Raw genomic sequence first — 144,179 nt, 5'->3', positions numbered from 1 at the left:
CTCGATATATCGAAGAATGTGACGTTTGTCGTCGCGTCAAAGCAGAACATCAGAAACCAGCTAGACTTCTACAACCGCTTCCGATTCCTGAATGGAAGTGGGCTAAGATTTAGATGGACTTTGTCACTGGCCTTCCCAAGTCTCAGAAAGGTAATGATGCTATTTTTGTCATCATCGACCAATTCTCGAAGGTTGCTCACTTTCTGCCAGTCAAGGAGACTATCACTGCTAGTCAATTAGCAAACTTGTATATCTCCCGAATTGTGTCACTCCACGACATTCCGAAGGAGATCAGTTCAGACCGTGGCAGTGTATTCCCTTCGAAGTTCTGGGATAGTTTCCAAGAGGCAATGGGAACTCATATTACCTGGAGCACTGCTTATCATCCCCAATCCCAAGGCCAAGTCGAGCGAGTCAATCAAATTCTTGAAGACATGCTTCGATCTTGTCTTATTTCTTTCGGCAAGAAGTGGGAACAATCTCTCCCTTATGCGGAGTTCTCTTATAACAACAGCTATCAAGCCAGCTTGAAGATGGCACCCTTTGAAGTGCTTTATGGACGTAAGTGCCGAACCCCTCTGAATTGGTCAGAAACTGGGGAACAGACGCTCATTGGTCCAGACATTATTCAACAAGCTGAAGAGCGGGTTCGCATTGTCCGGGATAATCTGAAGGCGGCCCAGTCCCGCCAGAAGAGCAACTATGACCGGAAACACTGGGGTTCAACTTATCAACCCGATGAACAAGCTTATCTGCGTGTCACTGAAGGAAATATGCCCTAGAGGCAATAATAAAGTTATTATTTATTTCCTCATATCATGATAAATGTTTATTATTCATGCTAGAATTGTATTAACCGGAAACATAATACTTGTGTGAATACATAGACAAACAAAGTGTCACTAGTATGCCTCTACTTGACTAGCTCGTTAATCAAAGATGGTTATGTTTCCTAACCATGAACAAAGTGTTGTTATTTGATTAATGAGGTCACATCATTAGTTGAATGATCTGATTGACATGACCCATTCCATTAGCTTAGCACCCGATCGTTTAGTATGTTGCTATTGCTTTCTTCATGACTTATACATGTTCCTATGACTATGAGATTATGCAGCTCCCGTTTGCCAGAGGAACACTTTGGGTGCTACCAAACGTTACAACGTAACTGGGTGATTATAAAGGAGCATTACAGGTGTCTCCAAAGGTAGATGTTGGGTTGGCGTATTTCGAGATTAGGATTTGTCACTCCGATTGTCGGAGAGGTATCTCTGGGCCCTCTCAGTAATGCACATCACTTAAGCCTTGCAAGCATTGCAACTAAATGAGTTAGTTGCGGGATGATGTATTACAGAACGAGTAAAGAGACTTGCCGGTAACGAGATTGAACTAGGTACTGGAATACCGACGATCGAATCTCGGGCAAGTAACATACCGATGACAAAGGGAACAACGTATGTTGTTATGCGGTCTGACCGATAAAGATATTCGTAGAATATGTGGGAGCCAATATGGGCATCCAGGTCCCGCTATTGGTTATTGACCGGAGACGTGTCTCGGTCATGTCTACATTGTTCTCGAACCCGTAGGGTCCGCACGCTTAAGGTTACGATGACAATTATATTTGAGTTTATGCATTTTGATGTACCGAAGGTTGTTCGGAGTCCCGGATGTGATCACGGACATGACGAGGAGTCTCGAAATGGTCGAGACATAAAGATTGATATATTGGAAGCCTATGTTTGGATATCGGAAGTGTTCCGGGTAAAATCGGGATTTTACCGGAGTACCGGGAAGGTTACCGGAACCCCCCGGGAGCTAAATGGGCCATGATGGGCCTTAGTGGAAAAGAGAAGAGGCAGCCCTACATGGGCTGTGCGCCACCCCCTTCCCCTAGTCCTATTAGGACTAGGAGAGGTGGCCAGCCCCCCCTCTCTCTTTTCCCCCTCCGCGAATCCTATTCCAACTAGGATTGGGGGGGGGGGAATCCTACTCCCAGAGGGAGTAGGACTCTCCTGGCACGCCTCCTATGGCCGGCCAGCCTTCCCCCCCTCTAGTCCTTTATATACTGAGGCAGAGGCACCCTAGAACACACAAGTTGATCCACGTGATCTATTCCTTAGCCGTGTGCGGTGCCCCCTGCCAACATAGTCCTCGATAATACTGTAGCGGAGTTTAGGCGAAGCCCTGCTGCCGTAGTGCATCAAGATCGTCACCACGCCGTCGTGCTGACGGAACTCTTCCCCGACACTTTGCTGGATCGGAGTCCGGGGATCGTCATCGAGCTGAACGTGTGCTCGAACTCGGAGGTGCCATAGTTTCGGTGCTTGATCGGTTAGATCGTGAAGACGTACGACTACTTCCTCTACGTTGTGTCAACGCTTCCGCAGTCGGTCTGCGTGGGTACGTAGACAGCACTCTCCCCTCTCGTTGCTATGCATCACATGATCTTGCGTGTGCGTAGGAATTTTTTTGAAATTACTACGAAACCCAACAGTCACTCCTTTGAGAGGCACTCATCGGTTCGGAGTCAAGGGCAAGCTAGCTCCGCGCTACATTGGTCCCTTCCGCATCCTCGCCCGTCGTGGACTGGTGGCTTATCAATTGGAGTTGCCACCTCAGTTCTCTCACGTCCATGATGTCTTCCACGTGTCGCAACTTCTTCGATGCTTCAAGGATCCAGAACGCGAAGTGGATCCGGAATTGATTGAAGTTCAAGATGATCTCACATACAAGGAGCATCCGATCTGCATTCTTGAAGAAGCTGAACGTCGAACACGCCAGAAGGTTACCAAGTTCCTCAAGGTGCAATGGTCAAATCATTCTAAAGATGAAGCCACTTGGGAACGCGAGGATAACCTCCGTGCTGAATACCCCGATCTGTTCCCTTCTACCTCTTAATTCTCGGGACGAGAATTTCTTTTAGAGGTGGAGAGTTGTAACACCCCGGCGTAATGATGCTATAGTAATCCCAGAGATCAAGCTAATCATTTTGCTATACCAGTGCTTAGTCACTTTGATCAATATTCATTTTCAAATTCCAGTTGATTTCAACTTCAAAATTTTGTGTGAAATTCAAAATGCTCAAACATGAAAACTAAAATGTTCATCATGTGTAAAATATTCTCGTGGTAATATTGGTGGTGATCCAACATTTTTGCAAAATGCCTATGTGGCCTAAAATAGCTAAAACAGGGCTGACTGGGCTGACTGGCCCAGCTGGCCATCGCGCCCCCCCATGGGCCTCAGCCCACCTGGCAGCCCAACAGGCCATGTGGCCCACTCCCCTGTCGCTCTCCCCTCCCCCTGTTCAACCGACCGAGGGCTGATACGTCTCCAACGTATCTATAATTTTTGATCGCTCCATGCTATATTATCTACTGTTTTGGACTATATTGGGCTTTGTTTTCCACTTTTATATTATTTTTGGGACTAACCTATTAACCGGAGGCCTAGCCCAGAATTGCTGTTTTTTTTGCCTATTGCAGTGTTCTGAAGAAACGGAATATCAAACGGAGTCCAAACGGAATAAAACCTTCGGGAACGTGATTTTCTCGCCGAACGTGATCCAGGAGACTTGGACCCTACTCCAAGGAGTCAAAGAGGAGGTCACGAGGGTGGGGGGGCACGCCCCCCTGCCTCGTGGGCCCCTTGATGCTCCACCGACGCACTCCTTCCTCCTATATATACCTATGTACCCCCAAACGATCAGAAACGGATCCAAAAACCTAATTCCACCGCTGCAACTTTCTGTATCCACGAGATCCCATCTTGGGGCCTGTTCCGGAGCTCCGCTGGAGAGGGCCGTCATCACGGAGGGCTTCTACATCATCATAGCCTCTCCGTTGAAGTGTGAGTAGTTTACCTCAGACCTTCGGGTCCATAGTTAGTAGCTAGATGGCTTCTTCTCTCTTTTTGGATCTCAATACAAAGTTCTCCCCCTCTCTTGTGGAGATCTATTCGATGTAATCTTCGTTTTGCGGTGTGTTTGTTGAGACTGATGAATTGTGGGTTTATAATCAAGTCTATCTATGAATAATATTTGAATCTTCTCGGAATTCTTTTATGTATGATTGGTTATCTTTGCAAGTCTCTTTGAATTATCCGTTTGGTTTGGCCAACTAGATTGGTAGTTCTTGCCATGGGAGAAGTGCTTAGCTTTGGGTTCGATCTTGCGGTGTCCTTTCCCAGTGACAAAAGGGACAGCAAGGCACGTATTGCATCGTTGCCATCGTGGATAACAAGATGGGGTTTATTTCATATTTCATGAATTTATCTCTCTACATCGTGTCATCTTGCTTAAGGCGTTACTCTGTTTTTAACTTAATACTCTAGATGCATGCTGGATAGCGGTCGATGAGTGGAGTAATAGTAGTAGATGCAGAATCGTTTCGGTCTACTTGTCACGGACGTGATGCCTATATACATGATCATGCCTAGATATTCTCATAACTATGCTCAACTCTGTCAATTGCTCAACAGTAATTTGTTCACCCACCGTAGAAATCTTATGCTCTTGAGAGAAGCCACTAGTGAAACCTATGGCCCCCGGGTCTATTCTCATCATATCAATCTCCATCACTTTAATCTTCTTTTGCTTTTTATTTTTCCTTTACTTTTCACTTTGCATCTTTATACAAAAAATACCAAAAATATTATATGTATCAGATCTCACTCTCGTAAGTGACCGTGAAGGGATTGACAACCCCTAATCGCGTTGGTTGCGAGTAGCTATCGTTTTGTGCAGGTACGAGGGACTTGAGCGTGGCCTCCTACTGGATTGATACCTTGGTTCTCAAAAACTGAGGGAAATACTTACTCTACTTTGCTGCATCATCCCTTCCTCTTCGGGGAAAACCAACGCAAGCTCAAGACGTAGCAAGAAGGATTTCTGGCGCCATTGCCGGGGAGGTTCGCGCAAGTCAAGATTTGACTCCCGACAACGAGCCATTTCTGGCGCCGTTGCCGAGGAGTCTACGCAAAAAGTCAACATACCAAGTACCCATCACAATCCCTATCTCTCGCATTAAATTATTTGCCATTTGCCTCTCGTTTTCCTCTCCCCCACTTCACCCTTGCCGTTTTATTCGCCCTCCCTCTCTATCCTCCCTCTCTATTTGCCTCTTTTGCCCGTTTGCTCTTGTTTGCTTGTGTGCTAGTTTGCTTGTTTGTCGCGATGGCTCAAGATAATACTAAATTGTGTGACTTCACCAATACCAACAACAATGATTTTATTAGCACTCCGATTGCTCCTCTTACCGATGTTGAATCTTGTGAAATTAATACTGCTTTGTTGAATCTTGTTATGAAAGATCAATTCGCCGGCCTTCCTAGTGAAGATGCCGCTACTCATCTAAATAGCTTCGTTGATTTATGTGATATGCAAAATAAAAAAGATGTCGATAATAATGTCATTAAATTGAAACTGTTTCCTTTTTTGCTTAGAGATCGTGCTAAAGCTTGGTTTTCGTCTTTGCCTAAAAATAGTATTGATTCTTGGAACAAGTGCAAAGATGCTTTTATCTCTAAGTATTTCCCTCCCGCTAAGATCATCTCTCTTAGAAACGATATTATGAACTTTAAGCAACTTGATCATGAACATGTTGCACAAGCTTGCGAGAGAATGAAATTAATGATACGTAATTGCCCTACTCATGGTTTGAATTTGTGGATGATTATACAAATTTTTTACGCCGGATTGAATTTTGCTTCTAGAAATCTTTTAGATTCGGCCGCGGGAGGCACTTTCATGGAAATCACTTTAGGAGATGCTACTAAACTCCTAGATAATATTATGGTTAATTATTGTCAATGGCATACCGAAAGATCTTTTAATAAAAAAGTGCATGCGATAGAAGAAATCAATGTTTTGAGTGGAAAGATGGATGAATTTATGAAATTATTTGCTACTAAGAGTGTTTCTTCTGATCCTAATGATATGCCTTTGTATACTTTGATTGAGAATAACAATGAATCTATGGATGTGAATTTTGTTGGTAGGGATAATTTTGGTAACAATGCTTATAGAGGGAATTTTAATCCTAGGCCATATCCTAGTAATCCTTCTAATAATTATGGGAATTCTTACAACAACTCTTATGGAAATTATAATAATATGCCCTCTGAATTTGAGAATAGTGTTAAAGAGTTTATGAATTCACAAAAGAATTTTAATACTTTGCTTGAAGAGAAATTGCTTAAAGTTGATGATTTGGCTAGAAACGTTGATATAATTTCTCTTAAGATTGATTCTTTAAAGATTAGATCTATTCCTCCTAAGCATGATATCAATGAGTCTCTCAAAGCCATGAGAATTTCCATTGATGAGTGCAAGGAAAGAACCCTAGGATGCGTGCTTCTAAAGATGCCTTTATTAAAGCGTGTTCTTCCAATTCCTATGAAAACCAAGATGAAGATCTAAAATTTATTGATGTGTCCCCTATTAAATCTTTGTTTTGCAATATGAATCTTGATGAAACCGAATATGATCTTCCTTTACCTAGAAGGCGTTCTAAAAATTCGGAGTATTTAGATCTTTATGATGAAATTGATGAAAGTGGGATTGAAAGAAATAAAAATCTAGATGTTGCTAAACCCACTATATTGGATTTCAAGGAATTTAATTATGAAAATTGTTCTTTAATTGATTGTATTTCCTTGTTGCAATCCATGCTAAATTCTCCACAAGCTTATAGTCAACATAAAGCCTTCACCAAACATATTGTTGATGCCTTGATGCAATCTTATGAAGAAAACTTGAGTTGAAAGTTTCTATCCCTAGAAAACTCTATGATGAGTGGGAAACAACTAAATTAAAATTAAAGATCATGAGTTCTATGCTTTGTGTGATTTGGGTGCTAGTGTCTCTACTATTCCCAAGACTTTGTGTGATTTGCTAGATTTCCGTAATTTTGATGATTGCTCTCTAAACTTGCATCTTGCGGATTCTACTATTAATAAACCTATGGGAAGGATTAATGATGTTCTTATTGTTGCAAATAGGAATTATGTTCCCGTAGATTTCATTGTTCTTGATATAGATTGCAATCCTTCTTGCCCTATTATTCTTCATAGACCTTTCCTTAGAACGGTTGGTGCGATTATTGATATGAAGGAAGGGAATATTAGATTTCAATTTCCATTAAAAAGGGCATGGAACACTTTCCTAGAAAGAAAATAAAATTTCCATATGAAGCTATCATGAGATCCACTTATGGATTGCCTACCAAAGATGGCAATACCTAGATCTATCCTCGCTTTTAAGCCTAGCTAGGGGTGTTAAACGATAGCGCTTGTTGGGAGGCAACCCAATTTTATTTTTATTCCTTGCTTTTTGCTCCTGCTTAGTAATAAATAAATTATCTAGACTCTGTTTTGGTTGTGTTTTTTGTGTTTAATTAGTGTTTGTGCCAAGTAGAACCGTTGGGAAGACTTGGGGAAAGTCTTGTTGAACTTGCTGTAAAAAACAGAAACTTTAGTGCTCACGAGAACTGCTGTAATTTTTATTTGAAGAGTGATATTTAGTTAATTCTTTTTGAAGATGATTAATAGATAAATGCCTCAGGTCCAGCAATTTATTTTAGAATTTTTTGGGTTCCAGATCTTGCGCTAGCTACAGATTACTACAGACTGTTCTGTTTTTGACATATTCTGTTTTTCGTGTGTTGTTTGCTTATTTTGATGAATCTATGGCTAGTAAATAGTTTATAATCCATAGAGAAGTTGGAATACAGTAGGTTTAACACCAATATAAATAAATAATGAGTTCATTACAGTACCTTGAAGTGGTCTTTTGTTTTCTTTCGCTAACGGAGCTCACGAGTTTTCTACTTTAAGTTTTGTGTTGTGAAGTTTTCAAGTTTTGGGTGAATTCTTTTGATGGATTATGGAACAAGGAGTGGCAAGAGCCTAAGCTTGGGTATGCCCATGGCACCCCCAAGATAATCCAAGGACACCAAAAATTCAAAGCTTGGGGATGCCACGGAAGGCATCCCCTCTTTCGTCCACTTCCATCGGTAATTTACTTGGAGCTATATTTTTATTCACGAACATGATATGTGTTTTGCTTGGAGCGTCTTGTATTATTTGTGTGTTTTTGTTTTAGTATGCCACAATCATCCTTGCTGTACACACCTTTTGAGAGAGCCATACATGAATTAAAATTTGATAGAATACTCTATGTGCTTCACTTATATCTTTTGAGCTATGTAGTTTTGCTCTATGTGCTTCACTTATATCTTTTGAGCTATGTAGTTTTGCTCTATGTGCTTCACTTATATATTTTGAGCGTTATAATTTTTCTCTATGTGCTTCACTTAGATCTTTTAGAGCACGGTGGTGGATTTGTTTTAAACAAACTATTGATCTTTCATGCTTCACTTAAATTATTTTGAGAGTCTTAATAGCATGGTAATTTGCTTAAGAATAATATGCTTGGTATTCAAGATTTGTGAAACCTTCTATTGAGTGTGTTGAATACTAAGAAAAGATTGAAACATGATAATTGTTTTGAGATATGGAGGTGATAATATTAAAGTCATGCTAGTTGAGTACTTGTGAATTTAAAGAATACTTGTGTTAAAGTTTGTGATTCCCGTAGCATGCACGTATGGTGAACCATTATGTGATGAAGTCAGAGCATGATTTATTTATTGATTATCTTCCTTATGAGTGGCGGTCGGGGACGAACGATGGTCTTTTCCTACTAATCTATCCCCCTAGGAGCATGCGCACAATACTTTGCTTTGATAACTTCTAGATTTTTGCAATAAGTATATGAGTTCTTTATGACTAATGCTGAGTCCATGGATTATACACACTCGCACCCTTCCACCTTTGCTAGCCTCTCTAATACCGCGCACCTTTCGCCGGTATCATACACCTACCATATACCTTCCTCAAAACAGCCACCATACCTACCTATCATGGCATTTCCATAGTCATTCCGAGATATATTGCCATGCAACTTTCCACCGTTCCGTTCATGACACATTCATCATTGTCATATTGCATATCCCGGTACACTGCCGGATGCATTCATATAGAGTCATATTTTGTTCTAAGTATCGAGTTGTAATTGTTGAGTTGTAAGAAAAATAAAAGTGTGATGATCATCATTATTAGAGCATTGTCCCAAGTGAGGAAAGAATGATGGAGACTATGATTCGCCCATAAGTCGGGATGAGACTTCCGACGAAAAATAAAAAAAGAGGCCAAAGAAGCCGAAATAAAAAAGAGGCCATAAAAAAGAGAAAAGGCCCAAATACAAATAATAAATAAATAAAAATAAAAAAATGAGAGAAAAAGAGAGAAGGGACAATGTTACTATCCTTTTAGAACACTTGTGCTTCAAAGTAGCACCATGATCTTCATAGTAGAGAGTCTCTCATGTTATCACTTTCATATACTAGTGGGAATTTTACATTATAGAACTTGGCTTGTATATTCCAATGATGGGCTTCCTCAAATTGCCCTAGGTCTTCATGAGCAAGCAAGTTGGATGCACACCCACTTAGTTTCTTTTTGAGCTTTCATATACTTATAGCTCTAGTGCATCCGTTGCATGGCAATCCCTACTCACTCACATTGATATCTATTGATGGGCATCTCCATAGCCCGTTGATACGCCTAGTTGATGTGAGACTATCTTCTCCTTTTTGTCTTCTCCACAACCACCATTCTATTCCACCTATAGTGCTATATCCATGGCTCACGCTCATGTATTGCGTGAAGATTGAAAAAGTTTTTAAAAAGTTAGAGTATGAAACAATTGCTTGGCATGTCATCGGGGTTGTGCATGATTTAAATACTTTATGTGGTGAAGATAGAGCATAGCCAGACTATATGATTTTGTAGGGATAACTTTCTTTGGCCATGTTATTTTGAGAAGACATAATTGCTTTGTTAGTATGCTTGAAGTATTATTATTTTTATGTCAATATAAACTTTTGTCTTGAATCTTTCAAATCTGAATATTCATATCACAATTAAGAAGATTTGCATTGAAATTATGCCAAGTAGCACTCCGCATGAAAAATTCTTGTCGGTGGGAACGACACCTATGGGATCACAAGAATCCCTACTACGGTTGCGGGGCGCGGGGTTGTGAGAAGAGCGGATCAAACAGATAGCACACGGTTCGTTTATCCAGGTTCGGGCCGCGAGGATGCGTAAAACCCTACTCCAGCTTTGGTGGATTGTATATCTGTGTTCTTGAGCTAGCTATGGGGCGTGAGGAGCTCCAAAAAGCCGAATCCCCCTCCTGGTCGTCTTGGGCCTCCTTTTATACGAAAGGGGTTGCCACAGTGGCACACAGGAGGTGGAAAGGGTACAGTGATGTGAGGTTATCCCTCGCATTACATGACAAGGCGCATCTAATGCATCTTGCCCAGGTGTCCTTGCTTTATCGGGGACGGGGGAGAGCCCTGTCTCGTCCGTCGCCGCTCCCTCTCGTGTCGACACACGCCCTGGTCAGCGGTGCCCGCGGTGCCATGTAGGCAGACAGGCAGCTGAGGTGGCGCAGTGGTGGGTCTTCACAAAGATCTGCATGCCCCCATGCAGGTGCCTGCCTAGCTGGTTGGGTTGGTAGCTTCATGCGAACGGCGGTGGAGGTTTGACTGGCGTGGGCCTGATGGTGGCCCTACGGGTGTTCTTGGCAAGGGCCTTGCTGGGGCCCCGGCAAGGGTCTTGCCGTGGCGCCTGCTGTCATCCCCGGCAAGGCTCTTGCCGGGGGCCTTGTGGTCCTCCTTGGCTGGGATCCCGCCAAGGATCATCATCTTCTAAAGGGTGTATCTGATCTTGAATGCCTTCACAAAGATTTGCATGCCACCATGGGGATGTCTTCCGAATCCTTGCCCCCATGGGGGCAGTGGACTCAAGGGTGACTCACTCCGTAGGTGTGGGGCGAGCTGCCACGACAAGGGTCTTGCCGGGTTTGCTAAAACCGCCTCCCGGCAAGGATCTTGCCGGGGGGGTCCGCTTCGTCCCCTTTGCTCTTTGTGGTCTTGGTCTTGGCGTCGTTCCGCTTCTCCTGAGCTTCGGCCTTACCTTGGCTCACCTCCCTTGCCTTGCTCAGTGTGGTGGTGCCCGTGGCTCAGACTGCCCGTGCATAGTTATAGGAGTACAAAAAGTGTACCCCTCTTTTTGTACACCGACAGGAGCCCCTGGGCCTGGGCCACATGTAAGCGCAATCGCGTCGTTGGGCTAGGCCCAAAAAAACGGTGCGTGGGCAGGCAGGGCGGTTTTTACCGTGGTAAGATTCTTCGCGCGCCGCGCTTCCCATGCTCCCCGCGCGCGGCGCGGTGTGGGGACGCGTGTGTGACTTGGGCGGCATGCGTGGGGCTGCTTCCCGCGGGCATGCGTCACATCACAGTTAATGTGAAAGGAGGCGACCCGCGTTTTTCCCCCATAAGAAGGAATAACCGCGGGCGCTCTGCTCACCTTCTCCTCTTTCCTCGTGCCTTTTCCAATCTCAGAGCCGCCGTTTCCTCTCTTCCTTCCTTCCTTCCTAAGCTTCCGCCGTCGCCCGCCGTCGTTGCTTCGCCATCCCCCTTCCTCAGCCCTCTGAACTTCTTGGTCGCCATGGCTCCCAAATTCACCAAGGGCAAAGGGGTGGCTAAGGGCGCCGGGACGGTGGAGCCGCCGGAGAGCATGCTGTCGGGGGACTGGACGAAGTCCGCCTTCTTCTTCCCCTTGACGGTTGATGTTCAAGAGCTCCAGGCCTCCTTCAGGCCCCTATGGGGAGTGAAGAGGGGGGGAGAGAATTCGGGACACCTGGCGACGCGCATCATTCCTGCTGCTTGCGCTGATCCTGCCTCAAATCGGTACCCCTTCTTCGTTGATTACTTTTCTTGCGGGTTATGCCCTCCTTTCTCCGATTTCTTCTACGACGTTATGCGCACCTTTGGCTTTCGCCCCTTGGATTTTACTCCGAATGCGGTGGCGTGCATGGCTTTCTTCGCGCATCTTTTCGAAGGCTTTGCCGGGGTGCAGCCCAACACGGCGCTCTTCCGCCATTACTTCTTCCCTTGAATCCAGCCGGGAGGAGCCGTCTCCGGTTGCGTCACCTGGATCCCAAGATCCAAGGGGGCGTACCCGGACAGTGCTGTGAAGGAGAGGTGGGAGGAATGGCGTGGCTGGTGGTGCTGGATTGAAGATGAAAACCCGCCGGAATTCTGCAAGGTCCGCCGAGTGCCACCGGTCCATGGCAGCGATTGGAGCGATGTCGACGGCCCTGATGGGAGGCTCACCGTCGCCACCACCAGGATTCTTCGGCTCACCCAGGCCGAACTCACCCTTGAGATGATCGGGGCGGACTTCATTCTCCGCCGGATCGCCCCGTTGCACAACAAGGGGAGGCCAGCTTTGCTCTTTACGAACCCGGCTAACATTATGCGACTCCGCCCCGGCCTCGATCACAACTTCACAGTGCTGGCGCATGCCCACTTCTGCCAGCGGCTTTTCCAGCTTGATGTGGGTCACGATGGCGAGGTCGAGCGGACCGGCAAGGCCGCGAGGGCTCCCGCAAACGTTGGCAAGGCCCTCAAGGGGCCATTTTTCAAGCTGCCAGCGGGGGTGGTCCCGTTGTGCAACAATTCACGTCGGTCCGAGATCATCGCCATGATGCTGGACTGTAATGCGCACGGCCTTGTCCCGAGCTGGGAGGAGCCGAAAGACGAGGATGTGCAGCAATTCTTTGACACCCTGATCGAGGTGTATGTCAATGCCGACGCCGAGCGGTGGCTTATCATGGACACCACCCAGGCAGAGCTGGACTACATCGCCACTATGGCGAGGGAGGCACAGCTTGCGATGGAGGCCGGCAGCGCCGGGGGCGTGGAGGACAAGGCCGCAACAGCGGCGGAGGAAGAGGAGCTCACCTGGTGGGCGGCGGCCTCCGGGGAGGTCAGCAGCGCCGACACTGGATCTCCGCTCGTCGAAGACGCGGCCGACGAGTCGTCGGGGGAGGAGGAGGACGTGGCGGCGGGCTCGACGCCAACCAGGGGAAGAGGGCGAGTCCCGCGGCGGGCTGGCTCCGGTGAGCCGGTCCGGCCCGGCAGGGCTGCGCGGCCTCAATTAACCCTGGAGGGGTCTGGGCGCCACACGAGGGCCACGACAGCCAAGAGGCTGACGAAGGCTGCTGAGAAGAAGAAGACAACAGCCCCTTCCTCATCCGTGCACGCACAAACCCCGCCACCTCCTTCGCCTCCTCCGGCAGGCGTCGACTCGGATGATGATGTGGAGCTCCCTTTTGATCTCGGGCCTCTCAGCCCGGAGAGGAAAAGAAAACTGGTGGAAGAGGAGGAGACGGATGACGAGTAAGTTCTCCGTTCCTTACTGTCATTTCCATTTCCTTGAATTGGGTCGCTTGTCTTGATCCATTTTTGCTTCTGTAGGGAGGCAGAGACGTTGGCCCAGAGGGTGAAGAGGGCGAGGACCTCGGCGAGCAGTCAGCCCCCGGCTGGGGCTTCAAAGACACCACTGGTGGTGCTGAGCAGCCCGGACAGCAGCCCCCGGCGCAGCCCCTAGCGTAAGTTTGCCACCCTCTTCTTACTCGACATGTGGTAGGCGCTCGATGCTATGATGCTGACCTTGCCGGGTTTGCAGGAGGGGAGCGGCAGCAGGAGGAGCCACAGAGGGCTACTCCTAACACACCACCCCCGTCGACTACGCCGCCGCGGGGGGCGTCCTCGGCAAGGGCATTAGGCACGGAGCCCACACCCATGGAGGAAGAGGGGAACTTGGGTGCTGGTGGCTCTACCACGGCGCCAAATGCTAACGGAGAGGGGACTTCTGCTTCACAGCCTGGCACTGGTGAGTCGCCTGTCCTTCGTCTCTGTTTTCCCTTATTCTTTTCTTGGCTTCCATGCTCCCACTACTACCCAGACCCTCCTTCAACAGGTATGGATGACGTGGATACCGTTGCTGGGAACATTGCTGAGGAGGCCGCCAAGGACGCTGCCGAGGTCGCCGCTGATGAGGCCGCCAAGGATGCTGCCGAGGACACCGCGGCGGGGGCCGCCAAGGCGACCGGGGAGGCTTCTGCCAAGGGCGCCAATGGTGGGCCTGCCGGGGAAGCCGGCAAGGCCACCGCCGAGGAAGAGGCGGTTGATGATCAGCCTTCCTCCTCCTCAACCTCGGGCCCCAGCAGGTATCTGAAGGTGGGCGACAATCTTTTCGTCCACCTCCCAGGGGCGTCAAGTTCCCGGGCGCCCGCCGAAGGGGAAGTCTTTGACGGCGAGGTGCTTGCCGCCACTAGGCTTGAGGTTGTCGGTGAGCCGGGCGTTGGCGGTGACGGTTCTCCAGAAGAGCAGCTTTTCCGCGCTATGGGGGCCAACTTCCGAAAACTCCAGGCGCTCTACTATGTCCGTCTGGACAAGGTTATGTCCAGGATGGCAACGGTGGACTAGGCGGAGGTGGATTTCAAGGCGCGCATTGCTGAGACGCAGACCTGGTTCCACCAGACTCGCGAGGAGCAGAGGGCCCTTCAGGAGGAATTGGCCAAGCGCAATGTCGAGCTCACCATGAAGATGGCTGACATCGAGAAGGCCCAGGAACAGGCGGCGAACTTGGCTGCCGCGGCCGAGGCCGTCCGGAACCAGCATCAAGCCGCACTGGATTCCCAGGAAGAGGACCTCACCACGCATGAGGCGAAGCTTGCCGCAGCGCTCCGTGGCAAGGATGAGGAGCTCGAGGCCCTTGTCATGCGGTGGACTCGCGAGGTGGAGCAGAGGCACAAGGAGGCACTCGATGCCCAGGCTCTGGCCCATGCCGGCAAGGTAAGAGAGTTGGAGGTGGCGCAGGACGAGCTGAAGGAGCAGGCCCTTAAGCTGTCCAACGAGAAGAGCACGCTCAACAGCGCCTTGGTGGAGGCGCAATGAGCGGTCATTAGCAGGGCTGGGGAGCTCTCCGAAGCGCAAAACTCCGTCAGAGACCTCAAGCTGAAGCTGGAGGATCTCGAGAAGGTGCTGTCGGAGAGCAGGGCTCGGGAGGAGACCTTGACCAGGAGCCTGGAGGAGGAGAAGCAGCTGCGGGCGAACGAGGCCGCCTCCCACCAGGATTATGTGGCGGGCGAGAACAGATGGATCAGCCATCTGGAGGAGGTCGCCGGCAGGGTCACCTCGTAGTTGGCCACCATGGGGATGCTACACGTGAGGTACGCCCCAGAGCGCAGCGGGACCGTCAACACCAAGTTGACCCTGTTCTTCGAGGGCGTCCTCGGAGCCTTGGCTTATCTTCACTCCAACAGGACGGCCACACTAGCCGAGGAGGCCCGGCGACTTTGCCGGAGGGTCGTGACCAAGGTCCTCACCAAGATGGCATACTGGAATCCCGATCTTGACTTCGCGGCCGCGATGAAGAGCTTGTCGGATGGTGCTGACCTCACGGTGCTCAAGGAGCGCATCAAGCCCATCACCGACTACATCGACGAAATCAAGAGGGTGGAAGGCCAGCGCCGGGATTAGGCATCCCATTCTTCTTCGCCGCTGCGGGTTCCCGACCAAGAGAAATTTTATCTTTAGTTAGAACCGCAGCTATGATGTGATGTAATATAACTTTGAAGTACTCTTAATTTTCATGCATGTTATTTCCCCGTTCAATTCCTCTTTGTATGCGTGCCCTACGTCGATCGGGAAGGCTTGCCGGCGCGGAAGCCCCTAGCGGCGTTTTGGGGACGGATCCCCATGGCCAGCCGGGTACGTGTGCTGTCGGACGAGCCACCTTTCCGTTCTGAACGCGGCCGCTCGAACTGTCGAGTTTGACTCGAGTCAGAATCGGGAGCGTTGCTGATCGCGGAAGGCTACTCTGCCATCCTCGACGCAGTCGCTTGAGCTGTTGAGCGGACTCGAAACAGGGCAAGGGCGTTGCCGATCGTGGTAGAGCCCCCTGGCGTGCAGGTTTCTCATACAAAGCAAATATCTCCGGGGGGGGGGATAACCTCAAATAAGAAGGATAGCATAAATAAGGGTTCAGTGCAACTTAGCTTCTGTTTGCGATTGCTCGAGTGTCGATCTTCTGGCCTCCTTTCTTCTTCAAGGGTCACGAAGATGAAGGAGTGCCGGGCTAACTGCTAGAGCCAATTCTCACAACTGCGCCCCCTACCTGGCGCGCCAAAGATGTCGGTGGGAACGACACCTATGGGATCACAAGAATCCCTACTACGGTTGCGGGGCGCGGGGTCATGAGAAGAGCGGATCAAACAGATAGCACACAGTTCGTTTATCCAGGTTCAGGCCGCGAGGATGGGTAAAACCCTACTCCTGCTTTGGTGGATTGTATATCTGTGTTCTTGAGCTAGCTATGGGGCGTGAGGAGCTCCAAAAATCCGAATCCCCCTCTTGGTCGCCTTGGGCCTCCTTTTATAGGAAAGGGGTTGCCACAGTGGCACACAGGAGGTGGAAAGGGTACAATGATGTGAGGTTATCCCTCGCATTACATGACAAGGCGCATCTAATGCATCTTGCCCAGGTGTCCTTGCTTTATCGGGGACGGGGGAGAGCCCTGTCTCGTCCGTCGCCGCTCCCTCTCGTTCGACACATGCCCTGGGCAGCGGCACCCGCGGTGCCATGTAGGCAGACAGGTAGCTGAGGTGGCGCAGTGGTGGGTCTTCACGAAGATCCGCATGCCGCCATGCAGGTGCCTGCCTAGCTGGTTGGGTCGGCAGCTGCATGCGAACGGCGGTGGAGGTTTGACTGGCGTGGGCCTGATGGTGGCCCTACGGGTGTTCTTGGCAAGGGCCTTGCCGGGGCCCCGGCAAGGGTCTTGCCGTGGCGCCTGCTGTCATCCCCGGCAAGGCTCTTGCCGGGGGCCTTGTGGTCCTCCTTGGCTGGGATCCCGCCAAGGATCATCATCTTCTAAAGGGTGTATCTGATATTGAATGCCTTCACAAAGATTTGCATGCCACCACGGGGATGTCTTCTGAATCCTTGCCCCCATGGGGGCAGTGGACTCAAGCGTGACTCACTCCATAGGTGTGGGGCGAGCTGCCACGGCAAGGGTCTTGCCGGGTTTGCTAAAACCGCCTCCCGGCAAGGATCTTGCCGGGGGGTCTGCTTCGTCCCCTTTGCTCTTTGTGGTCTTGGTCTTGGCGTCGTTCTGCTTCCCCTGAGCTTCAGCCTTACCTTGGCTCACCTCCCTTGCCTTGCTCAGTGTGGTGGTGCCCGTGGCTCAGACTGCCCGTGCACAGTTATAGGGGTACAAAAAGTGTACCTCTCGTTTTGTACACCGACAATTCTCTTTTTATCATTTACCTACTCGAGGACGAGCAGGAATTAAGCTTGGGGATGCCTGAAACGTCTCCAACGTATCTATAATTTTTGATTGCTCCATGCTATATTATCTACTGTTTTGGACTATATTGGGCTTTATTTTCCACTTTTATATTATTTTTGGGACTAACCTATTAACCGGAGGCCCAGCCCAGAATTGCTGTTTTTTTTGCCTATTTCAGTGTTTTGAAGAAACGGAATATCAAACGGAGTCCAAACGGAATAAAACCTTCAGCAACGTGATTTTCTCGCCAAACATGATCCAGGAGACTTGGACCCTACTCCAAGGAGTCAAAGAGGAGGTCACGTGGGTGGGGGGGCGCCCCCCCTAGGGCGCGCCCCCTGCCTCATGGGCCCCTCGATGCTCCACCGACGTACTCCTTCCTCCTATATATACGTACGTACCCCCAAACGATCAAAAACGGATCCAAAAACCTAATTCCACCGCCGCAACTTTCTGTATCCACGAGATCCCATCTTGGGGCCTGTTCCGGAGCTCCGCCGGAGAGGGCCGCCATCACGGAAGGCTTCTACATCATCATAGCCTCTCCGATGAAGTGTGAGTAGTTTACCTCAGACCTTCGGGTCCATAGTTAGTAGCTAGATGGCTTCTTCTCTCTTTTTGGATCTCAATACAAAGTTCTCCCCCTCTCTTGTGGAGATCTATTCGATGTAATCTTCGTTTTGCGGTGTGTTTGTTGAGACCGATGAATTGTGGGTTTATAATCAAGTCTATCTATGAATAATATTTGAATCTTCTCGGAATTCTTTTATGTATGATTGGTTATCTTTGCAAGTCTCTTCGAATTATCCGTTTGGTTTGGCCAACTAGATTGGTAGTTCTTGCCATGGGAGAAGTGCTTAGCTTTGGGTTCGATCTTGCGGTGTCCTTTCCCAGTGACAAAAGGGACAGCAAGGCACGTATTGCATCGTTGCCATCGTGGATAACAAGATGGGGTTTATTTCATATTTCATGAATTTATCTCTCTACATCATGTCATCTTGCTTAAGGCGTTACTCTGTTTTTAACTTAATACTCTAGATGCATGCTGGATAGCGGTCGATGAGTGGAGTAATAGTAGTAGATGGAGAATCATTTCGGTCTACTTGTCACGGACTGATGCCTATATACATGATCATGCCTAGATATTCTCATAACTATGTTCAATTCTGTCAATTGCTCAACAGTAATTTGTTCACCCACCGTAGAATACTTGTGCTCTTGAGAGAAGCCACTAGTGAAACCTATGGCCCCCGGGTCTATTCTCATCATATCAATCTCCATCACTTTAATCTTGTTTTGCTTTTTATTTGCCTTTACTTTTGACTTTGCATCTTTATACCAAAAATAGCAAAAATATTATATCTATCAGATCTCACTCTCGTAAGTGACCGTGAAGGGATTGACAACCCCTAATCCCGTTGGTTGCGAGTAGCTATCGTTTTGTGCAGGTACGAGGTACTTGAGCGTGGCCTCCTACTGGATTGATACCTTGGTTCTCAAAAACTGAGGGAAATACTTACGCTACTTTGCTGCATCATCCCTTCCTCTTCGGGGAAAACCAATGCAAGCTCAAGATGTAGCAAGGGCGCACGCCCGGGCGTCGCCACCGAACCACCTCGCCGTCGACGAGGAGGATAAGGTCGACCCCTCCCCTTGGTCCTCTCCCCTGCGCCTCACTCACTCCCCTGCTCTCCACTGACACCCACTCCGCCTCTCCCTCTTCCCACCAGATCCTCCTCGCCCAGATCCGCCACGGCCACCACCACAGTCGCCATGGCCAGCACCGTCTACGTGCTCTCCGCCGTCCCCTTCACCTAGGACCGTGCCAAGGGCTTCGTCGTTGATCTCTCCTTCGCCCACGACCAGCCCCTCGAGCTCGGTGCCCCTGCTTCAACTCCGACGCCAGCTTCTTCTTCCTCGACAGCCACCGATGTTCCTCTGCGATTCCGGCGCGCTGCTGCTCCTAACCTTCCAACGAGCCACCGTGTGCTCCTACGTAAGCTCCCCGACCTTTCCCCTACGCTAGCGCCGTCTATCTCGCCCCCCTAGTTGCCGTTGCCATTGGTGCTGCCCTGCCGCCATTGTGAAGCTTGTCGTAGTGGCCGCCGTTGCCGTAGCTCGCGTCTGAGCTCGTAGTCGAGCTCGTGAGGTTCCTAGGATCCCAACGCGCATGCGCGCGAGCCTCCCCGTGCCTCCTAGCATAGCCTTCGTTGAGGTCCCGTACGCGCGGCCGCCATAGCTCGTCATCGGTCCCGTTTCCGGCGACCTTTTGGTCCGGCACCACCACCAGTCGATGCGGAACGCTTCCACGGTTCGAACGCAAGTTGTCGCGCGCGGTTTCGTGCTTCGTAGAGCGATCCTGACAATGTCCCGAACGCCACCACCGCCTCCACTTGCCGCCGGCGAAGATTCCGGCCGTTACGGCCCGCGCCACCATCACGTTTGGTTGCGGCCCAGCCTCACCGTTCGAACGCGCCCGTCCATGGCTCAAATGATGCGCCGTAGCGCGATTCCGGCCGTCTCCGGCATTCGGCCGCCGCGGATGGCCTCGCCGGCGTTGCTCCGGCGCTGGTGCTGACGTGGCACCGACGGGGCCCGCCTCTGGGTCGCTGCCTGTGGGCCCCCTAGACTCAGTTGACCACGTTGACCATGGTCAACTATGCTGACTGGGCCCTCAGTGCCACTGACACACGGGCCCCACCGCATAATTAACCTAGTTAAACCATTTTCCTAATTAAAAGTAATTAGCTAAACTAGTGAGTCACTGACTGGTGGGGTCCAGTCACTAATTAGTCTTCGGCCGTCTCCGGCGTTCGGCCGCCGCGGATGGCCTCGCCGGCGTTGCTCCGGCGCCGGCGCTGACGTGGCACCGGCGGGGCCCGCCTCTGGGTCGTTGCCCGTGGGCCCCCTGGACTCAGTTGACCACGTTGACCATGGTCAACTATGCTGACTGGGCCCTCACTGCCACTGACATACGGGCCCCACCGCATAATTAACCTAATTAAAACATTTTCCTAATTAAAAGTAATTAGCTAAACTAGTGAGTCACTGACTGGTGGGGTCCAGTCACTAATTAGTCTGTTTAAGTTAAAATGATCTGTTGTTAGCCCACTGCTAATGACAGGTGGGCCCTACTGGTCGGTTTGACCTGGTCAGCCGTCTACTGACCTGCTGATGTCACTGTGACATCATGCTGATGTCATATATCATTTTCTGTAAATAAAATAAATCCATAAAATAAGAAAATCTTTAGAAATTCATGGTAATTAAACTGTAGCTCGGATGAAAATGTTTTCTATATGAAAGTTGCTTAGAAAAATCCAACGAATCCAAATGCGCGGTCCATTCACCTGTCACATGCCCCTAGCATGCTGAACATGGAACTGTCCCCTCTCTTTCATCTGTCCGGAATCCGCCTAACGCCGGGAATTCATCCTCGGATGTTTATCCCCTCCGTCAGCAACATGTAGTACTATGTTAGGGCAACCCTAGCTCTGCCTTTCGTCATGTTATGCCTTGTGATGCATTGTTTGCTCTGTATTTACTGTTTCTTCCCCCTCTTCTCTCCGGTAGACCCCGAGACCGATGTTGCCCCTGTGATCGACTACATCGACGACGACCCCTCCTTGCCAGAGCAACCAGGCAAGCAACCCCCCCCCCCTTGAGCATTACGATATCGCCTATTTCTTTCCCTCTCATGCTTGGATTAGAACTGCTTCTGCTTTCTGTATGATCCTACTCTGATGCATAGCCTGTTGTTGTTACCTGCTTTCATACCTTACCTGCTTACCCTAAACTGCTTAGTATAGGTTGGTTAGTGATCCGTCAGTGACCGTCACCTTGTCCCAGTTGCCTCACTTTATGTTCGATGACTCGATCAACGTGATCGACATCCAGGCCCCGACACCGCACATCACCCCCCTAGTTGTACGACTCTGTAGAGTTACCATCGAGTGCCAAGGGTGGAACCTCATACATCACTCCTGATGAGATCTCTGTAGTGTAGCTATTCGGTCATGGTCATTGAGGGTGATTCCGCCTTAACCACTTCTGTTACGGCTCTGTTGTGCAACCCCTCAAGTGTGAACCTCGAGGGTGGATCCTCTTACGTTCACCTTGATGATAACATCGAGTGGAATTCACCGGGGGTGATTCCTCGAGTTTTTCCCCTTGGTGTTAGACACACAGTTACTATGGTTACTATGACTTTGCACTGAGCCATGTTACTAAAGACGGGTCGGCCTTGAGGGGTACCCGCGCGAGCTTGATAGCGAGTGATGTGGAGTCGGGTTGACCTTGAAGGTGCCCGCGAGATACTTATGAGGCGTGGCCGGGCATTCTTAGCCCTTGCTGCAAGTACTCGAGACAGGGCGATGGGGTCACATCGATCGTGAGTCTCTGCTCTTTACCGCGTGCTCCTAATCCACTACGATTTGGATATTTGATCTGATGGGCCTCTGGCCTGATAGCACTAACCATCACGTGGGCATTGTATGGGCGTTCTGCGTCGTATGCATCAGCCGAAGCTTAATAGACGTCAGCGACTGAGCGGCGCGCGTCGGGTTGGACTAGTAAGCTCCTGCCTTGTTGAAGGAGGTAGCTAGGTCTGCTCACCGGCCGCCCACGCAATGAGCATGAGTTCCTGGGGAGATGGCCCATGACCCCTGGGGGCATAGGTTTAGTCCGGCGTGCTGTCCTCTCTATTAAGCCTAGGTCGGGTTGCGGCGTATTGTTTGGCCGAGGCCGGGCATGACCCAGGAAAGTGTGTCCGGCCGGAGTTAAACGAGCGTGGTGGGTAAGTTGGTGCACCCCTACAGGGAAGAAGATAACTACCGATAGCCTGTCCTACGGTAACAGACACTTGGAGTTGTATCCCGATCAATACAACTAGAAATGGATTGTGATGAGAAATGGATAGTATGGCTCTGGGATTGCTTTCTCGCAGGGAGTCGAGAAATGGATCTCTGGCCGAGGTTGATAACACTACTACTACTTTACTTTATGCTACTCTACTCCCTCCTGTTGCTGCAAGATGGTGGTTTCCAGAAGATGCTAGTCTTCGATAGGACTAGGCCTTCTCTCTGTTCTGGCATTCTGCAGTTTAGTCCACAGATACAGCCCATTTCATTTGATACATATGCATACTTAGTTTAGATCTGATGTAAGTCTCGCGTGTACTTTGGATGAGTACTCACGGCTGCTTTGCTACCTCTTTTCCCCCATACCCGATTATTGCGACCAGATGACGGATCTCAGGAGCCAAACGACACCACTGAAGACTACTGCTACCCCGAGGGTGCCTACTACTACGTGACGGCTGCTGACGACTTGGAGTAGTTAGGAGGCTCCCATGTAGGAGGCCCTGCCTTTTCGATCGTTGTTGCTTTTGTGCTAGCCTTCTTAAGGCAAACTTGTTTAACTTATGTCTGTACTCAGATATTGATGCTTTCGCTGACTCTTGTGTATTTGAGCCCTCGAGGCCCCTGGCTTGTAATATAAAGCTTGTATTATTTTAATTTGTGTCTAGAGTTGTGTTGTGATATCTTCCCGTGAGTCCTTGATCTTGATCGTACACATTTGTGTGTATGATTAGTGTACGATTGAATCGAGGGCGTCATAGGGGTGCCCCCTCCCCCGTATATAAAGGAGTGGAGGAGGGGAGGGCCGGCCCTCTCTATGGCGCGCCCTAGGGGAGTCCTACTCCCACGGGGAGTAGGATTCCCCCCTTTCCCTAGTAGGAGTAGGAGAGAAGGAAGGGGGAGAGAGAAGGAAGGAAAGGGTGGCCGGCCCCCACCCAATTCGGATTGGGCTAGGGGGGGAGGCGCCCTCCTCCTTGGCCTTCCTCTCCTCTATTCCACTAAGGCCCAATAAGGCCCATATACTCCCCGGGGGATTCCGGTAACCCCCCGGTACTCCGGTAAATGCCCAAACTCACCCGGAACCATTCCGATGTCCAAACATAGGCTTCCAATATATCAATCTTTATGTCTCGACCATTCCGAGACTCCTCATCGTGTCTGTGATCATATCCGGGACTCCGAACTACCTTCGGTACATCAAAACACATAAACTCATAATACTGATCGTCACCGAACATTAAGCGTGCGGACCCTACGGGTTCTAAAACTATGTAGACATGACAGAGACTCATCTCCGGTGAATAACCAATAGCGGAACCTGGATGCTCATATTGGTTCTACATATTCTACGAAGATCTTTTTCGGTCAAACCGCATAACAACATACGTTGTTCCCTTTGTCATCGGTATGTTACTTGCCCGAGATTCGATTGTCGGTATCTCAATACCTAGTTCAATCTCGTTACCGGCAAGTCTCTTTACTCGTTCTATACTGCAACATCCCGTAACTAACTCATTAGTCACATTGCTTGCAAGGCTTATAGTGATGTGTATTACCGAGAGGGCCCAGAGATACCTCTTCGATACACGGAGTGACAAATCCTAATATCGATCTATGCCAACTCAACAAACACCATCGAAGACACCCGTAGAGCATCTTTATTGTCACCCAGTTACGTTGTGACGTTTGATAGCACACTAAGTGTTCCTCTGGTATTCGGGAGTTGCATAATCTCATAGTCATAGGAACATGTATAAGTTATGGAGAAAGCAATAGCAGTAAACTAAACGATCAAAGTGCTAAGCTAACGGATGGTTCAAGTCAATCACATCATTCTCTAATGATGTGATCCCATTTATCAAATGACAATTCTTTGTCCATGGCTAGGAAACTTAACCATCTTTGATCAATGAGCTAGTCAGGTGGAGGCATACAAGTGACACTCTGTTTGTCTATGTATTTACACATGTACTAAGTTTCCGGTTAATACAATTCTAGCATGAATAATAAACATTTATCATGATAGAAGGAAATATAAATAAAAACTTTATTATTGCCTCTAGGGCATATTTCCTTCACTTTTGCATCGCCTCTGGGCTTGGAGGGGAGGAGGGGCTCAGGCGCGGTGATAGGGAAGGGGAAGGGCACGATGCTCGGGGGGGGGGGGGGGGGGTAGTGCTCCTCTGTGCGTCGCTAGCGCACGGCTGAAATAGCCACGTCCAGGCCAACCGAAGGGGCGGTCAGCCTGCTTCAATGCGGCGCAACGCCCGGAGTTGGTTTCTTGGGACGTGGCGTCCGCATTGAAGCGGCGACGCTCGAGAGGTCATGTTCGTCAGCGCCACCCTTTCGTCCGGTTAAATTGCGGCATCAATGCCAAACGCTGCATGCTCTACATCAGCATGAATGCGGTGCAGGCATTCGATGGAAAGCGTGGGAAAGGCGGGTGTAGGGTTTTTGGTGGGCCAGGGCGGTTAGACGGGGGCGTGGCTGCGGTCCGACCGCCCACAGAGCACCCCTAATTTGTCTCTGATTTACAGGAAAAAAATATGCTCGGACCATCCGAGGGACCGATACAGACCTGCACTGAATGACACAATACATCCGAGCTGCATAACTTAGACGTATGTAGGCTGTTTGCGGGTCAATGTTGAAGATGCCCTAAATAGCATATCGATATCAATTGGAATCGTTCTTGTAATTCCCATTGCATTTAGCCGGCCTACTAATTGCTGAAAAAAGAAACGTGCGTATACTAGCAGACATACAATGCATATGTACAAATACTGTAGAGAAATACCAGTATAGTACTAGCATTAAGCACAAAAATGCTAGACCGACAAACTCCCCCCCCCCCCCCCCCCCCCCCCCCTCCTGATTTTCAGGGGAGTGGGCCGGCTCCATAGCAATAGCGTCCGCCCGTACGATACGTGGGCAAAATTTGACAGCGCTGCCATGTGCTCCTCGAATGCTTGATCGATCTCGCACGTTGATAGCACGCGAAAACCGAAGATTTTGCTCGATCGGGGCATATGGCCGATGGGCAATGGCTGCATGCATGCGCGTCTGTCAGCAGAAAGTGCAGCTACCCACTTCACTGCACTGCACTGGCCGTCTTCAGTGGTAGACGTATGCATGCATGCAGAGCCTTGGAACGGCGCGGTCGCGGTATTTTTCCGGTTAAGTTTCCGGTTGAGCGCAAGCGCGCGCGCTCGGCTGAAGTTTGAGTTCATGCCGTGGCAAATTTTCGTGTTTTGATTTTTTTTAAACCTATTCGAGATTTGATCCTAGTTTTAAATTTTTTCGAGAACTGACCTTTTTGCTACCGCCAGAGTCCATGGCGGTAGGTTCTAACAGTCTATCGTCAGGGACTTTGGCGGTAGGAAACATCACTACCGCCAACCGGACTGGCGGTAGCCTGCACAACCCTACCGCCAAGATACTTGGCGGTAGGCACGAGCACGTACTGTGTTCAATACTTAGGAGATTTTTGGCGGTAGGGCATGCAACCCTACCGTCAGGGACCTTGGCGGTAGGCTGTTATACTCTACCACCATGGTCACTGGCGGTAGCAAAAAAGTCAGATCTAATTTTTTTTTTAAACTAAGATCAAATTTTAAATAAGTTTTAAAAAAAGGCCAAAACACGAAATTTAGCCTCATAGCGTATGCAGGGGCCGACCGGCGACCGGGCATGGGTGGAAGTGGCTGGCCCGACACGAAGCATAATGTGGCAGGGGCTGGCTTAGAAGGCCATACATCGTTTCCTCCTGCCCTTTAACTCTCTCCATCTGCATCATCATGTTCGGCCAATGCTTTGATGGACCACCCGATCGAACCTAGACCAGCCGAGGCTAAATTTCGTGTTTTTATCCTGTTGCTAAATTTAATCTAAGATCTGACTTTACTTTACAAAAATTTCAAGATCTGATCATTTTCTTACCGCCATAATCCATGACAGTAGGGTGTAACAGCCTACCATCAAGATCCCTGACGGTAGGCTTGTATGCCCTTAATTTTTTTTAAGTATGAAACACAGTGCATACCCATGCCTATCGTCGGACACCTTGTTGATAAGGTTGTACAGGCTACCGCTAAGCTATTTGGCGGTAGGGATGTTTTCTACCGTCAAGGTCCCTGACGGTATGCTGTTACATCCTACCGCCACAGACCCTGAGGATAGTAAAAGAGCCGGATCTTAAATTTTTACAAACTAAAGTCAGATCTCGATTAATTTTCAGAAAAAGGTGAAAATTTGCCACCAGCCGACGGCCGCCTCGGTGCTCAGTGGCATTGGCATGGCACCACACCGTCGCTACCACCGAGTCACGGGCGGCGGCTGCTCAAGGCCAGGCGCACCGACCGTCGGGCCGATTTGCAAGTGCTCATTCAGGAATACAGAGGAAGAGAAGAGCCAGTTGAAACATAGATATTCCATGGCGCAAAGATAGCTGTGTCAGAAAAATTCTAGGGATTGCTGAAAGCATATTAATTCAAAATGTAAGCGGAACTGCTAGCCAAGCATGGCAGCCAACGGTAGAAGAAAAGTACATTTTTTCCGCAAAAAGGAGGTGAAACCCCGGCCACTGCATCCATGAATGCACACAACAATCTTTACTAAATTATTTAACAAGAGCATTTTTACGGTACCCTAGTACTCTTTAGGTAAGGATGGGAGTATCAGTTAAATCTGACCATTGGTTTAAAAGGATAGTTTAGACTTTTTGACAGCTCATGTATGGGTAATGACAGCCCCCCAAGCATGCACTAAGCTCCAGCAGTGCGTAGCGGACCCTCCCAATGGCCGGTTTTTATTCAATTCGGGATTAAGCTCCACCATTGCGTAGCGGACCCATCCAATGGCCGGTTTTTATTCAATTCGGGATAGGATGCTACTGTTGCAGTCAGTATAGCGTGTGTCTCAAAAAAATATAGCTACACGTGGTTGAGATGATCGGTTTAAAGCTGTTTCTTTTCTTCCAAAACCGGCTACTGTAAAATTTTTGAACATGTTTGTGACTTTGAAAAAAGATTCTTGAGTTCGAAAAGAATGTTCCCAAAAAATTGGGAAAATGTTCACTATTTAAAAATGGTTCAGTAAATTCAAAAAATATTCACAAAATTTATGGAATGTGAATTTGAGAAACGTTCACAAATTTGGAAAATGTTCTCTATTTGAAAATGAATCAGCAAGTTGAAAAATTGTTGATGAATTTTAGACAATGTTCATAAGTTCAAAAAGTTATTTAATTGGAAAAATATCCACGAGTATTTTTTCATGAATTTTAAATATTCTTGATTTTTTTAAATCATGAATTTAAAAATTGTTCAACAATTTTATTTTTTTTCTGGATTTTCAAAAAACTAAAATTTGTTTTAAAATGTTCCAAATATTAAAATTCCCAAATTTCAAATAGAATTAAGACTTTCAATAATATTAAAAATATTCATGAATTTCGAAATGTATTACCAAAAAGAAAAAAAAGAGGAAAAATGCGAAAGGAAAGCAGAAAGGAAACATAGCTTTTTGAAAAAGAAACTCCTGGTATGGGTATGTTCTAGAACCTCTCCAAAACTGGAAAAATGGAGTCTGTGGGAAGTCTTTAATTGGGCCAGCCCAGCTGCGCGTAGCGCGGCATATAACGTGTGCGCTTTTGCAAGAAAAAGGTCTTTTCTAGAGATTTCATTGCAGTTTTTCTTTTTGCGAAAAACTTCCGATCTATTCATCTTCAATCATGGCAGTACAACGAACATCAGAAATAATAAAAAATACATCTAGGTTCGTAGATCACCTAGCAACGACTATAAGCACTGAAGCGAGCCGAAGGCGTGCCGCTGTCATCGCCCCTACCTCGCCGGAGTCTGACACAACTTGTTGTAGTAGACAGTCGGGAAGTCGTCATGCTAAGGCCCCATAGGACCAGCGCACCAGAACAGTAACCGCCGTCGATGAAGGATAACATAGATAGAAAGGATCCAATCCGAAGACACACGAACGTAGACGAAAAACAACCAGATCCGAGCAAATTCATCGAGGATAGATCCATCGGAGACACACCTCCACACGCCCATCAACGATGCTAGACGCATCATCGGAACGGGGACTAGGCGAGGAGACCTTTATTCCATCTTCAGAGAGCCGCCGCCGTCTCGTCTTCCTAAACAGGACACAAACCCTAACAAATCTGAAAGGAACGGCTAACAAGGGAGCCTTCTCGCCGGCCCTTACCAGGATCCACCTCGCCTCCATGGCCCTAGGGCCACCAGAGACGAGGCAGACTTGCGGCGAAGCCGGCGAGAGGCATAAATCCTAGCTTTTTTGGTGGAGGAGGAGGTGGCTGATTTCATTGCAGTTCTTAGTCTTAGTTTGTATTTTCTTGGATCTTATGTCCAAATTAGTATACCTATAATTGTGATGTGTATGAATAAAGTTACCGGAGTTTAAAAAGAATCTAAGCGTTGCAACCCCTAAAAAAATTCTAAGCGCTGAATATGTCTCAAAAAAGAAAAAGAATCTAAGCACTGAATAGGATCTGCCCTAGCCACTTTTCCGTTCGATCTGTAGTACTCCTACGTTCCAATGGCGAGAAGCAAGGCCGCCGCGGCCAGGAAAGCAAACCCCTCCAGGGTGGCCGACGCCCCCAGCCTATGTCGCGACCTCCTGACGGACGTGCTGCTGAACGTCCACGACCGCCTGGGGCCCATCGACCATTTCGCCTTCGCCGCGGTCATCGACGCATCGTGCGAGGACGACGTGATCAAGCAGTTGTTGAAAAAATGAGCAAATTATTACAAAATTTAATCCGAATAAATAGAAAATAGATCATGACAGCAATAGCAGAGATTAAACTAATCATGCGAACTAGCATAGTAAATGAACAGATCACATCTAGGGCACATACTAGAAACATGAATTCTACCACGATCTCGAACAAGAAGGATAGAATAATATACGGTGCAGCGGGTGCAGCACCGCCAGCGTTGACGTTGTCGCCCATGTCGTCGAGGATGAGGTTGCCGAGGTCGGAGAAGAAGTCGTCGTTCACGAAGTCGTCGCTGCCAGCAGTCGCGCGAGTGCGCTCCCCAAAAACCTGATCGCCCCTCTCTCGTACAGGATCACGAGAGGCGGGGTTCCGGAGGTCTGCTGTCCCTTCTCCCGGTGCACGCTGAAAGGAGGGATGGAGAAGACTTGCTTGGCGGCGCAATGATCTGGAACGGTGGTGAGAAACCATACGAAGCGGCGGCGGCTAGGGTAGACGTCTGCCTGACTATGTAGTGCGGGCCGGGTAGGTCGTGGGAGTAAACCCCAGGTCCGAGTCGTCACGATCCAAAAGAATTGGAAACGGTTCAGTAATTAACGTGTCCATTAATTATTAATTAATGACTCATTAATTTTTCCGGAGCAACAAAAATATAGACAACGTGCATAGCTATGTCCTCGGCTCGGCTCAATCCCGCAACCCGCGGCGCGGCGCGGCGCGACGAGGCGTGGCGTGGCGTGGCGTGGCGAGGCGAGCGAGGAGGAGGAGCGCGCGTGTAGGTCTTCTCTTCTCATGCTCATACAAGTGGTAGAAGAGCTCACCTTATAAAGAGGTGCAACTCTCTCTCAACTTTCAGGGTGGGACTAAACTTTAGTCTCACTCACTCCATTCACATGTGTGCATGAATGGGCCAAGAGAATTTCAGAATTTTAGTTGGGCTTTGGGCCAAAGGCCTACTAGCAAAATTCCAACAATCCCCCACAAAGTCTCATTGGCACATCTCATCATTTAGTTCCAAAATATTGTTTATATACCAGTGCTTAGTGGAGACTGTGAAGTTGAACTTCCACTTAGAGATATATGCTACACTAGATCACAACTTGAATAGTGGACTATGCCTTGAACTACAAGTTTTCTGTGAGACTAATTTCACGCAAATTCTTGACTGATACTAGGCTGCCGCAAGGCTTCCCCGCGGGTGGAGCGTATACGTCATACTCCAGGGCCTTTTCATAAATTTATTAGAGAACACCTAATTCTCACAGACTGCGATGTTAACAGTCAATTCATATAGGTGTGTTCCTCAGAAGATGTTCTGCAGGACAACATCTCTGCTTACTCGAATAAGCCACTTGGAACACATTAAGATAAGTATCAACCTGCCATGCAGATCAAGAGAGTATTGCATCTTCATGGAGTGGGATAGGTAATATAGGGATACTCTCCTCCCAGCTGACCAACAGCTTGTCTCCCACTTCTACTTCACGGGATCTCCGATCACATAGAGTGGGTTACCACTATGGACAACTCATGCGGTGGGTCTCAGACCCATCTCCATCGATGCATTATCTATCACATTACGTGATAGACCCTTTGTGAAGGGATTTGCCAAATTTTTCGACGTTTGGATGTAATCCAACGTAATAACTCCGGAGTTCCTCAATTTTCTGACAGATTTTAGTCTCCTCTTCACATGCCTTGAGGACTTCATATTGTCCTTAGAACTGTTTATCTTGACGATCACAGTTTGATTATCACAGTTCGTCAGGATAGGGGGTATTGGTTTTTCAACCATAGATAAGTCCATCAAGAGCTCACGAAGCCACTCCGCTTCAACAGTGGCAGTGTCTAATGCTGTGAGTTCTGCTTCCATAGTTGACCTCGTTAAGATGGTCTGCTTGCAAGACTTCCAAGAAACAGCGCCACCACCAAGTGTAAAAACATAACCACATGTGGCCTTTATCTCATCAGCATCAGATATCCAGTTTGAGTCACTATAACCCTTCAGTACCCTTGGATACCCGGTGTAGTGAATCCCATAGCTCGCGGTGCCTTTCAAATAGCGCATAACTCTCTCAAGCGCATGCCAATGATCATCTCCCGGTTTTGACACAAACCGACTCAGCTTGCTAATAGCAAACGAGATGTCAGGCCTCGTGGCACTCGCCAAATACATAAGCGAGCCAATAATCTGAGAATACCTCAGTTGATCTCTAGCAATCCGTCGATTCTTTCGAAGCAACACACTAGCATCGTATGGAGTTGGAGAAGGTGTGCAGTCGCTATATCCAAAACGACTCAAGATCTTTTTCACATAGTGAGACTGAAGCAGTGTGATCCCACCATTCTCATCTCTCAACAGCTTGATGTTTAAGATAACATTAGCTACTCCTAGATCCTTCATCCCAAAACAGCGGGATAAGAAATCCTTAACCTCCTTGATTAAATCAAGTTTGGTTCCAAAGATCAATATGCCGTCGACATACAGACAAAGAATAACTCCTTCGCCCCCACCATAGTGATAGTACACACACTTGTCACCATCGTTTACTACAAAGCCGGCAGCAGTTAATGTTCTTTCGAACTTCTCATGACACTCTTTAGGAGCTTATTTAAGGCCATATAAAGACTTTAATAGCTTGCACACCTTTCCTTCCTGACCAGGTACTACAAAACCATCTGGCTGATCCATGTAAATTTCCTCCTTCAACTCTCCATTGAGGAAAATTTTCTTAACGTCCATTTGATGAACGAGAAGACCATGTGAGGCAGCCAGTGATAGTAGCACCTGAATTGTGGTCAGTCTAGCCACGGGTGAGTAAGCCCAGAAGAACACAATCCACGGTTTTTGGTTCAAGCTTGCGCTTCTTGGGAATTGGTATATTGACTTTCGCCAAACAACCCCAAGTACGTAGGTAAGAGAGTTTCAACCTTTTCCTTTCCCATTCCTCAAATGGAGTCATGGTCTTATGCTTTGTGGGAACTCAGTTTAGGACATGACACGCAATCATTAGCGCCTCCCCCACCATTCCTTGGATAGACCCAAAGTGTCTAACATGGTGTTAACCATATCAGTTAGAGTTCAGTTCTTTCTTTCGGCCACCCCATTTGACTATGGTGAATAGGGAGGCGTCCTCTCATGGATTATACCATGTTCCGCAAAAAACAGATCAAATTCATTGGAAAAATACTCTCCACCACGATCGGACCTAAGCAGTTTAATTTTTTGATCAAGTTGGTTCTCTGCCTCAGCTTTATAGTTTTTGAAGAAAGTCAAAGCTTCATCTTTTGATTTCAGAAGATACACATAACAATATCTAGTGGAGTCATCAATCAACGTCATGAAGTATCTCTTTCCACCTTTTGTCAACACGCCATTCATCTCACAAAGATCAGAATGTATAAGCTCTAGTGGCGCCAAGTCTCTTGCCTCTGCAGGCTTATGGGATTTGCGAGGTTGCTTAGCTTGCACACATACTTGGCACTTAGAGCCTTTGACAGTAGAGATTTTCGGAATTAAATTCATATTGGCTGGCCGCGTCATGCAACCAAATTTAATGTGACAAAGTCGTGAATGCCAAATATCAGACTCATTGTTGTGGCAAACATTATTAATAACTTTAGTGCAAATATCTGACAAAGACAGGCGGAACAAGCCTCCGCTCTCATAGCCTTTTCTAACAAATTGTCCATACTTAGAAATTACAACTTTATTGTATTCGAAAACCAACTTAAAACCATCTCGACATAAACGGGAACCGCTAACGAGATTTTTATTGATGGACGACACATGATGAACGTTCTTCAGACGCACGGTCTTCCCCGAAGTAAACTTCAGATCGACCGTACCAACACCTCGAACGATGGCTTGTGACCCGTTCCCCATTAGCACGGGAGAAGTCCCAGTGGCCTTGTAAGAAGAAAACATGGAGGCGTCAGCACAAACATGTACATTGGCACCGGTGTCAATTAACCAATCAGGGGTTTGGAATACTGAAAGGCTGGTAGAAAAAATACCGTACCCTGATTCCTTCATATCAGTATCACCGATGGCAACATTAACGGACTTGCCGCTCTTCTCATGTCCGCGCTCCTAAAAGCGGTTAGGACACTTCAGAGCCCAGTGATTAGGATCACCGCAAACATGGAAAAGTCCCTTCCCCTTCTTATGAGAATTCTTCTTGAAGTTGGTAGAATGTGATGGCTTGTTCTTTGTATCAAACTTGCCTTTGCCCTGAGTTTTGTTCTTGTTGTTTTTGAACTTGTTGGGCTGGAAGTTCTTCTTCTGTACCATGTGGGCACTAGAACCTCCCTCAGCAACTCGAGCACGTGTGTCCTTTGCTCTCGCCTTCTCTTCAACATCAAGAGTACCAATGAGATCTGCAACGGAAAACTCATGTCTCTTGTGTTTCAGGGAAGTAGCAAAATTGTTCCATGAAGGTGGAAGCTTGGCAAGATGCCTCCGGCAACACACACTTGAAGTACTCAAGTTCTTTTGCGAGCGACTGTATCTCATGAGCCTGCTGTACAACTGGGCGCTCATCAGTCATCTTGTAGTCATAGAATTGCTCCATGACGTACAACTCGCTGCCAGCGTCCGAGGCACCAAACATGACCGCGAGCGCAGCCCACATGTCCTTGCCGTTGTCAAACGACATATACGAATCCACAATGGAGTCATCAAGAACACTCAGAAGAGCGCCTTTAAAGAGGGTATCGATCTTCTCAAAAGTTTCCAGCTATGCTGGATTAAGATCGCCCTCAGGCTTGCCCTTGGTGGCGTCATAGCAGCCCATGGTCTGAAACCAGTAGACTGCTCTCGTGCGCCACCTCTTATATTGCGCCCCCTTAAAGGCAGGCGGCTTCAGATGCGCAGCAAAACCACTCGGAGTAAATTGCCTATAATCAGGTTTTTGGATTGTTGAAAAAATGAGCAAATTACTATGAGATTTAATCTGAATAAATAGGAAATAGACCATGACAGCAATAGCAGAGATTAAACTAATCATGCGAACTAGCATAGTAGATGAACAGATCACATCTAGGGCACATACTAGAAACAAGAATTCTACCACGATCTCGAACAAGAAGGATAGAATAAGATATGGTGCAGCGGGTGCAGCACCGCTGGCGTTGACGTTGTCGCCCATGTCGTCGAGGATGAGGTTGCCGAGGTCGGGGAAGAAGTCGTCGCTGCCAGCAGTCACGCGAGTGCGCTCCCCAAAAACTCGATCGCCCCTCTCCCGTCTAGGAGCACGAGAGGCAGGGTTCCGGAGGCCTGCTGTCCCTTCTCCCGGTGCACGTCGAAATGAGGGATGGAGAATACTTGCTTGGCGGCGCAATGATCTGGAACGGTGGTGAGAAACCATACGAAGCGGCGGCGGCTAGGATAGACGTCTACCTGACTATGTAGTGCGGGCCGGAAAGGTCGTGGGAGTAAACCCCATGTCCGAGTCATCACGATCCAAAAGAATCAGAAACGGTTCAGTAATTAACGTGCCCATTAATTATTAATTAATGACTCATTAATTTTTCCCGAGCAGCAAAAATATAGACAACGTGCATAGCTCTGTCCTCGGCTCGGCTCAATCAACCCGCGGCGCGTCGTGACGTGGCGTGGCGTGGCGAGGCGAATGAGAAGGAGCATCGCGCGTGTAGGTCTCCTCTTCTCATGCTCATACAAGTGGTAGAAGAGCTCACCTTATAAAGAGGTGCAACTCTCTCTCAACTTCCGGGGTGGGACTAAACTTTAATCTCACTCACTCCACTCACATGTGTGCATGAATGGGCTAAGAGAATTTCAGAATTTTAGTTGGGCTTTGGGCCAAAGGCCTACTAGCAAAATTGCAACAGTCGTGCCCGTACGCGCCGTGGCTCCTCCTCCCCGGCAAGACCACGGAGACGCTCGAGCTCATCTCCATCACCGACGGGCGCAACCTCGTCATTTCTGCCCGGAACCCCGCGCTGCGCGGCCACCTCGTCCTTGGCTCCTCCGGCGTGAGGATCGCCACGGTCGACGTCCGCGGCCAGATCTACCTTGTTAACCTGGCCACCGGCGACCAGAACGAGCTCCCGCATATCTCCACTACGGGTCTCTTCCGGGAGATTAGGCAATGCGGCTTCTACTTCTTCCCGGTACAGGACTTGATGCGAGCCCGATACGGTGGTCAATACTCGGGGCCGGCTATGTACGGGACGTACACATTCAGTAGCGACCAGATGCACACGTATTTTTACTGCAAGGTGGACCTCTCGTCGTCGCCGAGCCCCGGCAGCTATGGAATTTTTCCCCGAAACCCTAAACCCCTCCCTGGCGGCGGCGATTAGGGTTAGGTGGACCAGACGCACGCGGGGACGATGGCAACACCGCCCGCCGGCAATGGCTGGAAACGCAGCGGAAACCTTTCTCCCCGCGCCGCACGGGCGTAGATGGAGGAAGCGCTGGGCAAGTTGGAAATCACCGACGAAGAGGCGACACCCCTGGTGATCGACGATGCAAACGATGGTGCTCCGACGAAGTGGCTGTTGGTGGGGAAGGTCCTACACCGCAATCTGCTTCATATTCAGACCATCGGCAATGCCCTCACCCAGCCTGGGGAAACCCTAGGGGCTAGCCTTTCGGCCCTTGGGGGAAAACATGTTTGCAGCGGAATTCGAGACCAAGCGCGACCTTGATCGCGTCTGGGAAGGATGACCTTGGCACATTAGCAAGAACGCAGTAATCTTGGAGGTGTTCAAAGAGCATATGCAACCTTCTGAACTAATGTTCAACAAGCTATCCGTTTGGATTAGGGTAGTCAATCTACCTTATAATCTGAGGAACGGCAAGAGGGGTTTGGCGATAGCTCAGCAAATTGATAAGCACGCTTCTGTCATCCAAATTGACCCCGTGGGGGGCTTTTTAAGAGCACGGGTCACCATCGACGTGCTAAAACCCTTGCGCAGGTGGATAGTTATTGAATCGACCAAGAGGGAAAAAGTGGACTGCTATGATATTGAATATGAACAGATCCCCCACTTTTGCTTCTCATGTGGTTGGTTGGGTCATTCTGATCTGTTATGCCCTACTCCGAGGACCCGGGATGCAAATGGTGATCTCCCTTTTAAGGCGAGTCTCCGGGCACCCGAGGAACGGAAGAAGAACTACTCTGGGGAGAACTCAACGAAGGAGAAATCTGATGCACAGAACAGTACGAAGGAATCGAGAACTTCTAGTTCCAAACAACACAAGGGTGCTGAGGTAACATCTCCTGTCAAGAATCCCAGTCTGAATAAGAGAAAAGGAGGGCCGCAAACGCAGGTATACCGACAAGTGGTGACACTCGCACTTGCTATCACTGAGAAGAGTGAGACGGCTATGACAACCGAGGATGGGCGGGATCTGTCTAATGCAGCAAATTTGGAAAACCCAGGGGACGCCTTTGTTGAAAAGTTCCCTAAGAAGAAGAAACCAACCCCCCATCTTCTGAAACTTCAGCAGCGTCTGCTGGGCAGCGCTGCCAGTCGCAATGAGTACCATTAGCTGGAACTGTCGAGGGCTTGGGAACCCTCAGACAGTTCGAGAGCTTCGCAAGATTGTGAAGCAGGAAGGTCCCACCCGTCTGTTCATCATGGAAACTAAAATAAAGGGCAAGCGAGTGGAAGACATGAAATTTTCTTTAGGTTTTTCGGGTTGTTTTGCCATCGATAGTGATGGCCTTAGTGGTGGTATTGGCCTCTTTTGGTCAAAAGATGTGGAGGTTCAGTTGGAAAACTATAGCCGTTCACATATTGATGTCTCTGTTAAGCAGAACAATAAAACCTGGCATTTTACTGGTTTCTATGGAGAGCCCAGGGTGGAGAACCAACACCACAGCTGGCGTTTTCTCCAGACTTTGTTTGCTATACCGCATGATGCATGGATCTGTATGGGAGATTTTAATGAAACGTTGCAGGCGGATGAGCACTTTAGTGTCAATCCACGACCAGAATATCAGATGAGGGCTTTCCGGGATGTGGTGTTAGACTGTCTCCTCCAGGATCTCGGATGGAGAGGAATTCCCTACACATGGGATAATAGGCAGGCAGGGGCAGCAAACGTGAAGGCTCGTTTGGATCGTGCCCTTGCAAACGAACGGTTTCTGAATCTGTTTCAGTTCACAACGGTGAAACATGTAAGCAGTATCGATTCGGATGATTGCTTTGTGATGACCCACAAGTATATGGGATCTATCGTAGTCCTTTCGATAAGTAAGAGTGTCAAACCTAACGAGGAGCAGAAGGAAATGATGAGCGGTTTTCAGCAAGGTATTCTCTGCAAGTACTGAAATAAGTGGTAACAGATAGTTTTGTGATAAGATAATTTGTAACGAGCAACAAGTAACAAAAGTAAATAAAGTGCAGCAAGGTGGCCCAATCCTTTTTGTAGCAAAGGACAAGCCTGGACAAACTCCCGAGGACACATGGGAATACCATCAAGCTAGTTTTCATCACGTTCATATGATTCGCGTTCGGTACTTTGATAATTTGACATGTGGGTGGACCGGTGCTTGGGTGCTGTTCTTACTTGAACAAGCATCCCACTTATGATTAACCTCCATTGCAAGCATCCGCAACTACAACAAAAGTATTAAGGTAAACCTAACCATAGCATGAAACATATGGATTCAAATCAGCCCCTTATGAAGCAACGCATAAACTAGGGTTTAAGCATCTGTCACACTAGCAACCCATCATCTACTTATTACTTCCCAATGCCTTCCTCTAGGACCAAATAATGGTGAAGTGTTATGTAGTCGATGTTCACATAACACCACTAGAGGCTAGACAACATACATCTCATCAAAATATCGAACGAATACCAAATTCACATGACTACTAATAGCAAGACTTCTCCCTTGTCCTCAGGAACAAACGTAACTACTCACAAAGCATATTCATGTTCATAATTAGAGGGGTAATAATATGCATAAAGGATCTAAACATATGATCTTCCACCAATTATACCAACTAGCATCAACTACAAGGAGTAATTAACACTACTAGCAACCTACTAGCACCAATCCCGGACTTGGAGACAAGAATTGGATACAAGAGATGAACTAGGGTTTTGAGATGAGATGGTGCTGATGAAGATGTTGATGGAGATTTCCCTCTCTCGATGAGAGGAGCGTTGGTGATGACGATGGCGATGATTTCCCCCTCCGGGAGGGAAGTTTCCCCGGCAGAACAGCTCAGCCGAAACCCTAGATTGGATCCGCCAAGGTTCCGCCTTGTGGCGGCGGAGTTTCGTCCCAAAAGGTTGCTTCTTATTTTTTTCTCAACCAAAGACTTCATATAGGAGAAGATGGTCATCGGAGAGCCACCAGGGGGCCCACGAGGTAGGGGGGCGCCCCCCACCCTCATGGGAAGGGTGTGGGCCCCCTGGTCTTCATCTTTGGCGAGGATTTTTCATTATTTCTTATAAGGTATTCCGTGGAGTTTCAGGACTTTTGGAGTTGTGCAGAATAGGTCTTTAATATTTGCTCCTTTTCCAGCCCAGAATTCCAGCTGCCGGCATTCTCCCTCCTTATGTAAACCTTGTAAAGTAAGAGAGAATAGCCATAAGTAGTTTGACATAATGTGAAATAACAACCCATAATGCAATAAATATCGATATAAAAGCATGATGCAAAATGGACGTATCAACTACCCCAAGCTTAGACCTCGCTTGTCCTCAAGCGAAAGCCGATAACAATAAAAATGTCCCCATGTTTAGAGGTAGAGGCATCGATAAAAATAAAATACAGACATGAGGGCATCATGATTATTCTCATAAGAGCAACATACATTGTCATATGATTACTTATGTTCAAGTGATGATCTATTCACAATGCAAAAGTATGAATCAGAAACCTTATTGAGAACCAACAAACTATAACCTCAGTCATTGAAGCAATTGCAATTTATCATAACATCGGATAAAGTCTATGTTAGAGCTAAAAAGCAAGTCCACATACTCAACTATCATCTAGTCCTTCATAATTGCTAACACTCGCGCAATACTTGTGGTTACAGAGTTTTAATCGGACACAAAGAAAGATAGGGGCTTATAGTTTTGCCCCACAACCTTTTACCTCAAGGGTAATGTCAACACTAATTACTCATGCCCCCCTACATCCAATTAGATATATATATATATATCAGGTTCTTTCCAACATGCTGGGCTTGCCACAGGATAAAATAAAAAAGGAAAGGTGAAGATCACCATGACACTTGCATAAGGTAGAAGATAATAATAAAAGATAGGCCCTTCGCAAAGGGAAGCAGAGGTTGCCATGCGCTTTTATGGTTGGATGCACAAAATCTTAATGCGAAAGAACGTCACTTTATATTGCCCCTTGTGATATGAACCTTTATTATGCAGTCTGTCGCCTTTATTACTTCCACATCACAAGATCGTATAAAGCTTATTTATCCCACATTAATCATACATATTTAGAGCAATTTTTATTGCTTTGCACCGATGACAACTTACTTGAAGGGTCTTATTCAATCCATAGGTAGATATGGTGGACTCTCATGGCAAAACTGGTTTAAGGGTATTTGGAAGCACAAGTAGTATCTCTACTTGGTTCTGAGAATTTGGCTAGCATGAGGGGGAAAGGCAAGCTGAACATGTTGGATGATCTATGACAACATACTTTATCTCAGATATAAGAAAACATAACCCATTACGTTGTCTTCCTTGTCCAACATCAACTCTTTAGCATGTCATATTTTGATGAGTGCTCCCAATCAAAAAAGATGTCAATAATAGTACATTTATATGTGAAACTTCTCTTTCCTTATTACTTCCTATTAATTGCAACAATGACCAAAGCTATGTCTGCCAACTCCCAACAACTTTTAATCATCGCACTCTTTCTATGTGAAGTCATTACTATCAATAAGATCAATATGAACTTTTGTTTCTTCTTTTTTTTTCTTCTCTTTTCTTTTATTCACCCAAGATCATAGCAAGAAAATCAAGCCCTTGATTCAACACTAATCTTTATTATATAGCTCACGAACTCGATTACATAGAAGGATAATAAAGCAAAACTCACAACTAGATCATGCCATAAACTTTATTCTACTAGATTGAAATACTACTAATAGGATCGAACTAAGGAAAATGGTAAAGATAGGAGTTGTGATTGTGATACGATACCGGGGCACCTCCCCCAAGCTTGGCAGTTGCCAAGGAGAGTGCCCATACCCAGGTGATTATGTCTCCTTTGTTGGTGAAGAAGGTGGGGTTGTTGATGATGGATAGTCGCACATCGAGCGTAGGAGGTCTTATAACTTGCGGATAATGCCCTTGAGTGCGATGATATGCTCTTTCAACAAAATATTTTCACATGTGAGATACTTATTTTGTATATGAGCCAACTCAATCATCTTGAAAGCTTCGATTTCTGTAGGGGTAAGAAGATTATGATCCAGTTGAAGGGTGTCTTCTGTTGCTGGAACTTGGTCCTCCATGGCCTTCTTGATCCCTTCATCCTTGTTGATCTCCATAGGTTCTTCTCTCTTCAGCTCTATCTTCATTAGCCAAGTATCGTTGCCCTCATGGTTGGAGGAGGAGGGAGACGACATAGTGTCTGACCTTGACAACCCTGACAGAAAACAGCTCAAAACAAAGACATGAGATTTTGCGTGATACGGGAGTCAAAACCCCCGGGAGATTATATTGTGAATTTTTACCGACCAAAATACGTATCGTGCAAGAAAACGGAGTCCGGAAGGCACACGAGGAGCTCACGAGGTAGGGGGGCGCGCCCAGGGGGTAGGGTGCGCCCTCTGTTGGAAATATGCCCTAGAGGCAATAATAAAATGGTTATTATTATATTTCCTTGTTCATGATAATTGTCTATTGTTCATGCTATAATTGTGTTATCCGGAAATCATAATACATGTGTGAATACATAGACCACATCACGTCCCTAGTGAGCCTCTAGTTGACTAGCTCGTTGATCAAAAGATAGTCATGGTTTCCTAACTATGGACATTAGATGTCATTGATAACGGGATCACATCATTAGGAGAAGGATATGATGGACAAGACCCAATCCTAAGCATAGCTCAAAGATCGTGTAGTTCGTTTGCTAGAGCTTTTCCGAATGTCAAGTATCATTTCCTTAGACCATGAGATTGTGCAAATCCCGGATACCGTAGGAGTGCTTGGGGTGTGCCAAACGTCACAACGTAACTGGGTGACTATAAAGGTGCACTACGGTATCTCCGAAAGTGTCTGTTGGGTTGGCACGAATCGAGACTGGGATTTGTCACTCCATATGACGGAGAGGTATCTCTGGGCCCACTCGGTAATGCATCATCATAATGAACTCAATGTGACCAAGTGGTTGATCACGGGATCATGCATTATGGTACAAGTAAAGTGACTTGCCGGTAACGAGACTGAACGAGGTATTGGGATACCGACGATCGAGTCTCGGGCGAGTAACGTACCGATTGACAAAGGGAATTGCATACGGGATTGATTGAATCCTCGACATCGTGGTTCATCCGATGAGATCATCGAGGAGCATGTGGGAGCCAACATGGGTATCCAGATCCTGCTGTTGGTTATTGACCGGAGAGTCGTCTCGGTCATGTCTGCGTGTCTCCCGAACCCGGAGGGTCTACACACTTAAGGTTCGGTGACGCTAGGGTTGTAGAGATATTAGTATGCGGTAACCCGAAAGTTTTTCGGAGTCCCGGATGAGATCCTGGACGTCATGAGGAGTTCCGGAATGGTCCGGAGGTGAAGAATTATATATAGGAAGTCCAGTTTCGGCCATCGGGAAAGTTTCGGGGGTCACCGGTATTGTACCGGGACCACCGGAAGGGTCCGGGGGGTCCACCGGGTGGGGCATCCTATCCTGGAGGGCCCCATGGGCTAAAGTGGGGAAGGGAACCAGCCCCTGGTGGGGCTGGTGCGCCCCGCTTGGGCCTCCCCCTGCGCCTAGGGTTGGAAACCCTAGGGGTGGGGGCGCCCCACTTGGCTTGGGGGGCAAGCCACCCCCCTTGGCCGCCGCCCCCCCTTGAGATTCAATCTCTAGGGCCGGCGCCCCCCTAGGGGCCCTATATATAGTGGGGGGGGGGGATGGAGGGCAGTCGCACCCTAGCCCCTGGCGCCTCCCTCTCCCTCCCATGACACCTCTCCCTCTCGCTGAGCTTGGCGAAGCCCTGCCGAGATTGCCGTTGCTTCCACCACCACGCCGTTGTGCTACTGGATCTCCATCAACCTCTCCTTCCCCTTGCTGGATCAAGAAGGAGGAGACGTCTTCCCCAACCGTACGTGTGTTGAACGCGGAGGTGCCGTTCGTTCGGCGCTCGGTCATCGGTGATTTGGATCAAGACGAGTACGACTACATCAACCCTGTTCTCTTGAACACTTGCGCTCGCGATCTACAAGGGTATGTAGATGCACTCCCCTCTCCCTCGTTGCTAGATGACTCCATAGATTGATCTTGGTGATGCGTAGAAAATTTTAAATATCTGCTAGTTCCCCAACAGTAGCATCATGAGCTAGGTCTATGCGTAGTTTCTATGCACGAGTAGAACACAAAGCAGTTGTGGGCATGGATATTGTCAATTTACTTGCCGTTACTAGTCTTATATTGATTCGGCGGCATCGTGGGATGAAGCGGCCCGGACCGACCTTACACGTACGCTTACGTGAGACTGGTTCCACCGACTGACATGCACTAGTTGCATAAGGTGGCTAGCGGGTGTTTGTCTCTCCCACTTTAGTCGGATCGGATTCGATGAAAAGGGTCCTTATGAAGGGTAAATACAAATTGGCATATCACGTTGTGGTTTTGGCGTAGGTAAGAAACGTTCTTGCTAGAAACCTATAGCAGCCACGTAAAAACTTGCAACAACAATTAGAGGACGTCTAACTTGTTTTTGCAGCATGTGCCGTGTGATGTGATATGCCTAAAAGGATGTGATGAATGATATATGTGATGTATGAGATTGATCATGTTCTTGTAATAGGAATCACGACTTGCATGTCGATGAGTATTTCAACCGGCAGGAGCCATAGGAGTTGTCTTAATTTATTTATGACCTGCGTGTCAACATAAACGTCATGTAATTACTTTACCTTATTGCTAAACCATTAGCCATAGTAGTAGAAGTACTAGATGACGAGACAACTTCATCAAGTAACGATGATGGAGATCATGATGATGGAGATCATGGTGTCATGCCGGTGACGATGATGATCATGGCGCCCCAAAGATGGAGATCAAAAGGAGCAAATGATATTGGCCATATCATGTCACTATTTGATTGCATGTGATGTTTATCATGTTTTTACATCTTATTTGCTTAGTACGACGGTAGCTTAAATAAGATGACCCCTCACATAATTTCAAGAAAGTGTTCCCCCTAACTGTGCACCGTTGCGAAGGTTCGTTGTTTCGAAGCACCACGTGATGATCGGGTGTGATAGATTCTAACATTCGAATACAACGGGTGTAAGCCAGATTTACACATGCAATACACTTAGGTTGACTTGACGAGCCTAGCATGTACAGACATGGCCTTGGAACACGGAAGACCGAAAGGTCGAGCATGAGTCGTATAGAAGATGCGATCAACATGAAGATGTTCACCGATGTTGACTAGTCCGTCTCGCGTGATGATCGGACACGGCCTAGTCGACTCGGATCATGTTTCACTTAGATGACTAGAGGGATGTCTATCTGAGTGGGAGTTCATTGAATAATTTGATTAGATGAACTTAATTATCATGAACTTAGTCTAAAATCTTTACAATGTGTCTTGTAGATCAAATGGCCCACACTAATGTTTCCCTCAACTTCAACGCGTTCCTAGAGAAAACCAAGCTGAAAGATGATGGCAACAACTATTCGGACTGGGTCCGGAACCTGAGGATCATCCTCATAGCTGCCAAGAAAGATTATGTCCTAGAAGCACCGCTAGGTGACGCACCCATTCTAGAGAACCAAGACGTTATGAACGCTTGGCAGTCACGTGCTGATGATTACTCCCTCGTTCAGTGCAGCATGCTTTACAGCTTAGAACCGGGGCTCCAAAAGAGTTTTGAGCAACGCGGAGCATATGAGATGTTCGAAGAGCTGAAAATGGTTTTCCAAGCTCATGCCCGGGTCGAGAGATATGAAGTCTCCGACAAGTTCTTTAGTTGTAAGATGGAGGAAAATAGTTCTGTCAGTGAGCACATACTCAAAATGTCTGGGTTGGACAACCGCTTAACTCAGCTGGGAGTTAATCTCCCGGATGATGCGGTCATTGACAGAATCCTTCAGTCGCTTCCACCGAGCTACAAGAGCTTTGTGATGAACTTCAATATGCAGGGGATGGAAAAGACCATTCCTGAGGTATATTGAATGTTGAAATCAGCAAAGGTGGAGATCAAAAAGGAACATCAAGTGTTGATGGTGAATAAAACCACTAAGTTTAAGAAAGGCAAGGGTAAGAAGAACTTCAAGAAGGACGGCAAGGGGGTTGCCGCGCCCGGTAAGCAAGCTGCCGGGAAGAAGCCAAAGAATGGACCCAAGCCCGAGACTGAGTGTTTTTATTGCAAGGGAAGTGGTCACTGGAAGCGGAACTGCCCCAAATACTTAGCGGACAAGAATGCCGGCAACACTAAAGGTATATGTGATATACATGTAATTGATGTGTACCTTACCAGTACTCGTAGTAGCTCCTGGGTATTTGATACCGGTGCGGTTGCTCACATTTGTAACTCAAAGCAAGAGCTACGGAATAAGCGGAGACTGGCGAAGGACGAGGTGACGATGCGCGTCGGGAATGGTTCCAAGGTCGATGTGATCACCATCGGCACGCTACCTCTACATTTACCTATGGGATTAGTTTTAAACCTCAATAATTGTTATTTAGTGCCAGCTTTGAGCATGAACATTGTATCAGGATATCGTTTAATTCGAGATGGCTACTCATTTAAATCCGAGAATAATGGTTGTTCTATTTATATGAGAGATATGTTTTATGGTCATGCCCCGCTGGTGAATGGTTTATTCTTAATGAATCTCGAGCGTAATGTTACACATATTCATAGTGTGAATACCAAAAGATGTAAGGTTGTTAATGATAGTCCCACATACTTGTGACACTGCCGCCTTGGTCACATAGGTGTCAAACACATGAAGAAGCTCCATGAAGATGGACTTTTAGAGTCTCTTGATTACGAATCATTTGACACATGCGAACCATGCCTCATGGATAAAATGACCAAGACTCCGTTCTCAAGAACAATGGAGCGAGCAACCAACTTATTGGAAATCATACATACTGATGTGTGCGGTCCAATGAGTGTTCAGGCTCGCGGTGGCTATCATTATGTTCTCACCCTCACTGATGACTTGAGTAGATATGGATATGTCTACTTAATGAAACACAAGTCTGAGACCTTTGAAAAGTTCAAGGAATTTCAGAGTGAGGTTGAGAATCAACGTGACAGGAAAATCAAGTTCTTGCGATCAGATCGTGGGGGAGAATACTTGAGTCACGAATTTGGCACGCACTTAAGGAAATGTGGAATAGTTTCACAACTCACGCCGCCTGGAACACCTCAGCGAAATGGTGTGTCCGAACATCATAATCGCACTCTATTGGATATGGTGCAATCTATGATGTCTCTTACCGATCTACCGCTCTCTTTTTGGGGCTATGCTTTAGAGACTGCCGCATTCACTTTAAATAGGGCACCGTCTAAATCCGTTGAGACGACACCATATGAATTATGGTTTGGGAAGAAACCTAAGCTGTCGTTTCTAAAAGTTTGGGGATGTGATGCTTATGTCAAGAAACTTCAACCTGAAAAGCTCGAACCCAAATCGGAAAAATGCGTCTTCATAGGATACCCTAAAGAAACTATTGGGTATACCTTCTACCTCAGATCCGAAGGCAAGATCTTTGTTGCCAAGAATGGATCCCTTCTAGAGAAAGAGTTTCTCTCGAAAGAAGTAAGTGGGAGGAAAGTAGAACTTGATGAAGTATTACCTCTTGAACCGGAAAGTGGCGCAGCTCAGGAAAATGTTCCTGAGGTGCCTGCACTGACTAGAGAGGAAGTTAATGATGATCATGAAACTTCAGATCAAGTTGCTACTGAACTTCGCAGGTCCACAAGGACACGTTCCGCACCAGAGTGGTACGGCAACCCTGTCCTGGAAATCATGTTGTTAGACAATGGTGAACCTTCGAACTATGTAGAAGCGATGGCGGGCCCAGATTCTGACAAATGGCTGGAAGCCATGAAATCTGAGATAGGATCCATGTATGAAAATGAAGTATGGACTTTGACTGACTTGCCCGATGATCGGCGAGCCATAGAAAATAAATGGATCTTTAAGAAGAAGACAGACGCGGATGGTAATGTAACCATCTATAAAGCTCGGCTTGTCGCTAAGGGTTATCGACAAGTTCAAGGGGTTGACTACGATGAGACTTTCTCACCCATAGTAAAGCTGAAGTTCGTCCGAATCATGTTAGCAATTGTCGCATTCTATGATTATGAGATATGGCAAATGGACGTCAAAACGGCATTCCTTAATGGTTTCCTTAAGGAAGAATTGTATATGATGCAGCCGAAAGGTTTTGTCGATCCTAAGAATGCTGATAGGATGTGCAAGCTCCAACGCTCGATCTATGGGTTGGTGCAAGCATCTCGGAGTTGGAACATTCGTTTTGATGAGATGATCAAAGCATTTGGGTTTACGCAGACTTATGGAGAAGCCTGCATTTACAAGAAAGTGAGTGGGAGCTCTGTAGCATTTCTCATATTGTATGTGGATGACATACTGTTGATGGGAAATGATATAGAATTCTTGGAAAGCATAAAGGCCTACTTGAACAAGTGTTTTTCAATGAAGGATCTTGGAGAAGCTGCTTACATATTAGGCATCAAGATCTATAGAGATAGATCGAGACGCCTCATTGGTCTTTCACAGAGTACGTACCTTGACAAGATATTGAAGAAGTTCAATATGGATCAGTCAAAGAAGGGGTTCTTGCCTGTGTTGCAAGGTACGAGATTGAGCACGGCTCAATGCCCGACCACGGCATAAGATAGAGAAAAGATGAGTGTCGTCCCCTATGCCTCGGCCATAGGGTCTATCATGTATGCTATGCTGTGTACCAGACCTGATGTAAACCTTGCCGTAAGTTTGGTAGGAAGGTACCAAAGTAATCCTGACATGGAACACTGGACAGCGGTCAAGAATATCCTGAAGTACCTGAAGAGGACTAAGGATATGTTTCTCGTTTATAGAGGTGATGAAGAGCTCGTCGTAAAGGGTTACGTCGATGCTAGCTTCGACACAGATCTGGATGACTCTAAGTCACAAACCGGATACGTGTATATTTTGAATGGTGGGGCAGTAAGCTGGTGCAGTTGCAAGCAAAGCGTTGTGGCGGGATCTACATGTGAAGCGGAGTACATGGCAGCCTCGGAGGCAGCACAAGAAGCAATATGGGTGAAGGAGTTCATTACCGACCTAGGAGTCATTCCCAATGCTTCGGGCTCGATGACTCTCTTCTATGACAACACTGGAGCTATTGCCCTTGCCAAGGACCCCAGGTTTCACAGGAAGACCAGTCATATCAAGCGTCGCTTCAACTCCATTTGTGAGAGTGTTCAAAATGGAGACATAGATGTTTGTAAAGTACATACGGACCTGAGTGTAGCAGATCCATTGACTAAACCTCTCCCTCGAGCAAAAGATGATCAACACCAGAACTCTATGGGTGTTCGATTCATCACAATGTAACTAGACTATTGACTCTAGTGCAAGTGGGAGACTGTTGGAAATATGCCCTAGAGGCAATAATAAAATGGTTGTTATTATATTTCCTTGTTCATGATAATTGTCTATTGTTCATACTATAATTGTGTTATCCGGAAATTATAATACATGTGTGAATACATAGACAACAACACGTCCCTAGTGAGCCTCTAGTTGACTAGCTCGTTGATCAAAAGATAGTCATGGTTTCCTGACTATGGACATTAGATGTCATTGATAACGGGATCACATCATTAGGAGAATGATGTGATGGACAAGACCTAATCCTAAGCATAGCTCAAATATCGTGTAGTTCGTTTGCTAGAGCTTTTCCGAATGTCAAGTATCATTTCCTTAGACCATGAGATTGTGCAACTCCCGGATACCGTAGGAGTGCTTTGGGTGTGCCAAATGTCACAATGTAACTGGGTGTCTATAAAGGTGCACTACGGGTATCTCCAAAAGTGTCTGTTGGGTTGGCACGAATCGAGACTGGGATTTGTCACTCCGTATGACGGAGAGGTATCTCTGGGCCCACTCGGTAATGCGTCACCATAATGAGCTCAATGTGACCAAGTGGTTGATCACGGGATCATGCATTACGGTACGAGTAAAGTGACTTGCCGGTAACGAGATTGAACGAGGTATTGGGATACCAAAGATCGAGTCTCGGGCGAGTAACGTACCGATTGACAAAGGGAATTGCATATATACGGCATTGATTGAATCCTCGACATCGTGGTTCATCCGATGAGATCATCGAGGAGCATGTGGGAGCCAACATGGGTATCCAGATCCCGCTGTTGGTTATTGACCGGAGAGTCGTCTCGGTCATGTTTGCGTGTCTCCCGAACCCGTAGGGTCTACACACTTAAGGTTCGGTGACGCTAGGGTTGTAGAGATATTAGTATGCGGTAACCCGAAAGTTGTTCGGAGTCTCGGATGAGATCCCGGACGTCATGAGGAGTTCCGGAATGGTCCGGAGGTGAAGAATTATATATAGGAAGTCCAGTTTCGGCCATCGGGAAAGTTTCGGGGGTCACCGGTATTGTACCGGGACCACCGGAAGGGTCCCGGGGGTCCACCGGGTGGGGCCACCTATCCCGGAGGGCCCCATGGGCTAAAGTGGGGAAGGGAACCAGCCCCTGGTGGGCTAGTGCGCCCCCTTGGGCCTCCCCCTGCGCCTAGGGTTGGAAACCCTAGGGGTGGGGGGCGCCCCACTTGGCTTGGGGGGCAAGCCACCCCTCTTGGCCGCCGCCCCCCCTTGAGATTCAATCTCTAGGGACTGCGCCCCCCCTAGGGGCCCTATATATAGTGGTGGGGGAGGGAGGGCAGCCGCACCCTAGCCCCTGGCACCTCCCTCTCCCTCCCGTGACACCTCTCCCTCTCGCTAAGCTTGGCGAAGCCCTGCCGAGATCGCCGTTGCTTCCGCCACCACGCCGTCGTGCTGCTAGATCTCCATCAACCTCTCCTTCCCCTTGCTGGATCAAGAAGGAGGAGATGTCTTCCCCAACTTTACGTGTGTTGAACGCGGAGGTGCCGTCCGTTCGGCGCTCGGTCATCGGTGATTTGGATCACGACGAGTACGACTCCATCAACCCCGTTCTCTTGAACGCTTCCGCTCGCGATCTACAAGGGTATGTAGTGCACTCCCCTCTCCCTCATTGCTAGATGACTCCATAGATTGATCTTGGTGATGTGTAGAAAATTTTAAAATTCTGCTACATTCCCCAAAACGCTCCACCCTCGTGGGGCCCTCGTGTCCTTCCCGAACTGCTACTTAATTTTCTATTTTTCTAAATATTCCAAAACGGAGAAATATTGCCTTAAAAATTGTTTTGGAGTCGGTTTACTTACCGACCTATTCCTTTTCGGAGTCTGAAACATTCTGGAAAGTGTCCCTTATGTATTCCTCTGGGGTTACAATTTCAATAATATTGGTTTCAATATTTATGGGATTACCTGAGATATAATGTTTAATTCTCTGACCGTTTACCACCTTCGGATTTGTGCCTTCGAAGTTGTTGATTTTTATGGCACCGGAACAATAGACCTCCTCGATAACATAGGGGCCTTCCCATTTAGAGAGAAGTTTTCCTGCAAAAAAACTTAAACGAGAGTTGTATAGCAATACATAATCACCTACATTAAACTCATGCTTTTGTATCCTTTTGTCATGACATCTTTTAACCTTTTCTTTAAACAACTTGGCATTTTCATAAGCTTGGGTTCTCCATTCATCAAGTGAGCTAATATCAAATAAGCTCTTTTCACCGGCAAGTTTGAAATCATAGTTGAGCTCTTTAACAGCCCAATATGCCTCATGTTCTAGTTTGAGAGGTAAGTGACATGCTTTTCCATATACCATTTTATACGATGACATACCCATAGGATTTTTATACGCAGTTCTATAGGCCCATAATGCATCATCAAGTTTCTTGGACCAATTCTTTCTAGACCTATTGACAGTCTTTTGCAAAATTAATTTGAGTTCTCTATTACTCAATTCTACTTGACCACTAGACTGTGGGTGATACGGAGATGCAATTCTATGACTGACGTCATATTTAGCAAGCATTTTACGGAAAGCACCATGAATAAAATGTGAACCACCATCAGTCATTAAATATCTAGGGACTCCAAACCTCGGAAAAATAACTTCTTTAAGCATTTTAATAGAAGTGTTATGATCAGCACTACTAGTTGGAATAGCTTCTACCCACTTAGTAACATAATGAACAACAACTAAGATATGTGTATATCCATTAGAGGCAGGAAAAAGTCCCATATAATCAAAACCTCAAACATCAAACGGTTCAATAACAAGTGAATAATTCATAGGCATTTCTTGACATCTACTAATATTACCAATTTTTTGACATTCATCACAAGATAGGACAAACTTACGGGCATCCTTGAAGAGAGTTGGCCAATAAAAACCGGATTGCAATACCTTATGTGCAGTTGTGACGCCCGGATAGTTAAGCTACAGTAACCATCTACTAATGATGCCACATCACCATGATTACCGTTGTTAGTTTCACGATGATTCAAATCTCATTTCGAATTCAAATTCAAAATCAAGTTAGACAATCAAAGTTTTCAAATGTTAAATCTAAAGTGTTCGAAATGTAGCAAATAAATTCTAGATGATTATGATGGTGAAACCACATTTTTATAAATTATTTAAATACACTAAAATAAATAAAACAACATCTTAAACAATTAAATAAATGCCTTTTATATTTAGTAAAATACTAAACAGTTTTATTTTATCACCAAACTTTTTGTGGCATCGGGGCATTTTGAAACACTAATTTGGGTACTACTTATATATTTTATTAAACAAATAGGTATAGAAAATAAAATAGAAAACTAATAAACAGAAAATAAATAAAAACAAAAACTTAAACAAAAGAGAAAAAGGAAGAAACCCCCTCCCCCTGGGCCGAATGGCCTAGCTAGCCAGCAGGCCACCAGCCCAAACGGCCCAACCGCGCCTATAACCCCCACACCCCAAACCCTAACCACCCACTCTCCCCCACTCCTCCCACTCCCCGCCCCGTTTCTGGATCGGGGGAGCGACCCCCTCCCCCCCCCCCCCACGACCGCATCGTCGCCTGCCGCCTCCACCCAGCGCGCCGCGCCTGAGGACCGCCACCTCCGCATCGCAGCATCGCCATCGCCCCGCGTGCCTCGGCCTCCTCCTCACCCCGCACCGATGCCGCCGTTCCTGCGCCGCGCCCTCAAGCCCCGATGCCGATCCCTGCCGCCGACCTCCTCCTCAACTCCGTCGCCGGCGCTCCCCGTCCCCGACCTCCTCCCCGAGCACCGCTGCCCGAACCCCTACCCCCCCTCCCCCCGTGAGCGCCCCTCGGTCCCGTCCCTCTCTCTTTCTCCTCGCGCGAGCGCACGCGCCCCGTCTCGTCCCGGCTCGCCCGCACCCCCTATCGCTCTTGGCCTCCACTCCGTCCCGCGCTGGTGCCTTCTCGCTCCCGCGCCGTGGCCAGCCCCTTGCTGTTGCTTGCTTCCGGCCGCGGCCCCGGCCACCGTGCACAAGCACGCCCGCGCCACGCTGTGCCCCACAGCCACCTCCGCTCGCCTTCGCTCCGGCGCCCTCCCCCTCCTTCTCAGGTGACCGGCCGGCGCCACATGGCCCCATGCCTCCCTGTGCCCCTGCCACGGCCGCCCTCTCCGCTGGCAAGCCCTCCCCCTACCTCGCCGGCTCTGGCAAGCCGCGCCAGCGCCGCATTCGCCGCGGCATGCTAGTCCGGCCGCTCGGCCTCGCCCACTCCTCCCCCGCCGCCGCGTACTGGTCGCTAGGTACGCATGCCCCGGCGCCCATTAACACGTGCCCGTGCCCGCTTGTGCCACTGACCCAATGACACGGGGGCCCCACAGCCCCAGAACGTTTTTTGTAAAAAAAGAATAAAGAAAATAAATAATAAATAAAATAAATTAATTAATTAATTAACTTTGATTAATTAAACTAATCAATTAACTAAACTAATTAAACTATTAGTTAATTAATTAATCAGTCAATGACAGTGGGGCCCACCCCTAATTAATTCTGATTTGATAAATTAAATTTGGATAATTAAGATGTGACACTGACCAGTGGGACCCACTGGTCAGGTTGACCAGTCAACCCCTGTTGACTGCTGACATCAGCATGACATCATGCTGATGTCATAAATCCAATTTCAAATTAAATTAAATAATTAATTAAATTCCAGAAATTAATAAAATCTTTAGAAAATCATATATTTAACCTGTAACTCGGATTAAATTATTTTCAACATGAAAGTAGCTCAGAACAATGAGACGAACCCGGATACGCAGCCCGTTCGTCCACCACGCATCCTTATCATAGCGAACGCGCAACTTTCCCCCTCCGGTTCGTTTGTCCGAAAACGCGAAACACCGGTGATATTTTCCCGGATGTTTCCCCCTTCACTGGTATCACCTCGTACCGCGTTAGGTCACCCCCTAGCACAACGTAATGCCGCATCTTGCTTCTTATTATTACATTGATTGCTCTGTTATTTATTGTGTTCCCCCTCCGTTACTTCTTTCCGGTAGACATCGAGACCGACGCCGCTACTACCCAGTACGACTACGGAGTTGACGACCCCTCTCTCTTGCCAGAGCAACCAGGCAAGCCCCCCCTTGATCACCAGATATCGCCTACTCTCTTCTATACTGCTTGCATTAGAGTAGTGTAGCATGTTACTGCTTTCCGTTAATCCTATTCTGTTGCATAGCCTGCCATTGTTGCTACAGCTGTTGATACCTTATCTACAATCCTAAATGCTTAGTATAGGATGCTAGTTTATCATCAGTGGCCCTACATTCTTGTCCGTCTGCCATGCTATACTACTGGGCCATGATCACTTCGGGAGGTGATCACGGACATATCATATATACTTATACTGTTACATTACTTATGATACTGTTCGGAGATGGGGGCTGAAGGGGCAGGTGGCTCCATCCCAGTAGAGGTGGGCCTGGGTTCCCGACGGCCCCCGACTGTTACTTCGTGGCGGAGTGACAGGGCAGGTTGAGACCACCTAGGAGAGAGGTGGGCCTGGCCCTGGTCGGCGTTCGCGGATACATAACACGCTTAACGAGATCTTGGTATTTGATCTGAGTCTGGCTACTGGCCTATACGCACTAACCATCTACGCGGGGATAGTTATGGGCATTCGACGTCGTGGTATCAGCCGAAGCCTTCGTGACGTCAGCGACTGAGCGGCGCGCGCCGGGTTGGACCGCGTAACGCAACTTCCTTTGTAATGGAGGTTGCTAGGTCTGCTCACCGGCCGCGTACGCAACATGCAGGTGTGCAATGGGCGATGGGCCCATACCCCTGCGCCATAGGATTTAGACCGGCGTGCTGACCTCTCTGTTGTGCCTAGGTAGGGCTGCGACGTGTTGATCTTCCGAGGCCGGGCATGACCCAGGAAAGTGTGTCCGGCCAAATGGGATCGAGCGTGTTGGGTTATGTGGTGCACCCCTGCAGGGAAGTTAATCTATTCGAATAGCCGTGATCTTCGGTAACAGGACGACTTGGAGTTGTACCTTGACCTTATGACAACTAGAACCGGATACTTAATAAAACACACCCTTCCAAGTGCTAGATACAACCGGTGGTCGCTCTCTCACAGGGCGACGAGGGGAGGATCATCGGTTAGGGTTATGCTATGCGATGCTACTTGGTGAACTTACCATCTACTCTTTTCTACTGCTGCAAGATGGAGGTTACCAGAAGCGTAGTCTTCGATAAGACTAGCTATCCCCCTCTTATTCCGGCTTTCTGCAGTTCAGTCCACATATGATAGCCTTATTCCATTTGATACCAATGCATACATATGTAGTGTAGCTCTTTGCTTGCGAGTACTTTGAATGAGTACTCACGGTTGCTTGCTCCCCCTTTTTCCACTTTGCTATACTCGATTGCTGCGACCATACGTTGGAGCCCAGGAGCCAGACGCCACCGTCGACGACGACTACTACTACTCGGGAGGTGCCTACTACTACGTGCAGCACGCTGACGACGAACACACTACAAGAAATATGTCAACTTATGACCTTCTGTCAGTGACCCTCGTAGAATTGGTCATAAATTTATGACCATTTTAGACCAATTGGTCAAAAGCTGTCTGGGGGGCTCTAAACCCTAAACCATTGCGACCATTTTGGTTAGAAAGGTCATAATTTCATTACATGAAATGGTCATAAAGCAAACAACACTAGTCCGCTGCCTTATTTCTAGTTGTTAACGACCAATATAGATGGTCATAGCCTTGTAAATTGTGGTGGGTTGGTATGACTAGGCGGCACCTCATCAGTTTTGCCTATGTGTCATGTCCATGTGGCAGTTTTTGCCCTAGGTTGTGAAGCAACCAATATTTCTGTCATTCCCAAAATTCCCAAAAAAATCTCATAAATTCTTTGGGTCATATCTTCGTCAAATATGTAAAAACTTTCCTTGCCTAGTTCAAAAATAATTCAAAAATATTCATTTTCCTATTCTGTTCAAAACAACAGTTTGTGAAGGAAGTACCACTTTGGCATGTCCAAATAGTATCCATTTTCTACAGTGCTTTCCTATGCCCAAATAACCATCCTCCACCAAATGCCAGCTCAATCCATTCATTATTTTGAACCAAGCTTCAACATTCGTAGTTATGTCCACTGTGGTAGTTTGCAAAGCAAGTACCACCTAGGCTCCTCCTTTTGAGCTGAAAATTTGTGAAGACGGTCTTCTTAGTAACTGATCATCCTCGGCCAAAACTCAGGCCCATTGGCCATGTGCATTTCCCGTACCACTAATCAAACACTTGGGTGCCAATTCATGTTTGAGCTCGGTTCAGTCTCCCCATGAGATTCTTCTATTGCCTTCTTCTTCTTGACACCTATCAGGGGAGTTCCCAACCCATTAGACATGCCTAGGCCGCCCGGAACGCGTGGCAACACCACGGTCACGCGGTGACCACGCGGCGGGCATGCAAGTCTACGCGCTTTGGAGTTGGGGCCCTGGGCCACCATCCAAACCTCAACGTATCGCCACCAAACCATGTATTTCTGATTAAATAGATACTTTTCTACCTAGAAATGATTTTTTGAAAAAATAAAGAGCAAACTATGAGGCAGCTGCAGTTCAAATTTGTCCCGCTTCCTACTGAATCAGCAGAAATTGTCTTTTTCACCAGAGGTGGATAAAAACTTTTGGCACCCAACCATTTTGTCAATTGTGCTTTAAACATGGCCTAGTATTTGATAAAATTGATTTGGTCCAATTTTGCAACAAATATATGGTAGGTCCTTCACAAAAAAACTCATTTTGGGCACTCGAAAAATGGAAAATTGATTTTTCGTCCAAAGAAAATGAAAACTCCCTTAGGCAACATTGTTTGCCATTCCAATATGCACCCTTGTGCATAATATGAGATCATTTGAACAAACTATGCCATGAATGTGGCCATAAGATTGATCATTTGGCTTGAAAGCCATGAATCTTCAGAGATGATAGCTCATTTCTGAGTACACTTTTTTAAAATAATTGCCGTATTACAAGTTTGTTATTTTTCCTGTGAACTTGGCCACATATAATGACACAATGCGAAGGTTTCCCAATTTTTTGATTTTTTTTTGAATTTTTTATGCCCGTTTCAAAATGCGATCAAAACGGCGGGAATGACCGTTCCTATCTAGTGGTTGAATCTTGGAATTTTTTTGGTGTTTATCTGATTAAATAGATACTTACGTACCTAGAAATTATTTTTGGAAAAAATAAATAGCAAACTATGAGGCAGCTGCAGTGCAAATTTGACCCGCTTCCAGCTGAATCGGCGGAAATTTGTCTTTTTTACGAGAGGTGGATCAAAACTTTTTACACCCAACCATTTGGTCAATTGTGCATTAAATATGGCCTACTATTTTAGAAAAATGATTTGGTCCAATTTTGCAACAATTATTTGAGAGGTCCTTCACAAAAAAACCTCCTGTTGGGCACTCGAAAAATGGAAAATGGTTTTTTCGTCCAAAGAAAATGAAAACTTCCTTAGGCAACATTGTTTGCCATTACAATATGCACCCTTGTGCACAATATGAGATCATTTGAACAAACTATGCCACGAATGTGGCCATAAGATTGATCATTTGGCTTAAAAGCCATGAATCTTCACAGATGATAGCTCATTTTTTAGAACACTTTTTTAAAATAATTGTTGTATTACAAGTTTGTTATTTTTCCTGGGAACTTAGCCACATATAATGACACAATGCGAAGGTTTCCCAATTTTTTGATTTTTTTGAATTTTTTATGCCCGTTTCAAAATGCGGTTAAAATGGCGGGAATGACCGTTCCTAGCTAGTGGTTGAATCTTGGAATTTTTTTGGCATTTCTCTGATTAAATAGATACTTTTGTACCTATAAATGATTTTTGTAAAACATAAATAGCAAACTATGAGGCATCCGCAGTTCAAATTTGACCCGCATCCAGCTGAATCAGCGAAAATTTGTCTTTTTCACCAGAGGTGGATCAAAACTTTTTACACCCAATAATTTGGTCAATTCTGCATTAAATATGGCCTAGTATTTTAGAAAAATGATTTGGTCCAATTTTGCAACAAATATATTATAGGTCCTTCACAAAAAAACTCAGTTTGGACACTCGAAAAATGATTAAAAATAGCTAGAAAGATCAGAATGCATACAAATTGGTGCTCATCCATAAAATGTGGTCTAGCTTGAGTGAAAATTTGTATAATGCCCTTTTGCAAAATATTTTTGATAGCTACTTCACAAAATCCCTCTATTTTTAGTACTTGAAAACTATTTTACATCACTGATTTTTTGAACCAATCATAACTCTGTCCACGGATCGATGACATGGAGTCCATCCATCCATCCATCTCTCCATCCCACATCCATCCATCTATCTATAGAAAAGAGAAAAGAAAAAGAGATACCCCACCCGCAACCCAAACCCTAGCTCAGATCCCCCCGTCGCACCCCTCCTCCCTCGTCCCCATCTCCTCGCCGCCGCCGCCACCTCCTCCACGTCCCTCTTCCGATCCAGTCCTCTCCCCGCCGCTCCCACCCACTGCCGACCTCGCCGTCCTCCTCACCCACCGCCGCCGACCTCGTCCCTCCCTCCCCTCACCATCTCTCCCTACCCTAGCTCAGATCGAGTCGAGCAGGTCGGCATCCCATCTCCTCGCGGCTTCCCATTGATCCACGGCCAGATCCGCCGCTCCGAGATCTGCCAAGGGCTTGGACCTGGAGCTCCATCTCCATGGCGACGGTTCCTAGATCCGCCCAGGGGCTGGACCTAGAGCTCATCTCCATGGTGTCCGCTTCCAGATCCGCTCGGTCTGCATCGCGAGTTGGCTGCATCCCCACGTCTGCTCCCGCTTCTGCTGCTCGTCTAGGTAACGCAATTTGTCGATTTGCTCTTCTCCCCTCGGCTTCCCTTACCTTACCTTACGGCGCAGTGTCTTCCCTCCTCATGCAGGTGCACGCACCACCAGCGTTGTTGCAAGCCGTGGCCAGACCTCCAAGCAGAGCAGTGACACGTTTGGCTGGCCCTCCTCGACCTCCGCCATGGCCACCGCGGTGCTTCCGGATCCCCGCCCTTGTCACGCGATGGAGGTTCCAGTCTTGCCCCTCTTCTTCTTTCGATTTGATCTGGATCGTGCGCCGCGGTTCCTCATGCATGCCCGATTTGCTTTTCTTCCTCATGTAGGTCGTCATCAGCGGCGGCCAGGACTTGCTCCACGGCGTGCGGCTCAGCAGCTGCTGGCGTTCATCTACACCACGGCGTCGTCGACATCGCTGCATCGTCATCGCGTCGAGGAAGGTGCCGACGTCGGCGTTCGTCCGCGGGACCGGAGATGCAGAGGCCGCTGTTGTTCCTCCGTACAGCCCGCGTGCGTGTGTGACACCCGCGTGCTCAACTTCAGCGGTCTTCTTTCTTCCCCATCACCATCTACAGGTCTTCTTCTTCCATTCTATTCTTTGCTCTGTTCTTCTCTGTTGTAGTGTCTACAGTGGATGAAAATACCTGACTGTATATGGATGGTTGGATTGCAGGGTCTACAGTGCACCACCTTGATTTGTTGATTCGGTCTAGAGCAGCAGCAGTAGCTCCTTCCTTCCATGTAGATGGAGGGCATGACCTGCACAAGGAGCTCCAAGGAGACAAAGGTATCTGCTCCCTTGCTGTACATATTTGTGGGTTCTCTGTGATGATGAAACCATTGATTGGATGTCCTGATTAGAGACAATTCATTCATGAGTAAACTTTGATGTTTTACTGTACAGCCTTCAAGGTCAAGTGTGCCGCCATCTTGCTTGCTAGAAAATCTTAGTTTGTTTAGGCATATAAACTGGCCTGTGCATTTGGCAGATATAGTAGTGTTTGTACTAACAGATTGAGCACAAACATTATTTGTTAAGAGGGCCCTACAGTTATATTTTGGCGGCCTTTTGCTCCTTCATTTTTGTGTGTTTGAAAATCAATACAGCTGACATGCTTTACTTCTTTTACGTGCAGTGATTGCTAAAAATGATAGGGATGAGATCCACCGCCAAGAATGATGCATAGCTTAACTGCTGTCGTAGTCGATTTCCAACAGGGAATACCTTTCTAGACTCCAACCTTCACAGTTCTTGTTGATTCATCTTGCTAGCAACTGAGTAGCTTTTTTGCATACTTCTGTCAACAGCTCAATGCCACCAAATGTTTTTTGCCGTTCTTCTCTGTTATACATCATACAGTGCCGAGCTCCACGTACACCAACCATTGTACAAACATATCATTATTGGTACAACAAGTACTAGTAGTGCTCTGAATATAAGTGTTAGCATGTGTAATTAATAAATGGCAGAAATAACACCTTCTTGGAATCTCCCGGTCCTGGCGCGTACTGCATACTGAAAGTTAAGAACCCCAACTGATTTGTTCTCAATCTAATGGCTTGCTGGTTACTCAGTTTTTATATCTGGACAGTGTTGTAGTACACTATTGTGTCCCTATGATGTGAAAGTTATGGTCTGAATAGCTTTATATTAGGATCTGCTTGAGTCTCTCTGATGTTCTCTCTTAGTATCATGTCATGGGCTGTGAGTCGTGCATATATAACTGAGCTGTATAAGACCAGCAAGTTTTTTTTTTCCAATTAGCTTTCCGTGTGCATGCTCTTAATCCCCATAGCACTAAGAGAGGACCTTGTTGATTCCCATATTACTAATTTATGTATCAAACATCTATGTGCTAGCTCTATCAAATATAATCAACTGAAATAATCTTGCTTGGTTAATGAAGTATTGACTTGCATTTGGTTGGTTGTGATTCCAAGCATGTTGTAGTTCTAGACATTAGTAGTACTTGTTACTGCAAGCATGTTGTTTCCTGTCACACTGAATTTCCACCTGAATATATGTTAGCATGAGCGTGGTATGTTGTGTTGAACTGGAGAAACCGTAGCTGGTGCAGCCCATTCAGAAGTGAGTTACACATTTTTTTCTGCTGAGATACACGAATGTGGAAAGATGGGTTTTTGCTTGCTTAAGTTTTTGCTATGGTTTGCATCTACTCTATGTATGTATGTTGAGTTTTACTTTGCCTCACCTCATATATAGAGATTTCACTCCTCTAGTTCTGCTTCCCTGTTTTTTATTGTTGGAGTTGTTCCCTAGTTAATAGTTTTGTCTCGGAATCAGGCATTGTTGGTGCTGCTTCAGGATGTGAAGATATATCTGTTGTGTTTTTGTCTCTTTTTCTTTTCATCCTCAGTGTGACCTGTTAGTGAAGTATTGGTTGGTTGTGATTCCAAGCATAGATCTCTTGACATTTCTACTTGTTAGTGCATTTCGATCTGAACATGTTGGCATGAGCGTCTCAATTAATTTACAGTAGTATATATATGCACGTTTCATCTTAGTCTCTCGGCAAGTATTTATGAGTGTCTCAATTAATTTAGTATGTTTTGCTATTTGTACTTGGATAGAAAAGCTAAAATCTGTATAGTGCTCTGTGTGTAATACCAAGTTGTTCCTGTTATTTACAAACTGCTGTTCTTATACACTGATCCACAACACCTTACATTACACATTTGAAATTAATTAAAATACATCTAAACACAGTGCTTCAACACAGATTTATCCTATGATTATACCTGAGACATTAGTTTGTTTTTATGCTTTTGCTTCCCACAGTGCTTCAAGCTTGTTTATTAGCTCGATTTGTTGTTATTCTGTTTAACAGGAGCAGAAGTAGCTCATATGACTCTATTGTTGTTCTTGACCTGTTGTTGCTGCTGTTGTAGGAAGAGCACACCTAGGAGAAGAGAGGGCTCATTCCACTTGTTTGGAAGAGAAGACGATGAAGCATGGTGGTTATCTGGATAATCTGCCTTGTGTTTTGGTTGTACTTTGTACCTAGTTATATTGTATTCTGTAGTAGTCAGCACATTCTGGAGCAGAATACAGTGAAGTTGTAAAACTGTAAGAAATGTGAGAAATATACTTTGTACCTAGTTCTGTTTCATTTGAAATATTTGTCATTTGTGTACTGTGAGAAATGTGAGAAATGGAAAGCTGATGAGTTCTTTGATAAAAAGCGATGTGGCTCCACTGCCAGGAAAAATCTGACAATTGGGACCCATCTAAAAACTGGACCACAAAAAACCCTTGAAAATAAAAATGAAATGGACCGCAAAAGGCCATGCCTAGAAAATAAAAAGGCCAAATTGTTGGGCCAGGCCCATGTAGCTAGAGAAAATTAATAGACAAAATATATAGTAAAAAGGCCGAATTGTTGGGCTAGGCCCATGTAGAAAACCGAATTGGACCGGGCTGAATCTTGTGCCACGTCAGATTGCCACGCTGGATGCCTACATGGCCTGGGGAGGTTGCTAGTGCCAAAACGCCACAGTAAACGTATTTTGGTCATAAACGTCTTCGACCATTCCAGAAGAAAGGTTGCTATAGTCAGTTTATGACCGCCAGCTTTTGACCTTCTGTTTTTGGTCACAAAAAGGTCGCAAATGAAAAACCATGACCTTTCAGTGACCAATAGTGGTGGTCACAAGTTGACATATTTCTTGTAGTGCCAGGAGTGGTTTAGGAGGATCCCAGGCAGGAGGCCTACGCCTCTTTCGATCTGTATCCCAGTTTGTGCTAGCCACCTTATGGCAACTTGTTTAACTTATGTCTGTACTCAGATTTTGTTGCTTCCGCTGACTCGTCTATGATCGAGCTCTTGTATTCAAGCCCTCGAGGCCCCTGTCTTGTAATATGATGCTTGTATGACTTATTTTATTTGTAGAGTTGTGTTGTGATATCTTCCCGTGAGTCCTTGATCTTGATCGTACACGTTTGCGTGTATGATTAGTGTATGGTCAAATCAGGGGCGTCACAAGTTGGTATCAGAGCCGACTGCCTGTAGGAATCCCCCTTCCACACTCCTTGGCCGAAGTTGAGTCTAGTCATTACAAAAACTTTTACTAACATGGTTGTGTGCCTTACGGGCCCACGTCGCCATCTGGGTGGTATTAGAATCTTTTACTCCTCGATCCTTACTCTGGGACTCTGACTCTCTCCTACTCGGGTTAATGAATTTACTAAAATCTAACTTTAGGTTCTCGAAAATACTTTCTCCCGGAGAGCCCCTTCAGTCCAGATGATCGCCGACTGCACCAGAAGATTTCGAAGATACCCTCCGATATTCTCTCGAGACCTTGTGCCTGTTGCTTTTGCAATTCCCTACCACCGAAATATCCCTATGGATAAATACTTACACCTGTCGTGCTTACTTTTATTCCCATTCGATCTTGTTATTATAAGATACCCCAAGAATACTTTGTGCCTACTGCCTTGCAGTTCTTTGCCACCTGAACACCCCTACGAATAATTTCTCGCACTTACCGAGTGTCCACTCATCCCCAATTGATTCATGTATGTCACAATCTTCGAAATACCATTCGAATTTCCGAAAATCCTCAGCAGCCTATGGCTTGTGAAATTCTTGCTTGATTACATTATGGTTAATCCCATAAGTCTAGTAATCTTATTAGCATCCTTTCTCACTATCATTTTGAGTCCGTCGATTCAATATGCTGCGGATGCTTGCAATCCTCAGGATTTATCCTTCCGGCTCAGACATCATTTTAAACATGAGCTGGTTCTCGACCAATTGGATTGCCATTGATTGTACCCTTAAGTCTATGCAACTTATCCATCCTTAATGAGAGCGTTTGCTTTTGATCCCTTGATTGGAAATCATAATTCTTTTGCATTTAAGCTTTGAGTTAGTCGGTTGTTTCTATAATCTGATCCCCTTGCATCCTTCTTCCTCTAGTTGAGTACGGATGCTCACGTCAGATCCCGTGTGGACCACCAGATCCTTTTGTTGGATTTTATCTGACATCGTCCTTCTTATTCAATAAGCCTGAGAGCCTTTCCTCGGATACATAGTGCCTTTGGTAAATTGTATCCTCTGCTTGGTCAACCATGCTCTACTTTCGAGCTTGTGTTATTTACTCCTGAAGTTTGTGGTATATGTTTCCATGATACCCTGACGGGTTGAACCTATGCCTTCCTTATTATGTGTGAACTCGAAAGTTTTCGCGAGTCATACTCTTCTGGTGCTTTGCCAAATAAAATTTCAACACTGCAACTTCTTCGAAGACGAGAAGTGAATGAAAGGTTATGCATTAAAGAAGTGGGAGTCGACCTTGAACTTTGTGTTCATGCCCATGGACCTGATGTGGAACTTATCATGGAAGCTTCTTGAAAAACTTTTAATTAGTTGGATAATTCTTCCGGTGTCTTTGAATTGGATCCCTTGCAACTATGGGTTCGGCCATGTTGATATTCCTTGATTCCTGTTCTCAGACAAGATAAAGTACTTGTCTTTTGTAGATCAATACACTTGTCAACCCTCTATTTTGCTCTACCTCAGAGTGTTACCCTCTGGTATCTTGATAATAACATCGAACCATGTTGCTTATTATGAGCCTTCATCGAGTAGTAATCCTCACTGATTCCAATGTTTCCTGGTTCCGAGTTGTTAGTCACTCAAGGACATCGATAACTAAATCGGGTCCGCACCACGATTAAACAACTCTTAGTAATCTCCTTTACTCACGAGTTTGTACTCGAGCATGTCAATCCTAGCCTGATCGGCCATCACCTTGTGCTAAAGTTTAAACTGTGCTACCCGGTCCTTATTCCCAGAGCACAGATTTTGATGATGAGCTAATCTTACGTCGATCTTCCTCGTCATAACAATTGTCCTTGAATGACAAGCCGGATTTCAAGTTTGTGTCGTACCTATGGTTTCGATAACTTCTTGCTTCATCATTCCATTGACTTGAAGTCATCGCCGATCGGTTACATCTTCTTGTAACCTCTCGACAAATGTGTCATGATCATCATCAACATTTTGACCCTTTCCAAGATATCGATTGAATTCATGATGATAAGTACCCTCCTTGCCCTCGATGATTTGTGTTATCATCGAGCACTTTATTGCCTTCCGTTCAACACAAACTTGTTCGTGTCTCTAGCACCCTATTGCTTCCAAGTTAATGGTCGATATTTCATTCTTAGACTATTGGTTGTTGAATCACCTTTCTAACATTGATCATGCTACCTAAGGACATACTTTGGGCACCCTTTTCAACTAATGTTTAATTGTGTATGTTTTTCCTTGAGCATACATCATCATATCATTTGACCCGACAAATGTTATCTCCTTGTTCACATAACTGTGGAAATCCATCTTTTTGGATACCTCGTTGAATTATTGCTGAGTTCATCAGCCACCTCCTCATCCTCTCCTTGGCTTAATGATGAATGCCTTCGTGTATCCAGAGTCTGACCTTTGATTGAAGACCATGTCAATGCTATCTCGAAGCATGTCTGTGGTACTCTGATTTTCAACAAGAACATTTGAAGCCCAATGCTAAATGTTTCTTTCTTAATTATCCTAACACTGTTGTATGGGTAATGCCATGAAAATTCTCTCCCGTTACCTAAATGGTTTTCTACGTTATTTCCTGTCATGGATATCATGCTATGCTTGTCTTTGGGAAGGATATACCCCAGAATTATGTGTTTAAACACATTTTTCTTTCCATTGTTCTGATTAAACCTGATAAACACTTTTCCCTTTCCATTGGTTTGTTTAAACCCTTTCTATGATCTATATGACATAAGCAGTAATATTCTCCTACTTATGTAAACACCTTGGTGTACGATTCTGTCACCCAGACCCTATTACTATGTTGATAACATTACAATAGCCACCGATGGATGAGAACTTTGCCTATTGGTCCGCCTAGTTCAACGAGCAGGAATATGGTTCTCTTCATCCCTCGCCCTTGGCACCGAAATTGTTGGCGACATAACTGACAGACTATTTTCTAACATGCCTTGCTATCATGACCATGCAAGATGACATCACCCTCCCTATTTTTAACCCGCATGGTGGGCCCATAACCCACATTTCCACAGGATCGAAACCTGACTCTCCTATACACCCCCGGTTCCCAAAGTTAACTCCTCGTACTTGGCCTCGTATGTGATTCACGAGCCACCTTCCGAGAGATCATCTATTCTGCTATCAGACACAATACTTATTCCCATTGCTTTGAACCCCTTTTCACACCCTATTTCAGGCATCGAATGATTGCCTGCCCCCTCGAAGCTTCCTATGATACCTCCTTACTTTGCTCTCGATATTTTCGTAAGTTTCAATTCGAGCGTTACTTTCGCCACCTTCCTCGATGTTATCGACCAGATAGTCGACCTTGTAGAGGTCTGTTCACCCGGTATGCCCACCTTTATTCTTTCGTAAGTACGATGGAGTTCCTGAAGAAAGGAAGACAACTTCATAATGATGGCTTGAACCAGTGGATTGAAGACATCAATACAATGGATCAATCTCTTCGAGAAGAGCAACCAACACCGAGAAGATCCGTTAGAATTTCGTAACTAGACCTCCCCCCTTCTCTACCTCTTAAATCTTGGCACGAGATTTCTTGTAGTGGAGGAGAATTGTGACGCCCGGATAGTTAAGCTACAGTAACCATCTACTAATGACGCCACATCACCACGATTACTGTTGTTAGTTTCACGACGATTCAAATCTCGTTCCGAATTCAAATTCAAAATCAAGTCAGACAATCAAAGTTTTCAAATGTTAAATCTAAAGTGTTCGAAATGTAGCAAATAAATTCTAGATGATTATGATGGTGAAACCACATTTTTATAAATTATTTAAATACACTAAGATAAATAAAACAACATCTTAAACAATTAAATAAATTCCTTTTATAGTTAGTAAAATACTAAACAGTTTTATTTTATCACGAAACTTTTTTGGGCATCGGGGCATTTTGAAGCACTAAGTTGGGTACTACTTATATATTTTATAAAACAAATAGGTATAGAAAATAAAATAGAAAACTAATAAACAGAAAATAAATAACAACAAAAACTTAAACAAAAGAGAAAAAGGAAGAAACCCCCCTCCCCCTGGGCCGAATGGCCCAGCTAGCCAGCAGGCCACCAGCCCAAACGGCCCAACCGCGCCTATAACTCCCACACCCCAAACCCTAACCACACCACTCTCCCCCACTCCTCCCACTCCCTGCCCCGTTTCTGGATCGGGGGAGCGACCCCCTCCCCCCCCCCCCCCACAACCGCGTCGTCGCCTGCTGCCTCCACCCAGCGCGCCGCGCCTGAGGACCGCCACCTCCGCATCGCAGCATCGCCCCGCGTGCCTCGGCCTCCTCCTCACCCCGCACCGATGCCGCCGTTCCTGCGCCGCGCCCTCAAGCCCCGACGCCGATCCCTGCCGCCGGCGCTTCCCGTCCCCGTCGCTCGTCTCCGACCTCCTCCCCGAGCACCGCTGCCCGAACCCCTACCCCCCCGTGAGCGCCCACTCGGTCATGTCCCTCTCTCTTTCTCTCTCTACACGCAGCCACCGGCGCCGCTCACTCATGCCTAGCCGCCTCGCACGAGTGCACGCGCCCCGCCTCGTCCCGGCTCGCCCGCACCCCTATCGCCCTTGGCCTCCACTCCGTCCCGCGCTGGTGCCTTCTCGCTCCCGCGCCTTGGCCAGCCCCTTGCTGCTGCTTCCCACAGTGCACAAGCACGCACGCGCCACGCTGCGCCCCACAGCCACCTCTGCTCGCCCGCGCTCCGGCGCCCTCCCACTCCTTCTCTGGTGACCGGCCGACGCCCCATGGCCCCATGCTTCCCCGCGCCCCTGCCACCGCCGCCCTCTCCACTGGCAAGCCCTCCCCCTACCTCGCCGGCTCTGGCTAGCCGCGCCAGCGCCGCGTTCGCCGTGGCATGCTGGTCCGGCCGCTCGGCCTCGCCCACTCCTCCCCCGCCGCCGCGTACTGGTCGCTGGGTACGCACGCCCCGGCGCCCGTTAACGCGTGCCCATGCCCGCTTGTGCCCCTGACCCAATGACACGGGGGCCCCACGGCCCCAGAACGTTTTTTGTAAAAAAAGAATAAATAAAATAAATATAATTAATTAATTAATTAATTAACTTTGATTAATTAAACTAATCAATTAACTAAACTAATTAAACCGTTAGTTAATTAATTAGTCAGTTAATGACAGTGGGGCCCACCCCTAATTAATTCTGATTAGATTAATTAAATTTGGATCATTAAGATGTGACACTGACCAGTGGGACCCACTGGTCAGGTTGTCTAGTTAACCCCTGTTGACTGTTGACATCAGCATGACATCATACTGATGTCATAAATCCAATTTCGAATTAAATTAAATAATTAATTAAATTCCAGAAATTAATAAAATCTTTAGAAAATCATATCTTTTAATCCGTAACTCAGATTAAATTATTTTCAGCATGAAAGTTGCTCAGAACGACGAGACGAACCCGGATACGCAGCCCGTTCGTCCACCACGCATCCTTAGCATAGCGAACGCGCAACTTTCCCCCTCCGGTTCATCTGTCCGAAAACGCGAAACACCGGGGATATTTTCCCGGATGTTTCCCCCTTCACCGGTATCACCTCGTACCGTGTCAGGTCACCCCCTAGCACAACGTAATGCCGCATCTTGCTTCAGTGCTTCTTATTGTTACATTGATTGCTCTGTTATTTATTGTGTTCCCCCTCCGTTACTTCTTTTCGGTAGACATCGAGACCGATGCCGCTACTACCCAGTACGACTATGGAGTTGACGACCCCTCTCTCTTGCCAGAGCAACCAGGAAAGCCCCCCCTTGATCACCAGATATCGCCTACTCTCTTCTATATTGCTTGCATTAGAGTAGTGTAGCATGTTACTGCTTTCCGTTAATCCTATTCTGTTGCATAGCCTGTCATTGTTGCTACAACTGTTGATACCTTATCTGCAATCCTAAATGCTTAGTATAGGATGCTAGTTTACCACCAGTGGCCCTACATTCTTGTCCGTCTGCCATGCTATACTACTGGGCCGTGATCACTTCGGGAGGTGATCACGGACATATGATATATACTTATACTGTTACATTACTTATGATACTGTTCGGAGATGGGGGCTGAAGGGGCAGGTGGGTCCATCCCGGTAGAGGTAGGCCTGGGTTCCCGACGGCCCCCAACTGTTACTTCGTGGCGGAGCGACAGGCCAGGTTGAGACCACCTAGGAGAGAGGTGGGCCTGGCCCTGGTCGGCGTTCGCGGATACATAACACGCTTAACGAGATCTTGGTATTTGATCTGAGTCTGGCTACTGGCCTATATGCACTAACCATCTACGCGGGGATAGTTATGGGCACTCGACGTCGTGGTATCAGCCGAAGCCTTCGTGACGTCAGCGACTGAGAGGCGCGCGCCGGGTTGGACCGCGTAACGCAACTTCCTTTGTAATGGAGGTTGCTAGGTATGCTCACCGGACGTGTAAGCAACGTGCAGGTGTGCAATGGGCGATGGGCCCTGACCCCTGCGCCATAGGATTTAGACCGGCATGCTGGCCTCTCTGTTGTGCCTAGGTAGGGCTGCGACGTGTTGATCTTCCGAGGCCGGGCATGACCCAGGAAAGTGTGTCCGGCCAAATGGGATCGAGCGTGTTGGGTTATGTGGTGCACCCCTGCAGGGAAGTTAATCTATTCGAATAGCCGTGATCTTCGGTAACAGGACGACTTGGAGTTGTACCTTGACCTTATGACAACTAGAACCGGATACTTAACAAAACACACCCTTCCAAGTGCCAGATACAACCAGTGGTTGCTCTCTCACAGGGCGACGAGGGGAGGATCATCGGTTAGGGTTATGCTATGCGATGCTACTTGGTGAACTTACCATCTACTCTCTTCTACTGCTGTAAGATGGAGGTTACCAGAAGCGTAGTCTTCGATAGGACTAGCTATCCCCCTCTTATTCCGGCTTTCTGCAGTTCAGTCCACATATGATAGCCTTATTCCATTTGATACCAATGCATACATATGTGTGTAGCTCCTTGCTTGCGAGTACTTTGGATGAGTACTCACGGTTGCTTGCTCCCCCTTTGTCCGCTTTGCTATACTCAATTGCTGCGACCAGACGTTGGAGCCCAGGAGCCAGACGCCACCGTTGACGATGACCACTACTACTCGGGAGGTGCCTACTACTACGTGCAGCCCGCTGACGACGACCAGGAGTGGTTTAGGAGGATCCCAGGCAGGAGGCCTGCGCCTCTTTCGATCTGTATCCCAGTTTGTGCTAGCCATCTTATGGCAACTTGTTTAACTTATGTCTGTACTCAGATTTTGTTACTTCCGCTGACTCGTCTATGATCGAGCTCTTGTATTCGAGCCCTCGAGGCCCCTGGCTTGTAATATGATGCTTGTATGACTTATTTTATTTGTAGAGTTGTGTTGTGATATCTTCCCGTGAGTCCTTGATCTTGATCGTACATGTTTGCGTGTATGATTAGTATACAGTCAAATCGGGGGCGTCACAGCAGTTCTATCTACCGCATGGTGTCCTCCATAAGTTTCGGAGTGGCACTTGCGTAGGATCTGTTCCTGTTCATGCTCAGGTACACAACGTCTAATAACACCATCTACTCCTTCTTTAGAAAGATGTGGGTCATCCCAAAAGTAATGTCTCAAATCATAGAAGAACCTTTTCTTTTGTTGGTATGTGAAGCTAGGTGGTATAAATTTAGCAACTATGTAATTAGCATAATCAGCATACCAAGGGGTACTACGAGAAGTACTTATGACATTTAATTTATCATCAGGAAAGCTATCATCAATAGGTAGTGGGTCATCAAGAACATTCTCTAACATAGATAAGTTGTTTGCAATGGGGTTCTTAGCTCCTTTTCTATCAACAATATGCAAATCAAATTCTTGTAGCAAGAGAGCCCATCTAATAAGTCTAGGTTTAGCATCTTTCTTCTCCATAAGATATTTAATAGCAGCATGATCAGTGTGGATAGTTACTTTAGAATCAACAATATAAGGTCTAAACTTATCGCAAGCAAATAGAACTGCTAAAAGTTCTTTTTCAGTAATATCTTAATTTCTTTGAGCATTGTCTAGGTCTTACTAGCATAATGGATATCATTTAATTTCTTATCAACTCTTTGCCCTAAAACAGCACCTACAGCATAATCTCTAGCATCACACATAATTTCAAAGGGTAAATTCCAATAAGGTGGCTGAACAATAGGTGCAGAGACTAATGCTTTCTTAAGTATTTCAAATGCTTCTACACAATCATCATCAAAGACAAATGATATATCTTTTTGTAATAAAGTAGTCAGAGGCCGAGAAATTTTCGAGAAGTCCTTAATGAACCTCCTATAAAATCCGATGTGACCAAGGAAACTTCTTATACCTTTGATGTCCTTGGGACAAGGCATCTTTTCAATAGCATCAACCTTGGCTTTATCAACTTCAATACCTCTTTCAGAAACTTTATGCCCCAAGACAATACCTTCATTAACCATAAGTGGCACTTTTCCCAATTCAAGACAAGACTAGTTTCTTCACATCTCTACAAAACTCGATCAAGATTGCTCAAGCAATCATCAAAAGAAGATCCATAGACGGAAAAGTCATCCATGAAAACCTCACAAATCTTTTCACAAAAGTCAGTGAATATAGCCATCATACATCTTTGAAAGGTAGCAGGTGCATTACATAAACCAAAGGGCATACGTCTATAAGCAAAAGTACCAAAAGGGCATGTAAAAGTAGTCTTTGATTGATCTTTAGCTGACACAAGTATTTGAGAGAAACCGGAATAACCATCTAGAAAGCAGTAATGTGTATGTTTGCATAATCTTTCTAGCATTTGATCGATAAAAGGTAAGGGGTAATGATCTTTCTTAGTAGCCTTATTTAATTTGCGTAAATCAATTACCATCCTATAACCAGTAATAATTCTTTGTGGAATCAATTCATCTTTATCATTAGGAACAACAGTAATACCTCCCTTCTTAGGGACACAATGAATAGGACTTACCCACTGACTATCAGCAACGGGATAAATTATACCTGCCTACAGAAGCTTTAGTATTTCTTTTCTTACCACTTCTTTCATTTTAGGATTCAGACGTCGTTGAGGATCACGAACTGGTTTGTCATCTGCTTCCAAATATATTTTATGTTGATATAGAGTGGGACTAATGCCCTTAAGGCCACCTAGAGTATATCCAATAGCAGCACGGTGCTTCTTCAGAGTTTTCAATAATCTTTCTTCTTCATGCTCTGAAAAGTTAGCACTAATAATAACAGGATATATCTTCTTTTCATCAAGATAAGCATATTTAAGATTATCAGGCAACGGTTTAAGCTCAAACACGGGATCACCCTTAGGTGGAGGGGATCCCCTAGGATTTCAACAGGCAAATTGTGTTTCAGAATAGGTTCCTGTTTAAAGAATACTTCATCTATTTCCTTTCTTTGATTCATAAACATATCATTCTCATGGTCTAGCAAATATTGTTCTAAAGGATCATTAGGAGGTATGGCAATAGAAGCAAGACCAATAATTTCATCCTTACTAGGCAATTCTTCTTCACGGTGTTGTTTACTAAATTTAGAGAAATTAAATTCATGAGTCATATCATCTAAGCCGACAGTAACAACATCCCTAGTGCAATCTATGGTAGCATTAACAGTATTTAAGAAGGGTCTACCAAATATAATGGGACAAAAGCTATCTTGTGGGGAACCAAGAACAAGAAAATCAGCAGGATATTTAGTTTTCCCACACAAGACTTCAACATCTCTAACAATTCCCATTGGTGAAATAGTATCTCTATTAGCAAGTTTAATAGTAACATCAATTTCTTCTAACTCAACAGGTGCAATGTCATGCATAATTTCTTTGTATAAGTCAATAGGTATTGCACTAGCACTAGCACCCATATCACATAATCCATGATAACAATGATCTCCTATTTTAACAGAAATAACAGGCATGCCTACCACAGGTCTAGGTTTATCTGTATCACGGGGTTTAGCAATTCTAGCAGTTTCATTACAGAAGTAAATAACATGCCCATCTATATTATCAGACAAGAGATCTTTAACAATAGCAATATTAGGTTCAACTTTAACTTGCTCAGGAGGTGTATATGTTTTAATATTGCTTTTACGAACCACAGTTGAAGCTTTAGCATGATCCTTTATCCTAACAGGGAAAGGTGGTTTCTCAACATAACAAGTAGGAACAATAGGATCATTATAAGTGACAGTCTTTTCTTCAACTTTAATAGGTGCAGCTACTTTTACTTCTATGGGAGGATGATATTTAAACCACTTCTCCTTAGGGAGATCAACATAAGTAGCAAAAGATTCACAAAAAGAAGCTACTATCTCAGAATCAAGTCCATATTTAGTGCTAAACTTACGGAAAATATCGGTATCCATAAAAGATTTAACACAATCAAACTTAGGTGTCATACCTGACTCCTTACCTTTGTCGAGATCCCAATCTTCAGAGTTGCGTTTAATTCTATCCAATAAATCCCATCTAAATCCAATAGTCTTCATCATAAAAGAGCCAGCACAAGAAGTATCGAGCATGGTGCGATTATTTTCAGAAAGCCGAGCATAAACATTTTGAAGAATAGTTTCTCTTGGAAGCTCATGATTGGGGCATGAATATAACATTGATTTAAGCCTCCCCCAAGCTTGAGCGATGCTTTCTCCTTCGCGAGGCCAAAAATTATATATATATATAATTGCGATCACGATGAACAAGATGTACAGGGTAATACTTTTGATGAAATTCCAATTTCAATCTTCTATAATTCCATGATCTCGTATCATCACATAGCCTATACCATACCAATGCGTCTCCCTTCAAAGATAAAGGGAAGACCTTATTCTTAGCAACATCATCGGGTATACCTGCAAACTTAAATAATCCACAAACTTCATCCACATATATTAGGTGTTCATCAGGATGCTTTGTTCCATCTCCTGTAAAAGGATTAGCTAGCAGTTTTTCTATCATACCTGAAGGATACTCATAAGGAATTTCATTTTCATATTCATTTTCAGTAGGTTCAGTAGGTTGAGGAGCAACTCTTTGCTCTACTGGTCGGGGTGAAGATACCCCGAACAAGCCCCTCAGAGGATTACTTTCCATAGTAATAAGTGACAGTAAATTTCAGCACACTATATAAATTTTTCCTTACCAAATTCCACCTACCAAAGGCGCTTCACTCCCCGGCAACGGCGCCAGAAAAGTGTCCTGATGACCCACAAGTATAGGGGATCTATCGTAGTCCTTTCGATAAGTAAGAGTGTCGAACCCAACGAGGAGCAGAAGGAAATGATGAGCGGTTTTCAGCAAGGTATTCTCTGCAAGTACTGAAATAAGTGGTAACAGATAGTTTTGTGATAAGATAATTTGTAACGAGTAACAAGTAACAAAAGTAAATAAAGTGCAGCAAGGTGGCCCAATCCTTTTTGTAGCAAAGGACAAGCCTGGACAAACTCCCGAGGACACATGGGAATATCGTCAAGCTAGTTTTCATCACGTTCATATGATTCACGTTCGGTACTTTGATAATTTGACATGTGGGTGGACCGGTGTTTGGGTGCAGTTCTTACTTGAACAAGCATCCCACATATGATTAACCTCTATTGCAAGCATCCGCAACTACAACAAAAGTATTAAGGTAAACCTAACCATAGCATGAAACATATGGATCCAAATCAGCCCCTTACGAAGCAACGCATAAACTAGGGTTTAAGCTTCTGTCACTCTAGCAACCCGTCATCTACTTATTACTTCCCAATGCCTTCCTCTAGGCCCAAATAATGGTGAAGTGTTATGTAGTCGACGTTCACATAACACCACTAGAGGCTAGACAACATACATCTCATCAAAATATCGAACGAATACCAAATTCACATGACTACTAATAGCAAGACTTCTCCCTTGTCCTCAGGAACAAACGTAACTACTCACAAAGCATATTCAGGTTCATAATCAGAGGGGTAATAATATGCATAAAGGATCTGAACATATGATCTTCCACCAATTAAACCAACTAGCATCAACTACAAGGAGTAATTAACACTACTAGCAACCTACTAGCACCAATCCCGGACTTGGAGACAAGAACTGGATACAAGAGATGAACTAGGGTTTTGAGATGAGATGGTGCTGATGAAGATGTTGATGGAGATTGCCCTCTCCCGATGAGAGGAGCATTGGTGATGACGATGGCGATGATTTCCCCCTCTGGGAGGGAAGTTTCCCCGGCAGAACGTCTCTGCCGGAACCCTAGATTGGATCCGTCAAGGTTCCGCCTCGTGGCGGCGGAGTTTCGTCCTGAAAGGTTGCTTCTTATTTTTTTCTCGACAAAAGACTTCATATAGGAGAAGATGGTCATCGGAGAGCCACCAGGGGGCCCACGAGGTAGGGGGCGCGCCCAAGGGGGGGCGTCCCCCACCCTCGTGGCAAGGGTGTGGGCCCCCTGGTCTTCATCTTTGGCGAGGATTTTTCATTATTTATTATAAGGTATTCCGTGGAGTTTCAGGAGTTTTGGAGTTGTGCAGAATAGGTCTCTAATATTTGCTCCTTTTCCAGCCCAGAATTTCAGCTGCCGGCATTCTCCCTCCTTATGTAAACCTTGTAAAATAAGAGAGAATAGCCATAAGTATTGTGACATAATGTGAAGTAACAGCCCATAATGCAATAAATATCGATATAAAAGCATGATGCAAAATGGACATATCACTTTGTCAAAGCAAAATTCAGATCAGATGCAAACAATATATGGCCACGAGCTCAACGAACTTTTAGATATGAGAATGTGTGGCAGTCTCACAGTCAATATGACCAGCTTGTGCATGATTTATGGCATGCAGGCGCAGGCCGAGGAGGCCTGCAAGGCATAGTTGATGCCCTAACAATTGTCCAAAAGGACTTGGGTGCTTGGGCGACCGCGAATTTGGTAATCTTTCAAAGAAAGTGTGTAAGCTTCAGAAACATTTGGAACGTTTACGGAGTGTTTCGATGCGGAGAGGCCCGTCGCAGGAGGAAGTTGTGGTTGCATCGCAGCTGCGAGAGGCCTTGAGACAGGAAGAAATATGGCTAAAGCAGAGATCGCGGGTGCTCTGGTTACGAGAGGGTGATCGCAACACTGGGTACTTTCAGGCCCAGGCTGCTCAGTGCAAAAGAGTTAATCGTATCACGTCTTTGGAGAATGCTCAAGGCGAAATCTTACAGGATCCAGAGGCGGTGAAGAAAGAAATTACAAACTTCTATCATGACTTGTATAACACGCAGGGTTACAAGCCAATGGAAGAGCTGTTAAATTGTGTCCAACCCACGGTCACCGAGCAAATGGATGAGTTTCTTAACAAAACGTACGTGGCAGAGGAGGTTAAGAAGGCACTCTTTGATATGGCACCGTCGAAGGCCCCAGGAGTGGATGGGTTTACAGCAGGTTTCTATCAACGGCATTGGGATGTTATTGGAGAAGACATCAGAACGGCCGTCCTGGACTTTTTGAATGGGGGTGAGCTGCCATTGGGTCTAAACGACACTTCGATCACACTAATCCCAAAGGTACGGCACCCACAGAAAATATCACAGTTCCGCCCTATCGCTCTATGCCCTGTCCTTTACAAGATTGCGGTCAAAGTTATTGCCAATAGAGTGCGGGGGATTTTGGATGAAGTTATAGGAGAGGAGCAGAGTGCTTTTGATCCGGGAAGACTGAAAACGGACAATGTACTCGTCGCTTATGAAAGTATTCACGCTATCAAACGGCGGAAGAAGGGCAAGAATGCTTGCTGTGCTATTAAGTTAGACATGCTTAAGGCCTACGATAGAGTGGAATGGCACTATCTCGAAGCCATGCTAACAAGGCTGGGCTTTGAAGGGAATTTTATTCGCCTGATCATGAAGTGCGTGTCTTCGGTGCGGTTCACGATTAGGGTGAACGGTGAATTATTGCCGTTCTTCAGTCCATCCAGGGGGCTCCGACAGGGATGCCCCATGTCGCCGTATCTGTTTTTGCTGTGCGCGCAGGGCCTCACATCACTACTTAACAATTTTGGTGGCGCATACATCGACAAAGGCATCAGAGTGAGTTCTCATGCACCTTGGGTAAATCATTTGTTATTCGCTGACGATAGTTTGATCTTCCTTAGTGTCAATATCCAAAGTACAGAGAGGCTCAATGAGGTTCTCCGGATTTACACCGAATGCTCGGGGCAAGCGGTCAACCGGGAGAAGAGTTCTATCTACTTTAGCGGCAACACAACACAGCCCCTACGAGTTCTGCTTAAGCAGTCACTCGGGATCAACGTGGAAGCATTCTCAGAACGCTATTTGGGGCTTCCGACAGCTATTGGCAGAATTACCAGTGGGACATTCGAATATGTAGTGGACAGATGTCGCGGTAAAATGGAAGGATGGTCGGAGATAAATATGGCATGCGCGACAAGGGAAGTTTTGCTAAAAACCATAATCCAGGTCATCCCTACTTTTAGCATGAGTTGTTTTCTCCTGACAAAGAAGGTTTGTAAGAGTATTACATCACCGATGGTGAAGTACTGGTGGGGGAGTTCCATTGACAAGCGCTCTCTTCACTGGCTCTCATGGGATAATCTTGCAAAACCAAAAGTAAAGGGCGGTATGGGCTTCCGAGATCTACACCTCTTCAATCTTGCGATGCTCGGAAAACATGGCTGGCGCCTTCTTACAAAGCTGGAATCCTTATGCGCTCGGGTGTTGAAAGGGAAATATTTCCCTCACACAGATTTTCTTAACGCCACAGCCCCGGCTTGATCTTCAGCAACATGGAAGGCCATCATTGCGGGGCGGGACACCCTCAATGTTGGTCTTATTCGCCGAGTGGGCGACGGACACTCCATAGCTACCTGGACTGATAGTTGGATTCCCAACACCCGACACTAAAGCCCAGGGGGTGCATTGGAACAACGCCACTTCTCACTGTCTTAGAGCTCATCGATGACTACACTGGCAACTGGAATGAGAAACTGATTCGTCAAAATTTTATGCAACCGGATGTGGAAGCTATCCCGAATATACCACTAAACCCGACCTGTGGCGATGACACTTTGGCTTGGGCCTTGGAGAAAACTGGCATCTACTCTGTAAAATCAGCGTATCGTTCTCTTGTGACTCACAACGAGCTCCGCTCTTTAGAGGAAGGGACGATCACCGAAGCTTCATCAGCAAATAAACAGTTATGGACAACCCTGTGGAAAGTTAACGTCATACCTAAGGTTCGAGTTTTCTGGTGGCGAGTACTGCGTGGGATACTCCCAGACTCGGTTAACTTGCAATATCGCCATATCAAACCACTTGCTATGTGCGACGTATGCAAGGCTATGGACGAGGACATGTTACATGCACTAGTGCATTGCACTCATGCAAAGAAATTTTGGTTGGCAGCCCAGGACAGATTTGATTTATATCTACCACGGTTGCACCCAAATACTTGGGCCCGTGATATCTTACTTGATCAACTCTTCACGGAGGGAGACAGAAGCAAGATTATCACAATCATGCACAGTATATGGTCGTCACGCAATTGTTGGACGCATGAGCGAGACGGCTATGACCCTGGACAAGCGCTAAAACGGGTTCATGAGACTTTGGCAATATTGGAATTGCCACCAAAACGGAAAGTTCAGCCGGATGGACAGTGTTGGCGACCACCGGAAACGGGTTGGGTCACAATCAACACCGACAGAGCGGTTAATGTTGAGGACATGAAGGAGGGCGCGGGAGGTGTGGCCAGGTCGCACATCGCGTTCCTTGGAGCTTGGAGTAAGCCTCTTCACGCCGTCACCGATCCTTTCATTAGGGAGCTCTTAGCTCTTCGAGAAGGGATGATTTTTGCTCAGCTTCGTGGTTACTCACATGTGATAATGGAGGTTGACCATCTGGAAGTCGCGCGACAACTCAAGGTCTGTTGCAGCGCCTAACTTGATTGAGTTAGAGGAGATTAGTGCTTCATTCGTTTCCTTTTCAGTTACCCATGTGTGTAGGGAGGTAAATGTTCCTGGCCACCTATGTGCACGTCTAGCATGTACATCAGAGTGGACAGAGAGTTGGCTTGATACAAGCCCTGAGTTCCTTCATCCTTCCCTTCGGGCGGATTGCAACACCATGATTTTAAGTTAATAAAACTCCCCTTCCGATGCAAAAAAAAGCTACGCCGCCATGCTCATCATGCACCAAACGATCGGAACCCCGGCCTTCGCCACGGCGGAGGACCCGGCGTGGAGGCTGGCCCCCTCGCGTGACGGCGTTGAGGACGCCGTCCACCACGACGGCCAGTTCTACTCCCTCTCCTACACGGGCGTCGTGGAGGCGTGGGAGCGCGACTCAGAGACCGGCGCGTACACTGCCATGGCCGTCGTGCCAAGGCTGACCGTCGAAGAAAACGAAGACGGCAAGTCGCCTTCGTGCAGCAAGTACCTCGTGGTGGGTCCAGGAGGGCGGCTAATGGTGGTGCTCAAGTATCACACGGTGACCAGGGAGCAGCACGGCCAAGACAGGTGGTCGTGCTCCTTCAAGGTGCATGTCCTCGGCGACAACGGGCAGTGGCCATGGAAGGAAGTCAAGGACATCGGCGACATTGCGTTGTTCGTCGGGGTGAACAACTCTGTGTGCTTGCCAACTACGGAGTGGCCGCAGGTCAAGGCCGACTGCGTCTACTTCACCAGCGATGGGCTCAACAGGGGGGGGCCTTCGCAGGTCGTACGGAATTCACAGTGATCCCAGCGACCTTCGGGCTGTTGGGATGTACAATCTCAAGGATGGTGGGGTGAAGAAAATCGAGGGTCTCGGACAGCGAGGCCAAAGCTTCTACGCGCCGCCGGCATGGATCATGTGTTCCTCCCGTGATACCTTTGAATTGGTTAGGTTCTTTAGTTATTAAAGTAGTGCAGTTAAGCCATATGCAAACGGTTTAACCCCCTTTCGCTGATACAATTTTGACGAGTTGGTGAAGCAAGTTGATGCAGATTCCCGCAGCTAGGTTTTATCTCCTAGCCATGAGAATTTCGTCCCTCGAACCGATAGACCCATAGTACGGTGCCTTTGTAGGTAAAATACGGAATTGCCAATCCAACAAGGCTTCACTGTCTAGAACGAGAGCGCCGTCGGAGAACTAGAGGGGAGCAATAGCCTTGCGGTGTAGGTGGAATTACTAGAGAGAGAGAGGAGAGGGAGAGGGGAGGAGAGGGTGCAGCCACGGGCAAGAAACTCAGGGCATGCTTGCCTCTATTGTGTCTTTGGGGCTGCTCTCTCTCCCTCTATTATGAAAGAGAAAATACTTGAATCAATAATATGCTAGAGTTCACAAATAGGTAATTGTTCAAATTTATTGATTGTATAAATATGCACCGTATGATAAAACTGCCAGTTTGTAGTACAAACCATATTCTTAGCGTGAACTACTTCATCCATTTCACAATGTAATGCATATAGATTTCTTGTAAAGTCAAACTTAGAAAACTTTGACCAAGTTTATAGCTACAATACCAAACATTTACATTATACAATACTATGCACCACAAGGGTGATACTATCGCCACGGTAATAGAATCATTTCCATCAAATGTGACGTTCGGAAGGGATTTAATTGGACCCAGACTCCAATCGTGGAATATCCTGCTCCAGCGGTTGGCCATGGTGCATTTGTCATATGGGTCTGATGTATTCCGTGGAACCTCCATGGGAATGGACAATTCTTAGTGGAGTCTATGTATAGAGCGTTAATCCAGTCTGATGTGTCAGTTGATAATAACAAGAAGATCTGGAACATGAAGATACCTTTGAAAAATAAAATCTTTGCATGGTTTCTTTGTTGCATAGCCATTCCTACTAAAGATAACCTTATTAAGAGGAATTGGCATGGAAGTCCGCAATGCGTATTTTGTTAGCATGATGAGACAATAAAACATTTATTCTTTCAATGCAAATTGGCTCGTTCTATATGACCAGTCATCCAAATAGCTTCTCGCTTGTATCCCTCTTGTAGTATTGCTAATGTATTTGGCAACTGGTTACATGAGATTGACCACATGTTTAGAACTCTTCACAGGTTGGGAGCGCTTGCCGTTATTTGGTCGCTTTGGCTATGTAGAAATGATAATGTTTTTAATAATAAAAGTTCTTCTCTGATGCAGATTATCTAGAGATGTATTAGGACTCTTTGTTTATGGTCCTCTCTACAACATGTGGAGAATCCAGACTTGTTTACGGAGATGTGTACACGATTGGGGGCCACGGTGAGGGATACTTTTACTCAACATGGATGGTAGCATGATCTTAGGATTGGGCCGCCCAACGCTTCAGGCGTTATGCAGACTCTACATGCCACTTTGTACTTCACCTTGTTTATTTTTTGTTGTGTAAGACGACCTTCATTTGGCTGTGTGCATCTTAGTTATGCAAAGGCCGCATGTAATGCTTAAGTCTTTTAAGTAATAATGCATCTCTTTTCGAAAATGAAAATATAATTCATGATGTATCCAACAATATGTATTTGATATTTTTAGATGTATCTATTTTTCTTTATAAATATGGTTAAATTTGATTTCCGATAAAATCTATATGCACTACATTATGGAAGAGGGAAGATCTGTGATCTTTTGCAGGCGTGCCTTCTTTTGTTACCGCAAGCTGGAAACACGGTGTCCCACACTTCTCATTAAATCTACTAGCACACATGCCCGTGCTTTGCAACGGAATAATAAAATTGCATGCCTCTAGCTCATTATAAGAATGGATCAAGACCCCCACATGTCCATATTCTCTTGTATTGGCATGTGCCCGCAATTTCTTTTAATTATATTACCAGCATATTCTCTTTTATCGGCACATGGAGTTCAATAAGTTATGGTGTCCTTTATTTTGAACAAGCCGACTTAGCTCGATGTGCCGGATGCGGAGCAGGCCCAGTATGGTAGTGATCAAACACATGACCTCAAAGACCAGACCACATGTCGCTAGCCACTCAAACAAACGCGTCCGGTTAACCAATGGTCAGCGTGAATATTAAAGAACATAATGCAACGTCGAAACATTTTTATTTATTTTTTTGAACTTTTCAAAAACTGATAACTATGTACTGCCAAATATACTTGGCAACGTGAACATTTTCCAAATTACGAACAATTGTTTTTCTGAAAATTCCATACATTTTTGGACAAAGCAAGAACAAAAAATTTGAATGGAACATTTCCTGAAATTCACAAACATTTCTTAAAAACATGAAGCTTTTTAAACCACGAACATTTTTTAAGTTGTCAACAAGAACATGTTTTGAAGATTCCGAAGAGTTGTAGTAATTTTTTCTTTAATTCTAACATTATTTTCAATTTTTGAACATATTGCGAAAACAAAAATATTTTTCGAATTTGGAATATTTTCAAAATGAATTTTTCTAAATATTGTTTCTTAAATACAGTCATTTTTTAACAAATGGCAATATTTTTTAAATTTTGAAAAAATTTGGCAGAACTAAAAATATTCAAACATTTTTTAGAATAGGAACACAATTATGTAATTCGTATATTTTTATGAATTCTTGAATAAAAATGAAATTGCGAATTTTTTCAAAAATTTTGAATTTCAGATAATAAGTAGAAAATAGACTTAGAATGTGAAAAGTAAAAAATAAATACGAAACAAAAAGAGAACGAAGCAGAAAAATAAAAATGGAAACCGAACACAAGCATAAATCGGCCGCTGAGTTTTGGGCGCCCTGTGCGTACCTGAAACTATTTACCGCCTTGTGCGGGAAATATGATTTTTTGTTGCTACATGGGCAGAAAAAAAATGGGATGACTTTACGGGGCCATAGTGCGCGCGGCCCATGTACGAAATTCTGCACAAATTGTTTTTCCTTTGCTAATAGACGAACATAGAAAGTTTAGTACCACCTCGGAAAGAAAAACAATATTTTTTTGGCTGTGAACGGATGAAAAAATCGGAGAAACGCACCTTGCTTTATTAGTAGGTATAGATTTTGCATCCGTGTATTTCTTGTGAGCTTCTCTTATTGAAACGACGAACATGGCAGGGAAGCGGCGCCTCGTTCGTTGTCGTCGTCATCGCCGTCTTCTTTGTCCCTCTTCCTCTTCAATGAGCCTTTGCATGTCTCAGCCCTTTGGCAAGGTTTCTCAATTTATTTGTGCTGATGTCCTCTGGGGATGATTTATAGAATGAATATTTGTTAGACGTGCTGCCCATAGTGTTGCTTAACTTCCTGCCTACATTTTCAGATAGTTCACTTAACTTTTGGGCTGCTGTTGGTCTCTGTGTCAATGGCGCAACGGATCATCTAGTTCCATCAGCTATGCAAAGCACCCTCTTGCATGTAATTTTTCTCTTTTCATGTGGGCTACTTCAAAAATCCAGCGAAGGTACTTGTTTGTTGATTGCTGATACTTCTTAGTTTTTGTCTTTATCATCAATGAAGTACTCAAGATCATCTGATCGTGATCAATCTCTCTGTTGTTTTTTCTACATGACTTCTAGGCAAGCTTGCCACCGCTTGTTATTAACGCTACCATTTCTTTGTTACAGTTTTTACTTCATATTTTCCTTATGCTTCTTGTCGCCAACTCGAACAAAGTGATGCTTTACAAAATTGACAACAACCTTTCATTGATCTTTACTCTCGGTTATTTTTGCAACGAGCGGGTGGAGTATAAACATGAATTCATTACTTGGTACCTGGTGCTTGGTTTTGTTATTGAACTGATTCAAAATCGAATCAAGTTGGTCGACCATATTTATTCTTTTTCTAGGTTCGACTCTTTCCTCGTTACCATGTTTTCTTTTGGTGCCATGCTGCAATATTTTCAATGGCCAGACATCTGCTAACAGATATTTAAAATATCAATTAGTGTTGGTTGAAACCTAAGTGGGTTCTGATATGTACAAAATTCAACAAAGTGGTTACATCTTCCTACTAGGGTTTAATGAGCCATAATATGGTACTCCTACCAAGAATTAAACTATGGATTGTTTTGAAAATACTAACAACTAGCTTTACATAATAACATTTTTGGAGCATCACTAAGAGAATTGTATAAACACGGATTTAAGCAACACCACGCTTTATGATTGATGCATGGCTGGAAAATTACCATGCTTCAGGATATAGGAACTTGCAATTTGACAAGATTTTTAAATCCATCATATGTGTTTATTCTCATAGTCTTAAAGTATTCCAGAAGTATGAGAGGGTGCCCACCCCCATCGACCTTGACAATAAGGCAATTAACAATCGCCTAGCCAAGAGGCTCATCAAGTTGTGTAGTTCTGAGAAGAAACTAGTTGTGGGAAGTGCTCAATATAAAAGAATAATTGAATTAAATTGGTCAGTATAACTTTGTAAGCTTTCTTGTTGGTTTTGTCCATGTGAACAATACTGATCACCATTTGCCTTTTCAGGGAATAACTTGTATGTATTTTGATATTCTGGATTGTGAGGTGATAATTTGGCCCAGCTGGTGTATCTTATTGCCTGAAAAAATATTGGAACCAGGCAAAGATTTAATTGCATTCTTCATCTGCATGGCGTTGATATCAAGCCTGAGAGATGGTGAGCTTAGTATCTTACTGCCTGTCCCTATTTCTCATGCGACGTTACTTGCTTTATCTCTCCCATATATGTTAGTACTTTTATTTTCTTTTCAGCACCGATCAAAAGCTTAAATAAGTCACCTCTTGTTACAGAATGTTAGTCCTTTCTGAGTAATTGTGTTCAAATAACACTTTATTGTCGATGATGGAGGTTTTTCATAGACATAGCATACTATATATCGACAGTTGAGAACGTGAATTTGTTTACCGCATCAGTTGGGTGATGTTTAGAAAGATCTGCTACCTCGGTAGCCGTTGCATGGCAAGCTAGGCACTTGTCTGATCTTCTCCCCATGAGCGTGCACGAGCCTTTGCAACGAGGCTCGTGTTGCACTCGACACTTTGCAACATGAGCCTTGTTGCGCTCCTGCCGAACCGTTTATTCTTTGAAACAAGGCATGTATTTCAAAAACAAGACCTATTGCAAAAAAAAACTTCATAGTGTTGCGCCTGACCCTCTGCAACAAGAGGCTTGTTGCAGAAAACAAAATCCCCTTGGTCGTTTGCCGCTGCAATTTGCAACAACGCTGTTGTTGTGGAAACTCATCTCTGACTTGTGGGCGTAAAGGTGGTGCTGGAGGCCCGGGATGTGGAGGCGCAGAGGAGGATGCAAACATTGATGGTGGCCGTCCTGAAGCATGTAGGTCGCCATCATGGAGCTAGCAGGGGCGGTGTGACAGGCATTTAACGTGAAGGATGGCAGTCGAGGTCGCATTGAGGTGGAAGCCTCGATTCATGGTGGCACGACAAGGAAGTGCTGATGGCCGGCGTGATTCATGGTGTGCTAGATGAGTTGAAAAGGGGATGAAGAAGACAAGGATGAAGAAAACGAGTGGCTCACATCTGCTGTGTTGGATGTAAGTGAGGTAGGGACCAATGAGGGACACGTGGCACATGTATGAGGCTGGTTGAGTGATGGACGTGTCAAACAACCTTTTGCAACAAGTACTGTTGCACTTTATGCTTTGCAACAAGGGCCAAGTTGCAAAGGTTGAAGATGATTGAACGTCGTTCGATTAAAAGAAGATCTGACGGCTACGGAGGTGGTCGACACGTGCAGCTTCATCCACCGGGATGGGTGAACGGTAGCGCTTCCCTTTGTTTACTGATCAATGGAACGTCTTCTAGAATTTATTTTGCATGTTCATTTCAGTGATGGAACAAATGCTCCCTTTTATCCAGGTTAACAAATCAATTGTTGAGCACGCTCATCTCTGGTACGATATTGAACGACGTAAAAGGAGCACTTGAAGTTCTTTCGCCTTCTTCTAAAGGATTTTATGGTTATATCTGGCATTGATCCTACGGATTGGATTTTAACCCAATTTGCAACTGCTTTGAAAATGATTTGTTACCCTCTTAGCACCTGATGTGGCGAATCATAATACTTTTAGATGCCTTTTGGGTACGTGTGTGCCAGAAGTTGTTATTTTTAGCAACGGACTGAAGTGTGTTTTCTTTCAGATTTTCTCTTCTGGCGAGGAACTAAAGATAGAGGCTCATGCATCTGAATATAAAAGGAGCTTTTCGAAGATCGATGCCTCGTCTGTCTATGAAGATGTTCTTAGTCTCGATACAGAGAAGTTTTCACAATGGCACAAATTGAAAATCTTGGCTGGGAAGGCTAAACAAGGTGCTGGAGAAGGCAGACGTGATCAGACTTTGCAGAGATGATCCCAATAGGACTGATTTATCTTATCGGTCGGCTCCGAAGTTGGGAAAGAGGCTAGTAATGTTGATGGCAGGCTCAGCTCCATCGCTCGGAAGACAACTGTAGTGAAGCCACTCTAGTGAACGGCAATGAACTGGATCTCTCATGTGAGAGGCAAGAACAAGATGTTAAGAGAATTCTCATTATATTGCGACTCTTAATTTTTGTAGCCTAACGGGTCTCTACTATAAAAGACTCGGTTGATGATGATGGTGTGCCTGTCATCCGTTATTTCTAACGATCAGATCTGCATCTGACGACTATGAGGTAACTTATGACATTTTTGCAACAAGACCCCACTTCTTTGTTTCACTTTGCAGAAAACCCTTTAGTATCTCCAAATCAACCACATCTCTCCCTCACCTCGTCGAAATGCCATAGGAAATATATTTTGAATGAAATCTAATATATTTTGTAGTCACACAGACACACCAAAACTAAAGTATCTTTCTTTCATGTTTGTGGACATGTATTATTCTATTTTGGATCCTTTGCAATCGCACGGGCACACTGCTAGTTACGTAAAGAATAAATCTAGAACGAAAAGAAAAGTGACCCTGGGCAGCAGGTGATATCCAACCAAACTCTCAATGTCAAAGGTGAACACTGTCGGTGAGCTGTGAGCTGTGGATTTAGGAAAATCTGTTGTGACTACCAGCTGTGAGAAAGCTCTCTTCTGAGCTGAAAATGCCTCCGACTACTAGATCCGGAGCAGGGCTACCCCGCCCGGCCTCTCTACCCCCCTAGTGACCAGTGCCCTTGTCCACAACCACAATCAGGAAATGGACGAAAGACGCTCCAACTCAAACACGTACGTACACACGTAATCACGACGGCGCCGGTTCATCATCGCTATCCGCGCATGGAAGAATTGGCACAAATAGGTAGCAGGTGAGGATCTAGCATTGACGCATCCCACATGCGAGAAGGCTACGTCTACGTGAGGAGCCCTGTTATGCCCCCTTACGTGCAAACGGCCCGCGGCTACGGTACAAGATAAACATGTTCTGAAGCGGGAGTTTGATCACTCTACGTCCCCCTGAAAGTGAAAGGCAAAGGTGCCGGGGTGCCGAACATCTGGATCGGTGTCCAGGTCTTCTTCAACCGCCCTCCCGGCCGTCCCTTGGAGTTTCAGAATCACCGTAGCTATAGCTATTGATCATACTATCACCATGCATATACACAGTGTGTCACCTCGGAGTGCTTGACTAGCTTGGCTGCGAAGGGAGGTGCCGGGATTAGCTTTTCACTAGCTACTAGTATCTGCCAAACGCGAGGCTGTAGGTGGCGGCGTCGGCGTGACGCGGAAGAAAGCTACAGCTCGTGCGTGCAGCATATTACCACGTCTACGGTTGCAATCACGACGATCTCGAGAATGACTTTTCTTCCATGCACGGTTTCTTTTTTTTTTGGATCCCGATAACCACACGCCTCGTGTGACATGGACAGCAACCAGTCCATACACCTACGTGTGGGCAAAACAACTAATGCCCACACATATTTTTTTTCTCTCCTGAACCCTCTCACACGCGTGTGTGTGGGCGACGTTGATAACGCCCACACCCCGTATGTCAGGCCTCGTACCCTTCTGGTCCCGCACGCGACGCGTGATGCCCACCGTGCGCCCTCAGTTGCCATGGTCCAGACCCTCGTCCATGTTCGTTTATCTGCAGTTGCCATGTCGCTGAATTACGGTTGCCATGTCGGACAACTGCAGTTGCCATGGTTGCTCAACTGCAGTTGCCATGTATGGTCTGATCTAATGTAGTTGTCATAATTTCATAACTTTAGGAGTTGCCACATACTAACACTAGGCAGTTGAGAGAGTTGCCATGTGCTCACAAGCATGTTAGGGCAGTTGCCATGTAAAAAGGAAGAGTTGCCATCTGCTTACGTGCACGTTAGGGAAGTTGCCATGTACGTGCACGTTGGGGCAGTTGCCATGTACCATGCAAAAACACATGGCAACCCGGTAAAAGACAGTTGCCATCTGCTTACGTGCACACTAGACAGTTGCCGTGTACCCTGCAAAAACACATGGCAACTCGGGTAAAAAAAAGAGTTGCCACCTATTTATAAAGCACACTAGAGGCAGTTGCCATGTGCGCTGCAAAAACACATGGCAACTAGCAGCTTACGTGTGGGAGAGAAGACGGGCGTGTGGGCGAGATGGCAAATGCCCACGCCCTTGTGCGTGACTGAAAACTGGTGTGTGGGTGAACTGCTAAACACCCACACACCGGCCCCTCCGTGTGGTAAAACGAATGTGTGGGCGAACTATGTCACACACCACACACACGCCTTGTCCTACGTGGTACAGAAAATCAGCCAGATTGTGTCAAGATTCGTGCATATAGTACTGGACGGTGATGAATGCGTGTGGTCGAGATGGTCAACGCCCACACATGTGGGCATTAACATTTCCGTTGTTTTGGCAGAGTTTGTCTTATTTCAAAGTATCACGACATTTTTCATTAGATTCTTTTAGAGTCACGTTTCATTAAATTTGTTATTTCTTGTTTCAAAAATGTATTGTGATGTTTCATTGTGTACCATCAATTTCACCCAGAAATAAGTGCATCATTTAAAAAAAAAAACACATAGACATACACGCTCACAACACGTATTTACACTCGTCCCTATAAATCCAAACACATACATATTATCTCTATGAGCACCTTCAAAATACTGTGCCGACAGGTTTTGAGATTGACGAAGTCATTACAGACACCTTGTTACAACGAGAACATCATCTTTCACTAAACGAATATTTCGCCTTTGTGAGACAACAAAGCATCAAAAGCTAGAGTTTATTTCTTGATGGGCTGGGATACCACTGCCTTCATGAACATCCAACCATAAGTTGGATCTCAATACACTCTTATTTGAACCCATGCATCGAAGATGGTAAGTATCCTTAGGGTCGGCACTAAGGTTTTTTAACATTATCATCTACCTTCTTATACTAATCCTCAGTATTGTTGTTGGATCCAATCACCTGGCAACGGATCAATGCTAATACTCTTACATCATTGAAGTATTTTTTAAACCAAAAGCCTTATGACTCAATCTATTACTCTCTCCATCTCAAAATAAGTGCCTCAACTTTATACTAACTCTAATACAAATTTATATTAAGCTCAAGACACTTATTTTGAGACAGAGGGAGTAGTTAAGAAGAAGAGAGTTGTTCAGTTAATTCATGGAAATCCGAGCGAAAACGGACGCATCATACCCATTAGAAGGGGCAACCTTCGCCGATCTGGCTACCCACAAAGACACCCTCACACCATCAAACAGAGGGACTTCGTCGAGATTGTCGGCCAGCTATCATCGTCATCATTTCTCTCCAAGCAAGCGACTCCCACTAGTGCAGAACCGGGCTATAGCACCAGTTCGTTAGGCCCTTTAGTGTCGGTTCTGTAATCAGCACTAAAGAGTGGGGACTAAAGGGCCACCACGTGGCACGAGCCAGCGGCGGGGGCTGGAAGATCTTTAATACCAGTTGGTAACACCATGCGGGCATGCATTAATTAGCTGGATATAGAGTTCTAGATCCAACCATAGTCATACGCTACGCCATGTAGCAAGTTTTGGCACCACGAGACTGTCGTTGGGCAGCTGCAAGAGGCCAACATTGCAGACTTGCCGCAACTAGGATGGAGTTGCATTAGCTGCCGCTTCGACCATCGGCCGAGGAGACACAACATGCTGTCCCGCCACCCGAAGAGAAAGGGAAGAAGCAGCCACACTGTTAGAGCCTCTGCACTGCCAAGATGGAGCCGCCACCAGGGTGGATCACAAGCACCTAGATCTTGTGGGAGATGTGTGTCACAAGACAACAAGCCCCACCACCATCGTCTGAGGCATGGGCTTAGCCCGACCGCCTTTCGAAGGCGATGAGAGGGGAAGGTGGGGCCATCGATGGATGGTGATTGGGTTTTTCCTATGCCATCGCTGGGAGCGACCCAAGGTGGCAGTGTGCTTTCTACATGACAAAAGTATTACATAGGCATATGTGTGTGGTAGGACCGTAGCCAACATGCACCTTAACACGTGATAGTGTCTGTGCGTGGACATATTTTAAATAGAAGTTCAAATTTTCTTTTAGTCAAACTTTTAAGTTTGCCCAAGTCTATAGAAGAATTTAGCAAGATGGACAATGTCAAATATATATACTGAAAAGTTAACTAGCAAACCACAACTTGATTGCGACAGATCTGAACATGCCCAATTCCGTTGTTTGAATCGAACGATCGTCGCATGCCCGCTCCAACAGCTCCTGATTTTTCTGCGGTCCATAGATCCCGCTCAATACCGTGTTCAACTTCGTAGGTCCCGCTCGATCCCATGATCCCCGCATGTGCCAACGTGTGGGAGGGCACCCTTTTTGGGCTGCCTCCATTTTAATATCAGTAAAAGAAATAATACTCCCTTCGATCCATATTAATTGACGCACACTTAATATACACAGTTATACCAAGTATACGTCAATTAATATGGATCAGATGGAGTAGCAAAGTTCGGGAGTCAAACCTGGGACCTGGTGGCTTGAATAGTATTAGCAATCTACCCATAACCATCTAAGGGCTCTGTGTTGTGACTAGATACATGTTAGATAATTTATATACCTTCATGTTGAGACATACTTCATACTAGCTCGCAGATCTGATCGAGTGCTCTCCTATCGTTGTTTCTTTTTTACAGTCTTTTTACCTAAGAAAATACTAGAGGTCCATTTTTTATCAAAAATATACTAGAGATGTGACTTGAATTACCGACTTCAACATCGAAGACTAGATCCTACAACCGGCTAGAATCACATGGTAAATTTTGTGAAAAGAACATGGTAATATAGGCACTCCAGACTTGATAACTTACATACAAATATCGCAATAACTTTGAACCAGGACAAAAAGTTGTGGAAACGTATCCTAATATTTTTTGTGTATATAAAGTGGTAACTTACATACCATAGACCTGCTAACTTGGGTATAGACACCTTGTAATTTTAACCCAGGACATAAAGTTATTGAAAACATACCCCACCTTCAGTAACTTCCTGTGTAAATAGAATGATAATATATGCACCACAGACCTGATATCCTATATAAAAAATACCATGGTAACTTTGACCCGTGGAAAAATCGTTGAAAAAGATACTCCTAAAACTTATGTGTAAATATCATGGTAATATATGCACCGTATACCTGATAACTTTTAGTACGAACAGTGTGGTAGCTTTTGACCCGCGAAAAAAGTTGTTGTAAACATACCCTGGTAACTTTGGGTGTAAATAGTATGGTATTTTACTTGCCAGCTTGCCGCGGACATGATAACTTACATATGAACATCATGGTAACTTTGACCCGGGGAAAAAAGTTGTTGAAATATACACAGTAACTTATATGGAAAAAGCATGGTAATTTATGCACCGGATACCTTATAACTACCCTCAAACACGGTGGTAACGTTTCATCTGGTGGGAAAATAGTTCTAGAAACTTACTCCCGTTAATATTTGTGTACAGTTATTGTGCTACCCATGCTAAAGCTATCATCCTTCCCATGCAATAGTTACCGGCCTTCTCATGATATAGTTATCGTCCTTATCATGCTAATTGTTACCAGGCCGCTAATGTCGAAGTTACCAAGATGCTCATGTTATAGTTATCATGTTGCTCATGCCAAAGTTACCAAGCATAAATTAACTTTTGTGTTGATATGGTACAAGGAAGAACCGAAGAAGGGTTCAAATACCTTTGTTTATGAATAGCAAACAAAAGTAAAGTTGTTGAGTTGGTTATTGGTCTTTGTAACTACTCCATAAACCTAGGTTCAAGTTCCCTTTATAGCACTTATTTTTCATATTCTCTTGTGACTAGAAAGGAATACAATGAAAACCCACCGGTGTTGGCACCTATGGTTTTCGAGACAAGGAAACTTTTTGGTGAAAATGGACGTGGGAAGGCACGAGATGATAGCGATTAGGGAGTCGTTCTGTTCTATCACTTAAAATAAAATGATCGACGGTTAGTCCAGTCCATATACTATGAAAATATGTTTCATAATGAATTTGATGAAGTAATTTTGGTTTGACAGATGTTGATGTAATTTTTTAAAAAAATAGTCAAACTTAATGAAGTTTGATTTGAGACAATCTTACAACTTCACGTTGTAGCTAAGCGATGCGTGTGAACTTCACGTTGAACATTCTAGTAGCTTACCACAAACAACACACACTCGCTTGCTCACTTGCTCTTGCAGCTACTCAATCAACTTTTTTAAAGGAGGACAACCCACGACCTCTGCACCGAGCGATGCACACTGCCATATATCATTTGTTATTCAAAACCAAGAAGCTGAACAACATTGACCCAAAAAACAAAAAAGAAAATCTGAGGTCGCATGCCTTTCAGCAGTAGCTACATCAAACAACCATTAACCCTATGATAAACGAAAAACTTAATATGAAAAATACTCAACTCCTATACTAAGCCTTCGAGAAGGAATCGTCGGGCGTCCGCCGATGGTGATGAGTCCAACCAAAGGTCAATCTTGTGATTTTCATTCCCCAAATCCAAGTTTAGATCCACCACCTCAGTAAGGACATGACGCAGGTGCACGTGGACATAGCCTGATCAAAGATCTTGTGTTTCCACCGGAGTGCGGATAATCATCGTTGAAGTCATCTCTACCATCATCCCTTGTCTGGCTGCCCGCGCCTAGATAACCATATACCTCTGGAGAGGATACCGGAAGAGAAAGAGGTCACATACCCTCGTCTTCCATCACTATCGCACCACCCTCGATCCAGCAACAACGGGCAAAACATGACACCTCCATCAGAAGCACCATACAATACCTGCCGACAACAGACATGGCTAGACGTCCCCGCATGAGACGTTGTGCGTAGCGCCCATTGCCGACTGCAGGTACCAGTGACAGACATGTCCCGGCGACTCCAAAATAGACGCATGTGTCAATTAGGCTGTCTATGGACTTTTATAGCTTCCCCACGGGACTTTTGAACTAAAATGTTTCATGTTACATCAATTTGAAATTGCTCGGTCTGTTCAATTGAGGTCTTATAATGCAATCTCATTCTCTGGTCCAATTATTGTTTGTGTTTTTGTATTCCTTATTTATCCACTGGGGCAATTTGGTTTTTTCTTTCCGTCAAGTTTTGGCATAGCAGCGATATTTCGATTCATCCTTTCTTCCAAGGATTTCATAATTGGACGTTGCTGAATGAAAAATATGAAGAGAAAAAAATCTTGATCATGTATCAACTCCTTTCATGTTTATTGGTTTTGTCTAATGATTAATAAGTGGGTTCACCAGGTCATTGATACATATAATATCGTATTACCAAATACACTCAGTGTGTGACCCACAACAAGAAAAAAGAGTTGTTTTGGTGAACATCAAAGAAAAAAGCTTGCTCTTCTTTCCTAGAAAAATCTTCAAGGATATATAATTGACTTACCTATTCAAAGCAATTATGCAAGGGACTTTGTTTGACATAATTGACTTACCTATTCAAAGCAATTATGCAAGGGACTTTGTTTGACATAATATATAATCTTCTACTATGGAGCACGCAAAGGGGTCATAGAGATTGCTGGACGAACAACAGATATTGGATATCTTAACATGGACTTGTTGAAATTGTTCAACATATTCTTCTGCGTAGAAGAGATTGTGATACTATCTGAATTTTTATGCAAGTCCTCAAAATGGAATGACTACTTGCTAAAAAAACATAATATGAGTTTCAACACTCACCATCGATCAATGCACCTATAATTATCACACGTAATGCGTCGAGAACAACCGAACCAAGGAACTTTTTTGTGGAGAATCAAACCAAGGAACTAGAAAATTTATTTTCAGCCTCCTTTCACAAAATGGACTTTTTTTTGCGGGGGCACAAAATGGACTTGCTCAAATTACAAACTCAATCAACTTTACATATAAGTTACCCGCAAAAAAAAAATACATATAACTGCCGCGTCGCCGCATGGCACATATGGTTAGCAAGATCACAGTTTCTTTTTTTGATTTAAAGCAAGATCACAGTTCACATAGAGCTACCGTGTCTGTCAAACCAATCAAACGGCTGTACACGGTACATGCCCGGTGCACGCGCACTACATATAGGGACGATTGGCTCAGGTTCACCACATCTTGTCTATCCGTGAGCTAGCGGGCGGCAGCCAGAAAGCAAACACCGGCAGCATGGAGAGCAGTCGCATGCCACTGAGTGCCACCCCCCGCATGCCATGCAGCCTCCAAACCCTTGCGCGCCGCAACCTTCTCCGTGCCCTTCACCGCCGGAAGGACGCGAGGCAGCCACGGCGTCTCCCAGTCTCATGCGAGGCGACCGGCGGCCGCCGCGTCGACCGCCGTGAGGTGCTCCTCGGTCTCGGCGGCGCCGCGGCTGCCGGTCTGGCCACGGACAAAGGTCGAGGCGCGATCGCCGCGCCCATCCAGGCCCCGGACCTCCGCAACTGCCAAACGCCCGAGCTCCCGAACACGCCGCCGGACACCAACTGCTGCCCGACGCCCGGCACCGGCATCACCGACTTCGTGCTGCCGCCCGCCTCCTCGCCGCTCCGCGTGCGTCCGGCAGCGCACCTGGTGGACGCGGGGTACCTGGCCAAGTACGAGAGGGCCGTGGCGCTCATGAAGCAGCTGCCCGCCGACGACCCGCGCAGCTTCGAGCAGCAGTGGCACGTGCACTGCGCCTACTGCGACGCCGCCTACGACCAGGTCGGGTTCCCGGACCTGGAGCTCCAGATACACAACTGCTGGCTCTTCTTCCCATGGCACAGGTTCGTATGGTCAATGGGTTATGGGTGGGACGACCTGCACCTTTCTGTGCTGAACGTCAAGGAGCCGTCACTTGTCCCTGCGTGGGTTTGCTGAACGTGCAGGTTCTACCTCTACTTCCACGAGAGGATCCTCGGCAAGCTCATCGGCGACGACACCTTCGCGCTGCCCTTCTGGAACTGGGACGCGCCGGCCGGCATGACGCTGCCGGCCATCTACGCCGACAGGTCGTCGCCGCTCTACGACGAGAGGCGCGACCCCGCGCACCAGCCGCCGGTGCTGGTCGACCTTGACTCCAGTGGGTCCGACACCAATATCCCAAGAGACCAGCAGATCGACGAGAACCTCAAGATCATGTACCGCCAGGCCAGTAGTACCAACTAACAACCTCAAGAATCCCTGAAAAAATTAGCAACTTCAAAAACATTGTTAACGTAACCACAGAGTTAACCACTAGTCATTAAAATAACACAAATGTACGTACGCACCAGATGATTTCGAACGCGAAGAAGACGCTGCTGTTCCTGGGACAGCCGTACCGCGCCGGCGACCAGCCGGACCCAGGCGCCGGCTCCCTGGAGAACGTGCCGCACGGCACGGTCCACGTCTGGACTGGCGACCCAAGGCAGCCCAACTTGGCGGACATGGGCAACTTCTTCTCGGCGGCGCGCGACCCCATCTTCTTCGCGCACCACGGCAACATCGACCGCCTGTGGCACGTCTGGCGCGGCCTCCGCCCGAGCAACACTGACTTCACCGACCCCGACTGGCTCGACGCCGCCTTCCTCTTCTACGACGAGGAGGCCCGCCCCGTGCGCGTGCGCGTCCGGGACTGCCTCGACCCGGCCGCGCTGCGGTACACGTACCAGGACGTCGGCCTGCCGTGGCTCAACGCCAGGCCGGCCAAGGCGTCCGGCGGGACGCCGGCGCCCGCCACCACCGGTACCCTCCCTGCCACCCTGGACAGCACCATACGGGTGACCGTGACGAGGCCCAGGGTGTCGAGGAGCCGCCGGGAAAAGGACGAGGAGGAGGAGGTGCTGGTCGTGGAGGGGATCAAGATCGCCGACCATTTCAACAAGTTCATCAAGTTCGACGTGCTGGTGAACGAGCCCGAGGGAGGGGTGGACGGCACGCCGGCGACGGCGACGGGGTACTGCGCCGGGAGCTTCGCGCACACGCCGCACATGGTCCGGCCCGAGGAGACGAGGAAGGGGTCGGTCAAGACGGTGGCGAGGTTCGGCGTGTGCGACCTGATGGACGACATCGGAGCGGACGGCGACCAGACGGTGGTCGTGTCGCTCGTACCCAGGTGCGGCGGTGAGCTGGTCACCGTAGGCGGCGTCAGCATCAGCTACCTCAAGTGAAGTTACGTAATGTGGTCCGCTCTCGCGTCGGTGGCTCGCCGTGGTATAGAATCTATGTAATGGTGATGGTGATGAATTATAAATAAGCTACCGCAAGTGACTGCCGATGAATCTCTGGTCGGCGTTCACTGCGGTATGGAATCTATGGCGCGTCTCCTCGTATTGTATTGCAGCACGTACGTACGTGCATGCGTATGTCCTATGTGTAATGGTGATTCCAAATAAGAAGAGCTGGAGTTAATGGGACTGGTGGCTCGGTGCGTACATCCTACCTATAATCCTGTGCGCAGCACCATACAGTACTAGTTACTAGTTTTACCACAATAATAACTATATGCAAGTTGACTGAATTTGTAATTTGGGCAAGTCCAATTTGTGGAAGGAGGAATGGTTGGAGGAGGAAGAAAGCTGGAGGTTGAAGAAAGAAGGTTGACGTTGGATCTTCAATCTAATGGTCCAGAATATCGAATTACCCAAAATATATTTTCAAGCGACTTACATGTAGCCGTTCCCTAGTTTGAAGGATCTGCTAAACCTCGGTTGCCTGAAAACAAAAGTTGGATAATCGGTTTTAGATAGGAGAGAAGAGAACTAGAGAAGACCTGGAGGCGACGCTGAGTAGGTGACGGTCGTGCCCTGACGAGCGCCGGCTCACCGAAAACAAGCCAGAGTGGGCGACAACATGGCCGGCTGGGGCCAGTCGAGGCGGTTGTTGATGGTTTGGGTGCTGGTGCGGGGCGAGCCGTTAGCGCCAAAAAGGAGGGGCGTCGAGGGAGCGGCACAGTGAAGATAGCGGCAAGATTGCACCATAACTGAAATTATTATTTTTAGACAAGCCAGAATTGATATGTATCACTTAGGCTGGTCGCAAAAGAAATATCATAGGTGATATCATGCATGTCAATTAGGCATTTTTGCTGATGTGACACATAAATAAGTGAGAAAAAGAGACGGTCACTATGAAACCAAAGTATGATACTATGTATTTACACTAGTATCATACATGCTTTCCAATGTACTCCCTCCGTTCCCAAATATTTGTCTTTCTAGACATTTCAAATGGTTATAACATACGGATGTATGTAGACATATTTTAGAGTGTAGATTCACTCATTTTGCTTCGTATGTAGTCATTTATTGAAATCTCTAGAAAGACAAATATTTAGGAACGGAGGGAGTAGCTAGTAGCGAAGCAATCGGGAGCGTTTTCAATTCTGGATTATTTGTTATTTGCTCAAAAAAAATCCGGAGCGTTTTTGTGAAACGATCGGGGATTGGGAATATGGTTTCTAGAACCTTCGTGGGAGCGATGGGGGGTTTGGGCATCCGGTTCTTCCTTTTCTTCTATTTTATCTATTTGTCTTTATTGATTTTCTGTTTTCTCTTTTGATTTTTGTCTGTTGGCTTTTTCCATTCATTTTTCTTTTTTAAAGAATAATCGAACTTTTTGTAATTTTGTTAAAAAATCAATTTTTAAATAGTTTTTGAATTTTATAACTTATTTTGAATTTGTAAATATTTTTCGAACACATGACTATTTTGGGAATTTGCAAATATATTTTTCAACTCGAAAGCAATTTTTAATCCTCCAAAAACATTTTTTGAATTAGTGAACTTTACAAATTTACGGATATTTCTTAAATTTGTGAACATTTTTTGAATTCAGAAATATTTTTAGAGTATGTGAACATTTTTTGAATTTGTGAAATTTATTCTGAATTCACGAACGTTATCGACGAAAGTTTATGAATTTGTGAACATTTTTTAAATTTGTGAACATTTTTGGATTCAAAGTCACAACTTTTTGAATTTGTGAAGATTTTTTGATTCATGAAACTTTTTCAATTTCATGAATATTTTTCGAATTCATGAACATTTTTCAAATTTACAAACATTTTTTAATACACGGACATTGTTAAAATTTACAAATATTTTGTTAATGTCACAAACATTTTTATTTTGAATGTAGATGTGTATTGAGAGCATACGTCTCGTGTATGATTTAAGTGTAATCATTCCATGGGAGCTGCCATGATGTACCAGACGTAGCATCGATTACGTCAAGTGAAGTACTACGATGTGCTTCATTAATCGCTATCTTCAGGACTTGGAGATTATTGTTGTACGTGCATCACGTGCTACTACTAGAGGTCCGGCTCCTCGTAAAAAGACCTCGGCTGTCAGCGGCGGAGCCAGGAATTAAGTATCAAAGGGGCCAAAAGACTCAAACTTTTGATAACGGAGGGCAAACAATAGTAATAAATGTATTATAGTCTAAATTATACATTGTTCATCATCTAACTAGCAGCAAATCACTGATCTTTGCTCCGGAGGGTTCAGCTGTAAAAATGAACGTGGACACGGGGAGTTAATTGCAAGTAACTACCACACTTCGGCACGTCGTGACGAATCAGTACCACTAGTCAATTTTTTGCCATGCAGTGCCAACTCTAAGCCTAAGTGTTGCAAAACGGTCTGACAGCCGTATAAGCTCGTATTGATCACGTATCTGACCGACCGGGCCCATTTGTCAGGTGCCACGGTGGCCTACCCGCTCGCACCCGCTCGGTCACTCGATCCAGCCCGGCTCGGTCGCACCAAGTAGCTGGGTTGGGTCGAATCGGACCGGAGCCAGCCGTAGTCTGTCCCTCTCCTCGCCCCATCGCCCTCGTCTCTCCCATCCGCCGCCGCTCGCCGCGCAGGCCGCCGCGTCCGCCATCGCCGCCGCGCCATGGTCTTCGAGGATGAGAGCAGCGACGACCTGTCCAGCCGGGAGATCTCCTCCTCCGACGACGGTATGCATTATCAGGTCAGTGCTAGAGCTAGGGTGAGTTAGGGTTAGGGTTTCTGATTTGGGGATTTTGGTGATTTGCTGATCTGGTTTTCTGATTTGGGGATTTGCTTATGTAGATTCCTGCTAGCATTGAAGACCAAGACTACAATGGCTTGGAGAACGCACCAGAGGGGCTCTGCGTGGAGCATCGGCTGCCAACTGAGCGCCGTGTAGCTTTTGAATCATTTGAGACGGGCAGGAGGTTTCTAGTTTGTGCTCAGCCTGTAAGATTCATGCTCTCTCTCTATGTTCACTGTAATATAGTTGGTAGCCTCTGTTTAGGAAGTTAGTAGTACTGATGGAGTACTCCTACTGATGACGAAGCACATTGTTTAGTTATTTATTAGTAAGTTAGTAGCTTTGATGCTCACCTTTGTTAAAGATGCCAGTTGATGTTAGTAATATATATGGGCATCAGCTTAGTTGGTATTGGAGATGCTCATAGTTTAGTTATTTATTAGTACTGAAGCTCACTGCAACATGTTGTGTAGGCATGTGCTCATGTATATTCCTGTTTAGTTAAATTGCCCACTTTTTCGTAGTATTATATATGGCCAGTTAGCAGCGTAGATGCTAATTTTTAATTGGGGCAGTATAGGTTGCAGTAGAAGTAGCAATGTTTAGTTGACCAGAGTGTTTAGTTGCACTAGAAGTAGCAGTGTTTAGTTGACCAGTGTAGATGCTAATTTTTAATTGGGGTAGTATATGTTGTAGTTCTTATGCTCTTAGTTTATTTTTAAAAGTGCCCTTTTATAATTGTAATTCTTGAGAGAGTAACAATATAAATGTTTGCTATATTGCAGCAAAGTCAGAATTGTGGTTTTCTTGCGTGGGTTGACCCGGAGTGGCCTCCCACAATGCAAAATGCATTGTTGAAGCTTTGGGAAATGTTTGAGGACAGTAGGCATGCTAGGAGGAAGGATAACCTGGAAAGTTCACTTACTATCCACCACCTTAAAGAAGAGAGAAGGAATGTGGTTGCCAACTATGACAACCTAGTTGAAGATGTCCATCAACTTCTCAGTGCACAGGAGGACAGGGTGTTGGATCTCAACTATGTGCAAGCTAAGGAGAAGAGAGCTGAGGTTGCCAGTGCATCAACTATGGCTGGCATGAAGAATGAGATGGAGAAGAAAGAGGCAGAGAACTTGAAGCTGAAAGAGAAGTATAAAGTGATGATGAACCTGCTAGAAGCTCAAGGCAGTGTCATTAGGAACCTGAAGATGAATCATTTGAAAGAGAAGGAAAAGCTAACTGAAGGCAACAACAATTTAAAGATTCAGGTTGATGAGCTTAGCAAGGCTGTGAAAACACTCACAGAGGAGAATGTGCAGCTGAACCTTCACATGTCTGATCTCAAGAGGGGACATGAGAATTTGATAAAACGCGGGGATGAGTTAAAGCTCCAGCTAGCTGTTCAGTTCAATTCACTAGAGAAGAGCAAAGAGAAGTTGAAGTTGATCCATGACATCTTGAAGGAATGAGGTAGATGAAGATGATCTGGGTAGATGATGAAGCAGAGCATACCTATCATGATATATGTTGGTTTGATAGAAGGCTTTTCTTATCTTTTGTGAAGGGTGGTTTAATGAAGTGTAATGTATGGATGTAGTAGTTGTAGTAGTTCTGAACAATGTTGAACTCCACTATGCTAATTAATGTTGTAAGAATCTATTAATTATGGTTGTAAGAATCTATGGTTATGTTGAAACTGCAGTATGCTATGTTATTTAGCTAATGCTTTCTTACATGGCTCAAGTTATACCTCTGATGAAATATGTTGCTTTGATGGCTGTTAGATGGCTCGAGTTATACCTTAAACTTACGACTCCCGGTCCAAATCAAACCTTAATTTTGTCATATTCAGTTTAATGGCTATTAGATTGCTTTGATGGCTGTTAGATGGCGCAAGTTAGTGCCGTTTTGGCCACACACAAAACGCTGACGTGGCCACCGTCAACGTGCTAGCCTTGGTTATAATAGCAATGCGCGGGGGCGAACAGGGAACAATTGGGATTTGGGAAAAAACCTAGGGTTAGGCGACGGCGGAGGCGATCCCTGAGCGGGCCAGCGGCAGAGGCGATCTCGCAGGAGGCGGTGGCGGCGGCTGCGTACAAGGAAATGTAGTGCTCTTCGGGTCTTTCTCAGGCTCCCAGCTTCCGTCGAGCCTCTGAAAGGAGAGGGGACGAATCCAGGTCGCCGGTGCCCTACCGTGAGAGCCCGATGGCGTATGAGCCGGAGAAGCTCTGCTGGTGCAGGCCGCGTAGGAAGGCGCCGAGATGGATCTCATGGAGCCGTCAGAACCCAGGCAGGAGGTACTACGCCTGCGTGGATGCCATGGTAAGTTTCATTTTTGTTCTACTTTTCTGTTCATTAGATCTTCTCCCCTCCCAAACCCTGATTTCTGTTGGTACAACATGGTGGTTGTGGCTTCGTTGAATGGCATGATGATTCTCTGCCAAAGTTTTTGAGTGATTTGATTGGAGATTTGCGAGATGAAGTGCGTAGGCTGAGAGGTGAATCAAGTGTTGGTGTGTTTGAAGATGACAGTGCAGTGGTGGCTCTGCCTGAAGCTCAAAGAGGAAGAGAGGTGGTGGCTTTGGAAGAACAACTCAAGGAGAAAAATGCAGAGATAGATGCACTGAAGGAAAAAAAATATCACAATGTTGTCTTTATTTTTCTTGTCTTTATGGTAGGTTTAGTGACAGCCAAGATGGTGCTGTAGTAAGCTTGTTTAGTACTGAAGATGCAAAGTTGTGGTGAGGTTGATCCTTGTTAAGGAGAGATGCAAGTTAGTGTCAATTGTGGTCAGGTTGATCGTTGCAAGTTAGTGTCAGGTGTTGCAAGTTAGTGTCAGGTTAGATCCTACTGTGTTGTTGATCCTACTGTTGTTAAGTTAGTGTAAGGTGTTGCAAGTTAGTGCCACTATTGTTGTTGATCCTAATGTTGTAAAAAAGATTTGGTGTAATGAAGTATGTGGCCATTGTGGCATTATCATCTAGTTTGTGCATGGTTTCTTGACACATGTGCATTGAGTTGTTTCACAAAAGCCAAATGAACAAATATCTTGACACATGAGCATGGTTTCTTCACATAATATTGAGAGGAGCATTGAGTTGTTCACAAGTGCCAAATGACAAAATATTTCACAAATGCCAAATGAACAACACAAAAAGCCTTGAGTTGTTCACAAGTGCCAAATGGTCTAATATTTCAGATATTGCAGGCATAATATGTTCACAGGAGCATGATAGGTCCACAAATAACCACAAAATACATGGTTTGTAGCACAAATAACTTAGTTCACATCAAACTCAACTTAGTACTCCATTAGAACATACATCAGTTTTGTAGCACAACTAACTTAGTTCACATCTTCTGGTACTCCATCAGACCAAAGTAGCAACATTCTCTCACTCAAGTGTTACCACTGGCAGTAAAGAATGACATCAAGCGAGTATAATTCCCTGGGACACTTGAAGGAGCACCAGAAGTAGAAGGACCAGAAGATGAAGCTCCTGCAGCAAATCTTGGGGCAGTGGAAGGCCTTGCAAATCTTGCACTTGCCCTAGCTGACACTCTAGCAGATCTTGAAGTAGATCTTGCAGTAGCAGATCTAGCAGTAGCAGATCTTGCACTAGCAGATCTTGCAGAAGCAGTTCTTGCAGAAGCAGACCTTGCTGGTGGCTGCTGTGATCCTGATGGAGCATCTTCATTCCTTGATCTTGCAGGTGCCTTGCAAAACATACAAGGAAACATGCTAGTTAGTCACAAAGATTTAACACAAAAAACATAGAAGGACAGAAGACCAATTAGCAAGTAAAATTCACAAGGGTTTACCACATGCTTGTTTTTCCTCAAAGCCAACTCTGATCTCAACTGTTGCTTGTAGTTGGTGTACCTATGGCCTTGGAGCCCACAATTGCTGCATGTTATAGTGGCCATTCTTGAATAGTCCTTTGGTTTTGGAACCTCAAATCTGCCCTTTATTCTCTTCTCTCTCCTTCTCCCCTTCTTCACATGAAATTTGGGTGGCTCTATGTATGGTCCACTTGTGCTTGTCCGATCATGTTCACCAGGAACTGGATATATCATTGGTTCATATGCAACAAGGTAAAAAGGTTTTTTTGAAGAAATTGCAGACATAGTCCTTTGGAAATCTTTTTGCCTTGTTAATTGCTGATATTGCATGGTTGCATGGTATGCCAGTAAGGTCCCACTTTCTGCAGCCACATGTACAAACTTCCAAGTTTACAACATGTGTTTGCTGCCCACTGGTCACTTACCAAAGATTTACACCAGCTTGAATAGGTTTGCAGAATCTGACCCTTTCCTTTTCCTCCTCAAGCTTCTCAGCATAATGTGGTGTGATCTCCCGCAGAGATGCCTTTCCTTTCTCTCTGTTTCTATGCCACCTCACCATCTGCTTGTCCTTAATACCATCAATCATGGTCCTAATAGGTTTTTTCCCTAAAATCTAGGATGTACTTGTTGAACACCTTAGACAGGTTGTTAACAACCAAGTCTGTCTTGCAGTTAGTGTCAAAAGCATGCCTAGCCCATGTGTGCTTAGGTATTCCACTTAGCCACCTCCAAGCTTCCTCACTCTCATTTCTCAAGTCATTCATGGCAATGTTAAACTTGTGCTGGTTATAAGCATAGCTGGCATTATTCATGCATTTCTTAAGATCTTCCCCCCTAAACCCAGCATTCTGGAAATTTGCATAGAGGTGTCTAAGGCAAAATCTTTGATGACAGTTTGAAAAAACTTGGTTTACTGCATTTAGTAGCCCCTGTTCACATAGCATGCTAGACTTAACTGATGTACTACTATATCTAGAACATAACATGCTAATGCAGAAGAACATAAAAGCAAGAACATAACAGAAAGATGCATGCATACCTTCTGTCTATCAGACATGATAGTATAAGGCCCAAATTTGCCAACTTCTCCTCCTAGACATATCTTCAGTTGGTGTAGAAACCAACACCAGTTAGCTATGTCCTCTTGTCCAACAACAACAAATGCAAGTGGGAAAATATTATTATTCCCATCTCTTCCAGTGGCAGCTAGGATTTGAGCACCAGTGCTGAGCTTAATAAAGCATCCATCAACACCTGTTGTTGCAACCAAAGAACAATTTAAACTTCTACAAAGCATTACTAAACTATATATTTAAGTATAAAGAATTATAAAGCACTACTAAATCAATTGAGAAAGAACTATAAGGCATTACTAACCAATGAATGGTCTGCATGCATTGAGAAATCCCTCCTTGCTCCATTTATGCAGAAGAACATAGCATGAAACCTTGGTCCTGGATGTGGTATTTTTGTAGTTGGTCTTCGAGTAACTGTTGCAACTAAAACTCTACTAACAGGGTTTGTATCCATGATGGTCTGAGCATAATCCCTAAGCCTGTGATACTTCTTCTTGTGCTCTCCTAGCACAGCTTCCACAGCTAGGTTTTTGGCCCTATAGGCCATGTGCCTTGGCACATCACCACCATACTTCTCATTGCAGTTGTTAATCAGAGTGTGTATGCTGCTGGTTGGATCAGACCTGAACAATGACTCGTAGGTCTTTGCAAGCCACATGGCACTAATCCTAGATATCTCAGTGCTACTAGGGCAGGTGTGCTCCAGCCTTATTTTCTTAATAGCAAAAGTCTTCTCCCCTTTGATAACTGCAGCAACTATGCAAAACTGGCAGTGCTCTTGCTTACAACAGACAATGATCCTTTGGTCTGAATTTCTGTGATACCTGAAGTCTCTGGCCTCTGTGATGTGCAAGCTCAATAAAGCATCTCTAAATTGCTGTTGATTCTTGAAGCACATGTACAGACATAACTGCTGATGTGGTTGCTCAAGTTTGTCATTGTACCGGATCCTTGGTTTCCTTTTCTTGGCCCTACTCTTCCTCCCTTTAGGTAGAACAAATGACAGTGGCTCATGTCCATCATCTTCATCCTCAAACAGCAACCCATCATCTTCTTCATCTGATGAAGGAATGAAATCAGGTTGCACCTCCTCCAACACACTTGAATGTGTCCTAGTAGTAGGGCCTCTCCTAACTACTAGCTTCTTCCTCTTTTTTGCAGGTTTTTGCATTGGTGCTTCTTCTGTTACAACAACATTGACCTCATCCTCCTTCTCCTGCTCCTCCTCCTCCTCCTCCTCCATCTCAAACAAGTCCTCAACCTCAGTGTCACTGATGTCTACTACACAACCTTCTTCCGGTAGACGTTGTTGGGCCTCCAAGTGCAGAGGTCTGTAGGACAGTAGCAAATTTCCCTCAAGTGGATGACCTAAGGTTTATCAATCCGTAGGAGGCGTAGGATGAATATGGTCTCTCTCAAGCAACCCTGCAACCAAATAACAAAGAGTCTCTTGTGTCCCCAACACACCCAATACAATGGTAAATTGTATAGGTGCACTAGTTCAGCGAAGAGATGGTGATACAAGTGGTATATGGACGGTAGATAAAGGTTTTGGTAATCTGAAAAATATAAAAATAGCAAGGTAACTAATGGTAAAAGTGAGCGTAAACGGTATTGCAATGCGTTGAAACAAGGCCTAGGGTTCATACTTTCACTAGCGCAAGTTCCCTCAACAATAATAACATAATTGGATCATATAACTATCCCTCAACATGCAACAAAGAGTCACTCCAAAGTCACTAATAGCGGAGAACAAATGAAGAGATTATGGTAGGATACGAAACCACCTCAAAGTTATCCTTTCTGATCAATCTATTCAAGAGTCCGTAGTAAAATAACATGAAGATATTCTTTTCGTTCGATCTATCATAGAGTTACTACTAGAATAACACCTTAAGACACAAATCAACCAAAACCCTAATGTCACCTAGATACTCCAATGTCACCTCCAGTATCCGTGGGTATGATTATACGATATGCATCACACAATCTCAGATTCATCTATTCAACCAACACAAAGAACTTCAAAGAGTGCCCCAAAGTTTCTACCGGAGAGTCAAGACGAAAACGTGTGCCAACCCCTATGCATAGGTTCATGGGCGGAACCCGCAAGTTGATCACCAAAACATACATCAAGTGAATCAATAGAATAACCCATTGTCACCCACGGTTATCCCACGCAAGACATACATCAAGTGTTTTCAAATCCTTAAAGACTCAATCCGATAAGATAACTTCAAATGGAAAACTCAATTCATTACAAGAGAGTAGAGGGGGAGAAACATCATAAGATCCAACTATAATAGCAAAGCTCGCGATACATAAATATCGTACCACCTCAAGAACACGAGAGAGAGAGAGATCAAACACATAGCTACTGGTACATACCCTCAGCCCCAAGGGAGAACTACTCTCTCCTCGTCATGGAGAGCACCGGAATGATGACGATGGCCACCGGAGAGGGATTCCCGCTCCGGCAGGGTGCCGGAACGGGTCTAGATTGGTTTTCAGTGGCTACAGAGGCTTCTGGCGGTGGAACTCCCGATCTATTGTGCTCCCCGAAGTTTTTAGGGTATATGGGTATATATGGGAGGAAGAAGTACGTCGGTGGACCTCCGGGCTGTCCACGAGGCAAGGGGCGCGTCAAGGGGGGTGGGGGCACCCTCGTGGGCAATCCGGGACTATCCTAGTCCATCTCCGATACTCCGTGGGCTTCTTCTAGTCCAAAAATAAGTTCCGTGAAGTTTCAGGTCAATTGGACTCCGTTTGATTTTCCTTTTCTGCGATACTCAAAAACAAGGAAAAAAACAGAAACTGGCACTGGGCTCTAGGTTAATAGGTTAGTCCCAAAAAACATATAAAATAGCATATACATGCATATAAATCCAAGGTTGATTATATAATAGCATGGAACAATCAAAAATTATAGATACGTTGAAGACGTATCAGCATCCCCAGCTTAATTCCTGCTCGTCCTCGAGTAGGTAAATGATAAAAACAGAATTTTTGATGTGAAATGCTACCTAACATATTTCTCTATGTAATTCTTTATTGTGGCAAGAATATTCAGATCCATAAGATTCAAGAAAAAAGTTTAATATTGACATAAAAATAATAAAACTTCAAGCATACTCACCAAGCAATCATGTCTTCTCAAAATAACATGGCCAAAGAAAGTTATCCCTATAAAATCATATAGTCTGGCTATGCTCCATCTTCACCACACAACGTATTTAAATCATGCACAACCCCGATGACAAGCCAAGCAATTGTTTCATACTTTTGGTGTTCTCAAACTTTTTCAATCTTCACGCAATACATGAGCGTGAGCCATGGACATAGCACTATATGTGGAATAGAATGGTGGTTGTGGAGATGGCAAAAAGGGAGAAGATAGTCTCACCTCAACTAGGCGTATCAACGGGCTATGGAGATGCCCATTAATAGATATCAATGTGAGTGAGTAGGGATTGCCATGCAACGGATGCACTAGAGCTATAGGTATATGGAAACTCAACAAAAAGAACTAAGTGGGTGTGCATCCAACTTGCTTGCTCACGAAGACCTAGGGCATTTTGAGGAAACCCATTGTTGGAATATACAAGCCAAGTTCTATAATGAAAAATTCCCACTAGTATATGAAAGTGATAACATAGGAGACTCTCTATCATGAAGATCATGGTGCTACTTTGAAGCACAAGTGTGGAAAAAAGGATAGTAGTATTGCCCCTTTTTATTTATTTATTCTTTTTTGGGCCTTCTCTTTTTTTGGCCTTTATTTCTGTTTTTGGGGGGGACAATACTCTATGAATGATGATCATCACACTTCTATTTATTTACAACTCAATGATTACAACTTGATACTAGAACAAAGTATGACTCTATATGAATGCCTCCGGCGGTGTACAGGGATGTGCAATGAATCAAGAGTGACATGTATGAAAGAATTATGAACAGTGGCTTTGCCACAAATACAATGCCAACTACATGATCACGCACAGCAATATGCCAATGATGGAGCGTGTCATAATAAACGGAACGATGGAGAGTTGCATGGCAATATATCTCGGAATGGCTATGGAAATGCCATAATAGGTAGGTATGGTGGCTGTTTTGAGGAAGGTATATGGTGGGTTTATGGTATGGGCGAAAGTTGCGCGGTACTAGAGAGGCTAGCAATGGTGGAAGGGTGAGAGTGCGCATAATCCATGGACTCAACATTACTCATAAAGAACTCACATACTTATTGCAAAAATCTATTAGTTATCGAAACAAAGTACTATGTGCATGCTCCTAGGGGGATAGATTGGTAGGAAAAGACCATCGCTCATCCCCGACCGCCACTCATAAGGAAGACAATCAATAAATAAATCATGCTCCGACTTCATCACATAACGGTTCACCATACGTGCATGCTACGTGAATCACAAACTTCAACACAAGTATCTCTCAAATTCACAACTACTCAACTATCATGACTCTAATATCACCATCTTCATATCTCAAAACAATTATCAAGTATCAAACTTCTCATAGTATTCAATGGACTTTATATGAAAGTTTTTATTATATTCCTCTTGGATGCCCATCATATTAGGACTAAATTCATAACCAAAGCAAATTACCATGTTGTTTAGGAATCTCAAAATAATATAAGTGATGCATGAGAGTTCATCTATTTCTATAAAATAAAATCACCACCGTGCTCTAAAAAGATGTAAGTGAAGCACTAGAGCAACAACAAACTACTCCGAAAGATATAAGTGAAGATCAATGAGTAGTCGAATAATTATGCAACTATATGAAGACTCTCTAACATTTAAGAATTTTAGATCTTGGTATTTTATTCAAACATCAATAAAAACAAAAGAAAATAAAATGACGCTCCAAGCAAAACACATATCATGTGGTGAATAAAAATATAGCTCCAAGTAAAGTTACCGATGAACGAAGACGAAAGAGGGGATGCCTTCCGGGGCATCCCCAAGCTTAGGATTTTGGTTGTCCTTGAATATTACCTTGGGGTTCCTTGGGCATCCCCAAGCTTAGGATCTTTCCACGCCTTGTTCCATAGTCCATCAAAACTTAACCCAAAACTTGAAAACTTCACAACACAAAACTCAAAATAGAAAACTCGTAAGCTCCGTTAGCGAAAGAGAACAAAACACCACTTCAAGGTACTGTAATGAACTCATTATTTATTTATATTGATGTTAAACCTACTGTATTCCAACTTCTCTATGGTTTATAAACTCTTTTACTAGCCATAGATTCATCAAAACAAGTAAACAACACATGTAAAACAGAATCTGTCAAAAACAGAACAGTCTGTAGTAATCTGTAACTAACGCAAACTTATGGAACCCCAAAAATTCTAAAATAAATTGCTGGACTTGAGGAATTTATCTATTAATCATCTGCAAAAAAATTAACTAAATATCACTCTCCAATAAAAAATGGCATCAATTCTCGTGAGCGCTAAAGTTTCTGTTTTTTACAGCAAGATCAAAAAGACTTTCCCCAAGTCTTCCCAACGGTTCTACTTAGCACAGACACTAATTAAACACAAAAGACACAACCAAAACAGAGGCTAGATAATTTATTTATTAATAAAAAGGAAAAAAAAGCAAATAACAAAAATAAAATTGGATTGCCTCCCAACAAGTGCTAACGTTTAACGCCCCTAGCTAGGCATGATGATTTCAATGATGCTCACATAAAGGATAAGAATTGAAACATAAAGAGAGCATCATGAATAATATCACTAGCACATTTAAGTCTAACCCACTTCCTATGCATAGGGATTTTGTGAGTAAACAACTTGTGGGAACAATAATCAACTAGCATAGGAAGGTAAAACAAGCATAACTCCAAAACTTTAAGCACATAGAGCGGAAACTTGATATTATTGCAATTCCTACAAGCATATATTCCTTCCTCATAATAATTTTCAGTAGCATCATGAATGAATTCAACAATATAACCATCACATAAAGAATTATTTTCATGATCTACAAGCATAGAAAATTTACTACTCTCCACATAAGCAAAATTCTTCTCAATCGGAATAGTGGGAGTATCATAAGAGACTCGAATACTATAAATTGTTTCCACATTAGAAGATTAATGTTCAGAAAAAGGGTAATAATAATCATGACAAGTTTTATAAATATAATCATCACTATTTTTTATAGCATATGTATCATCACAATAATTATCATAACTAGCAACTTTGTTCTCATCATAATCGATTGAAACCTCTTCCAAGATAGCGGAATCATCACTAAATAAAGTCATGACCCCTCCAAATCCACTTTAATAATTATCATAATAAGATTCAACATCCTCCAAAATAGTGGGATCATTACTTCCTAAAGTCGACACTCTTCCAAACCCATTTTCATCAATATAATCATCATAAGTAGGAGGCATGCTATCATAATAAATTTGCTCATCAAAACTTGGGAGGCCAAAAATATCATCTTCATTAAGCGTAGCATCCCCAAGCTTGGGACAAACATTAATTGCAGCAAATATATTCTCAAAAACATCATATTCTTCAAACATAGCATCCCCAAACTTGGGCCTTTTCATATCATAAGCATAATCACTCTCATCATTAATAGTATGGATAGCAGCAATGGTCTAGCAATTATCATCATCACAATGAGTAATAGGAGCAACATTATTTCGGAGAGATACCTTTCTACCTTTGCTTCTCCGTATTTTCTTTTTCTTCTTCACATCATGTGTGGGTTCAACCCTCTTTTTGGAGCTCCTTATTAATGAGATTGGTTGAATAGAAGGCTCCTCCTCGTTATCTGATTCATCATAAGAAATAATAGGAGGATATTGGGAAGTCTCTTCCCTTTCATTAGTATTCTCTTCATCTTCTATTTTTTTTCGTTTCTTTATGTAATTGGCAATATAAGGATTTTCAATGCAATTCACCGCACAATACATACAAATTTCTTCTAGATAAATATCGAGGAATTTCTCGAGGTTATATTCTGGAATAATCTTAGTTTGACGTTTCATTTCTTCATAACCCAAAAGCAAACTGAGTTCATTATGATGTGCAAGGGAAATCAAATCATCACAATTTTTGGACACGATACGATCATGAAACAATTTGCATTTGAGATTTAAATGACCATGTTCATTGCAAAGTTCACAAGTATGGTGAAGAAATTTTAAATTTTCAGCACAAACATCTAGCCTTTCTTGCAACCATTTAGTTTCTAAATGCTTATGCCTGTTGCAATATCTATCTTCCCTATTTGGTGTGTACTTGCAAACCCAATGCACTCCATAAAAATTAACATGTTTATAGGAGACATTTCCATCATAACTAGTGCAATCATCATTAGTACTATGGATATTCAAGGAGTTCATACTAACAACATCGCAATCATGCTCATCATCCAAAGATTTAGTGCCAAACATTTTAATGCATTCTTCTTCTAACACTTAGGCACAATTTTCCTTTCCATCATACTCACGAAAGATATTAAAAAGATGAAGCGTATGAGGCGAACTCAATTCCATATTTTTTTGTAGCTTTCTTTTATAAACTAAACTAGTGCTAAAACAAGAAACAAAAAGATTCGATTGCAAGATCTAAAGATATACCTTCAAGCGCTAACCTCCCGGGCAACGACGCTAGAAAAGAGCTTGATGTCTACTACACAACCTTCTTCTTGTAGACGTTGTTGGGCCTCCAAGTGCAGAGGTTTGTAGGACAGTAGCAAATTTCCCTCAAGTGGATGACCTAAGGTTTATCAATCCGTAGGAGGCGTAGGATGAAGATGGTCTCTCTCAAGCAACCCTGCAACCAAATAACAAAGAGTCTCTTGTGTCCCCAACACACCCAATACAATGGTAAATTGTATATGTGCACTAGTTCGGCGAAGAGATGGTGATACAAGTGGTATATGGATGGTAGATAAAGGTTTTTGTAATCTGAAAATATAAAACCAGCAAGGTAACTAATGGTAAAAGTGAGCGTAAACGGTATTGCAATGCGTTGAAACAAGGCCTAGGGTTCATACTTTCACTAGTGCAAGTTCCCTCAACAATAATAACATAATTGGATCATATAACTATCCCTCAACATGCAACAAAGAGTCACTCCAAAGTCACTAATAGCGGAGAACAAACGGAGAGATTATGGTAGGGTACGAAACCACCTCAAAGTTATCCTTTCTGATCGATCTATTCGAGAGTCCGTAGTAAAATAACATGAAGCTATTCTTTCTGTTCAATCTATCATAGAGTTCGTACTAGAATAACACCTTAAGGCACAAATCAATCAAAACCCTAATGTCACCTAGATACTCCAATGTCACCTCAAGTATCCGTGGGTATGATTATACGATATGCATCACACAATCTCAGATTCATCTATTCAACCAACACAAAGAACTTCAAAGAGTGACCCAAAGTTTCTACAGGAGAGTGAAGACGAAAACGTGTGCCAACCCCTATGCATAGGTTCATGGGCGGAACCCGCAAGTTGATCACCAAAACATACATCAAGTGAATTAATAGAATAACCCATTGTCACCACGGTTATCCCACGCAAGACATACATCAAGTGTTTTCAAATCCTTAAAGACTCAATCCAATAAGATAACTTCAAAGGGAAAACTCAATTCATTACAAGAGAGTAGAGGGGGAGAAACATCATAAGATCCAACTATAATAGCAAAGTTCACGATACATTAAGATCGTACCACCTCAAGAACACGAGAGAGAGAGAGAGATCAAACACATAGCTACTGGTACATACCCTCAGCCGCGAGGGAGAACTACTCCCTCCTCGTCATGGAGAGCATCGGGATGATGAAGATTGCCGCCGGAGAGGGATTCCCCCTCCGGCAGGGTGCCGGAACGGGTCTAGATTGGTTTTCGGTGGCTACGGAGACTTCTGGCGACGGAACTCCCGATCTATTGTGCTCCCCAAAGTTTTTAGGGTATATGGGTATATATGGGAGGAAGAAGTACGTCAGTGGACCTCCGGGCTTTCCACAAGGCAGGGGGCACGCCCAAGGGGGGTGGGCGCGCCCCCACCCTCGTGGGCAGCCCGGGACTCTCCTCGTCCATCTCCGATACTCCGTGGGCTTCTTCTGGTCCAAAAATAAGTTCCGTGAAGTTTCAGGTCAATTGGACTCCATTTGATTTTCCTTTTCTGTGATACTCTAAAATAAGGAAAAAATAGAAACTAGCACTGGGCTCTAGGTTAATAGGTTAGTCCCAAAAATCATATAAAATAGCATATAGATGCATATAAAACATCCAAGGTTGATAATATATTAGCATGGAACAATAAAAAATTATATATACGTTGAAGACATATCAGTCACCCTCATAATGTAATTGTTCCTCTTCTGAATCATCATCTGAATCTTGATCTGAATCTACGTCTTCAACTTCTTGCGCTGCTAGTTTATTCCCCTTAATTATCTCTTTGTCTTCAATTATCCTGTACTTCTCCATGCAGAAAGGATTGTTATCACTGTCATATGCAGCAACCTCAGAGTCATCACTGTTATTATGTCCCTCCTCTAGCAGTGCCTCTTCCTCCATTACAGCTTTGAGCTTCTCCTTACTGAAATTTCTGATCTCTTGTGTGCACTGACTATGAAAAACAACACCTTGTTGATCAACAGCAAGAACTGCAAGTCACTGAGATCATACACAACAGGTGGTCTATACAATATAGTTGCTAAATTTTCTTCTCTCCTCTGACAGACATTGCTATAGTTTGGTCTCACTAAATCTTCTCCTATCTGACATACAAAAGGTGTTGTTGCCCTCACTAGCAAATTCAGAACTAAACTATGCTCATATTCCTTCTTAAGTTGCTGCAGTTTGATGTTTGTGTCAATTAACTCTAACCCTTGCTCTCTTTCCTCTCCTTTGCCTAAATTCTTCATGTGGTACAGTTCATTAGAGAAGGAATAACCTTGTGTGTGCATCAATGCATATAAGTTCAGAAATGTCACATCTGAGCTGCATATCTTCCTATCCAGATTGTGTTGTGCATCAAAATGAATCCGAACATCCCAAACAACATCATCCAAACTACAATTGACAACACAAATTTAGACTGTCATGAGCAACACTAACCCTAGCCCCCTGTTTTGCAATATACAGAAAGAAGCAGAGAACAGAACGACTTACAGCACGCCGCCAGCAGCTCTACTGGTCCACTGATGGCTACTGCTAGGGTGGGCCACCCATATCTCTGCCAGCTTCACCCTGTCCTCCATGGACAGTGCGGCCTCCTCCTCCAAATCCTCGTCTGCGCTGGAGTAGTATGAACTGGAGCCGTTGATGTCGTCCAGACCTAAGTGGTCATCGGGGCTGAGGCCAGGAAGGTCTCCGTACCCGCCCACGCCGTTGGCGCCGCCGGGAGTCACCGTCGCCATCGCCTGAGAGGGGAGAGGGAGACGAGGAAGGGGGGAGAGGGAGACGAGGGAGGGGGGAGAGGAAACTAGGGTTCATCGCGTACGGGTTCGACCCGACCCAGCTACTTGGTGCGACCGAGCCGGGCTGGATCGAGTGACCGAGCGGGTGCGCGCGGGTAGGCCACCGTGGCACCTGACAAATGGGCCCGGTCAATCAGATACGTGGTCAATACGAGCTTATACGGCTGTCAGACCGTTTTGCAACACTTAGGCTTATACTGCCATCTCACCTTCGGCAGCTGGCTTGTGTACGGGCACTCCAATCGATTGCTCCCGCGCGACCATCTGTCAGAAGCCTCGTCCGCCATCGAGATCCCGTGCAGCTACCACGAGTACACCGACGGCTGCGACGCGGCCGGAGCACGTCGATGGAGCTGATGATCGGCATGGCGACGGCGCGTTCATCCATGTACAAGATCTTCGAGGCTATCCTCTACACTCACCGAACCAGGGACGACTGTAACTTTGCATTTTTCCGGCCAGGCTCTCCTTCATAGGCGCTGCTCAGCGCCACGGACTACAGCGACATAGCCTTCCACCGTGGACACATCTTCGCTGTGAGTTCCAGCGAGGAGCTCCTCGTCCACGAGCTCATGCAGCCTTGCCGCACCAAGCACGTCATCCAGAAACGGCATGCGACGGCGACCGGCGGCGCAAACCTCAACCTGGTCGGGTCGTCCGACGAGACAAACCTACTGATGGTGCGATGAAGCATCCCTGGCGGGGAAGGGATTGGCCATAATAACACGATAAAACTGCAGGTGTTCGAGGCGGATCTGGAAAACAAACAGTGGGCAGACTCAGAGGAGGGAACCGCGTGTTTCTTCCGAGTGTCAGCTGGCCCTGCTTATGCTCCACTACCACTACTGAAATTTTCGTATACACCGGGCGCATTTTCGCCGAGAGCCAAAATGCGGGCACTCGGCAAACTAAACAACGCCGAGAGCCGCACTCGGTGAACATGGCCTCACGGCAACTGCTTACTTTGCCGTCACTGGCTCACGGCGAACAAGCACCGAACGGCAAACGGCGGGGACGCCGAGAGTCACGCACGGCAAAGAGAAGCCACATGGCATGTCCGTTCGCATCAGACGGCTTCGTCTGTTTGTTTCAATATTATCGAGAGTCGTTTCTCAATGCTTGGCAAAGTGTATGCCACATCATCCTATTTTCTTTTTTTTTGTGTGTGTGTTCTTTTGTCCTCTATGTTTTCATCTGATATTTCGTATCTTTTAATGACTAAAGTTTCAAACTGCCATGACTTGTCTTTTGTGTTAGATTTTTTTTAAATCTCAACTTCTAAGCACTACTACCTGTTGGGCAACATAGTAATTTCAAAAAATTTCCTACGCATACGCAAGATCATGGTGATGCATAGCAACGAGAGGGGAGAGTGTCGTCCACGTATCCTCGTAGACCGTAAGCGGAATCGTTATGAGAACACGGTTGATATAGTCGTACGTTTTCACGATCCGACAGATTCAAGTACCGAACGCACGACACCTTTGAGTTCAGCACACTTTCAGCTCCGTGATGTCCCACAAACTCACGATCCAGCAGAGCTTCGCGGGAGATTTCCGTCAGCACGCAGCGTGATGAAAGTGATGATAATGCTACCGACGCAGGGCTTCGCCTAAGCACCGCTACGATATGACCGAGGTGGATTATGGTGGAGGGAGGCACCACACACGGCTAAAAGATCAACTGATCAAATTGTGTGTCTATGGGGTGCCCCCTTCCCCCATATATAAAGGAGTGGAGGAAGGGAGGGGCCGGCCCTCTCTATTGCGCACCCTAGGGGAGTCCTACTCCCATCGGGAGTAGGACCCCCCTTCCCTAGTTGGAGTAGGAGTGGAAGGGAAGGAGGAGTAGGAGAGAAGGAAAGGGGGGCCGCCGCCCCCCAAACCTATTCCAATTCGGCCTCCTGCCCAAGGGGGGCGCACCAGCCCCTTGTGGGCTGGTGTGCTTCCTTCTTATGGCCCATAAGGCCCATAACTTCTCCCGGGGGGTTCCGGTAACCTCCCGGTACTCCGGAAAAATGCCCGAACCACTCGGAACGTTTCCGATGTCCGAATATAGCCTTTCAATATATCGATCTTCACGTCTCGACCATTTCGAGACTCCTCGTCATGTCCGTGATCTTATCCGGGACCCCGAACAACCTTCAGTACATCAAACCACATAAACTCATAATACCGATCGTCACCAAATGTTAAGCGTGTGGACCCTACGGGTTCGAGAACTATGTAGACATGACCGAGACACGTCTCTGGTCAATAACCAATAGCGGAATCTAGATGCTCATATTGGCTCCTACATATTCTATGAAGATCTTTATCGGTCAAACCGCATAACAATATACGTTGTTCCCTTTGTCATCGGTATGTTACTTGCCCGAGATTCGATCGTCAGTATCTCAATACCTAGTTCAATCTCGTTACCGGCAAGTCTCGTTACTCGTTCCGTAATGCATCATCCCGCAACTAACTCATTAGTCACATTGCTTGCAAGGCTTATAGTGATGTGCATTACCGAGAGGGCCCAGAGATACCTCTCCGACAATCAGAGTGACAAATCCTAATCTCGATCTATGCCAACTCAACAAGTACCATCGGAGACACCTGTAGAGCACCTTTATAATTACCCAGTTACGTTGTGACGTTTGGTAGCACACAAAGTGTTCCTCCGGTATTCGGGAGTTGCATAATCTCATAGTCATAGGAACATGTATAAGTCATGAAGTAAGCAATAGCAACATACTAAACGATCAAGTGCTAAGCTAATGGAATGGTTCAAGTCAATCACATCATTCTCTAATGATGTGATCCTGTTAATCAAATGACAACTCATGTCTATGGCTAGGAAACTTAACCATCTTTGATTCAACGAGCTAGTCAAGTAGAGGCATACTAGTGACACTCTGTTTGTCTATGTATTCACACATGTACTAAGTTTCCGGTTAATACAATTATAGCATGACTAATAAACATTTATCATGAAATAAGGAAATAAATAATAATTTTATTATTGCCTCTAGGGCATATTTCCTTCAATCTCCCACTTGCACTAGAGTCAATAATCTAGTTCACATCGCCGTGTGATTTAACACCAATAGTTCACATCACCATGTGATTAACATCCATAGTTCACATCGCCATGTGACCAACACTCAAAGGGTTTACTAGAGTCGGTAATATTAGTTCACATCGCCATGTGATTAACACCCAAAGAGTACTAAGGTGTGATCATGTTTTGCTTGTGACTGAAGTTTAGTCAATGGGTCTGCCATATTCAGATCCGTATGTATTTTGCAAATTTCTATGTCAACAATGCTCTGCACGGAGCTACTCTAGCTAATTGCTCCCACTTTCAATATGTATCCAGATTGAGACTTAGAGTCATCTGGATCAGTGTCAAAACTTGCATCGACGTAACCCTTTACGACAAACCTTTTGTCACCTCCATAATCGAGAAACATATCCTTATTCCACTAAGGATAATTTTGACCGCTGTCTGGTGATCTACTCCTATATCACTATTGTACTCCCTTGCCAAACTCCGTGTAGGGTATACAATAGGTCTGGTACACAGCATGACATACTTTATAGAACCTATGGCTGAGGCATAGGGAATGACTTTCATTCGCTTTCTATCGTTTGCCGTGCTCGGGCTTTGAGTCTTACTCAATTTCACACCTTGTAACACAGGTGAGAACTCTTTCTTTGACTGTTCCATTTTGAACTACTTCAAAATCTTGTCAAGGTATGTACTCATTGGAAAAACTTATCAAGCGTCTTGATCCATCTCTATAGATCTTGATGCATGCTCAATATGTAAGTAGCTTCACCGAGGTCTTTATTTGAAAAACTCCTTTCAAATAATCCTTTATGCTTTCCAGAAAATTCTACATTATTTCCGATCAACAATATGTCATTCACATATATTTATCAGAAATGTTGTAGTGCTCCCACTCACTTTCTTGTAAATACAGGCTTCACCACAAGTCTATATAAAACTATATGCTTTGATCAACTCATCAAAGCGTATATTCCAACTCTGAGATGCTTGCACCAGTCCATAGATGGATCGCTGGAGCTTGCACATTTTGTTAGCACCTTTAGGATCGACAAAACCTTCTGGTTGCATCATATACAACTCTTCTTCAAGAAATCCATTAGGGAATGTAGTTTTGACATCCATTTGCCAGATTTCATAAAATGTGGCAATTTGCTAACATGATTCAGACAGACTTAAGCATCGCTACGAGTGAGAAAATCTCATCATAGTCAACACCTTGAACTTTGTCAAAACCTTTTTTCAACAAGTCTAGCTTTGTAGATAGTAACACTACTATCAATGCCCGCTTCCTCTTGAAGATCCATTTATTTTCTATGGCTTGCCGATCATCGGGCAGGTCAACCAAAGTCCACACATTGTTCTCATACATGGATCACATCTCAAATTTCATGGCCTCAAGCCATTTCGTGGAATCTGGGCTCATCATCGCTTCCTCATAGTTCGTAGGTTCGTCATGCTCAATTAACATGACTTCCAGAACAGGATTACCGTACCACTCTGGTGTGGATCTCAATCTGGTTGACCTACGAGGTTCGGTAGTAACTTGATCTGAAGTTACATGATCATCATCATTAGCTTCCTCACTAATTGGTGTAGGAGTCACAGAAACATATTTCTGTGATGAACTACTTTCCAATAAGGGAGCAGGTACAATTACCTCATCATGTTCTACTTTCCTTCGACTCTCTTATTTCTAGAGAAACTCCTTCTCTAGAAATGATCCATTCTCAACAACAAATATCTTGCCTTCGGATCTGTGATAGAAGGTGTACCCAACAGTTACTTTCGGGTATCCTATGAAGACACACTTCTCCGACTTGGGTTTGAGCTTATCAAGATGAAACTTTTTCACATAAGCATCGCAACCCCAAACTTTAAGAAATGATAGCTTAGGTTTCTTGCTAAACCACAGTTCATACGGTGTCGTCTCAACGGATTTAGATGGTGCCCTTTTTAATGTGAATGCAGCTGTCTCTAATGCATAACCCCAAAATGATAGTGGTATATCGGTAAGAGACATCATAGATTACACTATATCAAATAAAGTACGGTTATGACGTTCGGACACACCATTACGCTGTGGTGTTCTGGGTGGCATGAGGTTGTGAAACTATTCCACATTGTTTTAATTGAAGGCCAAACTCGTAACTCAAATATTCTCCTATGCGATCAGATCGTAGAAACTTTATTTTCTTGTTACGATGATTTTCCACTTCACTCTGAACTTCTTTGAACTTTTCAAATGTTTCAGACTTATGTTTCTTCAAGTAGATATACCCATATCTGCTCAAATCATCTATGAAGGTCAGAAAATAACGATACCCGCCGTGAGCCTCAACAGTCATCGGACCTCATACATCAGTATGTATTATATCCAATAAGTTAGTTGCTTGCTCCATTGTTCTGGAGATCGGAGTCTTAGTCATCTTTGCCCATGAGGCATGGTTCGCAAGCATCAACTAATTCATAATCAAGTGATTCCAAAAGCCCATCAGCATGGATTTTCTTCATGCGCTTTAATCCAATATGACCTAAGTGGCAGTGCCACAAATAAGTTGCACTATCATTATTAACTTTGCATCTTTTGGCTTCATTATTATGAATATGTGTATCACTATGATCGAGATTCAACAAACCATTTTCATTGGGTGTATAACCATAGAAGGTTTTATTCATGTAAACAGAATAACAATTATTCTCTAAATTAAATGAATAACCGTATTGCAATAAACATGATCAAATCATATTCATGCTCAACGCAAACACCAAATAACACTTATTTAGGTTCAACACTAATCCCGAAAGTATAGGGAGTGTGCGATCATGATCATATCATTCTTGGAACTACTTCCAACACACATCGTTACTTCACCCTTAACTAGTCTCTGTTCATTCTGTAACTCCCGTTTCAAGTTACTACTCTTAGCAACTGAACTAGTATCAAATACCGATGGGTTGCTATAAACACTAGTAAAGTACACATCAATAACATGTATATCCAATATTACTTTGTTCACCTTGCCATCATTCTTATCCTCCAAATACTTGGGGCAGTTCTATCGTGGAATTGTCACGGCAGATGTCCTTTTGCAAGGACTTAGTCGTGGAGCCATCGCAACTAGGAAGCTTAAAGGGATTAATCGGGACAAGGACACGTGAGGTTTATACTAGTTCAGCCCCTTACGGTGAAGGAAGGCCTACGTCTAGTTGGGTTGGAATTGCTTGAGGTTTCGATGACCAGGGAGCGAGATACGCTATGCCTGGCTCTCGATCAGTTGTTTTTCGCCCTAAGCCGCTGGCGGGTTATCCCCTTATATACACGAGTTGACGCCCTGCGGCCTACAGAGTCCCGGCCGGCTCATAAACAGTGTCCGGCTCGGCGACTAGTTACTTCTACCTTACAGTACAAGTTATACCATCATGGCAGTTTATCTTTAAGGGCCTCAGAGTCGCCTATGGGCCTTTAAGCCTTTTAGTGAACCGCCATCTTCATGCCTTGGTCTTGAGCTTCTGATGAACCTCTATTTGCGTAACCCGGTCTCTCCTGGATGGCTTACACAAATAGTCATATCCCCAACATTAGGCCCCAGATTGATTTGAACCGGTTCATGTTAATCTTTGAAAACCTTATGAACTGGCCTTTAGTCTTCTGTCTCGCGTGAAAATTGTAACCCGCCGTGACGTCATCCTCTGGCTTCGGGTTATATCATCGCGACGTCATCTTCAATAAAACTTATATTTTAATTCATCATATCTTCAACGGATCTTTGCCTTTACTGACCCTCCCGAAAATCGAGGCGTCGGGGCCGCTGGATAATGATGTCTTGGTCTCCTCGTTTCTCGCGCCGTCTCAGTCGGTCCTCCTTATAAATAGGCGCGACCTAGGTCTTTTTCATTTCCTCTAGTCGTCTTCTTCCTCGCACTCCCTCTTCTGCCGCTCGAGCTCCGCCGCCGCCGCCGTCGGAAACCTCGTCTTCACCGACTCAGGCCGCTGCATCACCCGGTTTTTAACCAGAGAACAACGGCAACCCTCCGCAGTTCTTCCACATCGGTGAGTTCTCTTTCCCCCCTTTCTCAGATCTGCATTAGTACTGTCTTGAGTTCGTCGACGTTCATCGCCGCCCGAGGCAACCTCCATTAGTTCTTACCTCTAATACCTTGTTCAGATCGTAAAAACCACATAGAACTGCCGCGGAGGATGTTGTGTGCTTATTCTGTATGAAAACAGATCTCATTTCCTTGTTTTGGAAGCCCTCCTTGAGTATATGAACTTCCCTATACTGTTTTAGGTCTAGGAATTTTTCCTTTCCAGAGCATCGTTTGATCCAAAATAATAATTGCAACTTGTGAAACCTGTTTGCTCCACACTTAGCCAAAAACGGTGTCTGTTGACTCTGTTTCAGACATAGTAGTCAGTGTAACCGGTTTAAGATAATACCGGCTGTCAGCACCGCTTGCCTCTGGCGACTTAAGAAAACCTTAATCATCTTTAATACCTGTAGCTGTTAAACATTATCACATAGTTACCTGTATGTCATTAGGCCCCTTCTTAAGCCGCCATCTTAAATAACCCAATAATGTTTATTCTCCGGGTTATAATAAACCGGAAATTTTTCCTTATCTTCTTGTAGGCTTCAATTTACCCAATGGCACCCAAAGCTGTTAAACCTCCGGTTACCTGCAACTGGGTCCCATCCATTGTTACAGAGAGCAAACTGTCTGAGTTTGTAAAGTCTTTAGAGACGTTTTGCACTTCTTTGACTTAAGACCTCAAGACATCGGGCCCAATTCCGTGTCAAATATCTGCAACTTCCAAGTTTTCTGTGAGGTCTACCTTGGAGAAGAACCCAACCTACTTTTGTTCAGGGAATTGTTCTATTTGAACCGGCAGAATGAGCGGGCGAACGGGCCCAGTCTAGAGCTTGGTGGCATATCGATTCAAAGGCGAAGAGACTGCCTGTTCCCTTATGCTGAATTGCCGAGTCATCCAAAGGACTGGAACCAGACATGGTTCTACTGCCAAGATACTTCTCCGGCTGGTGAAAACCCGCTGCCCGGCTTCCGTGAATTGCGCCTTGAACCCACTCACCCGCTGCCGGATAAGTTGACTGCTATTGAACATCTGCCACTCACCCCCAAGATCAAGAAGATTAAAGCTCTTTTAGGGAACGGATTAGATGGCATTGACCTGGTCCGAGTCTGGGTTGCTTGGAGAATAATTCCGTTAAGCCGCCGCCCCGGCTTAATGTGTAATTATTCAGGCGAGAAAGATGACCCTCAGCGTCATAGTCCTGACGACTTACCAGATGACGTAGTGGAAGCTACAACTCAGTCTTTGTTGAAAGAGGGCACAGTGAACAGTAACGCTTTCGGCTTACTACCTTTTTGCCAGAAGAACCCGACCCCTGCAGTAAGTTTCCAGCCGTCGGGTTATTTTTTACCATGTTATACTATATTCTTACGCATAACCCTTTATAACCTTTTACATGCAAATGATAACTTCTGGAAAATCCAATATGATCATGAGGCGACCAAGAAAAACAGGGCAGCCAAGAGGGCCGAAAGGAAAACCGCCAAGCCCACCACTTCAAGGAAAAGGAAGCCAACCGCTTCTGAGTTGTTTCAGCTTGATGATATTGATGATAATGAGGAAGAGGCAACTTTTTAATTTCCCTTTCTCCTTTATCACTACTTTACTGATATTAACCTTCTTTCAGGAAGACACGGGCAACAGCCAACCCGTCGAGGAAGAGGTAATTATAATCTCCTCCGACTCCGAACTTCGGCCGCGTCAGAAAATTCGAAGAGTAACCCGGAAAGTAAGATTTTCACACCCTTTGGCTTACCAAGAACCTGACTTTCTTTTGAAGCAACAGCAATTTGAAAACCGGAGGCAGACCTGGACCAGCAAGGATGCAGAGCTATCCTCCGGCTTGCCCAACACAACCCGGAAGCGTCGGACTGAGGTTATCTCCAATTTATACCCTTTTTTACCTTTGGCGGGTCTAATCCGTCAACCTATCAATTCCTCTGACTCCAATTACCAGGATACCTCTCCTTCATCCGGCGAGTCCATGCAATCAAACATGCCGTCTTTTAAGACTGCCCCTGGGTAATATCAATTTATTCACCTTATGTTTTTCTTTCTTCATGTTTCTTTGCTTATTTCTCTGTTTTGCCCACATCGTGCAGGTTAAGCCCAGGAAGAAAACCAAGAAGGATAAACTGGCCCAAACCCCTGTGGTGACTGAACCGGAACATGGTATAGCTGCTCCCGACCCTTCCACACATCAACCGCCGCCTGAGCCGGCTCAAGACATTGCAGCACCAACTTCTGACCCGCCTGCTGAAGATATTCTTGATTGTTCTGTTAACCCGGAGGCACCTAGCCCAGTCAAAATGGCTGACCCAGAAGTGGAATTTCTCAAGGCTCAATTCGTTGAGCCGGCCAGGCCCACCATCCTTGCCAAATGCTCGGCTAAAGAGGAGTTGCTAGAACACCGTAAGGCCAAGATGGATATCACCGACTATACTCATTTGAGTATTGGAGAGATTGCCTCGGGCTATATCAACCAGGTGCAAAGCAGCCGTGACCTGGAAATTGACATGGTGAAGCAAATATAGCAAAAATCTGAGGTATGACTTATGCTTCCTTACTTTCAATCATACTTACTGTACCAGCCCCCAAGTCTATTGCTTATGAATGAATATGCTGTAGACTTAACAAAATTGTTAGAGTTGCTTGCCCGGCTTAAAGAAAAATATTTAAACCGGATGTAACACAATACCTTTAACTTGCGATACACATTAGCCCCCAAGTGCCGAGTATCTTTGCTTGCAAAGTATTTGGGACTTAATATCCAGGACCGGCTTAATAACTTAGAAAGCTTCGGTATACATTAGCCCCCAAGTGTCAAGTATCTTTGCTTGCAAAGTGCTTGGGACTTAATATTATTTACCGTAATCTTAACTACTATCCGGTGCAATGCAAGACATCATAAGTCAATTTGAATCGGAGATTGCTGACTTGAAGAACCGCCTGGCAGGCCAGGAGATTGAAATTCAAAAGGCCAACTCCAAATTTGAATTCAGCGTCTCTGAACAAGAGAAGCTGAAGAAAAATTTTGAGTCGGAGAAGAAAATTTGGACTGACGAAAAGGCCGGACTGGTGACCTGGGCCGAGACAGCAGAGGCGTCGCTGGCAAACGCGACAGCCGAACTGACCGGCTTACAATGCCAGATATCTCGGATGGTCTCAGCGATCTTTGGTAAGTTATCTTAAGCAAGAATTAAATATTGTAAATATTCCTTCAATTTTTACCTGAGGTTTACCTTATACTTACCAATACAGGCCCCAGGAGCACAAACCTCAAGCAGAATATGCTGATCAAATTGAAGGCGGTGTATACTCTAGTAGAGCAACTATACATCGGGTCACAACGTGCCTTGGCCATTGTAGCCTTATCAAATGATGTGCCTCACCTCTTGCAAGATGTGTTACAATGGCTTGCTGTACTTCCTCAGCGGATTCAAGAGTTGAGACGGGCCCAAGCAAGAGCCGGACAATATCTGCTTTGAGTCGGGCCAAAGCCTGGTTACCAGAGCTAGACCCGGCCGACATTGCTCTTGGGTATCCAAGTTTAAAGGAGGATGGCACGCCATTTGATGAAAAGGATTTCACCACCTGCGTGAGGGATATACGCCATGTGGCCACTCAAATTGGAAACGACACTGACCTCACCAAGTGTCAGCCGGGTTATGACAAGGAGAATCGGAGAATCCCCACGCCGCATTATGACGATGTTAGCTTGATCCCTCCAATTCGTAAGCACACCTTTTCTCCTGAAGTCGACCCAACCGGTTTAATAGATGATGAGGCTAAGTTTGAGGCCTTGAGTGGCATTGACTGGGCCTCATTATCCTTCCAGGACAAAACAACCGGTGGAGAGGCGGAGAAGGATAACCCGGAGGCTTCAAGTCAACCCCAAGAATAGATTGCCAGGCTCCATCTGCTTATGTCGTTGTAGAAAAACAATGCCGCATCATTCAGACTCAGGGAGTCTTGTAACAGAGTAGAAAATAACTTGAGTTTTTCTATGCCTTTGCGCATGCTTATGTCCCTTAATATTTGCATAAGCCACCGTCACTATGCACTTTGTAGTTTATATGAATCTGTTATGTCCTTTGCAGAAATGTCCTGCATTGCCCTGTGATGCTTATGGCTGCTTTTCCGGCTTATATAAGCCAACCCCTGAGGGTAAGTTTAACTCCTGAAAATTGGCACATAAAAGTTCACCTGGTACTTAACAACCTGATGTAACCAATATTAATCCTGGAGGATTGCAATGTATTCCATTGTATTTTCAAGAGGGTCGCAAGATATCCAATGTTGATACTTGTAAAATATGATGAACAAAATTCAAGGGTTTCTGATTCGAATACGATCAGTGAACCGTTCCAAAGGGGTTGAGCTCAGATTCGGATACGATCTGTTAGCCCCCAGTGGCTGTGGCGATGCCGATCAAGTGGGTATCGACAGCTATGTTCTCTTTGGTTCGAATATGACCTATGTTTGAATAGGAAGCCCCCAAGTGACCATAAGAGTTGTTTAATGACGCTGATTCGAATACAATCCACGTCAGACCCAAAGGGGTTAAGCTATGATTCAAATATGATCAAGAAGCCCCCAAGTGGGTTTGACAGTATGCCGATCAAGTGGGTATCGATAGCTATGTTCTCTTTGGTTCGAATGCGACCTATGTTTGAACAGGAAGCCCCCAAGTGATCACGGCTAGATTCAGATATGATCATAAGCCGGACCAACGGAAAGCCGGATTCAGATATGATCCGCTTCTCCTTGGCCATCTCCACTACCTGACGAAGAAAACACATAAACCTTTTTGGGAGTGGAAAAAAGGACAGAGGTCCTGCTTTATTGCTTTATGTAATATACATAGTATAAGTATATACACATTAGAGCCGATGGCTCAAGTATAATAAGGCCGAAGATGAGCGATATTCCACGGCCGACGGGTCTCCTCTTCCAACTTACGTGAGTCTTTGTGCTCCCGAATGTCGATAAGGTAGTATGATCCGTTGTTCAGATTCTTGCTGACCACAAAGGGTCCTTCCGAAGGAGGGGATATCTTGTGCATGTCAGATATATCCTGGATGAGTCGGAGCACTAAGTCGCCTTCCTGAAAGGTTCTGGACTTAACCCGGCGGCTGTGGTAGCGGCAGGTCTTGCTGGTAAATCGCCGAGCGGGCTATTGCCAAGTCTCGCTCTTCATTCAACAGGTCAAGTGCGTCTTGCCGAGCTTTTTCATTGTCTTCCTCAACATAAGCCGCCACACGGGGTGAGTCATGACGGATGTCCCTTGGCAGGACCGCCTCTGCTCCATACACCATAAAGAAAGGCGTGTAACCCGTAGATCTGTTAGGTGTAGTATTGATGCTCCAAAGTACAGAAGGTAACTCCTCCACCCAACAACCCGGCGTCCACTGCAAGGGGACCAAGAGCCGGGGCTTGATACCCCTCAAGATTTCTTGATTAGCTCGTTCTGCTTGACCATTGGATTGAGGGTGAGCCACAGCTAAAACGTCAAGCCGGATATGCTCTCGTTGACAGAACTCTTCCATAGCTCCTTTGGAGAGGTTAGTGCCATTATCAGTTATGATGCTGTGTGGAAAACCAAAGCGAAAAATCACCTTTTTCATAAACTACACCGCCATGGCTGCATCACACTTACTGACTGGCTCCGCCTCCACCCACTTTGTGAACTTGTCAACCGCCACCAAGAGGTGCGTCTTTTTATCCTTAGACCTTTTGAAAGGCCCGACCATATCAAGCCCCCAGACTGCAAACGGCCAAGTAATTGGAATCATCCTCAATTCTTGAGCCGGCACATGGGCTCGTTGTGAGAATTTCTGACATCCGTCACATTTACTGACCAGGTCTTCTGCATCAGCATGAGCCGTCAGCCAATAAAACCCATGACGGAAAGCTTTGGCCACAAGAGATTTTGAGCCGGCGTGATGACCACAATCGCCTTCATGAATCTCACGAAGGATCTCCTGACCCTCTGTAGGTGACACGCAACATTGAAACGCTCCAGTGACGCTGCAATGATGTAACTTGCCATTGATAATTGTCATGGACTTGGACCGCCGGGCGATTTGTCTTGCCAAGGTCTCATCTTCAGGCAACTCTCCCCGGGTCATGTAAGCCAAATAAGGCACTGTCCAATCCGGGATAACGTGGAGAGCCGCCACCAGCTGTGCCTCCGGGTCTGGTATTTCCAGATCTTCCTCTGTAGGTAACTTAACAGAAGGATTATGCAAAACATCAAGAAAGGTGTTAGGCGGCACCGGCTTACGCTGAGACCCCAGCCGGCTTAAGGCATCAGCCACCTCATTCTTCCTTCGATCAATGTGTTCCACCACATAACCCTTGAAATGTCCAGCCACAACATCGACTTCATGACGTTAAGCTGCCATAAGGGGATCTTTAGAGTCCCACTTGCCTGACACCTGTTGAGCCGCAAGGTCCGAGTTCCCAAGCATCTTACCCGGCTCAAGTTCATCTCTTTGGCCATCCGAAGACCATGGAGTAGGGCCTCGTACTCATCTGCATTGTTAGTACAAGGAAACATAAGCCGGAGCACATAACAAAATTTGTCACCTCGAGGGGAAGTTAACACGACTCCAGCCCCCGAGCCTTCCAACTGTCTGGACCCATCAAAGTGAATAGTCCAATAAGTGTTATCGGGCTTCTCCTCAGGTGCCTGTAGCTCTGTCCAGTCATTGATGAAATCCACCAAAGCTTGAGACTTAATGGCAGTGCGTGGTACGTACTTCAGACCATGAGGCCCGAGTTCGATGGCCCACTTGGCGACTCGTCCTGTAGCCTCTCTGTTCTGAATAATGTCTCCCAAGGGGGCAGAACTTACCACAGTGATAGGGTGACCTTGGAAGTATTGCTTCAGCTTCCGGCTTGCCATGAACACCCCGTAAACAAGTTTCTGCCAATGAGGATATCTTTGTTTTGACTCGATGAGTACCTCACTGACATAATAAACCGGCCATTGAACCGGATGTTCCTTACCAGGCTTCTTGCGCTCTACCACAATTGCCACACTGACGGCTCATGAATTAGCAGCCACATATAACAGCAAAGGCTCTTTGTCAATGGGAGCCGCAAGAACTGGCGGCTCAGATAACTGCCTTTGTCAATGGAATTGAGTGAATCTTGTCCCGGCTGTAGGAGTAGGTCTCTTGCTGAGCCAGGGCTGTTTGGACAAGTTCCCTGATCCTCCGGGTTTCCACCGCTGTCGGATCATCACCATCTACTGGGAGAGCCGCCAAACGTGCTGATGCTGCGATTAAGTTCTCCATGGGGTTGGAGAAGTGACCCTGTGGTATTTGTACGTAATGGGGCGGTGCCATATTGCCGTGAAGAGGAGCCGTCACCGGAGGCTGGACTGGGCCTCCCGCTCCGGATGTCATAAACTGATTTGCACCTGGCGGGTTACTTGGGCCGGCCTTGGGTGTAGCAAAGAGATTCCGAGGATCATAAATCTGAGGTAAACGGGACTGAGTTTTCTGATGTCTCCTCCTCATTAGATGCGTTCAAGCTCAACGTGAGCTGAAAGGCTTCTGCCTGAAGTTGCTGTGCCCGTACGTCCAAAGTCGCCCGCTCTGTGGCTAATCTAGTATCTTCAGCTGCTAAGGTTTCCCTGGCCCAGGCAATCTCATCGCGAACCTGTGCCACCTCTGCCTCATGCTCAGATTGGTTCGCCGGGACGACTGTAGCAGTTAACAAGGCCGTAAGTTTATCCATGAGATCCATCAGCACCTGAGCCGGTGAGCGCACAGGGCCTCCCGCTCCGGCTGCTCCTAACCCGGACGTTATCGCTTCTGAGGCTGTAGAATTTTGGCCGGGTTGACACTACTAGGAAAAGGCCTACTAATGGCGCACCAGTTTTGCGTACTAATGACGCACTACTGGTGCGCCATTAGTATCACGCCACTAGTATTTTTTTACTAATGGCGCACCACTTGTGCGCCATTAGTATACCAGATACTAATGGCGCACCAGTAGTGCGCCATTAGTATGCCTAGAGGTGCGGCATTACTATCTGACTTAGTAATGGCGCACCACATAGAAGTGCGCATTAGTAATAATTTTTTTCAATTTTTTTTAAAAAAAATCAATTTTTTTTTATTTTTTTCTTAATCTCAGGTCACTATGGCTTAATCTTGAGTCAATATGCTTAATCTTAGGTCAAATCGCACTCTGTGGTCAAACTTTCCGGAAGGTCACCCACCCTCACACTACTCCAGCCGAAGCACGCTTAACTTCATAGTTCTATCCAACCCCAGCACCACCTCACTTCACAGGCACTTGTTGATATATCTATCATATCAATCCTATTAAACCTTGCTGATGTCTAGGACTTTGTTCATGTTCATGAGTATGATGAAATTTTGAAAAAATATTTCAAACTTCCCGGTCATATTACGTATCATATTTTGAAAAATAAATTTTTTTTTTCGAAACCAATTTTTTTCTGTTACTAGTGGCGCACCTAGCATACGGTGCGCCACTAGTAAGTTTGAAATTTTTTGAATTTTTTTCCCTCCGGATCTTAAAAGCCCCGTATCTTTTTTTCTGTTAGGTTTTTGGGGACCTTAAAAGCCCAGTTAAATGTGGATGTAACTTTTTGAGTAGATGATTTTTCATATAAAAAACTTTTTAATCCGAGTTCATATGCAAAAGTTATGCCCATTTTACAAATTTCAGAGAGATTTTGCAAATAAAGTCGAAATTCATATTTGTAAATTTTCCCAACAACTAGACCACATATCACATAGGAAACTTATTTTCTTTTATTTTTTGGACATTTCCATCATTTTCTTTTTTTTAAACTGAAAAGGCGGTCCACGGGGGGTGGGGGGGGTGCATTCGGTACATTTTGGGCCAAGTTAGTAATGGCGCACCGTGGGGGTGGTGCGCCATTACTAGTTTAGTTAAACTAGTAATGGCGCACCACACCCACAGTGCGCCATTACTAGTTTTGAAAAAACAATAAAACAAATTCTGAATTTTTTTTAAAAAAAACTTAGTAATGGCGCACCAGTGGACAGTGCGCCATTACTAGTTAGTAATGGTGCACAGTCAACTAGTGCACCATTACTAGTTTTGAAAAAATAAATAAAAAAAATTGGAATTTTTTTTGAAAATAATTTACTAGTGGCGCACCATGGATGTGGTGCGCCATTACTAGTTTTGAAAAAAAAATGAAAAAAAATTGTTACTAATGGCGCACCGTGGATGTGGTGCGCCATTAGTATTTGCACCCTAATGGAGCACCATGTGTTGGTGCGCCATTAGTATATACTAATGGCGCACCACATGTCTGGTGCGCCATTAGTGTCATTTCCATCTATAGCCCTTTTCCTAGTAGTGTGAGTACCAGCCATGAAGACTCCTGCCCAGTTTGGCGACTCTGAGGGGTCCGGAATAGTGCTGCCATCGGAACAGCCCCCCAGCACACCATCTTGAACCTGATACAGCGAATTTGTTGAGCCGGCAGACGAATTACCGTCAAAGAGGACGACCGGCTCACCATCACCTTCAGATCCTTCAGAAAGTTCACCTCCGTGGACGCAACCCACAAAGGTACGCTTCACGACGGGTTGAGCTCGGGCGGGTTTCGCACGCTGACCGTCTCGACGAGGTTGGTGCAGTTGTCCGGCTCAGGGCCCGGCTCAACATTCCGGCCGATGAAGACATGAATTCCGCCAAAGGGGACCCGGTACCCGTCCTCAATTGAGCCGGCGTCGGGGCCCCAGCCTTCGTCGTTGATGTAGATCTTGCCGCGACGACTCTTGGTCATCCGTCCAACTGCGTATCCCTTGAGCCTTCGAAGCTGCCCTTTAAGAACTCAAATCCACCGTGCGCTGGCCCCACGGTGGGCGCCAACTATCGTGGAATTGTCACGGCAGATGTCCTTTTGCAAGGACTTAGTCGTGGAGCCATCGCAACTAGGAAGCTTAAAGGGATTAATCGGGACAAGGACACGTGAGGTTTATACTAGTTCAGCCCCTTACGGTGAAGGAAGGCCTACGTCTAGTTGGGTTGGAATTGCTTGAGGTTTCGATGACTAGGGAGCGAGATACGCTATGCCTGGCTCTCGATCAGTTGTTTTTCGCCCTAAGGCGCTGGCGGGTTATCCCCTTATATACACGGGTTGACGCCCTGCGGCCTACAGAGTCCCGGCCGGCTCATAAACAGTGTCCGGCTCGGCGACTAGTTACTTCTACCTTACAGTACAAGTTATACCATCATGGCAGTTTATCTTTAAGGGCCTCAGAGTCGCCTGTGGGCCTTTAAGCCTTTTAGTGAACCGCCATCTTCATGCCTTGGTCTTGAGCTTCTGATGAACCTCTATTTGCGTAACCCGGTCTCTCCTGGATGGCTTACACAAATAGTCATATCCCCAACATTAGGCCCCAGATTGATTTGAACCGGTTCATGTTAATCTTTGAAAACCTTATGAACTGGCCTTTAGTCTTCTGTCTCGCGTGAAAATTGTAACCCGCCGTGACGTCATCCTCTGGCTTCGGGTTATATCATCGCGACGTCATCTTCAATAAAACTTATATTTTAATTCATCATATCTTCAACGGATCTTTGCCTTTACTGACCCTCCCGAAAATCGAGGCGTCGGGGCCGCTGGATAATGATGTCTTGGTCTCCTCGTTTCTCGCGCCGTCTCAGTCGGTCCTCCTTATAAATAGGCGCGACCTAGGTCTTTTTCATTTCCTCTAGTCGTCTTCTTCCTCGCACTCCCTCTTCTGCCGCTCGAGCTCCGCCGCCGCCGCCGTCGGAAACCTCGTCTTCACCGACTCAGGCCGCTGCATCACCCGGTTTTTAACCAGAGAACAACGGCAACCCTCCGCAGTTCTTCCACATCGGTGAGTTCTCTTTCCCCCCTTTCTCAGATCTGCATTAGTACTGTCTTGAGTTCGTCGACGTTCATCGCCGCCCGAGGCAACCTCCATTAGTTCTTACCTCTAATACCTTGTTCAGATCGTAAAAACCACATAGAACTGCCGCGGAGGATGTTGTGTGCTTATTCTGTATGAAAACAGATCTCATTTCCTTGTTTTGGAAGCCCTCCTTGAGTATATGAACTTCCCTATACTATTTTAGGTCTAGGAATATTTCCTTTCCAGAGCATCGTTTGATCCAAAATAATAATTGCAACTTGTGAAACCTGTTTGCTCCACACTTAGCCAAAAACTGTGTCTGTTGACTCTGTTTCAGCCATAGTAGTCAGTGTAACCGGTTTAAGATAATACCGGCTGTTAGCACCGCTTGCCTCTGGCGACTTAAGAAAACCTTAATCATCTTTAATACCTGTAGCTGTTAAACATTATCACATAGTTACCTGTATGTCATTAGGCCCCTTCTTAAGCCGCCATCTTAAATAACCCAATAATGTTTATTCTCCGGGTTATAATAAACCGGAAATTTTTCCTTATCTTCTTGTAGGCTTCAATTTACCCAATGGCACCCAAAGCTGTTAAACCTCCGGTTACCTGCAACTGGGTCCCATCCATTGTTACAGAGAGCAAACTGTCTGAGTTTGTAAAGTCTGGCCATCTACCCAAGAAGGATGTCATGTCTTATCGTGCTCCTGACCCGTCTGAAGAGAAACCACAACCCAAGGAAGGGGAGGTGATCATTTTTACCGATCACATGAGCCAGGGCTTTGCTCCTCCCGGTTCAAAATTCTTTAGAGACGTTTTGCACTTCTTTGACTTAAGACCTCAAGACATCGGGCCCAATTCCGTGTCAAATATCTGCAACTTCCAAGTTTTCTGTGAGGTCTACCTTGGAGAAGAACCCAACCTACTTTTGTTCAGGGAATTGTTCTATTTGAACCGGCAGAATGAGCGGGCGAACGGGCCCAGTCTAGAGCTTGGTGGCATATCGATTCAAAGGCGAAGAGACTGCCTGTTCCCTTATGCTGAATTGCCGAGTCATCCAAAGGACTGGAACCAGACATGGTTCTACTGCCAAGATACTTCTCCGGCTGGTGAAAACCCGCTGCCCGGCTTCCATGAATTGCGCCTTGAACCCACTCACCCGCTGCCGGATAAGTTGACTGCTATTGAACATCTGCCACTCACCCCCAAGATCAAGAAGATTAAAGCTCTTTTAGGGAACGGATTAGATGGCATTGACCTGGTCCGAGTCTGGGTTGCTTGGAGAATAATTCCGTTAAGCCGCCGCCCCGGCTTAATGTGTAATTATTCAGGCGAGAAAGATGACCCTCAGCGTCATAGTCCTGACGACTTACCAGATGACGTAGTGGAAGCTACAACTCAGTCTTTGTTGAAAGAGGGCACAGTGAACAGTAACGCTTTCGGCTTACTACCTTTTTGCCAGAAGAACCCGACCCCTGCAGTAAGTTTCCAGCCGTCGGGTTATTTTTTACCATGTTATACTATATTCTTACGCATAACCCTTTATAACCTTTTACATGCAAATGATAACTTCTGGGAAATCCAATATGATCATGAGGCCACCAAGAAAGCCAGGGCAGCCAAGAGGGCCGAAAGGAAAACCGCCAAGCCCACCACTTCAAGGAAAAGGAAGCCAAGCGCTTCTGAGTTGTTTCAGCTTGATGATATTGATGATAATGAGGAAGAGGCAACTTTTTAATTTCCCTTTCTCCTTTATCACTACTTTACTGATATTAACCTTCTTTCAGGAAGACACGGGCAACAGCCAACCCGTCGAGGAAGAGGTAATTATAATCTCCTCCGACTCCGAACTTCGGCCGCGTCAGAAAATTCGAAGAGTAACCCGGAAAGTAAGATTTTCACACCCTTTGGCTTACCAAGAACCTGACTTTCTTTTGAAGCAACAGCAATTTGAAAACTGGAGGCAGACCCGGACCAGCAAGGATGCAGAGCTATCCTCCGGCTTGCCCAACACAACCCGGAAGCGTCGGACTGAGGTTATCTCCAATTTATACCCTTTTTTTACCTTTGGCGGGTCTAATCCGTCAACCTCTCAATTCCTCTGACTCCAATTACCAGGATACCTCTCCTTCATCCGGCGAGTCCATGCAATCAAACATGCCGACTTTTAAGACTGCCCCTGGGTAATATCAATTTATTCACCTTATGTTTTTCTTTCTTCATGTTTCTTTGCTTATTTCTCTGTTTTGCCCACATCGTGCAGGTTAAGCCCAGGAAGAAAACCAAGAAGGATAAACTGGCCCAAACCCCTGTGGTGACTGAACCGGAACATGGTATAGCTGCTCCCGACCCTTCCACACATCAACCGCCGCCTGAGCCGGCTCAAGACATTGCAGCACCAACTTCTGACCCGCCTGCTGAAGATATTCTTGATTGTTCTGTTAACCCGGAGGCACCTAGCCCAGTCAAAATGGCTGACCCAGAAGTGGAATTTCTCAAGGCTCAATTCGTTGAGCCGGCCAGGCCCACCATCCTTGCCAAATGCTCGGCTAAAGAGGAGTTGCTAGAACACCGTAAGGCCAAGATGGATATCACCGACTATACTCATTTGAGTATTGGAGAGATTGCCTCGGGCTATATCAACCAGGTGCAAAGCAGCCGTGACCTGGAAATTGACATGGTGAAGCAAATATAGCAAAAGTCTGAGGTATGACTTATGCTTCCTTACTTTCAATCATACTTACTGTACCAGCCCCCAAGTCTATTGCTTATGAATGAATATGCTGTAGACTTAAAAAAATTGTTAGAGTTGCTTGCCCGGCTTAAAGAAAAATATTTAAACCGGATGTAACACAATACCTTTAACTTGCGATACACATTAGCCCCCAAGTGCCGAGTATCTTTGCTTGCAAAGTATTTGGGACTTAATATCCAGGACCGGCTTAATAACTTAGAAAGCTTCGGTATACATTAGCCCCCAAGTGTCAAGTATCTTTGCTTGCAAAGTGCTTGGGACTTAATATTATTTACCGTAATCTTAACTACTATCCGGTGCAATGCAAGACATCATAAGTCAATTTGAATCGGAGATTGCTGACTTGAAGAACCGCCTGGCAGCCCAGGAGATTGAAATTCAAAAGGCCAACTCCAAATTTGAATTCAGCGTCTCTGAACAAGAGAAGCTGAAGAAAATTTTTGAGTCGGAGAAGAAAATTTGGACTGACGAAAAGGCCGGACTGGTGACCCGGGCCGAGACAGCAGAGGCGTCGGTGGCAAACGTGACAGCCGAACTGACCGGCTTACAATGCCAGATATCTCGGATGGTCTCAGCGATCTTTGGTAAGTTATCTTAAGCAAGCATTAAATATTGTAAATATTCCTTCAATTGTTACCTGAGGTTTACCTTATACTTACCAATATAGGCCCCAGGAGCACAAACCTCAAGCAGAATATGCTGATCAAATTGAAGGCGGTGTATACTCTAGTAGAGCAACTATACATGGGGTCACAACGTGCCTTGGCCATTGTAGCCTTATCAAATGATGTGCCCCACCTCTTGCAAGATGTGTTACAATGGCTTGCTGTACTTCCTCAGCGGATTCAAGAGTTGAGACGGGCCCAAGCAAGAGCCGGACAATATCTGCTTTGAGTCGGGCCAAAGCCTGGTTACCAGAGCTAGACCCGGCCGACATCGCTCTTGGGTATCCAAGTTTAAAGGAGGATGGCACGCCATTTGATGAAAAGGATTTCACCACCTGCGTGAGGGATATACGCCGTGTGGCCACTCAAATTAGAAACGACACTGACCTCACCAAGTGTCAGCCGGGTTATGACAAGGAGAATCGGAGAATCCCCACGCCGCATTATGACGATGTTAGCTTGATCCCTCCAATCCGTAAGCACACCTTTTCTCCTGAAGTCGACCCAACCGGTTTAATAGATGATGAGGCTAAGTTTGAGGCCTTGAGTGGCATTGACTGGGCCTCATCATCCTTCCAGGACAAAACAGCCGGCGGAGAGGCGGAGAAGGATAACCCGGAGGCTTCAAGTCAACCCCAAGAATAGATTGCCAGGCGCCATCTGCTTATGTCGTTGTAGAAAAACAATGCCGCATCATTCAGACTCAGGGAGTCTTGTAACAGAGTAGAAAATACCTTGAGTTTTTCTATGCCTTTGCGCATGCTTATGTCCCTTAATATTTGCATAAGTCGCCGTCACTATGCACTTTGTAGTTTATATGAATCTGTTATGTCCTTTGCAGAAATGTCCTACAATGCCCTGTGATGCTTACGGCTGCTTTTCCGGCTTATATAAGCCAACCCCTGAGGGTAAGTTTAACTCCTGAAAATTGGCACATAAAAGTTCACCTGGTACTTAACAACCTGATGTAACCAATATTAATCCTGGAGGATTGCAATGTATTCCATTGTATTTTCAAGAGGGTCGCAAGATATCCAATGTTGATACTTGTAAAATATGATGAACAAAATTCAAGGGTTTCTGATTCGAATACGATCAGTGAACCGTTCCAAAGGGGTTGAGCTCAGATTCGGATACGATCTGTTAGCCCCCAGTGGCTGTGGCGATGCCGATCAAGTGGGTATCGACAACTATGTTCTATTTGGTTCGAATATGACCTATGTTTGAATAGGAAGCCCCCAAGTGACCATAAGAGTACGCTGATTCGAATACAATCCACGTCAGACCCAAAGGGGTTAAGCTATGATTCAAATATGATCAAGAAGCCCCCAAGTGGGTTTGGCAGTATGCCGATTGGGTATCGACAGCTATGTTCTCTTTGGTTCGAATGCGACCTATGTTTGAACAGGAAGCCCCCAAGTGATCACGGCTAGATTCAGATATGATCATAAGCCGGACCAAAGGAAAGCCGGATTCAGATATGATCCGCTTCTCCTTGGTTATCTCCACCACATGACGAAGAAAACACATAAACCTTTTTGGGAGTGGAAAAAAGGACAGAGGTCCTGCTTTATTGCTTTATGTAATATACATAGTATAAGTATATACACATTAGAGCCGATGGCACAAGTATAATAAGGCCGAAGATGAGCGATATTCCACGGCCGACGGGTCTCCTCTTCCGACTTACGTGAGTCTTTGTGCTCCCGAACGTCGATAAGGTAGTATGATCCGTTGTTCAGATTCTTGCTGACCACAAAGGGTCCTTCCCAAGGAGGGGATATCTTGTGCATGTCAGATATATCCTGGATGAGTCGGAGCACTAAGTCGCCTTCCTGAAAGGTTCTGGACTTAACCCGGTGGCTGTGGTAGCGGCGCAGGTCTTGCTGGTAAATCGCCGAGCGGGCTATTGCCAAGTCTCGCTCTTCATTCAACAGGTCAAGTGCGTCTTGCCGAGCTTTTTCGTTGTCTTCCTCAACATAAGCCGCCACACGGGGTGAGTCATGACGGATGTCACTTGGCAGGACCGCCTCTGCTCCATACACCATAAAGAAAGGCGTGTAACCCGTAGATCTGTTAGGTGTAGTATTGATGCTCCAAAGTACAGAAGGTAACTCCTCCACCCAACAACCCGGCGTCCGCTGCAAGGGGACCAAGAGCCGGGGCTTGATACCCCTCAAGATTTCTTGATTAGCTCGTTCTGCTTGACCATTGGATTGAGGGTGAGCCATAGCTGAAACGTCAAGCCGGATATGCTCTCGTTGACAGAACTCTTCCATAGCTCCTTTGGAGAGGTTAGTGCCATTATCAGTTATGATGCTGTGTGGAAAACCAAAGCGAAAAATCACCTTTTTCATAAACTACACCGCCGTGGCTGCATCACACTTACTGACTGGCTCCGCCTCCACCCACTTTGTGAACTTGTCAACCGCCACCAAGAGGTGCGTCTTTTTATCCTTAGACCTTTTGAAAGGCCCGACCATATCAAGCCCCCAGACTGCAAACGGCCAAGTAATTGGAATCATCCTCAATTCTTGAGCCGGCACATGGGCTCGTTGTGAGAATTTCTGACATCCGTCACATTTACTGACCAGGTCTTCTGCATCAGCATGAGCCGTCAGCCAATAAAACCCATGACGGAAAGCTTTGGCCACAAGAGATTTTGAGCTGGCGTGATGACCACAATCGCCTTCATGAATCTCACGAAGGATCTCCTGACCCTCTGTAGGTGACACGCAACATTGAAACGCTCCAGTGACGCTGCAATGATGTAACTTGCCATTGATAATTGTCATGGACTTGGACCGCCGGGCGATTTGTCTTGCCAAGGTCTCATCTTCAGGCAACTCTCCCCGGGTCATGTAAGCCAAATAAGGCACTGTCCAATCCGGGATAACGTGGAGAGCCGCCACCAGCTGTGCCTCCGGGTCTGGTATTGCCAGATCTTCCTCTGTAGGTAACTTAACAGAAGGATTATGCAAAACATCAAGAAAGGTGTTAGGCGGCACCGGCTTACGCTGAGACCCCAGCCGGCTTAAGGCATCAGCCACCTCATTCTTCCTTCGATCAATGTGTTCCACCACATAACCCTTGAAATGTCCAGCCACAACATCGACTTCATGACGTTAAGCTGCCATAAGGGGATCTTTAGAGTCCCACTTGCCTGACACCTGTTGAGCCGCAAGGTCCGAGTTCCCAAGCATCTTACCCGGCTCAAGTTCATCTCTTTGGCCATCCGAAGACCATGGAGTAGGGCCTCGTACTCATCTGCATTGTTAGTACAAGGAAACATAAGCCGGAGCACATAACAAAATTTGTCACCTCGAGGGGAAGTTAACACGACTCCAGCCCCCGAGCCTTCCAACTGTCTGGACCCATCAAAGTGAATAGTCCAATAAGTGTTATCGGGCTTCTCCTCAGGTGCCTGTAGCTCTGTCCAGTCATTGATGAAATCCACCAAAGCTTGAGACTTAATGGCAGTGCGTGGTACGTACTTCAGACCATGAGGCCCGAGTTCGATGGCCCACTTGGCGACTCGTCCTGTAGCCTCTCTGTTCTGAATAATGTCTCCCAAGGGGGCAGAACTTACCACAGTGATAGGGTGACCTTGGAAGTATTGCTTCAGCTTCCGGCTTGCCATGAACACCCCGTAAACAAGTTTCTGCCAATGAGGATATCTTTGTTTTGACTCGATGAGTACCTCACTGACATTATAAACCGGCCATTGAACCGGATGTTCCTTACCAGCCTTCTTGCGCTCTACCACAATTGCCACACTGACGGCTCGTGAATTAGCAGCCACATATAACAGCAAAGGCTCTTTGTCAATGGGAGCCGCAAGAACTGGCGGCTCAGATAACTGCCTTTGTCAATGGAATTGAGTGAATCCTGTCCCGGCTGTAGGAGTAGGTCTCTTGCTGAGCCAGGGCTGTTTGGACAAGTTCCCTGATCCTCCGGGTTTCCACCGTTGTCGGATCATCACCATCTACTGGGAGAGCCGCCAAACGTGCTGATGCTGCGATTAAGTTCTCCATGGGGTTGGAGAAGTGACCTTGTGGTATTTGTACGTAATGGGGCGGTGCCATATTGCCGTGAAGAGGCGCCGTCACCGGAGGCTGGACTGGGCCTCCCGCTCCGGATGTCATAAACTGATTTGCACCTGGCGGGTTACTTGGGCCGGCCCTGGGTGTAGCAAAGAGATTCCGAGGATCATAAATCTGAGGTAAACGGGACTGAGTTTTCTGATGTCTCCTCCTCATTAGATGCGTTCAAGCTCAACGTGAGCTGAAAGGCTTCTGCCTGAAGTTGTTGTGCCCGTACGTCCAAAGTCGCCCGCTCTGTGGCTAATCTAGTATCTTCAGCTGCTAAGGTTTCCCTGGCCCAGGCAATCTCATCGCGAACCTGTGCCACCTCTGCCTCATGCTCAGATTGGTTCGCCGGGACGACTGTAGCAGTTAACAAGGCCGTAAGTTTATCCATGAGATCCATCAGCACCTGAGCCGGTGAGCGCACAGGGCCTCCCGCTCCGGCTGCTCCTAACCCGGACGTTATCGCTGCTGAGGCCGTAATGGCGCACCAGTTTTGCGTACTAATGGCGCACTACTGGTGCGCCATTAGTATCACGCCACTAGTATTTTTTTACTAATGGCGCACCAGTAGTGCGCCATTAGTATGCCTAGAGGTGCGCCATTACTATCTGACTTAGTAATGGCGCACCACATAGAAGTGCGCATTAGTAATAATTTTTTTCAATTTTTTTCAATTTTTTTTTTAAAAAATTCAATTTTTCTTTATTTTTTTCTTAATCTCAGGTCACTATGGCTTAATCTCGAGTCAATATGCTTAATCTTAGGTCAAATCGCACTCTGTGGTCAAACTTGCCGGAAGGTCACCCACCCTCACACTACTCCAGCCGGAGCACGCTTAACTTCATAGTTCTATCCAACCCCAGCACCACCTCACTTCACAGGCACTTGTTGATATATCTATCATATCAATCCTATTAAACCTTGCTGATGTCTAGGACTTTGTTCATGTTCATGAGTATGATGAAATTTTGAAAAAATATTTCAAACTTCCCGGTCATATTTCAAACTTACGTATCATATTTTGAAAAATAATTAATTTTTTTTTCGAAACCAATTTTTTTCTGTTACTAGTGGCGCACCTAGCATACGGTGCGCCACTAGTAAGTTTGAAATTTTTTGAATTTTTTTCCCTCCGGATCATAAAAGCCCCGTATCTTTTTTTCTGTTAGGTTTTTGGGGATCTTAAAAGCCCAGTTAAATTTGGATGTAACTTTTTGAGTAGATGATTTTTCATATAAAAAACTTTTTAATCCGAGTTCATATGCGAAAGTTATGCCCATTTTACAAATTTCAGAGAGATTTTGCAAATAAAGTCGAAATTCATATTTGTAAATTTTCCCAACAACTAGACCACATATCACATAGGAAACTTATTTTCTTTTATTTTTTAGACATTTCCATCATTTTCTTTTTTTTAAACTGAAAAGGCGGTCCACGGGGGGCGGGGGGGGGGGGGGGGGGGGTGCATTCGGTACATTTTGGGCCAAGTTAGTAATGGCGCACCGTGGGGGTGGTGCGCCATTACTAGTTTAGTTAAACTAGTAATGGCGCACCACACCCACAGTGCGCCATTACTAGTTTTGAAAAAACAATAAAACAAATTCTGAATTTTTTAATAAAACTTAGTAATGGCGCACCAGTTGACAGTGCACCATTACTAGTTTTGAAAAATAAATAAAAAAAATTTGGAATTTTTTTTTTTAAATAATTTACTAGTGGCGCACCATGGATGTGGTGCGCCATTACTAGTTTAACTAGTAATGGCGCACCACTCCCACGGTGCGCCATTACTAGTTTTGAAAAAAAATGAAAAAAAATTGTTACTAATGGCGCACCGTGGATGTGGTGCGCCATTAGTATTTGCACCCTAATGGCGCACCATGTGTTGGTGTGCCATTAGTATATACTAATGGCGCACCACATGTCTGGTGCGCCATTAGTGTCATTTCCATCTATAGCCCTTTTCCTAGTAGTGTGAGTACCAGCCATGAAGACTCCTGCCCAGTTTGGCGACTCTGAGGGGTCCGGAATAGTGCTGCCATCGGAACAGCCCCCCAGCACACCATCTTGAACCTGATACAGCGAATTTGTTGAGCCGGCGGATGAATCACCGTCAGAGAGGACGACCGGCTCACCATCACCTTCAGATCCTTCAGAAAGTTCACCTCCGTGGACGGAACCCACAAAGGTACGCTTCACGACGGGTTGAGCTCGGGCGGGTTTCGCACGCTGACCGTCTCGACGAGGTCGGTGCAGTTGTCCGGCTCAGGGCCCGGCTCACCAATCCGGCCGATGAAGACGTGAATTCTGCCAAAGGGGACCCGGTACCCGTACTCAATTGAGCCGGCGTCGGGGCCCCAGCCTTCGTCGTCGATGTAGATCTTGCCGCGACGACTCTTGGTCATCCGGCCAACTGCGTATCCCTTGAACCCTTCGAAGCTGCCCTTTAAGAACTCAAATCCACCGTGCGCTGGCCCCACGGTGGGCGCCAACTGTCGTGGAATTGTCACGGCAGATGTCCTTTTGCAAGGACTTAGTCGTGGAGCCATCGCAACTAGGAAGCTTAAAGGGATTAATCGGGACAAGGACACGCGAGGTTTATACTAGTTCAGCCCCTTACGGTGAAGGAAGGCCTACGTCTAGTTGGGTTGGAATTGCTTGAGGTTTCGATGACCAGGGAGCGAGATACGCTATGCCTGGCTCTCGATCAGTTGTTTTTCGCCCTAAGCCGCTGGCGGGTTGTCCCCTTACATACACGGGTTGACGCCCTGCGGCCTACAGAGTCCCGGCCGGCTCATAAACAGTGTCCGTCTCGGCGACTAGTTACTTCTACCTTACAGTACAAGTTATGCCATCATGGCGGTTTATCTTTACGGGCCTCAGAGTCACCTGTGGGCCTTTAAGCCTTTTAGTGAACCGCCATCTTCATGCCTTGGTCTTGAGCTTCTGATGAACCTCTATTTGTGTAACCCGGTCTCTCCTGGATGGCTTACACAAATAGTCATATCCCCAACAAGTTCCGCTTCTAGTGACCAGTCCCTTTGCAGTAGAAGCACTTAGTCGTAGGCTTAGGTCCAGACTTGGGTTTCTTCACTTGAGCAGCAACTTGCTTGCCGTTCTTCTTGAAGTTCCCCTTCTATCCCTTTTCCCTTTTCTTGAAACTAGTGGTCTTGTTAACCATCAACACTTGATGCTCTTTCTTGATTTCTACCTTCGTCGATTTCAGCATCACGAAGAGCTTGGGAATCGTTTCCACTATCCCTTGCATATTATAGTTCATCACGAAGCTCTAGTAACTTGGTGATAGTGACTAGAGAACTTTGTCAATCACTATCTTATCTGGAAGATTAACTCCCACTTGATTCAAGCGATTGTAGTACTCAGACATTCTGAACACATGCTCACTAGTTCAGCTATTCTCCTCCATCTTGTAGGCAAAGTACTTGTCAAAGGTCTTAAGCCTTTCGACATGGGCATGAGTCTGAAATACTAATTTCAACTCTTGGAACATCTCTTATGCTCCGTGGCGTTTCAAAAATGTCTTTGAAGCCCCAATTCTAAGCCGTAAAGCATGGTGCACTAAACTGTCAAGTAGTCATCATATTGAGCTTGCCAAACGTTCATAACATCTGCTTTTGCTCAATCGGTCTGTCATCTAGCGGTGCATCAAGGACATAATTCTTCTGTGCAGCAATGAGGATAAACCTCAGATTATGGAGTCAGTCCACATCATCGCTACTAACATTTTTCAACATAGTTTTTCTCTTGGAACATATCAAAATAAACGGGGAGCAACATCGCGAGCTATTAATCATATCAAAATAAACGGGGAGCAACATAGTTATGCAAATATACTATCAGGACTAAGTTCATGATAAATTAAAGTTCAATTAATCATATTACTTAAGAACTCCCACTTAGATAGACATCCCTCTAGTCATCTAAATGATCAGGTGATCCAAATCAACTAAACCATGTTCGATCATCATGTGAGACAGAGTAGTTTTCAATGGTGAACATCACTATGTTGATCATATCTACTATATGATTCATGCTCAACCTTTCGGTCTCCAGTGTTCTGAGGCCATATCCGCATATGCTAGGCTCGTCAAGTTTAACCCGAGTATTTTTGCGTGTGTAAAACTGTCTTACACCCATTGTAGATGAACATTGAGCTTATCACACCCGATCATCATGTGGTGTCTCGGCGAGACGAACTTTGGCAACGGTGCATACTTAGGGAGAACACTTTTACCTTGAAATTTAGTGAGAGATCATCTTATAATACTACCGCCGAACTAAGCAAAAATAAGATGTATAAAAGATAAACATCACATGCAATCCAAATATGTGACATGATATGGCCATCATCATCTTGTGCTTTTGATCCCCATCTCCACAGTACTGTCATGATCTCCATTGTTACCGGCATGACACCATGATCTCCATCATCTTGATCTTTTATCAACGTGTTGTCACATGGTCATCTCACTATCTATTGCTTTTGCAACTATTGCTATCGCATAGTGATAAAGTAAAGCAATTACATGGCACTTGCATCTTATGCAATAAAGAGACAACCATAAAGCTTCTGCCAGTTGCCTATAACTTCAACAAAACATGATCATCTCATACAACAACCTATATCTCGTCACGTCTTGACCATATCACATCACAACAAGCCCTGCAAAAACAAGTTAGACGTCCTCTACTTTGTTGTTGCAAGTTTTACGTGGCTGCTACGGGCTGAGCAAGAACCGTTCTTACCTACGCATCAAAACCACAATGATAGTTCATCAAGTTAGTGTTGTTTTAACCTTCTCAAGGACCGGGTGTAGCACTAGTAGAAAAAGGGTCAAACGTGAAGCACATTAGTGCCGGGTTGATTTTGGCCCGGTACTAATGGTACCATTAGTGCCGGTTCGAACGGATTTGCATTAATGCCGGTTCGTGTTGAACCTTTAGTACCGGTTCGTGGCACGAACCGGTACTAAAGGGGTGGTGGCAGGCTGGCGTCAGGCCGGGGCCCCATGATCACCTTTAGTACCGGTTCGTGGCACGAACCGGTACTAAAGGTCTAACCTTTAGTACTGGTTCGTGCCATGAACCGG

The 144,179-nt window shown here is 45.4% G+C and overlaps 5 protein-coding genes across 5 annotated transcripts; 4 read left to right on the top strand and 1 right to left on the bottom strand.

Annotated features, from left to right (window-relative positions):
- Window positions 1-28,706: 28,706 nt before the first annotated feature.
- Window positions 28,707-78,444, top strand: LOC147986765 (uncharacterized). Its single transcript, XM_087542142.1, has 3 exons — window positions 28,707-28,880; window positions 34,741-35,159; window positions 77,874-78,444. Exons 1-3 carry the CDS (start codon window positions 28,707-28,709, stop codon window positions 78,442-78,444), a joined length of 1,164 nt encoding a protein of 387 aa, XP_087398268.1.
- Window positions 78,445-93,213: 14,769 nt separating this feature from the next.
- LOC125534117 (polyphenol oxidase I, chloroplastic) lies at window positions 93,214-95,486 on the top strand. Its single transcript, XM_048697414.2, has 3 exons — window positions 93,214-93,875; window positions 93,978-94,239; window positions 94,365-95,486. The coding sequence occupies exons 1-3, from the start codon at window positions 93,280-93,282 to the stop codon at window positions 95,238-95,240; spliced, it is 1,734 nt and encodes a 577-aa protein (XP_048553371.2). The 5' UTR covers window positions 93,214-93,279; the 3' UTR covers window positions 95,241-95,486.
- A 3,444-nt stretch (window positions 95,487-98,930) lies between these two features.
- On the top strand, window positions 98,931-99,557 carry LOC147986764 (uncharacterized). The gene has a single exon (XM_087540142.1). It carries the CDS (start codon window positions 98,931-98,933, stop codon window positions 99,555-99,557), a length of 627 nt encoding a protein of 208 aa, XP_087396268.1.
- A 418-nt stretch (window positions 99,558-99,975) lies between these two features.
- LOC147986763 (uncharacterized) lies at window positions 99,976-100,798 on the top strand. The gene is made up of 3 exons (XM_087542140.1): window positions 99,976-99,984; window positions 100,201-100,413; window positions 100,490-100,798. Exons 1-3 carry the CDS (start codon window positions 99,976-99,978, stop codon window positions 100,796-100,798), a joined length of 531 nt encoding a protein of 176 aa, XP_087398266.1.
- A 673-nt stretch (window positions 100,799-101,471) lies between these two features.
- On the bottom strand, window positions 101,472-113,446 carry LOC147986762 (uncharacterized). The gene is made up of 6 exons (XM_087542139.1): window positions 113,199-113,446; window positions 112,981-113,099; window positions 112,379-112,690; window positions 103,554-104,303; window positions 101,914-101,978; window positions 101,472-101,808 (listed from the first exon to the last, which is right to left on the bottom strand). Exons 1-6 carry the CDS (start codon window positions 113,444-113,446, stop codon window positions 101,491-101,493), a joined length of 1,812 nt encoding a protein of 603 aa, XP_087398265.1. The 3' UTR covers window positions 101,472-101,490.
- Window positions 113,447-144,179: the final 30,733 nt, after the last annotated feature.

The sequence above is a fragment of the Triticum urartu genome, chromosome 2A (assembly GCF_056163025.1).
Source record: "Triticum urartu cultivar PI428250 chromosome 2A, HENAU_Tu73, whole genome shotgun sequence".
Taxonomy (NCBI): Eukaryota; Viridiplantae; Streptophyta; class Magnoliopsida; order Poales; family Poaceae; genus Triticum; species Triticum urartu.
Note: the sequence above shows the minus strand (reverse complement) of the source record. Positions and strands in the feature narration are given on the sequence as shown.

Bases quoted from the DNA above. Each gene is read 5' to 3' on its own strand.
- LOC147986762 (XM_087542139.1), bottom strand. From the start codon at position 113,446: ATGGCGACGGTGACTCCCGGCGGCGCCAACGGCGTGGGCGGGTACGGA. The intron at 113,100-113,198 runs GTAAGTCGTTCT...TGTCAATTGTAG, and splicing joins AGAGCTGCTGGCGGCGTGCT to TTTGGATGATGTTGTTTGGG. The intron at 104,304-112,378 runs GTGACTGATATG...TACCGGAAGAAG, and splicing joins GGAACAATTACATTATGAGG to GTTGTGTAGTAGACATCAGT.
- LOC147986763 (XM_087542140.1), top strand. The intron at 100,414-100,489 runs GTAAGTTTCATT...CTGTTGGTACAA, and splicing joins ACGCCTGCGTGGATGCCATG to CATGGTGGTTGTGGCTTCGT.
- LOC125534117 (XM_048697414.2), top strand. From the start codon at position 93,280: ATGGAGAGCAGTCGCATGCCACTGAGTGCCACCCCCCGCATGCCATGC. The intron at 93,876-93,977 runs GTTCGTATGGTC...CTGAACGTGCAG, and splicing joins CTCTTCTTCCCATGGCACAG to GTTCTACCTCTACTTCCACG. The intron at 94,240-94,364 runs GCCAGTAGTACC...CGTACGCACCAG, and splicing joins TCAAGATCATGTACCGCCAG to ATGATTTCGAACGCGAAGAA.
- LOC147986764 (XM_087540142.1), top strand. From the start codon at position 98,931: ATGCAAAATGCATTGTTGAAGCTTTGGGAAATGTTTGAGGACAGTAGG.
- LOC147986765 (XM_087542142.1), top strand. From the start codon at position 28,707: ATGGCGAGAAGCAAGGCCGCCGCGGCCAGGAAAGCAAACCCCTCCAGG. The intron at 28,881-34,740 runs GTGATCAAGCAG...AAATTGCAACAG, and splicing joins ACGCATCGTGCGAGGACGAC to TCGTGCCCGTACGCGCCGTG. The intron at 35,160-77,873 runs CAGCTATGGAAT...CGATGCAAAAAA, and splicing joins TCGTCGTCGCCGAGCCCCGG to AAGCTACGCCGCCATGCTCA.